Here is a 139837-nt window from a genome sequence, read left to right as displayed (position 1 = left end):
CAAATAAAACCTATCACTTTTCACAGTGTGAAAGCAAAAAATAATACACAAACCAAAAGATCTAACCTGAAATCATTTATCCCCTTTATCAAGATAACAGGTTAAGTGCAGGAGATCAACATAACAAGAATAGTTACTGGTTTTTCTTTAACCATTTAACTAACTCTGGTTCAAAGATAATAAATAATAGCAATGTACAATGCATAAGAGTATATAAATTCTGTATCACATGTTCCCTATTTTATAAGGAAAGAAAATAGGTTTCATGTGTAAGAGGAAGAACAGTGAAACATATTACTAAAAGGCAATTTTGCTATCATCACAGGTTACTGTGGGTTGAAGAAGTACCCACAGTAACCTTCTAGCAAACAGTTGCTGCCCATGCCCCAAAATGTGAGATTAGGTGATTCTAAGTAAACACAAGGAAAAAAATTACAACATTTTTTGTCCTCATTCATATTGCTCTCCCAGCCCCAGAAATTCAGATTAAATGGATTTTGTTGATCACTTCTATCTATTCTAAAAACTTAATGTAAATGAAAAGCAGCATTCATTTTTAAGTAAAAATCATAACACTGTTTTTGAAACTGAAAATGGGATTCTCATCATATAAGAGAATAAGCTAAAGAGCAAATTCTTGTATCTAGACAATTATTTACCATAATCAGTTCAAGTGTAACTTGAAGTTCTTAAATTATTTATTTTCAACTCAAGTAAAGACAATTAGGCCACTGCAGTTATTTCCTTGTCCGTGTCACCTGATTCATCTTTCAGTTCCAATTCCCCTAAATCTCTACCTACAGCCGTAACAGTTTTCTTCTTGCACTTCTTAGGCATTGCATCATTAGCACAGGTTTTTCTCATTTCAATGTTTGGCACCTTCTTCAGATCAAAATCCTATTCCCTAAGAGTTTTCAGATTACCTGCATTTAAAATGCCTGGAATCTCAGGCCGTATCCTTCATACTGAGGCCGATCTCGCTCCATGGTCTGCTTGATGACCGTTTCCCGGGAACAGTGCTGCCTCCCTGGCCTGTCCTTGATGCTGTTATGTAACTCAATCTGCTCCAGTTCACTGCTGAATCGAGTTAAATACCTTTCAGTTAATGCGCAAGCATCTCTCTTTGAATATCCTACTTTTGGGGGATCAAGATGATTTTGAAACCACTGCAGTTTTTCACCAATAAGGTTGAGACGCAACGCCTTTTCATTCTTCAATTTTTACATTTTTTCTTGCTTGTGGGTCTCTCTTGTAATTTGAGCCGCTTTTCTACTATACAGGTGGATGACTTTTTTTCTTGTCCTGCACTTTTTCCGTTAGGTACTTCTGGTATGGCGACGTCCCCGCGGTCCCAGGCCTCCAACCCCACACAGCCGGCAAATCTCCGGCCCAACACACGAGGGGCGCGATCACCTCTTAAGTTAGTTTCGGATGGCTGATTGCTCTTTGTTTAAAGTATTAATGAATTTAAACTTGTATTACGAACATTTTCAAACATAGTAGGAAGAATTATATAACGAATCCTCTTGCACACAATGATTAAAGCACGGCCAATCTTGTTACTTCTATATCTCCATGCACTCCTCCAAATTACTTTGAAGCAAATCGCCATATATTTTCATCTGTAAATATTTTAGTGTATATTTCTAAAAGTCAAGGCCTCTCCTTTTAAAATAACCACAATACCATCATCACACACCTCCAAACCAACAATTACTTAATGTCATCATACATTCAATGTCATATGTCTATATATGTAGTATCATTTATCTACATTGCTCTGATTGTCCTAATTGTTCTTTTTTAAAATGTTTTTTTTTGTAGTTAGTTATGTGGTGGATTTTAAATTTTTTTCTGAAAATTCCTTGATGCTCTTCCCATCAAAATGTAAAATTTAATTCTCCTTGCCTTGGGAGAATTTCTAACAAATAGAGTACAACAGAAGTGATGTTACGGGACTTCTGTGGCTGTCATAGAAGGTGGCACAGCTTCCACTGGCCATCTATCTATCTATCTATCTAACCATCTATCTATCTATCTACCTACCTACCTACCTACCTCTTAGGGCTCTGGCTCTTGGAACTCAGCATTCGGGCTGCAGGCAAGACAAGCAGCCTCACAGAGAGGTCATGGGTGGGTGGTCTGGCTCTAGACCCAGAGGAGGTCCCAGGGGACAGCGAGAATCAACCATTAGACGTGTACTGATTCCAGCCCCCAACCTTCAAGCCATCCCAGTTAAGTGAGGGGAGCAGAGATGAACTGTCCTGCTGAGCCCTTCCCAAACTACAGATTCATGAGCAAATGTAATGTTGTCATTGTTTGAAGACACTAATTTTGGAGTGATTTGTTATGCTAGTAAAGATAGCTGGAACAATTATTTTGTCGTTTATGTCTCTTTTAATCTGTAGTTTTCTCTTCCATCTTTTTCTTTTTCCTTGCATCTTTTTTTAAAAACTGAAGAACTGGGTTTTTTGTCCTGTAAGGTTTCTCACAGACTGAACTTTGCTAATTTCATCCCTGTGGTATTATTTAACATGTTCTTCTTCACCCTGTATTTTTGAAAATAAGAATTTAAATTTAGAGGCTTGATCAGAGTCAGCTTTTTTTTTTTTTTGTCTTGGCAAGGCCACATCACAGATGGTATGTTGTGTTTTATCAGGAAGCAGGTGATGCTAGTTGTTTTACTGTGATGTTAGCAGTCACAGAGGATCATTGCCGAGCTCCATTAACTCATTAGTGTTGAAGAATGGTGATACAGGTATTCTAATTCTAACATCATTTATTCATTAGCTGGAATACTTTTATGAATAGAAATCTCCCCTCACTGTGATTTGTTTAATGTGAGGTATATTTTCTATAGGAAAGGCAGAATTAGTTTTGATTCTTTCCCTTCCTTTACCAGTTATTAAATTAATGAATTGGTATACTAGCAATCCCCAAAGGTGGTTGATAAGGTGTGTTTTTAATCTTTATGAATTTATGGATTTAAAATGATTTGTGTTGTAGTCTACTGTGACCATCATCCTTATTGATGTTAAAAATGTCCCATCTTTGGGGCTTCCCTGGTGGTGCAGTGGTTGAGAATCTGCCTGCCAATGCAGGGGACACGGGTTCGAGCCCTGGTCTGGGAAGATCCCACATGCCGCGGAGCAACTAGGCCCGTGAGCCACAACTACTGAGCCTGCGCGTCTGGAGCTTGTGCTCCACAACGGGAGAGGCCGCGATAGTGAGAGGCCCGCGCACCGCAATGAAGAGTGGCCCCCGCTTGCCGCAACTAGAGAAAGCCCTCGCACAGAAACAAAGACCCAACACAGCCAAAAATAAATAAATAAATAAATAAATAATTTAAAAAAATAAAGGAATTCCTTTAAAAAAAAAAAAAAACATTAAAAAAAAAAAAAAAAGTCCCATCTTTGACCTGTCAGAGCCAATTCAAATTAGTTTCCAAGATCTCTGATAGAACCCTAGCTGTTTTTGAGAGCTTCTTTAAGACTTAATCTTAAATCTTCTTTAAGATTTTCGAGAGCTTCTGGCACAAGACATTCCAGGAAAATTTGAACATTTTCTGCCCCAGACCTGGAATCAGTCTTTCCTCAAAGGAGCCCTAATCATTTTTAGCAGATAAAAGTATTTATACACCACAATCTGAGCTCTTAAGGTTCTTATTGCTATTGATTAGTCATTATTTCCAAGTGTTTTCAGTAAACTAAAATATATTGAGTGAAAAATTTAACTCAAAATGGATCATAGGCCTACATGTATAACCTAAAACCATAAAACTTCTAGAAGGAAGCAAAGGAGAATATCTCTGTGACCTTGGGTTAGGCAAAGTTTTCTTAGATACAACATCACAGCATTATCCATAAAGGAAAGAATAGATGAATTCGAATTCATCAAAATTAAACATTTCTGTTATTTAAAGTCATTGTTAAGAGAACTGAAAATCAAGCCACAGACTGGGAAAAATATTTGCAAATCATAGAGCTGGTAGAGGACTGGTATCTAGAATATATAAATAGCTCTAAAAAAGTAACAAGAAAACAAACAATACAATTTTTTAAATGTGCAAAAGATTTGAACAGATACTTCACACACCCCCCAAAGCTATATGAATGTCAAATAAAGCATATGAAAAGATGTTCAACATCAGTAGTCAAAAAGGAAATACAAATTAGAAGATTGACCATACTAAAGTGTTGGTGAGAAAGTAGAGGAACTGAAACTCTCATACACTGCTGCTGGGAACATATAATTATCATGTCATCCAGCTATTCCATTGCTAGGTATTTACCCAAGAGTAAAGGAAATATATGTCCATACAGAATCTTATACATGAATGTTCATAGTAGCTTTATTTGTAATAGCCAGACGTTCATAAACAGGTGAATGGATTTGAATGGGTTAACAAATTGTGATATATTTATACCGTGGGGCACTACTCAACAATAAAAATGAAAGAACTACTGATATACAGGGACTTCCCCGGCAGTCCAGTGGTTAAGACTCCGCGCTTCCACTGCAGGGGACGCGGGTTCCTTCCTTGGTGGGGGAACTAAAATCCCACATGCTGCTCAGTGCGGCCAAAAAATTAAAAAAAAAAAGAACTACCAATATACACAACATGAATGAATCTCAGAATAATTATGCTGAGTAAAAGAAGCTAGACAAAACAGTAGATACTCTATGATTCCATTTGTATAATATACTAGAAAATGCAAACTAATCTTTAATGACAAAAAGATCAGTGGTTGCCTGAGAGGGAGGGATTACCAAGGGTCACAAGGAAACTTTTGCAGGTGGTAGATACGTTCACCATCTTGATTGTGGTGATGATTTCACAGGTGAATACAGATGTCAAAGCTTCTCAAATTGCACATTTTAAATATGTGCAGTTTATTGTTATGTCAATTGTACCTCAAGTTTTTAAAAAGATATGAAAGGAGTGATAAAGAATGAAAAAGTCATGGGGGCTAGTGAATTAGAGGTCTTGAAATCAGAGAAGTATAGAAGGTGATGGTCTGCGGGCAGGAAGTATGAAGTCAGTGTCTCAGTCGCAGTGCATTTTCTGGTAATGCAATGACTTGGGTGTGACCATGTGAGTGGGTGGCCAGGTGAAATGAGAATATTGCTGTACAGGAGGACTATTCGCTCACTTCTTAAGCAGAAGCCTTGCTTTATGTTCTGAGAAAGGGAGGTTTTCCTTGCCACCCTGCCTAAATAGATTACTCTGTGATCCAGCAATTCCATTTCTCAGAGTTTATTCTAAGGGAATAAAGAAGTACCCAAGAATGTGTGTACAAATATGTTTATTATCAAAGTTTTGTATGATCAAAAACTGATATCTAAGTGTTAAACAAGAGGATTGGTTTAATAAATTATATCTATTCTTCTGAATACTACGCACTCATTAAGAATGAGAAGATAAATGTCAGTTAAGTGACCTGTAAAGTGAGGCAGAAGCATAAGGTGGGGTTAAGTACGTGGATGCTGCTACTTCTTACATGTGTGGCCTTTGGCAAGTCACTTAACGTTCCTGGGATTGAGCTTCCTCATCTGTAAAATGGGATATCAATCAAGTGTTACCTCATTGAGCTATTATGAGGATTAAATGAGTTAACATATGTAAAACACTTTAGAATAGGGCTTGGTACATAGTAAGCACCATATTAAGAGTTAGCTATTATTATAATACTTATGATGCCTTAAGTGAAAATTAGGTTACAAAACAGTATGTACCATAGGACTCCATTTTTCTAAGCAAATTACATTAAAAATTAATATATATTTATATTCAGAAAAGTCTGGAAGGATATGCTTCTGAGACATCTCTGAGTGATGGGATTACAAATAACATTCATTTTTTATTTGTATATTTTAACTTTTTATTACTTTCATATAAAAAACTACTTTTATTTAAAGAATATGGGCCGGCTGAGAAGCTGGGGCCGTGGCGGCTTGTGCCGGGTGATGCTAGGCGGCTTCCTGGGTTCCAGGCTGTTGCGAGGTGTGGGTGGGACTCGAGGGTCGTTCGGGGCGTGGGGTGTCCGTGAAGCTGGCGCAGCCATGGCGGCTGGGGAGAGCATGGCTCAGCGGATGGTCTGGGTAGACGTGGAGATGACAGGATTGGACATTGAGAAGGACCAGATTATTGAGATGGCCTGTCTGATAACTGACTCTGATCTCAACATTTTGGCTGAAGGCACTTGATGACATTAGTGAAAGCATCAAAGAACTTCAGTTTTACCGAAATAACATCTTCAAGAAAAAAACAGATGAGAAGAAGAGGAAAATTATAGAAAATGGGGAAAATGAGAAGACTGTGAGTTGATGCCAGTTCTCATGCTGCCACCACGTAGTTCTCTGGAAGGACCTCTGGTGGTTTTTCTTTTTCTTCCCCTGGGCTCACGCTGACTGCTTTGGCAGAGCACCTTCCTTCAGTGCACTTGCATCTCCCGATTATTCAAGCACACAGCACCTGGAAATTATTTTTCTCCTAACATACTGTTTTCATTTATGACACAGCAGCTCCTTTGTAAGTACCAGGTCACATCCATCCCTTGGTACATATCTGTATTTGCTTTTAGACCATTTCTTTTGTTTAAAAAAAAAAAATAAAGCTAGTTCTATTGAAATGCAACCAAAAAATAAATAAATAAATAAAGAAAGAATATGTATTAGGTGGTTCTCAGTGATCGGATTTGCATAGCTTTTGGAGAAATAAACTTTAAAAGAAAAATATTAAAATAAATCATTGTTAACTTTTATTTTAAAAGTTTTATTAATGAAGATTACATAGCAGCATTATCTAATGAAAATTTGTGAACATCTTAAGAGTCCAACAATAAGGGAATCGTATCAATTTAGTGGAATATTATGATCCATTAAAATGATTGTTATTAATACTAATACCAAGTAGTATACTCATGCAACCAGGGAAATACTTATATAATAAGTGATAAAAGAACACAAAATTCCATGCATGTAAGCCAGGGATAATATGAAAGATTGAAAATAGTGATTTTTTTAGGAATGGTAGGAGGTGGGCAATTTTGGATTTCTTCATACTGGGATGGCAATAACACAGGAAGGAATACTGTTTCATTTTTTGTTCCTAGGAGCCTGTCTTCCTTTGCCTGGGACCCTGGAGACATGGGAGCTTCGATTGAGTACATTGTCAGTAAACGCATCTGGCGCTTCCAAGGAGTCCAGACTGTAACAATGACCATTACTATCATAGCTAGTGGTTGTGGAATGCTACCTGGAACTGTACAATTCTAAGCACTTTATGTCTATCTTGTCATTTAATCCTCATAACAATTCAAACAGGTAGGTTATTTTTATTTTATTTTACTTTTTATTATCATCATCACCTTCGTTTACAGTCTCGGTGAGCATCAGTAACCTGCCCAGCCCAGGGCACACAGCTGGTAAGGGCTGCAGGGGTCCGTGTGCTCGGTGCCTTGACCCCTGCTGCAGGTGCTGCCTTCCCCCATGCCGGCTGCCCCCATCACCCCTTCATTCTCGTCCCCCAAGGGCCCTGGCCCCCAACCCCGAGGAGGTAATAAGCACCCAGAGCGGGGCCCAGAGGAGCCTCCAGGGTCCGCGCGCCCGGAGCCAACTGTACCGCCTGCGCCTTGCGGAGAATCAAGAGTTGGAGAACTGCGTCCCCTCCGAGCAGATAGTCCTCTGCGCAGAGGGGAAAGCTTGCTCACCGTGGGGCCGGTGAGGACATGGAGACGAAGGAACGGGTAGGAGGGAGGGACGGGTTCGCAGGCTTTCTTAGGACCGGAAAGCCCTGCGCGAGGACGCGGGCGCCACCAGCCGCTCAAGAGCAGTCGCGGCCGGCGAGGCTGCGGGGAGGCCAGGTCCCAGGCCCCGGGTCCGGCGGCTCTGCACCGACACTGCGGCCTCGCCTTTCCTGGTGCCGGGCAGGTTCCTCCCGGGCATCGCTGACGCCGCCGGGGACCTGGCTGGTCCAGGATTCTTCAAGTATCTCATGTCTGCGTGTTGGGGAGGAGGGCGCCGGGGAGGCAGTATTTCCAAAGTGCAGTCGTCTCCGCCCCCCGACCTGCTGTCGGGGATCTTGGTCTTCAAGTGAATCCGCCTCTGTCGGTGGCCCGCGACTCCAAGGTTATCCAAGCCTGGGCAAGCTGGGATTCCAGAGGGTTCCAGAGAATCCCGGGGACAGGCGTCCCCGTGTTTCTACTCACAGATGCGGGCGCCGAGCCCAGCAGTTTGTAGTGCGCGCACTGAGCTTTCTGGGGCTGCCTTCTCCCCTTTTCCATCGGCTGTGGGTCCCAGCAAGACCTCGTAGTAAAAGAAAATTTGCGAGGTTGTTCCGGATTTTCCCTGGTCGGCAAGTGGCTGCAGACGCACGAGGAGAAGCCTGGGCCCTGGGCGCATCTTCCAGGAAACCCCGTTCTCCGCAGGCAGAGATGGCCCCAGGCTCGGCTCCAAATCCCGTGTGTGTGTGTGTGTGTGCGCGCGCGCGCGCGTGTTGGGGGGTCCAGGGTCGGAAGGACGCCCAGCTCGAGCTGAGGAAAGTCGAGAATGGGGTTCCACGGTGGGGCAAGCGCGCAGCCTCCCTGACGGAGCGGACCTAGGAGAGCCGGGCGGTACCCGGGGCCGAGCATCCGACCGCGAGCGGCGGGGTCACCTGGCCAAGCACCAGCCAGCGGGTAGAGGGGAACCCAGAGGTGGGAAAAAGGCGTTCTTCACCTAGGAGTCGGCCTGAGTCCCTGGTCTAAGGCTGGGGCTCCGGTCCCTGGGCAAGGCCTGGAGGGCTGACCCGCTGTGGGATGCGGGGTAGGGGCCCTGGTGGAGGATGGACTCGGAACTGCTCCTGAGCGCCCCCAGCAGACCTTCGCCTTCGCTCGCGATTCCACTCCTGCCGGGGCTCTAGGGCCTTCCCGGGGAAACCAAATTCTTGGCTCGCCTACTCCTCTCCCGTGGACTTGTAACAGGGACCCTCGCTCCACACCGTGATTTGGGAGTTAAGCGCCATTCTCTCGCTTGCTCACCACCCTCCAGCCACACCGGTCTTCTTCCAGTTCCTCCAATATAAACAGGTCTTCCAGTCTCAGGGCCTTTGCACAGTCTCTCCTGCCCAGTAACGCCCTCTCTGCTTTTTGCAAGGTCAGTTCTTTCTCATCGTGTGTGTCGCAGATCTCAGCTTATATGTCGCCCCCCCTGCCAAAGACTTGTATGTAACCATCCTACAAAGTAAGGTCTCCTTTCCCCCACAAATATATTTTATTTCCTTTCCTTCTTGTTTCCTTTATGCTTCTTGCTGCACTTTGTATTTATTTTGCTTTATTCTCTGACTTTGCCAGTTTAACGTAAAATAGCACAAGGAACATATTTGTCTTGTCAAGTGGACACATAAAAATATCACAAATATTTGTGGTAGCATTTTTTAAAAAATAAATTTATTTATTTATTTTTGGCTGCATTGGGTCTTTGTTGCTGCGGGCTTTCTCTAGTTGAGGTGAGCGGGGGCTACTCTTCGTGGCCGTGCGTGGGCTTCTCATTGCGGTGGCTTCTCTTGTCGCCAAGCACGGGCTCTAGGCGCACGGGCTTCAGTAGTTGTGGTACGTGGGCTCAGTAGTTGTGGTGCACGGGCTCCGTGGCATGTGGGATCTTCCCAGACCAGGGATCGAACCCGTGTCCCCTGCATTGGCAGGCGGATTCTAAACCACTGCGCCACCAGGGAAGTCCCTGTGATAGCATTTTTATTAACTAATCGCCTCCTTGCTCCATAGAACATTAAAACCAGAATACGCCTCCTGGACAAGGCAGTTCTGCAGAAATCTGTGCTACTTGCAGCAGCCCCAATCTGTCAAGGTAGAGGGTTGGCATCTAAGTGTGACCTTCGTTCCCTGAATCCTCCCTTAGAGCCAAAGACAGGTACCTCTGCCGGGCAGGATTCCCGGGCCCTCACACAGGGTTTTATGGTATCAATGAAAAAAATGCGAATGGCAATCAAGAAGAACTTGAGCTATGAGACAGAGAAGAGAAGGTTAGAACTGGGGGGAGAATGGTGTTGAAAATGGTACTGGGGTCAAGATGAAAAGAGCTCTGGAGTTTGGTTGCACGAGAATGCTAATGTCCTTAGCGCTACTGGACCGTACAACTTAAACCATGTAAACTTTATATGGTATAGCACAGGGAACTCTTCTCAATACTCTGTAATGACCTATAGGGGAAAATAAAAACAAGTGGATATATGTATATGTATAACTGATTCACTTTCCTGTACAACAGAAGCCAACACAACATTGTAAATCAACTATACTCCAATACAAATTTTTTTAAAACATGCAAATTTTATACTATGTGTGTTTTACCACTACCGAAAACAAAAGTTACCGGGCAACAACACATCATCCATGAGAACTTTTAGGGGGTCTACCCTATCAGACCCTGAGCCGCGAACCTCCCCTTCCTGCCAGCACGTGCAGAAGCTCAAGGACAGAATTTGGGTTTAGGACCTGTCTTAGCAATGCTATGTTGGTGTCCGAGGGATTGTCGATGTGGTGCTGGGGATGGAATTAGCATAAAGCTATGGGAAATTGGTGGGTTTTGGTGGAGGAGAGGTTGGAGTGGGGTAGGCAGGGAGGAGAGGGTGTAAAGCTGGCCTGTGGGATGTCCTTCTCTGCCTCTGCTTTTTCCCGAGGGTCTCGGGGGCGCAGTGGGAGGGAAACTCATTCTACTCTATCAACAGCACGCTGCGAGGCTCACCCACATCGGCTCTCTCCCGTTTCCTGACGTTTGAGACGGTAGGTGGTGCTGTTTAGCAAACTTGGGAGCAGGGAAGAAGAACCCTGAATTTTAAACTTGAGAAATTGGGCAGCTGTGGCCTGGTAACTCTCTCCTTCCATCTGCCAGCACAGAGGAGGGTGGGGGAGATGGGAATCTTCTTCCTCTTTGACCTCTAAAGAACTCCTCAGCTGGCCCCAGGGAGGAGGAAGCCTGGGATCTGCTCTCAGGTGTACTTCCCACGTGTGTTGGCATCCCAAATGTCTTTGGAATGCGGTTCAGGTGAAGTCCTGGGTGGTGGCCACCTGCAGCTCATCTGGGAGGGGTAAGGAAATTCAGAGGTGTTCTCACACCCCCCTCCACCAGCCAGGCTGACTCACCCTCTACCCAGCTTAGGGGTAGCCTTGATGGTTCTGCCTGCTCCCCCTGGTCCTAGGAGCCCCCCTTTTCGTAGGAAGTTCAAACTGCTCTGAGGATTCTGCAACGCTGCAGTAAAACAGAGCAAACACTTGAAAGCCATCTCCTTAAATGTATTTTTAAATGTCGGGCTTTGGTCCAGTGAGTGCAGGTTCCAGAAAGCATGCACAGGGACCGGTCGGTGAACTGCAGTGCTTTCCACGTGCCTTAGGGCATCGGATTAGGTAAGAGGTCTCCTTCTGTCCTGGGAATCCGGATTTGATTGTTTCACTGGGCTTTGTCCCCAACAATGACAGGATTCTGGGGAATGAAAACAACACTGGTTTGACAGCTTCAGCAAGTTTTAAAAAGCCCAACAGGACAGAGCCCAGTGTGCCTTTGGGGCTCCATGGGCTGCCCCTCACTCTTAGCACACTTTCATGCCCTCACCCTTGTTTTTCCTCTGCCTCGCCTTTCCCCTGCTATTCTAATTTATGTTCTTTAATTCCATTATGTGGTTTTGTAAGCAGCCTTAAATCCTTTTGGAAACAGGGCAGGGTACAAATAAATAGAAAAACACGGCTCTAAAAGGTTAGATGTTCTGATATTGGCTGAACCTTGTGCTAATATAAGAAAATGACTCCAGGGCTTCCCTGGAGAATCCACCTGCCAATGCAGGGTTCGAGCCCTGGTCCGGGAAGATCCCACATGCTGCGGAGCAACTAAGCCCGTGTGCCACAACTACTGAGCTTGCAAGCCACAACTACTGAGCCCACGTGCCACAGCTACTGAAGTCCACACGCCTAGAGCCCGTGCTCCACAACAAGAGAAGACACGACAATGAGAAGCCCACACACCACAACGAAGAGTAGCCCCCGCTCGCCGCAACTAGAGAAAGCCCATGCACAGCAACGAAGACCCAACGCAGCCAAAAATAAATAAATACATAAATAAATAAAAAAGAAAGATTCTTAAAAAAAAAAAGAAAAAGAAAATGACTCCATCCCTTAATCACCATAACATCCAGAATCTTCTACGACTGACAGCAGAGAGAGGATCTCCTTATGAAAAAAGGCAATAGAAATGCACAGCCTTGACTTTGACCCCTGGCGTTCCTGAGGCCTCCCCCTGGCATCTTTCTAGGGCTGCTGTTGTTACCGTCAAGCATTAGGGTACGGTGGAGCCTGGGGATGCTGCGTCCTGTTAACCATTTTGCTGCTGTGGACTCATGACCTTTCCCTTAGAGCTCCCTGCAGAGCTTCTAAAGCTCTAAACCCAGAAGGTCGGAACATTTGAAATGACTTCTGAAAACACTATGGGATAAGCAAAATGGAAGCAGAAAATTACAGGAAACTAGGTCATCCAAGTGACAGCTACGAATTTTTATTTCATTTTCCATTAGAGGGGTCCCTCTTCCCTACTCTCTAGTCTGCCTCAAGACAGTGCTACCATCTTAGGATATACGCACACACCTCTTCCGAGTCTAAAGCTAAGAGAGCAAGGTCTAGACAGAAAGAGGGAATTTCCTTGTCCCCAACCCTCTCCTGGTTCTATTTTCTGTCTGAGCATCCGCTTCCCTTGACACTTGGAATGACCCCCTTTCAGGGCTGTTCCTATCAAAGCGATGCACCGCACGATGGCCTCAACTTTCATACAAAAGCTGATCAGGGCAGCAGTTGTTTTCTTATACTAGTGACAAACCTAAGCAATTCTCAAACTGCAGGGCCTACCATCTCCTTCCTCAACAGGTGGTCCTTACCTTCCTAGGATCACTTTCAAACCGGCTGATGTTTTGGAACCTCCAGCACCAACCCTGGCTTTCAGTTTTAACCCACACTTTTCCCTCCAGTCTTAAAAGATGAATGTAGCCATACCAAATACTTAGATGTAGTTCCCTGCCTTCTCTGAGGTGTTTCGCCCAAAGGCCTGTGGTCAGGGGCATCTCAGTGTTGAAAAGTCATTTTTACCATCCAACTGGATTTCAAAGAATTTTAGAGATGTAAGATCATAGAGATCATTTAACACCATCCTTGCAGAGTATTGAGGCTGGAAGTGATTAGATGACTTGCTGAAGGTCCCAGAGCTAAAGTGTCTACACTAAGATTGATGCCTGTTGATTCCCAGACCACCCCTTTTCTCACCTCACCACCCATATTGACCTCTTTCACGTCTAAACAGAACTGTAACGGTACCTGGAATTTTCTTTACAGAAGTAGTTGATATATATATACGTACAGACACATAATACATATATACACATGCAAGATAATAGAATTAGGAATTAAAGTAATAGAGGAATGATTCTTTGTGTTATGTATACAATTTTAGCTGTTGGTCATGGGTGTCTTAAGGTATGTATGGAAGCAAATCTGACCGCTAGTAGATGGAATGAATGAATGTGTCTTAAGGGAGAAGAAATGTAAGTCCATCCATCCATTGAATGCAGAATTAGGGGAAACAGTGAAATTTAGATGTGGTCCTACCCTTTATTTATCTTTTTTTTTTTCCGGCTGCACCGTGCAGCTTGTGGAATCTTACTTCCCCAACCAGGGATTGAACCCGGGCCACAGCAGTGAAAGCACTGAATCTTAACCGGATGCTATGGAATTCCTGGTCCTACCCTTTAGAAGTTCATGAAGGGTAGATAGACATGGTTAAATAATTCTAATATAAAGCAGACTTTGATCAACATTGTTACAATTTAAAAAGGAGTTCAGGATCACTATGTGTGAAAAAATAATAGTAGCACAAATAAGGAAAGTTATCAGTAAATACAAGCAAATTACATGTATACAGGTATATAGTGGGTATGTATATACATGTGTATAGATATGTAGCAGCTGCCCATTCACATACATGCCATTTTTTCCACTGTATTCCAAGTATCCAGTAGACAAGGACGATGTTATTTGGGATGAATTCTTATAATACTTCCAGCTTTTTTTCCAGCAATATATATATTTTAAAGTACACACTACAAACAAATGGAGTTTATTCCAGTGGTGTAAGGCTTGTTCAATATTTGAAAATCCATGAAGACACTCCATCATATTAACAGAGTAAAAAAAATCACATTGTATTCATTATATCAATTGGTATATATTTCGGGTAGAATTTTAAGGAAGTATAGAGCATTCATGACAGTGTTTACAGGTAACAAAGTGTTCTCAGATTTATAAAGGGCCTGGGGAGGGGGAATTAAATATATGGTGCTGTCATGAAAATGCAGCCTCAGGGTAAAGATGAAGCCAACTTTCGTCCTTTTTGTGAAAGAGCAGGGCTTTTAAGAATTTTAAAGTCATTTTTTTCCACAGTAGCCTCATAGGGAACCCTTGGCTTGATTCTACGTCTGATGAAGGAAATACATTTCCAGTCCAGACCTCTCCCTTGAGCTCCAGACCCATATATCCACCAGTCTGTTTACCATCCTCTTGGGTGTCTCAAATGTACCCAGAGCTCAACATGTCCAAAATGGAACCCAGTCCTTCTTCCAGTGTTCCCTAGCTCAGTTAACGGCATCATCGTCCACACAGTTATGCAAACCAGGAACCTAGAGCCAGATTATAATCTCCCTGAGGGCGGGCACCTGGCCTGTCTTGTTTTCTGCTGTATCTTCAAGCCCTAGAACAGTGCATGGCACAGAGTAGGTATTTAATACTGCCTGCTGTCTCTAGACTTCATTCACTTCCCTCCTTCTCCACCATTACTACTCAGTCCACCTGCCATAACTTCTCACTGGCACTAATGAAATAGCCTTCTAGCTAGCCTCCCTTGACCCATGCTCAGCCCTACCTCTATCTGTCTTCCACTCTAGTCAGTGATCTTTTCAAAACACAGATCTGACCCTAAGAAAAGTGTTCTTGCCATGGCCTCTGAGGCTGTGCACGGTGTGTATCCTAGCACTCTTCCAGCCTCCTCTCACACCATGATTGCCCTTGCTCTTTAGATCCAGTCAAGTTAGCCTTTTTTACAATGCCTCCCATCACTTGCTCTCTCCTGCCACAGGGCCTTTGCACATATTGCTTTCTCTGCTTGGACCATTCTTCACCCACTTAACTTCTACTCATCCTCCAGATGTTACTCTCAGAGAAATTGAGTATTAGGTTCTGTAGGTCCTGAGGAGACTGACTGTATTTGATGGAGAGGTGATAGTCAAAACCACTTGAAAAATGCTGACAAGAGATATCTCCACAGCACCGATCGTGGTTTCATTTTTACATTTGTTTGTAAATTATTTTCTACACAAAGTTTTTCACAACTTATAAGAAGTTTTTGCTTGTCTTCCTATATGAGACCAAAGATCTAGTCAAGGACCATTGACACATGTAACCATTTCTCCCTTTCTTTATGAATTTTTGGAAAGTATCATCAAATATGTTTACCCGTATTTTTTTTTTCTCTTGGATATAAATTCTCAGAAGAAGATCTTACTCTGTTTTTGGATTAACCTTTATAAAGATCATTCCCAGTACAATATGAATGTTTAATTATGCTTAATAAAAATATCTCATGATGATAGACCTTGAGGTCCTCCTTACTTTATAAATGCTCTATAGGATGGTTTAAGTGTAGTTCAGCCTGTTCATTGTTTGGAAGATTCAATATTGTAAAGATGTCAAATTTCCCCAAAATTAATCTACAAACTCAATGCAATCTCAATCAAAATTTGAGTTTGTTTGTTTTTTTAAGAAATGAACCATGGATTCTAAAATGTTGTGAAAATGCAAAGGGCCAAGAATAACCAAGAAATCTAACCAAAGGAAGGACAAAGCTGAAGGCTTTACATTACTAGATACCTAGATGTATTATAAAGCTATGATAATTAAGATGGTGTGGCGTTGATTCAAGAAGAGACTAATAATGCCCTCTAAGTCCATCCATGTTGCTGCAAATAGCATTATGCTAAGTGAAATAAGTCAGACAGAGAGCGACAAATACTGTATGATATCACTTATATGTGGAATCTAAAAAATACAACAAACTAGTGAATAAAACAAAAAAGAAGCAGACTCACAGATATAGAGAGCAAAGTAGTAGTTACCAGTGGGGAGAGGGAAGCAGGGAGGGGCAACATAAGGGTAGGGGATTTAAAAAAGGGTTATTATGAGATTATATGAAATCACGTGTGTGAAACTTTGGAAAATTGTAAAGCACTGTAGAATTTAAAGAATCTTTCATTCAATAAAAAAGTAAAATAAATAAATAAAAATATTCAAAAAATAAAAAAAAGAATAGATTAATAAACCAATGGAACAGAACAGAGTTCAGAAGCAAATCCACACATCACAGGGACACTGTAGAGCTGGTGGGGGAAAGCTGAGTTTTTTAATAAATGGCACTGGATCTATGGGATATACTTACAAAAAAAAAAAAGAATCTTGACCTCTATCTGATACTATATGGTAGGGAAAATTTTCTGCTTCAGGGAAAACTGCATTTTCTGTAGCATCTCCTCTGATTTTGAGTTTATGGCAGCTATTTTATAACGCTGCAACTTGTAGGGAGTTCCTTGGAGGCGCAGTGTTTAGGACTCAGTGTTTTCACTGCTGTGGCCCAGGTTCAATCCCGCATGCCATGCTGCGGAGCCAAAAAACCACCCCCCCACACACACAAAAAAACCTCTGTAACTTGTAGATAACTGATAGCAGTGCCAAGCTCATAAAAATAAATTCTGTCTGGTGGAGGAACACACCCCCAACCATGGAAAAACCAGTTGTGCCTCAGTTTGCACATTTATTTCAATATTCCTTTTAAAAAAAAAATTATTTATTTGGTTGCACTGGGTCTTAGTTGCAGCAGGCGGACTCCTTAGTTGTGGTATCCGAACTCTTAGTTGTGGCATGCACATGGGATCTAGTTCCCTGACCAGGGCTCAAACCTGGGCCCCCAGCATTGGGAGCAGGGAGTCTTCTCCACTGCACCACCAGGGAGGTCCCTATTTCAATATTCCTGATCTATACATGTGTCTATTCTTTGGATTTACCTTGGAACAGGCTGAAACACCTTACCACTTTTCCTTCTTAATAAGTTAAATAAAAATTTAACATGTGTTCATTTTTATATCTGTATGAGTCATGGTTTTATCTTATTTTGGAGGATTATCTTTTCACAATAAAGTTAATCCCAGATGGATTGCTAACCTAAATGTGAAAGTAAAGCAGCACAGCTGCTAGAGGATTATAAAGGAGACTATATTTATGACTTTGAGGCAGGAAAGTTTTCTTAAACAGGACACAAAAGCACTAACCATAAAAAATTGATAACTCAGATTTCATTAAATGTAAGAATTTCTTTTCACCCCAAAACACCACTAAGAGATTGAAGAGGCAAGCCACAGAGTGGCAGAGGGTATTTGCATGAGATTTTTTTGGACAAAGGTATAATATATGCATATATATTATATGTATGCTATGAATCAATAAGACAGACAACTGAAAAGAAAAATGGACAAAAGAAATGAACAGGCATATCACAAAAGACCATATCCAAATGGCCAATAAACAAGCACACAAGCCCCTTAGTCATCAGGGAAATACAAATTAAAACCACTTCACAGCCACCAGAAGAACACAATAGGAAAGATTGACAATACCAAGGTTGACAAAGATGTGGAGAAACAGGATCTCTCAGACGTTGTGGATGGAAGGATAAATTGGTATCACTACTTTGGAAAATGATTTGGTGCTCTCTCAGTGCTAAACATATATTCCCCCTGTGACCCAGCAATTCCATTCTTAGGTGTGTGTGTATGTTTATGCATATGTACCAAAAGACATATGAGAATGTACAGCAAATTTATTCCTAATAGGCCTCAGTTTCCAGTGGCTGCTGTACTTGGTGGTTTAAAGAAACAGGAATTAATTCTCTCGTCAGTTCTGGAGGCCAGGTGTTCAACTGTAGAATGAAAAATAGGTTGTGGTATAGTCACACTGTGGAATACTACAAAACAATAAAGATGAATACATTACTGCTGCACGAACACCATTGGTGAATTTCCTAAACATAATACTGAGTGAAAGAAGCCAGACCCTGGGGAATTTCCTGGCGGTCCAGTGGTTAGGACTCTGCACTTCCTTTGCAGGGGACACGGGTTTGATCCCTGATCGGGGAAATAAGATCCTGCATGCTGTGCAGCACAGCTGAGGAAAAAAAAAAAAGTAAAGATGCCAGACCCCAAATAAATATCTAATATATGATTCATTTACATAATGTTCAAAAATAGCAAGACTAATCTTCGGGGATAAAAGTCAAGGTAGTAGTTACCTTTCGAAAGGAGGGGAGCCTAGTGACTGGCGGTGAACCAAGGGGAAATTTCCGTGGGTGCCAATCCTGTTCTATTTCTTGATCCGGATGGTGAAAGTTCACCAGGCTGGAAACTTTTGTGCACTTTTCTGCATATAATGTTTACAGTACATTTTCCTTTCCTTGATTATAGGCCATGCTGTAATGCTATAATAAAGTTTGTTTTAAAAAATCTGTTCCTATGTTATATAAACACTTTTCTTCCTTTTTTTTTTTTTTTTTGGCTGTGACGCTCGGCATGTGGGATCTTAGTTCCCCAACCAGGGATCAAACCCACTCTCCCTGCAGGGGAAGGGCTTTATTCTGGTGCTCCCCCTTGGACCTTGCAAAGCATCAAGCGCTGGGCTTGGCTTGAAGCTTCCAGGTCTACATCACGATTCCTTAGGGTGTCAAAAGTCCACGTAGCCATCAGCCCTGTGCCATGTGTTGTGGCATCAGAAGGGAAGAGGAGTGAAGGGTTGATGGGGTTGTTTACATCCTCCTCTTGGCCGGCTCTACTGTGGTGGGGTCCCCAGTGGTCCAGGGGGGGCGGTGGTTGAGAAAGTGGAGGCTCATGGCTCTTCTGAGAGATGCCAGGAAGAGAACAAGATCCTGAGGGGCAGCTTCCAATGCGAGAATCCAAGGAGGAGTAAACACTCAAAACTTCTACTTTGCCCCTATGTGCCGTGAAGTTGATTCTGGAAAGGTGGAAAATGGCTCCTATGATGAACATGTATTTTTTTATACTCAGAAAGGGTAAACCTTATAATTTAATTAATTAATTAATTTATTTATTTTTGGCTGCGTTGGGTCTTCATTGCTGCACGCAGGCTTTTCTCTAGTTGTGGCGAGCGGGGGAGACTCTTCGTTGCGGTGCGCAGGTGTCTCATTGCGGTGGCTTCTCTTGTTGCAGAGCACGGGCTCTAGGGGCACGGGCTTCAGTAGTTGTGGTGCATGAGCTCAGTAGTTGTGGCTCGCAGGCTCTAGAGTGCAGCAGGCTCAGTAGTTGTGGCACGTGGGCTCAGTTGCTCTGCGGCATGTGGGATCTTCCCGGACCAGGGCTCAAACCCATGTCTCCTGAATTGGCAGGCGGATTCTTAACCACTGCACCACCAGGGAAGTCCTAAACATTATATTTTAAAAAGACAGTTATACAGGGCAGCGCTGGAGGTGGCGGCAGCAGGGATTAAATGGACTAATGCTGAAGGTTCAAGAGTCCTTTATGTCTCTTCTACTTAACTTGAGCTGCCTTCCATTGGCAAGGAATTGGGAGATGGTTAAGGCAAAGGTGAGGACCACATTTTTCCTGCCTTCGAGCTGCTGGCAAGTGAGTAAAACCAGTGCTGACTCCGAGTACAAGAAATAAGCTAGGGGGACTTTCCTGGTGGTCCAGTGGTTAAGACTCCACACTTCCACTACAGGGGGCACGGGTTCGATCCCTGGTGGAGGAACTAAGATCCTGCATGCGACCTGGCCACCCCCCCTCCGTGTCCCCCTACCCCCGAAAAAAAAAATAGCTAGGAAAAGGCAGCAGTTCTGAATGGGAGCGGCAGGAGGGAAAGCTTTGGGCAGAAAGTGGGAAGGTGAGGGCTGCACATTCCCTAGAGCTTTTCAGCTGTGGGATTCAGGGGCCTTCTCCGAAGGGACCTGACAAGTTGCAAAGGCAATACCTTTGCGTAATCCGTGAGGCAAGCTTCATTAAACAAAGTAGTACTGTCACCAAGATTGTAGGGAGATGGCTGAACCAGCTGCTTGTTGAGACCCTCCTCTGTCCGCTGGGCCATGGTTTCAACTTCTCACTGCCACGGCCCCTGGGGCACAGGAAAGAGCCTGGTGCTGGGCTCACTGACTCCACGAAGAAGCAGGAAGCCCTTGCTCCTTGGAGGGAATCTTGGTCAACCGAGTGGGCAGGAGGAGGCAGAGGCAGCTGGACCCGGAGCAGCCAGAGGGCTGTTTAGGCAGAGCCCCAGTGAATGAGTCATGTGTGTGGAAGGTTGTCACTACCCCCCAGAGACTGAGGCGAAGGAGAACACGCTGACAGGCAGCCCTATCAGGCCCTTTCTCTTCCTCCCTCGGGGGAGCACGTGGGCCCCTCCAGAGTCGCCAGGATGACCTCTGAGGTCGTGTGCCTGCAGCTGGGGGATGTCGAGGGGCTGTAGGGAGGCCGGCCGCTGGCGGGGCAGTGACGCCTCCCCTCCACAGGCCCTGTCTCCCGTCTAGCCTGGCTCTGCCCCATGTCTTAGAGGGGAAACCTTCCCAGACGAGCCTAAGAGCGGATCTGTGCTAGAGACCCCACTGTGAGGCCCAGTGCCGCCCGGCGAGAGGCCGGAGCCCCGGCGCTCTCCGCCCTGCTGCTTTGGGAGCAGGACAGGTGGCTGACCCTTCCGGTCGAACCTGCCAGGCGCCTTGTCTGCTGAAACTCCTTCCTCTCCCCGTCAGAGCCCGAGGCGGGGCGGGGTAAGAGGGGAGAGCAGTCATCCCTCCGCACCCTGGCCCTGGGAGGTGTTTACAAACACTCCCGGAATTCAGGGAGCCGGCCAGGGGTCAGCGGGCCCAGCGCCAGACTTGCCCTTATCGTTGGGCCTGCTCCACCCATCCCCCCCCCACCCCGCCCCACGTGGCCTGAGGGTCTGTCTACAAAGCTGGAAGAAGACAGCCTCTTGGACTCTGGGCGGTCCGTAGGTAGGCCTTGAGGGACAGCGTGCTCCAGATGGGGAGGGGAGAAAGCCACCCCGACGCGTGTGGTGGGCGATCAGCCAGCTCCCAAGCACGCCCTGTGCTGGACCTCCTGGCATCTCTCCACCGACAAGTTTCCCATTCCCGCCTCCGGTGAGCCCCACTCCTCTGAGTTAACCCCTGCCCACGTCCAGTGTCTAGAGAGAAGGATAGGGACCGGGATTCCTCTGAGGTGGCGAGACTGCCCTGTCCTCCCCCAACCTCTCTCTTCCGCTTTAACCACGGAGCCTATCTGTGTCTGACAGAGACCCAAACACATGAGGTCACCAGGTGATCCTATTTTCTCCTCCCCTCCCACACCCCTCCCTGTCCTCACATCCTTTCCATGAGTGGCGGGGATGCTCCGTGTCATACTCAGCCTGCGGGGCTGTGCTTCTGGGTTTCATTCCTGGCTCTGTCTCCCCCGGGGAACCGTGTGTGTGTGGGAGAGGAGGTGAGGCTGGAGATGAAAAACTTTACTCCTAGGATCAGTTTGGATGGCAAATCTCTGACTTTGTCCGGCTGGGAGGCAGTGGAGCAGTGTAACCAAGAGGGGAGTATGGTACAGCCTTATTTATTGTAGTATCAACTTAGAATAGTCACCAAGGATGGGTCAGGGGTGGGGCGGAATGGGGCCCGAGGCAGACAGTCTCCAGGTGAACATGAAGGCAGGTATCTGGCTGTGACCTCCCGTGCTATTGGCTGCTGGGCTGCTTCTGCTCATACCTGCCTTACGACCTGATCACACCACTGCTCAAAGTCCTCTGGAGGCGGGCTCACCTGGTCCAGAACTCTGTATACACACCATGGCCTGGTGTCCATGGTCTGCGTGATCTGGCCCGGCCTACCTGGGCTGTCTTATCTCCACCACCTACCCCCAACGCCCTCCTGAAGTATCCCACGGTCTAGCCCCACTGGGGTACTCTGACCTCCACACTTCTGCTTTAGCTGTTCTGTTCTCTCCTGAAAGGCTCTTCTTCCACGCCCCCTTCTCTGCCTTTCAAATCTGGCATATCCTTTAGGGCCCAGCTCAATGCCATGTCCTTCATAAAAATCCACCTGCTTAAGATGTTAGCTATTTTATAGAGAATGGATAAACAACAAGGTCCTACTGTGTAGCACAGGGAACTATATTCAATATCCTATGGTAAACCACAATGGAAAAGAATATTAAAAAAAGAATGTATATATATGTATAACTGAGCCACTTTGCTGTACAGCAGAAATTAACATTGTAAAACAACTATACTTCAATTTTAAAAAAATTTTAAAAAAAATCCACCAGCTTAGAGAAATTGCTCTATCCTCAAAACACCCAAAGCATTTTATTGGTACAGGACTCCCTTTACAGCATTTGTCAGGGCATGCCTTGGGACTGGGTCTCATTCAAAGGGTTTTGTGCCCTCGGTCTGTAGCACCTAGCACACACTGGGCACCAGGTCAGTTCTCAATATATCTTTACAGTAGTGAATGGAGCCATAAGGTTGAATGAGGTTAACAGATCATCAAGCAGGGAAATGGCACCAAAACAACAGAGTTCTGCTAGGCTTTCCTGCCGCTTACAGGTCTGGTACCTCCTTTCCTTTCCCCTTCCGATCACCGTTAAACATTTCAAGGCCTAGTAAATAGGCCTTTCCCACGCTGCAGCCACCCTCAGTTGCAAACCTGAGGCATAATGTCTGTCTTGTAATTTCTTATGTGGTAAAAGGAAACACTGTGTACTCATGGTTGGCTGGGATAACCTGCCAACTCTTCAGTTCCGTAGCACTTCCTGAGTACCCACTGGGTGCCCAGGTTTCTTCTGGGGGCTCTGGAGGAGACAAGTCACCACCCGGTCCTGCCCTGTAGAGGGCTATCAGAAGCCAAACCCTGGAGAAATCTGAGTGAAGCCTTGCGGTGGATAGGACGTGGGTTGGCAGAGAGGTGGGCAGGGCCGCCATGGGCCAGCCAAATGAGTACATGCCTGAGGTGGGAAGATTATCTGGGCTACAGTTTGTTCAGGAGATAGAGGAGAGTGAATCAGGGTGGGGTCCAGATAGGAATGCCTTGAGCCATCCAAGATTGGGGTTCTGAGGATCTGGAAGAAGCAAAGGAGGCAGCAGAAACACTGGATGGGAGTCAGGACACCTGGGTTCTAGTCCTGGCTCTGTTGCAGGATCTTGAACGAATCACTTCTCTGCTTCTCTGGGCCTTTCCTTAACTCTAAAACCTAAAAACCTTCAAAGTGACCTTTGCAATCTGATGATCAATAGATATTTGAGTCTTTGAAGTAGCATATTGGGAATGAAGGGAATCAGCCACTCTAATGGAAACTAGGAACGAGGAAGTGCCTGACTGGGAGCTCAGAGATAAAGAGCGAGGAGAGACTGCAGAGGGTCCAGACAGGGAGAAAAGGGGAACTGCGGGGAAGGGCTCCGTTGGGCAATCCCATTTTCAGTTCCTCCTTTCGTCCCCTTCCCTGACTTAGCCTCTTGGCCTCACCTTCTTTGGTGAGGGCGGGGCAAAACAGAACACCCCCACGCCGCCTCAGGCGCCCCCTGCCTTTCCCTTCCCCTTTTCGGGCCCTCAAAAGATCCTCCTCGTTCTTCCCTCACCTGGCACCTTCCCCGAACCCACTTTCCTCCATAGCAACGCCCCCAGCGGCCAAAGTAGGAAGAGCAACGAATTTGGGAACGCATTCATAATCACCCTCGTAGCTACCGTTTATTGGGAACTCACCCTGTGCCAGGTAACATTATTTTTTTATAGCAATTCTATGAGGTGATTGTTATCTCATTTTACAGATAAAGAAACTAAGACTCAAAGATATTAAGTAATCTGTGCAAGGCCACACACCTGCCGGTTGGCAAGGCCAGATTGGAAATGAGGTCTGGCTCCCCAGTAGCTGCTCTGGCCACTTCCGGTTGGGCCGGGAGACCTTTGGCAGTCGGAGACCCCTGCCCTCCCTCACCTACCACCTCTCAGACTCGAATTCTTCAAGCCCCGCCCCCGCCCGCCCCGCGCCGCGCCGCGCCGCGCCCCCCTAGCCCTCGGCGCCCTGGAGCCCCGCCCGGCCTGCGCGGCGGAGGCGGGCCCAGCACCCGCAGGTGGGGCGGGTGGCGGGGCGGGGCCGGGAGGGGGCGTGGCACAGAGGGGGCGTGGCCGGAAGCCTTAAAGAGGCCGGCGCGGCGGGGCGGGCCGTAGGGGCCGCGGGTCGGGGCGATCTTCTCAGTTTCGGTTGGACAGCAGCGCAGCCACCATGTCCCTGGCGGCCTCGGCGGGCAGGGGCCCGGGGGCCGTGTGGTCCCCAACGCACGTGCAGGTGACGGTGCTCCAGGCGCGGGGCCTGCGGGCCAAGGGCCCCGGGGGCACGAGCGACGCGTACGCGGTGATCCAGGTGGGCAAGGAGAAGTACGCCACCTCCGTGTCGGAGCGCAGCCTGGGCGCGCCCGTGTGGCGGGAGGAGGCCACCTTCGAGCTGCCGCCGTTGCTGTCGGCCGAGGCAGCGTCCGCCGCCGCCGCCACCCTGCAGCTCACCGTGCTGCACCGCGCGCTGCTCGGCCTCGACAAGTTCCTGGGCCGCGCCGAGGTGGACCTCCGGGAGCTGCACCGGGACCAGGGCCACAGGAAGACCCAGTGAGTGCGGGCCGGGGGGCGAGGACGCGTGATTTGGGCGCCGAGAGCCTTTTGAGTGTGTCCCCACCAAGGGGACGAACGGAGCGAGGCCTTTCTAGAGGGATCCCCTCGGCCAGTACTAGTATTCTCACCTAGCTTCACCTTCTTGGGCTCTCCCAAGTGTGTGGCTTCGGGTACCTGGAGCGTTTTTGAATCTGCAGGACGGCGCTCGGCGTCTGGAACTTAGTAATCACTTAATGAATTTTTGATGAATTGAAACTACCTGTGGGCTGACGAATTACTCTTATTTAGTTGAGTAGCGTGTATATTTGATGTACGCATTAGCCTCCGTGGAAAGCCTCCTGGGTATTTCATTGTACTGGACACTGAGCTGAGAATGGCTGGGCCAGGGCACAGGGAGGACCCACTGGAGCAGTGAAAGTCGCTGACACTAGGGCCCTAGAGGCTCGCCCAGGGGCCGAGCTGGGGCGTTACAGGGGGGGACTGGGAAACGGGGAATGCGGGCTGCCTGGGGAGGGCTATCCCCCAACCCCACCTCACAGCCGCCTAAGGGTTTGGTCTAGAGAATTTGCCCCGCCCTCCTCTCCGCCCCTCCCTCAAGAATGCTAGAACAGTTTGGTCTTCGCTTTCAGACCGAAAAGTACTAACCGTGTTTGCCCCGGGCCCCAAAGGAGTAAGGATTTCCCATTGATGGCTGGAGCCAGGGCCTGCCCTTGGCCGAGCTGAACTGAAAAGTAAGCATTGTTTCTGTCTGGAGTTTGTCAAGTTCTCTCTGGTCCTACTGGGTAGGGGGGAGGGGATGGCTGCTCACCTGTAGCCACCGCCCCACCCCACCCCCACCCCCACCCCCACCCCCAAGACTTCTCTTTTAGGGTATCACAGTCCTGCAGGGAAAGCAAGGCGAAACCCTGTGCACTCCAAAGTGTTACCGATTTATTTGTTCTCTTTCGCAGGTGTTTGAAATGGAACATTTGATTATGCTCATCTAGTGTACCGACAACTAGCCTCGCTTAGCTTAATTGGTTACTTTGCTGGACCTTAAATATGCAAGGCAGTCATGTTATCACCTAACTCCTGTGGTTTATGAAGCACTCTGATTCATGTTGTGTGTTTTAGATATAAATGGTATTTCAACTTTCCCTTGTGAAGGAGACAGGAAGAGCCAGAGGATTTGAAGTTACCAGACTCCCCTTTCTGTAGGGTGCTTGCAAATGTAATACCTGCTTCCCTTATCTGGCCAAAGATGAACAGGCATTTCTGAACTCAAATCAGATAAAAAGAGAGAGCCTTGAGGTGAGGATGGATGGGGTATCTTTGTGGCATCAACTTACAAGCCATAAGGTGAGCAGCAGCGTCTTTGCTGAGCTGGGGCTGAAGCAATGCTAATTTTCCGTTTGATTAAATGACATTTGGGGCCTTGGGTTGGCTTCCTTTCCAGCTTCAACTAGGCACCATTGGCCATCCTTTGTCTTGTCCCATCCCAAGATGTGTGGATATTATCGTTTGTCTCTGCCATCTGTTTCTTCTGTGAACGTTTTATTCCCTTGAAAGATAGATAGCATCTCCCTGCCAGAGATGGGGATTCCAGATTCCTGGCTCTGGTGCCCACTCTCGCCCTGACTCATTGCTGGGCTTCAGGCTGCTCGGTCTCTAAATATCCAAGTTTCCCTATGTATAAATGGAGCTTGTGGCCAGACTTAATTGATGTTTATAAGATGTTTCCAGCTTGCTGGATTAATGGAACCCCGTGTATAGATTCAAAAGGTTCTGTTACTGCTTTGGGAGGAATGAAAACCTCCTCAAGTTCCCTATTTCAGGAAGGGTACAGTCTCCGCATCTCCATTTTTCTCATCCTCTCTGATGTAATTCTAAACTTAGATGATTACTCCTGTCTCTATCATATGAGCTTGTGACCACTTAGTCAGAATATCAGCTTATAGGAAAATGGTGCTTAGTTGATGGATTTTTAATAACTGCAAAGGAAGCCTTCTTTGCTCTGCTAGCAGTAGGTGAAATTGCAAGCTTTCCACCTGTCACTTCCTGGGACTTTCCAAGGTGCTGGGGAAACCCAGTTAAACTAAGCCTGTCTGATGTCCTGGTACATCACTTGGGTGCCCAAGGTAGCTGTGATTTGGAGCATGAGATATACGCTGAGAGGTGGAAATTCAACAGAAAGAAACTGGTTGGGCTAGGAAGATCATTTGAACTAGCTATTAATGGTTTGACTCCACCTTAGACATTAAAACCAAAACCAAAGCAAAAGCTGAAATCTTGGTCTGTAGTTTTGTGTGTGTGTGTTAATGTGTGCATGTGTGTTCATCTCTACAGAGAACAGTTGCTCCTCTAGAGTCTGATTTTTTCCCCCCATGGGTCCAGAAGCGAAAACTCAAGGCATTAAGAGCTAACTGTGCTGATATTTTCATTTGTTCTCTTAATAAGCCCCCGTGTATCATATATTTGGAGTCAAGAGAATATGCTTTTTGTAATGACTCAGATTTTGCAGACCTCAAATTTAGTGTGATGATCCATATCTTTAAAGCACTAAACAGAGGCTGACATATAGATAGGATCCATTTAACAGGGAAGAGTGTTTGGCCCCTTTAGTTAAGAAAAAATGGAAATGAATTGATTTTGCACTTATACAACTGTCCCTCATATCCGAGGGTGATTGGTTCCAGGACCTCCACCCCACCCGGGATACCAAAATCTGCGAATGCTGAAGTCCCTTATATAAAATGGCTTAATATTTGCATATAACCTCTGCACATCCTCCTGTATATTTTAAATAATCTCTAGATTAGTTATAATACCTAATACGATGTAAATGCTATGTAAATAGTTGTAAATACAATGTAAATGCTATATAAATAGTTGCTAATGCATGAATCCAAGTTTTGCTTTTTGGAACTTTCTGGAATGTTTTTTTCGAATATTTTTGATCTGAGGTTGGTTGAATCCGACATGTGGAACCTGTGGATACAGAGGGCCGACTCGTGCGTACTTATCTGGGGTCTCAGCTGGGCCCCGGTTAAATGGGAATCAGTTAAGTCCCATGATCATAAAACTGACGTGAATCTGCGAGGAGGCAGAATCAGGTGACCAGCATGTGGATCTCTCTGCTGTCCGGTCTCATGTAGTTTGGGGTCCTAGATTGAAAACAAAACAAAACAAAACATCTTTTTAGGATACTAAGAGCAATAAAAATGGGGGAGATAATCTCTTAAAGACAGATTAAAATAAATATTCAGGCTGGTGCCTGGAAGGCCATTGTGTAACTAAATAGGATGAAACTTGATACTGTGATAGCCTTCCAGATATGAAGAGAGACTGATGGAGGGTCATTTTCTCATATTTCTTGAAGATTCAAGAGAAAATTTGGTTGCATGTGAAAAGATCTGGATACCGATAAAGGTTAGACATTTTGAAGAACTGTAAGTATAGTAAGAAAGAGTGACAAGCTGTCAAAGGAAATTCAGGTGATTAAGGAGGGCTAGACAGTTGTTTTTCTGGGAGAGGTGGAGGCGTAGAAGTGACAGATGAGCACAGAGGTCTCGAATTCACAAATCTGAGCTGGCAGTGTTTGCGCTTATACCTCTGGGTTTCCTAAGCACATTTTGGCTTTTTGTAACAGACTGGAAAATTCGAGCAATGCTGTTACTGCTTAAGTTTTTCTTTTCTTGGGATTCCCCCTAAAGATGACATCGGGCGTTACTGGAAACCCTCCCACCCAGCGTAGGAACCTGATAGCTCGCGTCCAGGACGGGGATCTGCGGGTTCTGGGATAAATAACCCCAACCTGTTCACAGCAGGGGAACGGAGTGACTAAGAAGGGGGAGGGTGGCTCAAAGTCACAGTTCCATCGATGTGAAAGATGTTCCCTCCTGTTTTTCGTGATACGATTTGATGATGATTTCATTTAGAAGACAGCATGGGGAAAGTTCTAACTGCCTTTTTTCCCCTTGTTTTTAACGTTCATCCATACTTTTAGTAATTATTTTTTGATGCCTACTATGTGCGAGGCACTTGGTATACAGTGTAAACAGTGATGAACATAATACACATGATCCCTGCTTTCAGAAAGCTGAGAGCCTTGTGGGGGAGATAGCCAGTAAACAAATGAACACATAAATGAACAATCCCGTATTGGGATGAGTGCGGTGGAGGAAGAGAACAGGGTGTCATAAGAGAAAATAGCAGGAGATTGCAGGTAGCCTCTCTGAGGCAGAGACCTGAAGGATAAAGAGGAATTTTCCCAGGGAAAAGTACAGGAAGGGGGAGCAGCCTGTGCAAAGGCCCTGAGGGAGGAATGCCTGGGAAGCTGGAGAGGTTGCATCCATTGAGGCTGAAGAGGAAGGCAGCGCTTCGTTGAAGAGCAGTGGAACCCACTGAGTGTTGAAAGCAGAGGGGTGATGTGATGCAGTTCGTGAAAGATCACTGTGGCTGTTGGATGGAGAGCAGATTTGGAGCAGGCCTAGCCTGGAATCAGACAGGTGAAGTGGGAGGCTCTGGCAGGAATCTAGGCAACCAATTGTGGTGCTTGGACTCGGGTGACAGGCATGGTCACAGACAGAGGTAGGTGGATTTCAGAAGTATTCCGGAGGTTCAGTTGGCCTGACTGGTGATGGATTGGGTGTGGATGGGGGTGAGTGAGAGGAAGTGATAAGAATGAACAAACAAAATAAGGAGAACTTGCTGTTGAAAATGAACCAGGAAACGGTGGCTGATTTCTTTCCCTGGCAGTCACCGTGACACAAGAGTGAGGTCACCATTACAAAGACAACACCGGCAGTGATACCTGTGCGCTGAGTGAATGAGCAGGAAACACCACTGAAACCAGGGTGTGTATATGTGTGTCTTCAAGTGTTTACAGTTTCAACACAGGCCAAGCCTTTGTTTTGTAATAACGTAACCGATGTGACCTCACTGGTTGCCCCAACACGCTGGTAGAGTCACTGCTGCGAGGACTACAGGACTAAGAAAAGGAAAAATAATAAATAACACGAGGGAAGATAAACCTGTAAATGAAAACTACGCCTCTGGAGGCAAGTCAGTCAACCATTTAAAGGTTTCTCACATCAGGGAAGGTGAGCGGACAAAAGAGCCTTGTTTTGCTTAACTTCCTTTCGGTTACAAAGACTTCTGTTGTATCCCCACAACTACCATCAGAGGAAGGCTTTTATAAATAGTATCTCTGTCATTTTAATTGTAGTTATTAACTAAAAAATGTTATGATTACATTAAGAACAATACATGTGCTTATTAAACTGTCATCAACTCCAACATGCATTTGCTGACATCACTCTTCCTCCCCCTGGACGATAATCTTAGGTATCCATTTGGCCGCTCCAATTTTAATTGCCATACGTCCGAGAAAACTGTGCTTCTCACCCTATACTTTTGGAGGGACGCTCTCTCTGGCCTAGCTCCAGAGGATTAAGATGCCCTTGCCCAAACGTGGGAACAATAGAAGGGCATTTAAGACCGTCTCTCCATCTCAGAGCCATGCCCTGGGTGGCCTTTGGTCCTGGGCCTGGTGCGGATCTCTAAGCCTCAGGGCCTTTGGGTTTTTTTTTTTTTTTTTGGCCACACTGTGCGGGATCTTAGTTCCTTGACCAGGGATCGAACCCGCACCCCCCCTGCATTGGAAGCACACACTCTTAACCACAGGACCACCAGGGAAGTCCCCCTCAGGACCTTTGAATTCCAACAAAATTAACACCCAGACACTTGGCCTTTGAAGAAAGCCAACATCCACTGTGTGGAAAAAACTTGGTGAGCGGGCTGTGCTCCCCTTAAGGGGTCCTGGGTCAGATCTCATGCCGCAGCTGGCTCAGCAGGAGACCAGGCCAGTTCCCCCGCTTTCCCCTTGGCCAGGGACCACTTCCATCTCGTTGTTTGCTGTGTGACCCAGCCTAGGTGCGCAGATGTCTCTGAGTGCGGTCCCTGTAGACACAGGGCAGGCGGTCGTTTGCCTGTGTGGACGTGGAGAAGTGTTTAATCTTACATTTAGCCCAGTGGATTAAAGACTAGGGGTGGCCTCGGTATGAGGTCAAAGCCCCGCTTCTCTCCGTTTCCCAGTGTGCGGTCTGGCTTGCTCGTCAGCACCCCTGCTCAACACTGGAGAAGCAGGTCACCTGCAGCTTGGGGCTTACGGTGCCTTTGGTAAAGGAGCCGCTTTTAGCCACTAATGAGACGAGAAATTCCTTTCCTGCTGGGACAGGTCTGGGGATGATCTGTTAGAGAAAAATCAAGGGCTTTCGTCTCCAGGGTGTCCCTGAGGGACACATTTAGGAATGTGCCTGTGGGGAGAAAAAAGGCAGCTGTAATTAAGTGTCTTTTCCTGAATGCTGGCCTCTGGGTGGAGCAGAGGGAAAGCATTTATAGGAAATCCCAGAAAAACCCTTTCTGGAGGTGTGACCGCTGCACACTTCACTTTTAAAATTCTTGTTTATTAAAAAGGACATGGCTAACCGAGGGAGAACAACCAAGGCTTCCAGAAAGCCTGGTCTGAAAAGGCCTCTTGTGATCCTGAAGAACAGCTGTCCTGTGTGAGGGGCACCAGCGGCAGGCGGGCCCCGAGCTATTTCTTCAAGAGTGTCACCGCCTACAGCACCAGTCCTGTGGGGTTTCCTTTTACGCTAATGGAACTTTTCGTTTTTACTGATCATTTGTCATGAGAACAGGATTTTGAAATGCTCTTGGTATGGGGTTTTTTCCTCCTCCTTGGGACTTACCTGATTACCAGATAAATCAGATGCTCTGCTTCCCTGCCGGGAGCTCCCACAGAAACGAGTGTGAGTCTGCCTGTGGGGTAGAGTGGACTGAATGTTCTTTGATGTCCGTCATGCTGAAGTTGTTTTCTTTTGTCCTGGCCGAGAGGTGGTGAACCAAACCATCACATTTTCTTTCCCCATCCTTAACGTCTCTTTGCATGAGTGACAGAGGACCCCACGGAGACTGTTCTTTGGCAGATCACGTAGACTACATCAGTGGCATTTACTTTTGGGCAAGAGGCGAGATACCTGATCTGATGTTAGAATATTAACATTTGTGGCTTTTTGAGATATGGTCAAGTAAAAACTTGGTAACTAGAGGATGGCAGGAGTGGTAGACTTACATGTTTATAAATGTGTTAATTTTTCTAATTCTTAGAGAATCTTAAAATACTGGTGCTTGGTTTTTCCTTTCGTCTTTACCTACAAGGAGTTTGGTATTGCTTTCAACTTAGAAAATATGTCTTGATCTGCAGTCAGTTATGCCATCCTGGCATATGTCGGAAATAGTTTGGGGGCCTCTGTTTCTTGTCTCTCCCACCTACTTAGAAATCCTGCAGAGTTCTGAGGATCATTAAATCTCACGATAAGTTATAGAAATTATACACCGATCGTGGTATTTTAAAAAATGGCATATACTTTTTAATTTTGGAAATTGTATCATACAATTTTTTTTTTAATTAATTTATTTATTTGTTTTTATTTTTGGCTGCGTTGGGTCCTCGTTCTGTGCGCGGGCTTTCTCTAGTTGCAGCGAGTGGTGCGCAGGCTTCTCACCGTCGTGGCTTCTCTTGTTGCAGAGCACGGGCTCCAGAGCGCAGGCTCAGTAGTTGTGGCACACGGGCCCAGTTGCTCCATGGCATGTGGGAATCTTCCCCGGCCAGGGATCGAACCCGTGTCCCCTGCAGTGGCAGGTAGATTCCCACCCACTGCGCCACCAGGGAAGCCCACAATTTTTTTAATAATTTATTTATTTATTTTTGGCTGTTGTTGGGTCTTTGTTGCTGCGTGCGGGCTTTTTCTCTAATTGCGGTGAGCGGGGGCTACTCTTCGATGTGGTGCGTGGGCCTCTCATTGCGGTGGCTTCTCTTGTTGCGGTTTACAGCTCTAGCCGTGTGGGCTCAGTAGTTGTGGCTCACGGGCGCTAGAGTGCAGGCTCAGTAGTTGTGGCGCACGGGCTTAGTTGCTCCGTGGCATGTGGGATCTTCCCGGACCAGGGCTCGAACCCGTGTCTCCTGCATTGGCAGGCGGATTCTTAACCACTGTGCCACCAGGGAAGTCCCACAAACTAATTTTATAATTGAGTCTTTTCCCACTCCCTTCAAATGCAAATCATTGTTATTTGTGTTTGATGGCTTAAGATTGGATCCTTAGGAATACAGTCGGTCAGAACTGTTGATATCTTAAATTCCCATTTGAGAACCATGGGTGAAAGATGGTATAAATGCACTTCACAGAACATCATACAACCGTTAAAAATGGTGGATATGGAGATTGTAAGACAATTATATTTAAAAACACGCTACAAATAGAATTGCACGTGTACTCTGGTTACTACCAAGTCATAATCATAGCGAACGCTTACTGAGTGTAAGTGCCAGGCACTGTTCTAAGCTCTTTACATATATTAAGCCATTTAATCTTCATTACATCCTTATGAGGTAGGTGCTTTTAACCCTGTTCCACAGACAAGTTAAGTAACTTGTCTGAAGCCTCTGAGCTAGTAATCATTGAACTATGCGGGAAAAAGACTTCAAGAAAATACATCAAAAGGGAATGTTTGAATTAGCACGAGGGAAAGTCAATTTTTAAAAGATATTAAAAAAATTTTTCTATAACCTGTTTTAATTACTTTCTAAGGGAATTTCTGTAGAGCAAATAGTATAGGAAGATCAAAAGCGTTTTCAACCTGCTTTTTCTGTGATCTCTCCTTTACCATGTCATTTACTGGCTTTTTAGGATTGAATTTGGTGACTACAGATAGCTTTTCAGTGCTGCCAGAATGTCTGTTTTAGGGATTAGGGTAAAAAAGGAGCCATTTGCAACCCTCATGATTTACCACCAAGAAGTTGATGATGGGCAGAGGGGAAGGTCCACCTCGGGAGGCAAGGCTGGCTGGTAGGTGATTCTGTATTCACAGTTAGGTAGTTAGGACTAGCTACCTTGGTCAATGACAAAACCTGTTAAACCACTTAGCTTCTGTAGGGTACACACCACAAACCTTTTATAGGTCATAAACATCTCTGTCCCTGTTTGCTGTGCATTGCCTCTAGGCTACCAAGAGAAAAGTCTGGACATTTTACCCATGTGGAATCAGTCCTTTTCAGAACCCCTTTTAGATGTCCTCCTCTGCTACCCTCACGTGATTTTTATTATTTATTTTTATTGCCTGGGGAAGACGGTGAATAAACTGCTTTTTAAAATTTCTCCGTCTAAGAAAGATCAAGTGCGTCCTCCATCTCAAACATTAGACTCAGGTGCTATTCTGTTCTTCCTGCTTCTTTCCTCACTTGAGGCCATACTCCCCTGTGTCATGAAGCTTAGTTACCATGGGGGATGATTCATACTATAACTCATGGTTGAGTTTTTGTGCAGGAAGGGAAGTAGGCAGTCCACCATTGACCCTGGAGTCCACATCAGACCCATAGAAAAGGACCCCTTGAAATTAATACTAACCCATTAGAATGAAGTGACTTGTGGAGCTGGTGGTCTTCCTTTGCCTTGCCTTTCCTGGAGCCTCCTGTGTCTAATGGGAGGGTGCAGTATTAATTCATTTTGCTGAGTCCCTAAGTAGGCGGTTCTTATAGCCCCTTGGGATTTCAATTAGCTGAGAACCTTCTTTGTGTGTGAGAGTCCTTGTTTGTGATGAAATTGTATAATTTAGCGGGAATTTCTTTTCATGTCTAATTATTTTCTCACACTTCATAGTCAGAAAGAAAAGGCAGCAGTTGTTTCAGTGTAATAAACGCTTTGTGATGTTTGGTGAGCCAGCTCTCTACTGGTGGGTAAGCTTTTCAGCGAAGAATCTGGCCTCTTCGTTTTGTGTTTCCAGTGCCTGCTGTGTAAAAACATGAACCGAACCGAATCTTTGAAGCCATCGTTTCTCTGTGTCTTGAATCTTTGAAGCCATCATTTTTTCTGTCTGTATCTACCCCTCTGGAATGTTTTAAAGGAAAAACATGTTTGCTTCAGCTGCAGACAGGTTATTTTTGAGGCGTACCAGTCAGTCCTTTACAAGTGTAATCCCGCACGTCTGCAGGGATGCACTGTGAGACCTTTCATTTCCCAAGAGCAGGAACCACACTGCCCCCACGCCCCCTGGGACCAGCTTTCCTTGTATTGAGAAACCTACGTTCTGAGGCAAACCAGCCCTGAGAATTGGGCATGGTTGGGTGGTTTTAGCTGTTCTCAAAATGAGTGTTTAAAAAGCCCAGGAGGACTTCCCTGGTGGCACAGTGGTTAAGAATCTGCCTGCTGATGCAGGGGACACAGGTCTGAGCCCTGGTCCGGGAAGATCTCACATGCCACGGAGCAATTAAGCCTGTGCTTAATTACTGAGCCCACAATTACTGGGCTCAATTACTGAGCCTGAATTACTGAGCCCACAATTACTGAGCCCACGTGTCACAACTACTGAAGCCCGCGCGCGTAGAGCCCGTGCTCCGCAACAAGAGAAGCCACCGCAATGAGAAGCCCGCGCACCGCAACGAAGAGTAGCCCCTGCTCGCCACAACTAGAGAAAGCCCGTGCACAGCAACGAAGACCCAACACAGCCAGAAATAAATAAATTAAATTAATGTATTAAAAAGAAATAAATAAAAAGCCCAGGAGATTTGACAATGCGGGTCCAGACACTAGTTCCCCAGCCGGGTGACTCGGGAAGCAGACCCTGTGTCCTGCATCCTGTATATTTTCCTTCCTGTACCCAGTTCATGCTTTTTTACTTTTATTCATTCTTTCGCTTGCTGCTCTTAATAAGGCATCTTTCTGAAAGTGTAGAAGACTTAAATGAATTTTTCTATATTTTTAGCTGTTGCCTTGTCTTGTGTTTGACCAAGAAAACCCCAAACCAAAAAACTCCCAAACAGTAGGGCAGCCTGTTTGGATAATATGCATTTTTGCTTATATGTTTATTCCCAAGATCCTCACTTGACTGAGGGGCATGGAGATTAAAGTTTTCATTCTGTACCATTTTGTATGATTTGAATTGTTATCCTATGCGTGTTATTACTTTAACATACAGTTTATATACATTTCTTGTCACTTTCTGTGTATTCAGAGATCCTTTTAATTTTGGAAGAACTAAGTTTTAATTATAAGTAAAAATGACTGTTTGCTTATAGAAGGGATCCTTTTATTTTTCATTTTTTTGATAGGTTGCAGGATTTTTTAGAATATGGGCCTAAAAATAAACTTTCTACACTGGGATTATGGCTTTCTCTCTGTACTCTGCCCTTTGTACTGGGAAAACCCAGCCCTGATTTCTGAGATAATTCAAGCTTTCTGGGCCTTCATGAATGGTGGTGCTGGGACACAGCCACCCTGCCGTCACATGCTGTGTGGCCGTGCTGGGACCTGATTATATATGAACTACTTCCGTGAGGTGCTGGAATTAAGTGCACTGAAAATCAAACGGACAGAAACACTGATAAATTGAACCAGTGCTTAAATGTTGGAACCCACAAATATGTCCTGCTTTGGAATTTCTTAGGGTGAGACATTTATGGATCGTTGCTTTCATGAACTATCAAATTATACTTGTGTCAAAGATCCCTAGCTTAAGCTGTGTGAATTTAATGATCAGGATAATATTGCTAGAAGAATGCCTGTCTTCCTTTCCAGCTTTAATAAATCCAGCAGACTCACAGGGGTTACTTACCTGCCTACAATTCAGTCTGCTTTTCACGTCCTTAAATAGCCCTGTGGCTGTTCTTGGCTACCTGGTCTTTGGTTTTAGGTTTGCGTGTGAAAATAAGTGACAGGAACAGTTGAAGTGCCTGTTCATACCTCCTAGTGGTGTTAGAAGTTGCCAAAATAAATCCCACTCTACTGCCCAGGGCCTGAACCTGGGCATCAGGTGATAATAGGCCCTCAGGGAGGATCCTAGAGTTGGTTGCAGCTTCGCTCAAAAAAACAGACTTTTGGCGCTGATACTTTGGTGAAAGCGGCCCCGTTCAGGGAGTTGGCAAGTGGTATTCTTTGAAGGTTGGGAGCCTTTGCATCCCCTGGGAGGGTGAATAGAGAGGTGGAAGAGCTGGGAGAAGGCCCTGGGTGGAGAGGTGAGGCTCTCTGCTTGTGGCTGGTGTGGTCATCTGAGTCTCCACACTCAGCTCTCTGCAACTTCCCCTTTTCAGGTGCCTACCCTTGGTATTTACAAAAGCTAACCACCCCTCATCACCAAGGCTACCATTTAGCACATGACTGTCAGAAGAGAAAGATACAAATAATCCTCTCAACATCTAAATGACAAATATGCAAACTGTTCCCAGCCTGCCGTGGAAAATGTGCTGGGAAGACACTCGGCTGGCTGGCAGGGTGAGGCTGTCTGTAAAGACCTTGCGTCTCCCTCCTCCTCCAGCTGTGGACTGTAGTTTTAAAAATCATAAAAGATTTCTCCTAAAGGTCCAAAATCGTAGCTCATGTCATTTTCCCAGATCTTGGCTGTATTTTGTAAATCCAGTGTAAGTCCTTCTCGATGACGTTGTATCTGAACTTTATGTGCAGCCCTATGATTTATGGCTGATGCCAGCTATGGGGGCTTTCCCCCTTCTCTTCTTTCATCTCAGGACATTTAAATTGGAAGCTTAAGCCTTCCTCAAAAAGAATTTAAATTTCAGCCCTCTTTTCTATGTGTTGTTAAAGATGGCCCAGCAAAGATGAGTTCAGAGGGAGTACCAACCCGGAGTCTTGGTGTAAGAGAAAGCTTTGGGGAAATTGTAGAGCTGGTTCAGAGTCCTGACTGTGCCTTTTAGCAGTTGCAAGGCCTTGTACCAGTTACCTAACTTGTGAGCCTCAATTTCCTTATCTGTAAAGTGGGTATGCTGTCCACTTCATGTCATTCTCGTGAGACTTAGAGGAGGACGTTTCTAAATGTGTTTCTGCTTCCCTCTGCCCCTTTAAATGTAGAATGAGCTAAGATAGTGGGGGGTGCGATCTGCCCTGGGGGCAGGACAGGCTGAAGGTGAAAGAGGAAATTGTGTTTATTTGGGCAAAACCATCATTTCCTTAAAGTCCACAGCCCTCAGCTCTTAAATAGGTCACCGAAAAGAACATCAGAGTGTGATTCTCGGCATGTGAGGGTGACCCCGGGGGCAGCTGTGGGTCAGCCCTGTATTTGGAGTTGTTTGTTGTGCGGAGCTCACGCCACTCACCGGGCTCACATTCTTGCAGTTCACCCGATGGAAAATGCCGAGGGGAGGTTTCCTTTCTCTGAAGTTCGTCTTTCAATGGAGTCGGGCTGATACAATATCATTTGCCATATCGTGAAGTAGTTTGCAAATGACCAAGTGAAATTCTTGAATCATGCTTGAAATATTCCTTTTTCTGATTATTAAGCTGGGGATGAATGCCTCCTCTCAGTTTCTCATTCCTTCTCATTGTGGTAAAATACATATAACAAAGGTGACCATTTTAACCATTTTGAAGCGCACAGTTCTGTGGCATTAAGTACTTTCACATTTTTATGCAACCATCACCACTGCCCAACTCCAAAACTTTTATTTTCCCAACTGACACTCCCAGGTCACCCTGCCCCACCCAGCCCCTGGCGACCACCATTCTCCTTTCTGTCTCTGAACTTGGCTCCTCTAGGGGCCTCACGTCAGTGGAATCATACAATATTTGTCACTTTGTGACTGGCTTATTTCGCTCATTTTTTTTTTTTTTCTTTAACAAATCTCTTTTACTCTGTCTTACAGTTTCCATTACTCCCTGCCAGGGACTATTCTACAAACCCTTGCTTTTCTCTGAGATTCTCTTGCAAATTTGCACTCTACCTACGTAACTGTTTGTATATGATCTTTGCATTTTTACCCCGTTGAAGGAAAAAACCAGTCACAGGAAGTGATTTGATGGAATGTTTATTTTATTCTTAGAAATAGCTCTTTACCGAATCAAGATTTTAGGTGACCTTACCCTAAGTACAGAATCAGATCCTATCTTTGCCTAGAGGGTGTCTTCTCAGAAATAAAACTTCAAGTTCTGCCCTCCCCCGCTGCACCCCTCATTCCCCCAAAGAAGAGAGCACAGGGTTTGTATACGAGGCTGGTGATAGCAGAGAGGAGAGGCCAGGTAACAGGCACTGTGAACATCGTTTTAGGCGCTTCCATTCCAAGGTAACCTCTCAGCCTTTCTCCTCGTAGGTGGTATACCTTGAAATCCAAACCGGGGAAGAAGAATAAAGAACGGGGAGAAATTGAGGTTGACATCCAGTTTATGAGAAACAACATGACCGCTAGCATGTTTGACCTTTCCATGAAAGACAAGTCTCGGAATCCATTCGGGAAACTGAAGGACAAGATCAAGGGGAAGAATAAGGACAGCGCGTCGGATACCGTGTCAGCCATCATCCCCAGCATGACGCCCTCGGCTGACAGCGATGACGAGTCTCCTTCGAAAGACAAGAAGAAGAAGTCAAAGCTCAAGACCTTGTTTTCCAGGTCCAGTCTGCAGAGAACACCACTTTCCCAGTCGATGTCTGTCCTGCCGACTGCAAAGTCAGACAAAGTGCTGCTTCGTCCTGGAGACTTTCAGTTCCAGTGGGAGGATGAGGAAAATGATGAGGACAAGTCCTCCTCTGCCTCGGACGGTGAGTTTCCTTCTCCTCCTTCTTACTTGGCCCTTCTCCCTCAGCTGAGCCTACTTTGCTTTGGGAGAGAAGAAACAAACAAATCTTAGGAGGAAGATTTCAATTCAGCTCCTCAGTTATTACAGTGATGGTGATGCTGGTGGAGGGGATGGCGGGGGTGGTGGTGATGGTGCTTTTACTGGTGGTGCTGGCGCTGGAGCTGCTCATGATGGTCATGGTATTGGTGGTGATGATGATGATAGGTAATCTTGGTTAGGAAGCCTTCTCTATTTCTAAGCCCTCTGGTTTCTAGGAACGTGCGAATTCCTTTTCCATAACGTCTGGCTCTATAACTGACGTACATTAGTACAAGCTTTTGGGGCTCACAGAATGAATGCATGCAGAGTTTCTTTTTTTAATTAAGGATAAAACCATGGAACCTTACAGTAATTCTGATATTTCATTAATTCGTTGGGTACTTATACTGAGCTCTCATGGAATACATTCCTAATGAAAGCCGAGGAATCCAGTTCCATTAACTCTGAATTAACTGGGTATTTTGAAATTCAGTCTCAGTGACCGGATCCCTATTATTGGCCAGATTCTGCACCTCTACCAAGAGCGCTGCCGTTTTCCTTGCTTCCATGCCCTGCTTCTCAACCTCAGCACCACTGACAGTTTGGGAGGATAATTGTTTGTTGTGGGAGCCTCCCTGTACTCTGTAGGATCTTTAGCAGCATCCTGGCCTCCACCTGCTAGATGCCGGTAGCACACCCCACCCAGCTGTGACAACCAAAAATGCACTCAGATGCGTGAGGACAAAACCCCGCCCCCCCCCCCGCCCCCCTGCGTTGCGAACCGTTCCCTTAGCTTTTCACTCCCTTGGTTCTTGGTTCTTCTCCCACAGCCTTGTCTCACAAGGGAACGGCAAGTGTGGATCCTAAGCAGCTGAACCAGATCAACTTCAACCCCCCCAAGAAGGAAGGACTCTCCTTCCTGGGAGGCCTTCGGTCTAAGAATGACATCCTTTCCCGCTCGAATGTTTGTATCAACGGGAACCATGTCTATGTGGAGCAGCCCGAAGCCAAGAGCGAGACCAAGGACAGCTCCCCGTCCTCCTCGCCGTCCCCCCAGGGCCTCAGGAAGAAGCATTTGTTCTCATCTACAGAAAACCTGGCCTCTCGACCTTTGAAGGAGCCTGGGGAAGGAGGTGCAGTGCCTTCCGAGTCTTCCACAAAGGACTCTCTCAAGTCCATGTCCCTGCCGTCCTACCAGCTGCTGGTCAGCGGGGACCTTCGGGAGAACGTGGCTCTCGTGACCTTGGAGGCTGCAAAGGAAACCAAAGACAGCAAGAAACAAGAGAACAAGAAGTCCTCTCTGCTCTCCCTGGTGACCGGGAAGAAGGACACGGCCAAGGGCAGTGAAGGTGAAAGCCCGCCGGCCGCCCCCGGGAAGGAGAGGGAAGGCACACCCGTGGCGGTCAAAGCCAGGGAGGACCAGCCGGGGCCTGTCGCCGACCCTGTGAAGAGATCGGACAAAGAGACTGCGGCCATTGTCTCCGGACGGGGCAGAGCCCCGAACCCCTTTGAAGACGTGCAGATCCCAGAACGAGAAGCTGACCCAGAGCCCAAGGCTGCACCAGCACCACCTGTTCCCTCACCCAGGGCTCCCCAGACCAGAGCCGTGAAACCCCGGTGAGTCTCAGCCCCTCCCCGGGGCCCAGCAGCCAGGCCTACATTAGAGCAGACCTTGCTTGTTGGTCCGTGGTGGTCCCTGCAGAAATTGTTTTTGGCCAGTCCCTACCACTGGCCTGGCCCGGCCCGCCGACAGAGACTGCAGTGATGTGCCCCAGCCCGGGGCCACTGCCAGCAGGCGTGGTCTGCCCCTTGCCCGACATTTTCCCTGCAGGCATCTTTGCCGCAAGCGTTTTCTCTGCACACATTTTTGCTTCTGGCGAAAGTACCTAGAACTGGTCTGTCCATCTCAGGGAGATAAGCAGAGCACAGTGGAATGCCCTGGTGTTGTATCAGATTCCGAATGTCGTGGTCTGGGAGCAATACCAGGTTTTGGTGGTGGTACCTGCAGACCGGGGTTTAGTAGGTTCTTCCCGTAAGTTCCCTTTGAGGCAGGTGTAATCTCTCCTCCTTGCACTTTGGTGTGGGTTTGCTGGCACAAGAGACCCTTGGTCCACTGTCAAGTGTGCCTGGGAGGGTCCTCTGAGTGTTTCCTCTGCGCGTTATCTCACGAGCCGGGTGTTCTGGTTCTCAGCATGACTCACATTCACAGTCTCGATATTCCTGTGGGCTGGGGGTGGGAGAGACTTTTTTTTGAGATTCTGCCTACTTTGATTTCACAGACACACACACACACACACACACACACACACACACACACACACAGTATTCCTCTTCAAAATCTGCCTCTTGCTTTGTGGTGCACCTTTTATGGCTTTGCACTTTTTAGGTGCTTTTTCTTTATCACCAAAAGAGACTGCAGGCTGTTGCTCTACCTGGATCTTTCTGTTTCTATTGCAACAGTCCTTTCTGTGGCAGATGTACTTGGTGATAAAATTGTGCCTTTTGTGGATTAAGTATTGGTGTTCCTTCTTTAACTTCTCAAGGTACCGCCCCCAGTATAAAAAAGAGTTCTTGCCTTTGGAAAGACTGTATTTTTACATGTCTTTTGCCTCTCATGCTGTATCTGCAACTGACCTGCAGATTTTATTTTGTCCTTTTTGCAGACTGGAAGTGTCTCCAGAGGCTCAGCCCACACCCAGGCTCCCTCCTTCCACTCAATCTCCTCTCGTTTTCTCTGCTCTCCCTTCCAGTTCTGGTCAGACACCCGTCCCTTCTAAACTGGGGCGTGATTCAGAGACACAGTCCTCTGAATCTCCTTCTGGCTCCTTCTCTCTCCCCTCTCCTGAAGCAGCCCCCATTTCCACATCCACTCCCATTGAACACTGGCCTTCCGCAGACATGGGTGAGGCCAGTCCTAAAGAACCGCCTTCGCTCCTTGAACCAGAGCTAGAACAGGAGAGTTTGACACAAGTTCCAAGTACTGTTCCTTGTGCTGTGGGCTCGCTTTCCAAACAGACACCCATTCCAGTGGGGAAAGGGACGGAAGACTCTCCAGTGGGGAAGACCGGCGCTGATGACCCAGGACAGTCTCTCCAGACGCAGCCTGAGGTGGGGCGAGAAGAAGAAGAGCTTCTGGGGTCTCCCCCTAGAAAACAACAAGGCGCCATCCCTTCATCTGTCGAGGCCCGAGAAGTAACATCCGCCACTGCGCTCGGAAGAGGCGGGATGGGCAGCCCTGCCGGGAAGCCCCCAAGGCGGGGAGCCTCAGGCTCTGCGGGTCAATCTAGGTCTCCCGTGGGGGATGCAGATGGGGGTGGTGGGATGAGTCCTGCAGTTAAGGAAGCGGTGCCCCCCGTTCCCGTGGGCGAGTCCGTGCCTCCACTTGACTCTGCGATGCAGAGCCACGAAGAGATGGGTCCGGATGCCTGTGAGGGCAGAAAGGAAATCGAGGAGCAGGTGTTGTTTTCCGAGCAGCTCTCTACGGAAGGGGCGGGGGAGAAGGCCCCTGTGCTGGTCCGCGGGGACAGAGGTGACCCCCAGGAGCTGACGCCGCAAGGGGCCGCCCCCGGAAATGCGTGGGACACGGGAGACTCCCAGGAGGGCGCGGCTGTGGCTGGACCCCGGCCCGCTGCCCCGGCGGCTCGCCCTCCCCGCCCGTCCTCCAAGGGGAGCTGTTCGGGGGGCCCCGCGCATGCGGCCAGCTCGGGGAGAGACGGTCCCCTTCTCAGGAGTCAGGGAGACGACGCCCAGATGGCGCGGAACCAGATCAAAGCCAGTGACCATGAGGGTCTGCTGTCTGGCCCCCTGCACGGCCTTCAGTCCGCCTGCGAGGCAAAGCCCCCAGCCCTAGCCCATCTGGACTTGACCCTGCCTTCCATCCCCGAAGTCGCTTCGGAAGAAGAGAGAGGAGATCAGCTTGAAGATGACAGAGGGATGGCCCCGGTGGCAGCTCTGGGAGGAGGGGCTTCTTCCCTGAGCACATGGCCCGCCCGTGCTGAGCGGGAGAGGGCGCCCAGCGGGGAGGCCGGCGGGTCAGCAGGGGGCCTGCGCGACCCCAGGCCGGGAGCGCCCAGAGCACCTGCCCCCGCTTCTGCAGAGCAGACCACAGCCTTGGCGGTTCAGGAACCACAGTCTCCGGGCCCCGGTGACAGCGGGGAGGCAAAACCAGTGGGAGATGGGAGGCCGGGTCAGCCTCCAGCTGCAGCCCTGGATTCCCTTGTGTCCGGCCCCCCCTTTTCTGAGCCCTTTCCTGCCACACGCTCTTTTCCCACCTCTGCACGCTCTGACACCCACCACACCAGTACAGCAGAATCTCAAAAAAAAGCAGCAGTCGAGGGCTCCGCAGGTAAAGTGGAAAATTCTGGCAAGAGGAAGCCGCTTCTTCAGGCCTGGGTCTCACCCTCAGACACACAGCCAGTCTCGGCTCAGCCAAGCGCTGGAAGCGGGTCGGCCAAGCACAGGTGAGAGCCGGGGGACGACTGTCCTCGTGCGTGTAAGCCGTGCCCCCTTTGCTGCTTGTCTCCAGATGCCAGGGCTTGCTCACCGCACAGCTGTTCTGACGGTGCGTCCGCCTGTGTTGCCGGAAGGGCTGTGTCCTGGGCCGGGAGCAGCGCAGGCACCCCTGCGTTTGTAGCAAGAACAGAGTAGCAGCGGTCCTCAGAGATAGATTGGGAATTGTTGTGCACGGTCTGATTTGGAGCTCTCCTTGCAGAGAAGCACCGGGAGCCGTATCTTATTTCCTAGTCTCGGAGACCAGCTGAGATGCAGCAGTGCGGACAGCTTACTTGAAGCAGCGCCCGATGGGAAGCTGGCTTGTTTGTTCTGAGCTCTTTCCTCCCTCTTGGGGCGCGGAGGGCTCTGCGGGGACTCCCCCAGTGGAGTCCTAGGCTGCAGCTGCCTCTGAGAATAGGAGACCGTCTTTAACGTTCTCCTGACTTTGATAACGAGGGCAAGGGTCCTGTGAGAAGGTCAGGACACGTGGCCGGAAGTGGTGCCTTGTTGGCTTGCGCGTGGCTGCCTCGTGCTGACTGCTTTCCTTTCTGAAGGAACGTAGGCACGTGTGGGACTGCAGGTGTGAGCACGCATGTCCCCTCCCACTCCCCCGTCACCTCTCTCGTTGGCGGCCACGTCTGAGAGAGGCAGTCCCTCAGTTCCTCCGGTTCTGCCGTGACGTAAACGTCTAAGGAAACAGCTAAGTGTCCTTTCCCCCTTCTCTTTAGACTTCATCCCGTGAAGCCGATGAACGCGGCAGCCACCAAGGTCGCTCTCTCCAGCTCGGGAACTGCCACTGTCATCAGTGAGAACTTGGTCAACGAAGCCATGATGAAGGTATGTCTTCTCCAGAAGAAGGCAGGTTAGTTAGGGATCTAGAAAACCCGCTGTCAGAGTCACCATGACATACATCTCCTGGGGCAGCAGGTAACGCCAGGGGTGACTTAACCACACGTCTCGGTCTTTGGATGATCTTTGGAAGCCCCTACACTTTCCATGGGATACTTACTTTTCCCCTCATAGTTCTTTGGCTGTCGTTGAATTTTGTTGTGTGTCAAGCAACATGATTGACACCAGTACTCTTTTTAATGAGAAGAAAATGTCACCCACCCTCCAGCCCATGCAAATCAGATATTCTCATTTTTCCCACGTGTCCTTTCTTATCTTTTGGCAAGAATATAAAATTCTCACAGTTGTCATCATTGTGCAGATAGACTTTTTTGTAACTTTATTCTGAAGTAATTTCAAACTTTAAAAAAGTTGCAAGAATAGCACAAAGAGCTCCTGTATACTTTCATCCCAATTCACCAACTGTTGACATTTCACCAGATTTGCTTTATCATCCTCACCCTCTCCTACTCCGTTCTCTTTGTAGCTACATATATATTTTTTTCTGAATTATTTGAGAGTAAGCTGCACACGTCATGCTCCTTTTACCCCTAAATACTTAAGTGCGTAATTCCTAAGAATGAAGGCGTTTATCAAAATGAAGAAATTGAACGTGGATGCCTCGCTACTTTCTCATCTGTGGTCCGTATTTTACCTTCACCAGTTTTCCCAGTAGTGCCCTTTCTTGTCTGTCTGTTCTCCGGTCCAGGGTCACTCAGTGCCTCGTCTCGGGAGTCTCCCTTATTCTGGCATAGTTCCTTGGCCTCTTTTGTCTTTCAAGACATTGACCTTTTTCAGAGTTTCAGTCAGTCGTTTGGTAGGACTTTCCTCAGTTTGGATTTGTCTGATGTCTCCCTGCGGTTTGGTCGAGGCTGGGCATTCTCGGCAGGACTTAACTAGAGAGATAACGTGCCCTTTCCAGTGCGTTGTGTAAAGAGCCCGTGACACCAGCCTGTGCTGTTAGTGGGGTGTTAACTCTGATGACTTAGGTTAGGTGGTGTCCACTAGGCTCTCCAGTGCAAAGTTGCTAGTTTTCCCCTTTACAGTTAGTGAGAAATGTGTGGGGAATTCATTTCAGACCGTGTAAGCCTCCTGCCCCTTATCAGCCTTCTGCTTGCAGGCCTCAGTTTCCACTGACGAACGTGGTGGTAGCAAAATGATCGTTCTCCAGCTCCATCACCTGCGTGGAAACACTCTGAAATCCTCTTTTTCACTTAGTATCATATCGTAAACACTTTTGCATGTTGCTACTTAATTATTCTTTGAAACGATTATGCCAGTCTTTACTTACTCACTCCCCGGTTAGTGGATATTTAGCTTGTTTTCTATTTTTTCAATATGAATAACACTGTCGTCAATAATTTCTCGCATAGAACTTGTCCCTTCTTGTAGGTGATTTCTGTAAGCTAAATTTCCAGGAAGACTTGCTGGATGAGAAGATCTCTGCTCTTTAAAAAGCTTGAGTGGCTAACACTAAAAAAACCCAGCTCCTCCCCTTAAAACCAAAACCAATCCCCCCAGATGATCTCTGCTGGAGAGTATCCTCATCCTGCCCTTTCTGATTCTAAAATCAGAGGGATTCAGATGTGTTATGTTTCAGACACGTGGACAGGAATTTCCTAACCCACCGCTGGGGATCGCAGTTGGGAGACATAAACTTTGTTTCTATTTTACTGCAAGCATCTAGAAGTTACATTCAGTCATAGATTTTACAGTCCCAGGGACTCCAGGACGTCAAATAGTTTTTGTGTTTTTAAAATAAAACTTTTGCTCACGTCTCCTTCACTCCTGCAAGCGTTTTGTAAGTGCCAGGCGGTGGCTGATACCTCTGGCTCTGTTGCACCTTTGCCTCCAGGGGCTGGGCTGAAGGTACACTGAAAGCTGGAGATTTTGGGGTCGAGAGGCTGAGTAGTAATAACGACCTGCTGCTGAAAACAAGTTAGCATCTTCTGGCCATCTTGCCTTCTTTTCCCTGTTGTCCATGCTGATGGGGCATCACTGTTAAGCATCATTCTCAAAATGATCAGCTGTAGCCAGAACTGTGTACCTACGGTGCTTTAGCCCAAAGCCTAAAGGTGGACCCTAACTTCGCCAGCTCAGCCTGGCTGGCTTCTGTGGTTGTGTAGAAGGGGCAGCACTTGTCCTCTTGGAGTTAATGATATTTACCGGGAAACTGGGCAAAAGAACAGCATGGAAGGGACCATCACGAAAACTAGAGTCATTTAGCACCCCCCTCGCCCCATCCCCTTTCTGTTTACTGTGGCATGCAGCTTGGCTCCAAAGAGAAGCAAATGGCTCCAAAGAGAAGCAAACACCTAGCTTTCGGGAAGTGAGCAAGACCGTTGGTTCCCATTCTGTTTACTCTTTTTTTTTTTTTTTTTAACATCTTTATTGGAGTATAATTGCTTTACAATGGTGTGTTAGTTTCTGCTTTATAACAAAATGAATCAGTTATACATATACATATGTTCCCATATCTCTTCCCTCTTGCGTCTCCCTCCCTCCCACCCTCCCTATCCCACCCCTCTAGGTGGTCACGAAGCACCGAGCTGATCTCCCTGTGCTATGCGGTTGCTTCCCACTAGCTATCTATTTTACGTTTGGTAGTGTATATATGTCCATGCCACTCTCTCACTTTGTCACAGCTTACCCTTCCCCCTCCCTGTGTCCTCAAGTCCATTCTCTAGTAGGTCTGTGTCTTTATTCCCGTCTTGCCCCTAGGTTCTTCATGACCTTTTTTTTCTTTTTTTCTTAGATTCCATATATATGTGTTAGCATACGGTATTTGTTTTTCTTTCTGACTTACTTCACTCTGTATGACAGACTCTAGGTCCATCCATCTCACTACAAATAACTCAATTTCGTTTCTTTTTATGGCTGAGTAATATTTCATTGTATATATGTGCCACATCTTCTTTATCCATTCATCTGTTGATGGACACTTAGGTTGCTTCCATGCCCTGGCTGTTGTAAATAGAGCTGCAATGAACATTTTGGTACATGACTCTCTTTGAATTATGGTTTTCTCAGGGTATATGCCCAGTAGTGGGATTGCTGGGTCATATGGTAGTTCTGTTTTAGTTTTCTAAAGAACCTCCATACTGTTCTCCATAGTGGCTGTATCAATTTACATTCCCACCAACAGTGCAAGAGTGTTCCCTTTTCTCCACACCCTCTCCAGCATTTATTGTTTCTAGATTTTTTGATGATGGCCATTGTGACCGGTGTGAGATGATATCTCATTGTAGTTTTGATTTGCATTTCTCTAATGATTAATGATGTTGAGCATTCTTTCATGTGTTTGTTGGCAATCTGTATATCTTCTTTGGAGAAATGTCTATTTAGGTCTTCTGCCCATTTTTGGATTGGGTTGTTTGTTTTTTTGATATTGAGCTGCATGCGCTGCTTGTGAATTTTGGAGATTAATCCTTTGTCAGTTGCTTCATTGGCAAATATTTTCTCCCATTCTGAGGGTTGTCTTTTGGTCTTGTTTATGGTTTCCTTTGCTGTGCAAAAGCTTTTAAGTTTCATTAGGTCCCATTTGTTTAATGTTTACTCTTCAAAGCTCATTTAATCAGGGGCTTATCTCCGGGCCCTGACTGAGAGTAACTTGCCTTAAAACAAAGGCAACGGCTGCTTATTCTACTAAAGATTTGTAAGTTCCGCTGCTGCCCCCCTGCCTGGATGCAACAAAGCTGTTGGTCCTGGACCATACCTGGTAACTACTCTGAGTAAACATGGAAAGGTTCCTGGAGACGGCTACTGGCCGACCGTAGAATAGACGCTTTGTACTAAGGCATAAACAGTGCTTATAAAAATAACTACGCTTTGGAATGTTGCAAAGTGAGAGAGAGGTTAGGAAAAGAAATTGCATCGCTAAAGTTACGAAAAGCCAGCTGAATCATTACTACAATGGCTTTTTTTGTTGTTGTTATTGTTTTAGGGCCGCCATCTTTTATAGATGATTAAAACTAGGAATGTATTATTTATTCAGGTGGCTTCCACACTTCCATTTAAAAATAATACAGCCAACTAGATCCAAAAATCATCTGTCATATTGTATGGGAACAGTTGGATACAAATCTGAATGTACGTCATTATTGGTACAGCTATGCGGGAAAAATCCAATGTAAAAATCCTGGAAGGAAATGTGTAACACTGGGCACTATTGTTTCTTGAATTAATGGGTATTTTCTTTGCACCTCTTCCTCTCCATGGCCATTACTCACTTTCTGTAATTGCTGGATTGCTTTTTAATTTTTTTAGTCATCACATGAATAGGAGCTTCTAATGATTTCAAAGTCCTGCATAGTTTCCTCTTTAGGTTACAGAATCCAAATCAAAGAGCTGTTTGACAGTTTGTAGGAAGTACCTTAAGTGCGTACGCCTCTTCAGTTTTATGCATTTGTCTTAAGGAAACATTTAGGGATGTGACCAAAGATTTATGGTCACGCATTTAAATAGATGTTATTATATAACTGTGAAAATTGAAACCAACCTAAATATCCAGCAACAGAGAGATGGTTAAAATATAATGAAATTTAAAACATCCATTTAGGACTTTCCTGGTGGCGCAGTGGTTAAGAATCCGCCTGCCAATGCAGGGGACACGGGTTCGAGCCCTGGTCTGGGAAGATTGGTCCACAGAGCAACTAAGCCCGTGCGCCACAATTACTGAGCCTGCGCTCTAGGGCCCGCGAGCCACAACTACTGAGCCTGCGTGCCTAGAGCCCGTGCTCCACAACAAGAGAAGTCACCACAATGAGAAGCCCGCGCACTGCAACAAAAAGTAGCCCCCGCTCGCCGCAACTAGAGATAGCCCGCGCGCAGCAACGAAGACCCAATGCAGCCAAAAATAAAATAAAGAAATAAAGAAATAAAATTAAACAAACAAAGAAAATCCATTTAAAAAGCAATTTTTCTAAAGTTTAATGATGGGAAAATGCTCACAAAATAATAATTTTCAAAAGCTATATAACTGGATTTTGTATGATGCTAAAGTTGTAAAACATATCATAAAGAAAACCCAGGAAGGGATTTCCCTGGTGGTCCAGTGGTTAGAACTTGACAGTTTCATTGCCGGGGCCCCGGGTTCAATCCCTGGTCAGGGAACTAAGATCCCACAAGCCGTGCAGTGCGACAAACAAACAAACAAAAACAAATAAACCAAACCAAATAAAAAACAACAACAAAAAAACCCCACAGAAAAACCAAAACAAAACAAAAAGACAGGAAGAATAAGAAAGAAAGAGACCCCAATGTTAGGTGTTGGAGTTATGGGTAATAATTTTTTCCCTCTTCTGGATTTGAGATTTTCTATGATAAGTAAATATTCCTTTTATAAGTCAAAACAAAATCCTGTTATTTGGGGGGGAAATTAATTTTAATTCATCTCCAGGGTCTGGTTCAGAGGTTACTCCATCTTTGAAGCTTGTCCTGATCACCCATGTAGCAATGGTCTCTTGTTTGTTCAGCAGCTGAAGCATGTCATATCTCTCTGGACCCCGACACTCAGGTGAAGCCCCAGGTGTGTCAGACACTGTGGGGACCTGGGCCCTCCTCTCGAGGAGCACCTGCCTGCCCTTCCCTCCAGGTGTCAGCTGCTGCTTCTTTCTATCTCCCAAACTCTCTTGCAGAGCATCTTATGTAATCAATATTTTTGAATAAATATAATCCTTCTGTGACAGAGGTATAATCTAACACCCCTTGAGGATGTATTCTTGGCTATTGTTTACAAAGACTGCTTTTTTCCTTGATAGGATATGTAAACAGACACACCCTATTTGAAAGTGTCAGGCACGTTTCTACGCTAGTGTTGCCATCATCGTGCTGTTCTTTGTAGCCAAGACAAGAGGGACGGGATTTCTTTCGGGATTCTGGCCGGTGTGCAGGCAGCTTGCGTCACTGCACTGAACAGGGCCTTCTCTTGTGTCGTGTCGGGGTTGACCCTGCTCTTGACGTAGCTGCTTCTTGAAGCAGGTGGTTCTGAGCCTTCCTCGGTGAAACCGTTAGACCCTCACGACGGTGAAACCGTGATTACCTCAGAGTTCCGCCGGCAAAACTGTCTTGAGGTTGCCCCATGACCTCGTCTCTTTAAACGTATGAATCTGAGCCACAGATTTCAGGAAAAGTTAGCTTTGGGGTTTTTTCCCCTCTCACTAGAGACTTGGTACAGCGTGTTACTTTATGTAATCCTTATCTTGCGTTTCCTCGTGGCTGGGGCCGGGGCAGTTTGCAGTCAGCCACCAGTCATCCCAGATTGTAAATGTAACTCCGCGGGGCTCCCGCTCTGGTCAGGACGGGGCCGCTCAGCCACTGTGCCCAGAGGGGGCGCCATCGATGGCTGTGATGGTGGCCCTTGGCTTTGACTCTGTATAGTTTTGGGGAATGACTTACAGTGGGGTCTCCCAGTGCACCCTCCTAATCACCGGATCTCCTGAGCACAGCCGAGGCAGTAGCAGGCCTTCTGGGATGAACGGCCACGTGTTGTCTTGGGAGGACAGTGTCACCTCCTGCACCGTCTGCCACTAGGGTTTCTTCACAGGTCACCTTAGCTTGGCGCTCAGCTCCACTTGGATATCTGGCTGTGCCAGCTCCAGGGTTCACAGGCCACCACCAGTCATGACATCTCTAAACCCCAAGCCCAGAGTCTAGTCCGGGGGTCTGCAGCCTGTGAGCTGGGTACGGCTTGTACATTTTTAATAGGTCATAAAACAAAAAACCAAACCAAACCACAAAGACGAACATGCAGCCAAGGCCACCTGTGGCCTGCACAGCCTGAAATACTAACTCTTTGGCCCTTTCACAGAAAAGTTCATCCGTCATCAGTTTTCCACCGAAATCAGAGACGAATTCCCAGGACACTCAGATCACAGACTCAGTCACTAAAAGCTACCTCTTTTGTACTTCTTTAAGATGTTTGACTCCTTGACTGACTTTATCACTTTTCTCCCCCGCCTCCCCTCTCCAAAGAAATACAAGCCCTCGGAACCCGAGTTTGCTTATGCACAGCTGACCCACGACGAGCTAATCCAGCTGGTCCTCAAACAGAAGGAAGCGATAAGCAAGAAGGAGTGTCAGGTGCGCCAGCTGGAAGACTACATCGACAACCTGCTGGTCAGGGTCATGGAAGAGACCCCCAGCATCCTCCGGGTTCCCACTCAGGTCGGCAGAAAAGCAGGAAAGATGTGAATCACTTGCCTCCGGCACTGAGACTTCTGTGTGAGTTTGTTTCCGCCTGCTCCCAAGGCCGAGGACTCGGTGTGCCTGAGAGCCAGGGTCCGGGCTCCAAATCGCTATCTTCCTCGCGCGTTATCTGGCAAGAGTCAATCCCACCCACAGAAGCCAGGTTAATTATTACAATGAATCTTTTATTGGACATTCCCAGGGTTTTATTTTCAAATGCCACTGTGCCTTTAACCAAGTTGTAAATATTTTATGCCTGACCTGAGACGTGGTCATTAGATCTGATCCTGGCCCAGAGGTTCAGATGGCGCTGGGGGTATTAATGTATTTTTAACATTGGGGTTTTCTTTCTTTAATATTGAGATTTTAAAGTACGTCTCCCCCAGTCATTAAAGCTTAGGGTGAGACGACAAGGACCAGGCAATTGGTGCGGTGCTGCACATACTTTCTTGGCTTTTGAGTAGCTCAGCTGTGGCGTTTTGGCTGCAGATGCTAAGTTTTGATACTATGTAAACCTACCCAGCTCCTCGGACTTGGTCTTTTGTTTTCGACTGGAGCAGAGGAGCTTAGGGTGCGCCTCCAAGTGTGCCTCTGAGATTTGGAACAAGCTGCCTTTTGCAAACATCAGCCTCCACTACTCTGTAGCCTTAAAGTGTGCTCTTTATCAACCAAGAGGGGCTGTCTGTGGAGGTACGGAAAGTAGACCGGGGGAACTAGAATCACTTTGCACTGGGGCAGTTGGTCAAAATCCCTCCTCTTGTGATCGCAGGGTCCCTGCTGGCTGGAGTGACCGAGTCAGTGCCTTGATTAGGGATCGGGTGACCCAAGCACTTGCTAAAACAGTCCCACCAGGTACAGAGCAACTGCAGTGGCATCCACTGGCCCTCTCCCATGTGCCGTCGCTCGGCTCCCTGGTTCCCTTGGCAGCTCTTGTTGGCATTTCCCTCCCCCACCCCTTGTTATAAAATTGCAAAGAGCAAGATGATACCTATCTTTAGATGGCTGTATTTTTAAAACTAGATTAACATACTTTTTTTTTTTTTTAAACTAGGACACTTGCCCCCTTCTAAACTAAATAGCAACAGTTCAGAGTCTTCAGGTAATTTCGTTGTTAGTAACCTGATATTGGAATTGGAATGTTTTCTGTATTACTCATTTTATTCTCGCAGTTGTGACAGAATCTCATCAAATCCCATCATCTCTCCTGGGGGAAGAATGTCACAGGCCAAGTGGGTGGGCAGGGGTTGAGATGAGAGCGGTTATTAAATGGAACTCTCTTCTATGTTCATTCTTGTTATATTGAAGTTGAGGCAAGATGATTGGCAGTGGAATCCCTTTTCAGGATCACGTTTGCTGCCGCGTTAGTTAATATCAGAGCACTTTAATCTGAAGGATGATACTGTAACTTGATTTAGCTAATTTGCTTTTAATTATCGATAGCTCTTTTATTTAATACCCTCCTACAGTACTGGGGACCACTGTAAACTTCTCAGATGACTTGTATTTTTGTAGTGCTATGAGATTTATGTGCATCCCTATAAAGACAACTGGATATTCGCTTGAACTCTGCAGATGCACGTGTATATATTTGTTCTGCAATGTTTTTTACTTGATGTCAATGTACTTTGACGGTGATAACCCACGTGCACTGGGTGGCGGGAGCACTGAGTGGTTTCTCCTCGGAAGAGCTGCTGTGGAGACCCGCATTCTTCCCGAGAACTGGTTGTTGTGGAAAGATCTGCTGCTAGGACCTCGGGGATGGGACCCGGTCTCTGTTTGAGAGGAACGTCTGGGTGGAGGAGCAAATTCCTCTGCTCTGTATGCCACTCGAGAACTCTGGAGAATGAAGGACAATCTACTTCAAGGGTGTCTGGTTTCTACCACTGCTGGGAAAAAAATTCCCCAGGTAGCATTCCTGCACCTCTCAAGGTCACGGGTTAACACCTGTCCTTGAGGACTCTACTGTGAGGGAGAGCTCAGCTAGGAGAGCTGGAGCCTGCTCTGAGCTGTTCCCAGGGGCAGGTGGACTGGAGGGCTGGAGCTCCTGCAGCCGGCGTGGGTCTGAGGGCTTACACCCGGCCGTCTATGCCAGGAGAGCCTGAATTAGCCTCTAGCTGCTGAAAATGCTCACCAAACTGATGGGCCCTAGGAGGAGGCCGTGCTCTGCAGAAGCAGGAGCAGCTCTTTCTTGGCCTTGCCTGGCTGACCCCCCGGAAGACCAGTCAGTACTTCAGGGAGGCATCCGATGAAATACCAAACACCTTGCGATGAACTTCAGTTGGAGGTCAGCATCCGGAAAAAAATGTCAACCCTTTGCCTGGGTGTTTCATATCATCTCAGTCCTTGGCCTTTGACAGATGTCCTGCCCACCCCTTTTATCTCCTGTGTGTCGGCCTCCCTGGGTAACAGAATGGAGGAGCAGGAAAGTCTGTCCTTTGCCACACGAACAGCATTGACCCTGAGTGGAGGGTGCGTGCATGGTGAGTGGGATACGTGTGTGGTTTCCAGCTCTGCTAACAGTGGGGGCTCGGAAGGGCACAGAGGGAGGAGGGTCCACGACACTCAGCCACCTGCCGGATTGAAGGCCAGAGGCAACCTGATGTTAAATTAGGCACGATCTTCCCTCCCTGTGCCCCTTCTTTTTTAGAACTGCTAACTAATGGTCCCTCAAGGCTGAAGGATCTGTTGCCTTAGGCGGGCGGAGAGCTTCACCTCCAGTTAAGCTTAACCTCCACACCAACCTCAACCCTGTGGTTTCTCAGTATCTATCATGTGAGCTGCTAACTTGACCTCTTCCTCCCTCTGACTGAAAGTTCACCCAGCATCTTTGGATTATAGAATTCTTATTTCCTGCTTTGTTACTTTGGGAATTTTGAATTTCTTTGCTTTTGTTTTTAAGAAGTAACCTAAAATTTCCTACCACACTAAATAAAATGACACTACCTTTCAAAGATTTGTGTCTGTGGTGTCGTACGAGTGCAATAAGAATTTCTTCTGTCTTCTTGGAAAACCTTTCTTGGGGGCGTGACCGGCGTTTCTCACCCCATGAGGGTCTCTTGCGTGGATTCCTGCTGCTGCCACACTGTCTGGTGCCCAGGGGTCCCAATGCCCTTTCTCCTTCGGAGGTTGGGACATCTCTGACCCTTCCCTATGACATACCCCATATTTTGGCCTGGAAGGGACTATGGTGTTTACCAGATGAACATCATTTGAATTTCCTGTCCCTAGTGCTACAGGCTGCCACCTTTTCCTTGGCAATGGTCGCCTTCAGCTAATCACATGAACAAGGCGACTTTCTTGATTCCCTCCCCCATGCCACCCCCTACCTCCTCACCCCTGCCCCACTGATTTCCCAGAGAGTGACATCTTGACTTTTGGAGCATGAGTTGAATTCACACTGGGTTCAGGAATGCCCAGATCAGTACCAGATCTAGGTTCCTGGTTCTATCAACTGAGTTCATTCATTTCTGAGTAGAGGGAATTCTGGCTGTAAAAGACTCTCCTCCTGAGCTCATTCTACCAATCTCCCACCCTTTCCTGATGAGGTGAGAGGTCTGCCTGCCTCAATCAAGGGTCCCAACCTCTCAAAAGGGAGGAGATGCTCTTTCTTAGAGATGAAAGTCACAGTGTAGAGGCACAGAGGCAGGCAGCACCCGTGAAGCCCCTGGGTGGGCTGGGGGGAGCTACCTGAAGGCCTCCCTGGTTTGGGTGAGGGGCCTGGTTACCCAGCCAGATGTGGACAGCGGGGCCACCGCATACAGTGATACAAAAGCGGCTGCTCTTGAAACAACAGCCTCCCAGATTTGCTTCAAACAAACAAAAAGCCTTCCAAGGAGAGTCTCTAAGGAAGGAATGTTTACACGAATGACCCCCAACTCTCCCCCAAGATTCATTTCCCTTGCTTTTGGAGGGGGCACCCTGCCCACCTCCCCGTGGAAAATGTAATTTACAGGGTACAGTTACCACCATGACCGTGGCCAAAGCGCTGGCAGCACACGCTCCCCTAGCCCTTGGACCCCATCTCGAAGCTGATGGAGCCCGTGCCCTGGGCTTCTCTTTGGGGGTGTCATCTGTTGGCTTCTGCAGGCTTCCCCTCCTGGGAAGGCGGGTGCAATCACTTCCCATTCAAGTTCAAAGCTGGCTTAGCTGAACTCTGTGGGACCAGCGGATCCCAAAGCCACAGAATCTCCTGAGGGAGGATGTCCTCACTTAGCCTTTCGACGTTTGACTCTTTTACACACCTGTATCCCAAGCCCTGGAAATAGTCACCCTGGTGACACTGACAAGCCCTCAGAGCTGAGAGAAAGCTGCTTCATTCTTGCATATCAACTGCTCACTTCAGGCTGAAACTTGGTAGCAAAAGGAAGGCCTGTTCATTGAGTTCCTGCTTATTCACTAAGCGCTGCTGAGTACTATTTCCAATTCTCAAGGTAGATAATATCTCCGTTATGCAGATGAGGAAATGGAGACTTTCAGAGGCATCAAAACTTAAGTTTGCCTGGGGTCCCACAGCAGGTAAAGAAAGGATTTGAACTCCTCACCTGTCCGACCTGGGGTTCTAGAACAAGCGTCAACAAACTATGGCTTTGCTTTTGTTCGTGTAACCCTCAAGCCAAGGAATTTTTCCCGGGAGTTCCCTGGCGGTCCAGGAGTTAGGACTCTGCGCTTTCACTGCTGCGGCACCGGGTTCAATCCCTGGTCGTGGAACTAAGACCTCACAAGCCTCCCACAAGCTGTGTGGGGTACGGCCAAAACAAAAAAAAAAACACGATGATTTTTCCTTTTTTTTTTTTTTTAATGTGGGATGAACAAGTGGCCGGAATGATGACCACAGTCAACAACACCTCACTGAACACTGGAGATTTTTACATTTTAACAATTAAAGAATCAAAATAATATTTCACGACACATGGAAATTACATGAAATTCAAATTTCAGTGTCTACGCAATTTTATTGGAATACAGCAGTGCTTATTTAGGTAATTGTCTACAGCTGTTTCCACGTTGCAACAGCAGACGTGAGTGCTTAAAACAAAGACCTTCTCGTCCACCAAACCTAAATATTTGCTCTCTGGCCCTTCACAGAAAAAGTTTGCTGACCCCCAGTCTAGGCCCCCAGACTAGGAGGCCCCAGTCTCCTCTAGCCTTGGGGGTGGAGGAGATAATATTCTGAGTGACTTGAAATCCTGGAGGATGGGCAAGGAAAACGGAGGGCCTCAAGACAAGGCCCGACGAGCCACGGCTCCGAGGAGGGAAGGTCCCTCTGAGGCCTGTGACCTCCTTCTCAGAGTTACCAGGTGCCTTTGTTCCCGGGAGATCAGGAAACCGGACACAGCGATTCTCAGCCCAGGGGAGGGGAAGTGTATTGGGGTCACACAATAAACAACAGGAAAGGGGAAAGTGAATATGAGTGAGGGCAGGGACTTGGCACGAGGGTTTAGGAAGTCCTGGCCGTGCCCTGTACCGAGGCTGTGTCACCCTTGGGTGTCAGAGAAGAATCATTGTCTACTGAAGAGCTGAGGTGATGGGGACCCAGTCAGAAAGGCTCCAAGACTCATTGTGACGAGGAGAGGGGGTCCTCTGGGCTCAGAGTGAAACTGGGTGAGAGTCATCTGAGCTGGAAGGAGCCCAGGGGGAGGCCCTGAGAGCAGCCCAACTCGCACTGGTTTCTCGCTCCAGATGAGAAATGATCCTGTCTCTGAGGAATCCCGTCTATGTGCTGCTTCTGACCGGCCCACCCAGGACAGGTGTCCACCAGAGCTGGACAGCCTTTCCGGAGTGTAGCAGGCACTCCCAGGACACAGGGATGAGAAAGCCAGGTCATTCCCAGGGAGACTTGTAACAAAGACAGGTAGATCCCTAACACATATGCACATGTCACCAAGGGACGACTGGCCGGGGGCTTCCTTCAGGCCACCAGTGCCCTCCTCTCTGGCCTCTTCTCTAGAAAGAACTCTGGCCTTAAGGTCAGTATTTCACATCTGGACCACGTCTGAGGCATCTTTTCCAATGGCCGCCCCTCCCCAGTAGCTTTCTGCTCTAATCCAGCCCATCCTGGGCACTCAGCATTCCAAAAGCCTACGTGCCAGGTACCATGTGGGCTCCAGCCTTACAGACAAGAAGCATGGCTCCAGCTTCACAGGCTCAGGGAGGAGTAGGGGAGAGAGGTTGGAGGAACATCTGTTAAACAGATCATCATGGGCTTCCCTGGTGACGCAGTGGTTAAGAATCTGCCTGCCAATGCAGGAGACACGGGTTCGAGCCCTGGTCCGGGAAGATCCCACATGCCGCGGAGCAACTAAGCCCATGCGCCACAACTACTGAGCCTGCGCTCTAGAGCCTGTGAGCCACAACTACTGAGCCCACGCACCACAACTAGTGAAGCCCGCGCGCCTAGAGACCATGCTTCGCAACAAGAGAAGCCACTGCAGTGAGAAGCCCGCGCACCGCAACGAAGAGTAGCCCCCCTCTCACCACAACTAGAGAAAGCCCGCGTGCAGCAACGAAGACCCAATGCAGCCAAAAATAAATAAATAAATAAATATCCCTTAAAAAAAAAGAACAAACAGATCATCACTATCACTGAATGATGGTAACTCTCGGTAGAGTTTGTAGCAGCAGGAAAGGCACCGAGGCTGATGTATCTGTCCTGATTTCCCAGAGGAAGGCAAATAAATTTCCTAAATAAACAGATTTCTTCCTGAGAACGTGAACCCCAGACTTGCATGTCTTAGTGGAGCACGCCATCTTCTGGCCAGGGTCCTGCCCACCTCCTAGCCTGTCTGTGTCTGAGGGCGAGGCTCTCTTACACTATCACATACTTGTGGCTGGAAGAGAATCACCCCTCCACCCCTAGAGTTGCTGGTAGGAGAATCATAAAACTGCTCTTCCACTTTACTGTGAGTAGTGTTGGAGAAAGCAGAATTTTGGGGCTTCTGTCATAGGTAGATGACTCTGTAGTAAAATCCCACTTTAAAAAAGTGCAGTTCAGTTCAAGATCTGCACAAAATTGGGGATGAGAGGAGTCTGATGCTCTGTAAGGTAATGTAAAGAACTACTCCCAAAGAGACACATGTATATGTATAACTGAATCACTTTGCTGTACGTCTGAAACTAACACAACATTGTTAATCACCTATACTCCAATATAAAATAAAAAGTTAAAAAAAAAAAAAAAGAAACCTACTCCTGGGCTTCCCTGGTGGCGCAGTGGTTAAGAATCCACCTGACAGCACAGGGGACACGGGTTCGAGCCCTGGTCCGGGAAGATCCCACATGCCGCGGAGCAACTAAGCCCATGCGCCACAACTACTGAACTTGCTTTCTAGAGCCTGTGAGCCACAACTACTGAAGCCCACATGCCACAACTACTGAAGCCTGCACGCCTAGAGCCCGCGCTCCGCAACAAGAGAAGCCACCGCAGTGAGAAGCCCACGCACTGCAACGAAGAGTAGCCCCCACTCACCGCAACTAGAGAAAGCCCGCGTGCAGCAACGAAGACCCAACGCAGCCAAAAAATAATTAAAAACAAAAAACACCTACTCCCAGTGCCAGTTATGTTGCTTTTAGGGACCTGTTTCCCGTCCCCAGTAAGGATGTCGACTGCACTGTCTGAAACTAACAGATGTCTCTGAGAGCTGTGTGTGCACACATGAGCACACAAGTGTGTCCCCAGTATTGATCTGCTGGACAACCAGAAATAAATCCTGTCATACCTCACAGTAGTGGGGAAGTCTAGGAAAGAGGGAACTTGGGGCACCAAAGCCCACTCAAGCCCTCGCATGGCGTGGGGCTACAGTGAGTAATTCACACCTCAGGGAATGGACTGTTAGAGATTATTGCATCCCTTGGTTGGGGGAGGGGGTGGATCCCTCCAGTGGGACCAAGCCCTGTGGTAGCGGATGGGATTTCTCTAGGAGAGCGGTTCTCTTGCTCTGAGAAAGCAGTCTCTGGGGGACCGGATGGGACCCTTAGATGTGGCTATTGAGGAGAGAGACTCGAGGAGAGTGTGGGAAAGAAGGCGCTGACATCTTTTGAAGGTGTTTTTGTTTGGTTTGATTGGTTTTTAATGCTTTCCTCTTGACCTGTGAGGGGAATCTTATGAAAGTTCCCACCTCACTGATATGTTTTCATTTATATTATAATCACATTCAGTTCTTCAACCCTTCAGTATAGCCCATTAACCATCTCATGTGATGCTGATGTGGAAAATGAAAAAATGGAAGTCTAGCTGCTCTGTGTTCACTGGTCAGCTAATATCTGGAATGCTGACAGTTCACTGAGGTCCAGGGTGCCGGAAGTTCTGTTGTGCAGTAGGAAGGGAGGGGAGGCTTTGGAGTAGCCCTGAGCAGAGGGGAGGGACTTGTGAGCCAGAGGGGCTGAACGGACAATTCTTGAAAGGTACAGCACCTCTCTCCCAATTTATATTAGAGGAAAGTGGCATTTGAAGCAGAGAAGGCTGCTGCATGGATCACAGACAAGAGGCAATCTTATTTTGGTCAGAGATGCTCTTGTTCTGCACTGTGGTCCAGAGAACTCACAGTCTCTTAACGCATAGAGTCCTCTGTACCTGACCATTGGTTGTAGCTCTTTCAAAAGAACCTATAGCTCTGCCTGATCAGAACCCTTTATTTTTGAGGCTCACATCCTCTGTTTGAGGACTCACTGGGTACATGGTCATTATGTCGCCTCATCTCTTCATACTAATAAGTACCGTTTTTCTGTTGAAAACTTTTCAGCTCTAGGATGCATACTTTATTGGTCTTCTAAAGAAGACAGCTGTGACCTGTGTCTTAATCCTCAAGGGAGCATCCCTATCTGTTAAGGGGCTGACAAGACACCCTTTTTCCTCAATTCAGTCTGTGCAGGAGCTTTCCAATCATTTTCTGTTCTCAGTGGGAAGTGCTCACCGTTCACCCCCAAGTCCCAGTGCACGGTTGAAATTGAGCCCACAACAGCTCCCAAGATCTGCTAATGCCGGACCTGCCTGAAATTCTCCACCACCAGACTGAGAAGCAGAAATTCCCCACCCACTTTCAGTACTGGCTATGATGACTTCCATCTGTTGTCTTGGAGTCAGAAGGAACTGGCCTTTGGTTCTTTGTCACTTAACTCAATTTTCTTATTTTTCAGACACAACTGATTCTAAAACTTTCAAGTGTTAAAACCTTTGGGGTTTTTTTGTTTTGTTTTGTTTTGTTTTGCCACACCATGCAGCTTGCGGAATCTTACTTCCCTGACCAGGGATTGAACTCGGGCCCTTGGCAGTGAAAGCACGGAGTCCTAACCACTGGACCACCAGGGAATTCCCCAAAACCTGTATTCTTGATGAGTGCAATTAGGATTTACTTATGAGAAAGCACACTCTCTTTGGTCATGTTTAATTTATATTCAAACATGACATACAAAATCTCTCATGTGTAAGCTTGCTAGAGGCACTCTTTTGCTCAAGATTCTTTGATCTATACTATCCCATGCTAGGAACTTTGGAGCTAGAATCTTGGAGCATCTTAAAGCTCAGGTTTAAAAACATCCGAATCTGCTTGAACCCTTCAGATTGCCAAGGGCCTCACCACCCCATATTCTTTCTCTCCAACTCCCTTAGACATTCCTTGCCTAGCCTCTGAAAGCATCCGAGGTTGCCACTCTGGATTTTAATTCAACTCCTTCATTCTACAGTGGAGGAAAATAGACTGCAGAGAGGAAACAACTTGCTTGAGGGGAAGCCACTCTGGAAAGAGCACGATTTCCTGCTCTCTTGATACACTACTCTCCCTTTTAGACACAGATTTTGTACTACGGCCAAAATCAACATCCATCACCAAAGAGAAACGGAGAATCTGCGATTCCCCTAGCGCTTTAGAAACAAGAGTTGTTTGCGGATGGCAACAATTTCTTGTCTGTTATCCGTGTCCATGCAGGTAGAACGCTCACTTAAATGCAACCCCCAGTCTGGCCCACCTCAAAGTAACTACAGATTGCGGGGAAGCCGAAGACACAGTCCAGAACAGGAACCTCCTCTCCTAGATCACGTTTCTACCCGAGTCCAAATAGGAACGGACCGGAAGTGGCGCGCAGCCGCGGGGGAAATACCTATAGTACAGCTGTCACGCTGGCCGGAAGAGAGCGGTGCAGACCTTACAAGGCTCCGCTCCTACTTCCTGCTTCTGCACAGTTGCTGTTGTCGACGTTAGGGGCGGGTATCGGAAAGCTTCCTCGGCTCTGGACGAGTTGTGAGATGCCGGGCGGAGGCCGGTGTCCCGATTGCGGCTCCACTGAGCTCGTGGAAGACTCGCACTATTCGCAGAACCAGCTGGTGTGCTCCGACTGCGGCTGTGTGGTCACCGAGGGAGTCCTTACTACCACCTTCACTGACGAGGGCAACCTCCGAGGTACCTCTGCGGGCTTTTCCGGGGCCGTGGATACATACAGCCTGGGGCTATGGAGGGATTGACGTCAGATTCTTATCTCCTGCCCTCTCCCTGTCACGTGCACACTTAAATATGAGAGAAAACAGCCTAAAGTGGACGAGCGAGCTGCAGAAGGTCAGGGACTGCCGTTTATCTGTGTTTTTCTAGCACCATATCTGGTATATGTAGTAGGTATTAACAAATGTTGAATAAATGAAACACAAACAAAGTTCCACTCAGTTTACCTAGTCTGGGCATGGTCGAAGAATTGTATTGATAGATCAATTATTTACGAATACAGAAAATACTATTATCCCGAAGTAGTTTTGAGCACTAATTGGCAAAAGCAATCTTTTTTTTTTTCTTTACTTTGCTTTCCAAGTCCCTGAGCAATGCAGCCCTCAAAATCTGTGCAGGCAGGAGAATTGCCTGAACTGGATGTACAGGAGGGACGGCTGGAAATTTGGAACACTTGGAGCTGCTTTAGGGCAGTCCTAGTCCTCTTCAGTCTCTGTGTATTTGGTATTGCTTGTGGTCATGGAAAACCAGGTGGACCTTTAACTTGCAAAGATGGGCACCTTCTGTGAGACAAGGAGTGGGTGCATGATGATTGGGATTCTGCTCCCCGGTTTTGTGTGGTGGGAGGGCAGGGATTTGGTGAATAGAGGCTAAACAAGCTATTTGTTGTTCATTATCTTACAGAAGTAACATATTCCCGAAGCACAGGGGAAAACGAACAAGTTAGTCGCAGCCAGCAACGAGGTGAGTATCAACCTTTTATGACACAGTGGCTTTAAAGAAATTTCTTCTGATGGTCTAGCCCAGTGGTCCCCAACCTTTTTGGCACCAGGGACCGGTTTCGTGGAAGACAGTTTTTCCACGGACTGGGTGGGGGGGTGTGGTTTAGGTAGTAATGTGAGCGATGGGGAGCGGCAGATGGAGCTTTGCTGGCTCACCTGCCGCTCACCTCCTGCTGTGGCACCCAGTTCCTAACAGGCCGAGGACTGGTAGTGGTTGGTCCGGGAGTTGGGGACCCCTGTCTAGCCCATCTGCTTGTCTTTCCTGTTTTCAGCATTACTGGGTAAGGTAGAGAAGAAGAGAATGGTAATTAGAAATAAAGGATGGAGATGGTTCTAAGACAGGTAGCAATTAGGTGGAAGGTTTAGGTTTGCTTGGGGGGTATGTCTGAGGTAGACTCAAGGAACCCAGATCAAACTTTGGCTTGGCCACAAATCAAATCAGCCTCCAGAAGATGGGACACTGAAGTGTGACTTCCTTCCACAAATGTCTTTGTGCCTTTCGAATGACCTCACCAAGTGTCACTCTTGTCATTGTAGAAAGGTCCATTATTTGTGCCTCTGGTATCTGAGGCAAGTTGAACAGAAATTGCTAGGAGCTGCATGGTGGCTTCTTTGACCCCTCTATGTACAGTATCGTGTCATCTGCAAACAGTGACAGTTTTACTTCTTCCTTTCCAATTTAGATTCCTTTTATTTCTTTTTCTTCTCTGATTGCTATGGCTGGGACTTCCAAAACTATGTTGAATAAAAATGGCGAGAGTGGGCATTCTTGTCTTGTTCCTGATCTTAGAGGAAATGCTTTCAGCTTTTCACCATTGAGTATGATGTTAGCTGTGGGTTTGTCATATATGGCCTTTATTATGTTGAGGTATGTTCTCTCTGTGCCCACTTTCTGGAGAGTTTTTCTCATAAATGGATGTTGAATTTTATCAAAAGCTTTTTCTGCATCTGTTGAGATGATCATACGGTTTTTATTCTTCAATTTGTTGATGTGGTGTATCACACTGATTGATTTGCAGATATTGAAAAATCTTTGCATCCCTGGGATAAATCCCACTTGATCATGGTGTATGATCCTTTTAAGGTGTTGTTGGGACCCCTCTAACTCCTGCTGTGGGTTTCTTAGGTCTCCGCCGAGTGAGAGACCTCTGTCGAGTTCTGCAACTGCCACCAACATTTGAGGACACGGCAGTTGCCTACTACCAACAGGCATACCAGCACTCTGGCATCCGTGCTGCCAGGCTGCAGAAGAAGGAGGTGTTGGTCGGGTGCTGTGTCTTAATCACCTGCCGGCAGCGTAACTGGCCCCTGACCATGGGAACCATCTGCACCCTGCTGTACGCAGATTTGGATATGTTTTCTGGCACCTACATGCAGATGGTGAAGCTCCTGGGGCTGGATGTGCCATCTCTGTGCTTGGTGGACCTGGTGAAGACCTACTGTAGCAGGTACCTGCCTAGTGGGAGACAGGGGGATGGGATGGGTTTAGACCTGAATCCTTTTACCTCTGGCTGTCTGTTTTTGACCAAAGCCCATTCTACAAGGATGGGAGAAAAAAGTCTTCTCCCTCTCCTGTGCCTAGCACTAATCAGGTTAATCCTGTTTTACATTTCTGGAATGTTATAATTTTCAAATCCCTTTGCCCTTACGCAACCTAATGATGTAGGAAGGAAGGTGTTAGCCTTGGCACGGGGCTCCTGGGTTCCACCACTCATGTTGTGTGTGGCCTACTTGGCTAGATGCAACAGCCCTGCCTCGACAGGATCATGTGTGATTAGAGCTGAAAGGATATTAGTGAATGGCAGAGCTGGAGTTAGAAGACAGTTTTTTTTGTTGTTGTTTTTTTTTTAAATAAGTAGCTGTGTTCTTTTTTTCTGACAAATATGGTAGAAAGCAAAGACTATCGGTGTGAAACAATCTTGGGTGTGAAGCTTGGTTACCTCCAAGCTGGATGACTATGGGCAAGTGTTTTGACTCTGAATGCACGTGACAGGCTGTGGAGTAGATTAAAGGAGAACATTTGTGAAGCCCTCAGAATGATGGCTGATGGGGTGGGGGGAGGGGGATTGTCAAGAAATGTTAGCTCCCTTCTGCATTCTCCTGCCCTTTACCTCTTCAGCAGGAGACTCACCCTGTCTTCTCTCGGTACCTGGATAAACTTGCTGCCCAGCAAGCTTGAGTGTTCCCGGGAGGATAGCATAGCTTGCCCATCTTCCGCGCTTTGGAAGAGCGGTCCCCCAGAGGTATTGAGACCAGACCCTCATTTTGGTTATTTCAGCTTCAAACTGTTTGAAGCCTCCCCGTCTGTGCCAGCCAAGTACGTGGAAGACAAGGAGAAGATGCTGTCGCGAACGCTGCAGTTGGTGGAGCTGGCAGATGAGACGTGGCTGGTGACTGGGCGGCATCCCTTGCCTGTCATCACCGCCGCCACTTTCCTGGCTTGGCAGTCGCTGCGGCCTTCAGATCGGCTGACGTGTTCCCTTGCCCGGTTTTGTAAATTGGCGAACGTGGACCTGCCCTACCCCGCTTCCTCCCGCTTGCAGGAGCTGCTGGCTGTGCTGCTGCGGCTGGCCGAGCAGCTGGCCTGGTTGCAGGTCCTGAAGCTTGACAAGCGGTCTGTGGTCGCGCACATCGGCGACCTTCTCCAGCACTGCCACATGTTGGTCCGCAAGGCCTTTCGAGACGGAACAGCAGAGCCAGGCGCGCTGGACGCCCGGGAGAAGGAGCTGCAGGGGCCGGGGCAGGGGCAAGGATGGGGAAAAGAGGACCGGGGCCATGGCTCCTTAGATTTGCCTGCAGGGAAGCGGCCAGCGAGCCCCGCCCTCCTCCTTCCACCCTGCATGTTGAAGCCCCCAAAGCGGATCTGTCCCACACCCCCTGTCTCCACAGTCACTGGAGATGAGAACATTTCTGATAGTGAGATCGAGCAGTATTTGCGTACCCCTCAGGAAGTTAGGGACTTCCAGAGAGCTCAGGCCGCTAGACAGGCTGCCACGAGTGTTCCTAACCCTCCCTGATGCACAGCCGGGGTCTGGGGGGTGGGGCGGGTGCTTAACCCCATCTGACGGCGGCTTGCTAACAGGCCTGATGTAGCCAGAGAAATAAGTGTATACAAGTCCTTAGGTATCTCCGTTCTCATTTAAGGGACCCAAGAGGGGTTCTGCAGTTATTGGACCCCAGGTCCCAGAGTCGAAGTCAGAAGGAACACGGGACGCCTGGGTTGGAGAGTCCCATCCCTCGGTCCCAGACAGTGGTCACACATACTCCTGTGGGCTGGCTTTCTCTTGGACTGTTGGGAAAGTGCCAGGCGCTCTCCTGCTCTCGGTTCAGATTGGATACACCGCAGCTGCAGGGCTGGCGGGGCCTCCCTGCTGGTGTGGAGCAGTGCGCATTGCCGATGGTATCAGCCCTCAGAGGATGGAACTGGGCAGCCCTCGGCCCTGCATCCATTCACAGGCCTGAGTGGGTTCATGTGTGCAGTGTCAGAGATCCTCTCCCTCCTAACAAAAGGACCGGGGGTGGAGTAAGCTCATAGCTCAAAGGGCTTTGCAAAATTTTAATATATTAAAACAAGAGGCATCTGCTAGAAAACATTCTATTGTATAAAACCCGAGCTTTTAAAAACATGTTTTCTTTGGCACTTTTCATCCCCTCCCTCCCCTTTCCCCAGCGTATTGCAAAAAGCTCTCCAGTGCTAAGGCATTGGCGGGGTATGTAAACAGCAGCCAGCATACGTGGAAGAATAATATGAAGCTTTTTTTTTTTTTTTGCCTTTTTTTTTTTTCTGTCTAATATTGCCTGTGCAGCAAGCATAAATAACAGGATGCATCCCAAGGCGTGTGGGTTTTCTCCCTTCCCCTCTGTCTTCTCTTGCCTTGGTGATCAGGCTGGGGTGATGCGGAGACTGGGCCAGGTTTCCCTGGGGCTTTTCATGAGGCCCAGGGTTCCCTCCACTTGCATTGCATCCTGTAACCAAAGGCTGGTGGTTGCTTTTAAGGTTGGGAGAAATATGCGTGCTGGTGTTTAAAAGCAGTGAACGTGCAGGCCCCAGGTGAGCTGCAGGGGGCCCCGCCCACTGCCCCGGGGACTTGGCTTGGGCTTCCGGGAGGCAGGAAGCTGGTTTGATGTTTTGGAGGTTTCTCCCTAATATGGAGCTGGAGATCAAATCATTGGAACGGTTCTCCTCTATGGCCTCATGAAGGCAGGGAGTGCTCTTTGTCAGTCCCTCGGGGTGGAGGGCTGAGACTGGGGATATGGGCCTGTGATTGGACAGTAAGTGCTTCTCCAGCACCACCTGCAGCCTGGCGGTGGCGCCCCTCTTCAGAGCGTTTTTTTGTGTTTTTTTTTAATAGGATTAGGTTTAAGGCAGGACTAGCTTCAGCCCCAGATCTAAGCACTAACTAACTCTCTCTGCTTCCCTCACATCATCTCCAGGCATCTGGCAGGCAGCTTCTTAGGTGTAGGGCCTGGGCTTTGTCCTGAAGTGCCACCTCTGAGCCCTGCCGTGTGGTGTGTGTCCCAGTCCTGGGGGAATGGCCTCCAGCCCTGATGGTGCACCTTTCCACCTGCCCCCCTTCCAGAGGGCTGGGTGATCCCTGCAGCTGCCTTTCACACTGCCCCACCTTTTCCTTTTGCATAGTTGATCCGAAAAGCAGCACCTTGTTTCCTCCCATCGGGTCCTGGTCACCTGGCTCATCTGCTAGGCTGGCTCCCTAGTTAGCCAGAACTGGGTGAGGGAGAGGCCCTAGGATCTGGGCACAGGTGGGTGACTGATTCCGAGGAGGGCAGCGAGGAGAGAACACCCTACTCAGGCCCCCATCCCCCGTGTGTAAGGCTGACGGCCGCCCGTGAGCGGGGCGGGAGGTGCGGGGGGTACCTTAGGAGAAGCCCGCCTGAGCTGTGCTGTCCCTGCCGCTCTTGCTCATTCCGCAGCCCCACAGGACCTTCCCCCCGAGCCTGGACGGCAGTGGCTGCCGAAACCAGCCTGCGCTGGGACGGAAACGTATCCTGCCTGCGGTTCGGGGATTGTCTGTCGCTACCCCAGAGGGATGGCCCTCTTCGCGGTGGCGGGCCTGTGCCTGTCCTTTCCCCAGCCTCCGGGACTAAAGCTGGCGAGCCCGGGCGCAGCGAGGCACCTCTACCTCAATCCTGGGGACGTACCGATCGACGTCTTTGAGGCCCCCCGGGTAGCGGGGTCTCCTGCGCACGCGGCCCGCCCGTCCTGAAGCGGCGCCCGCCCCCAGCCTAGACGGTGGTCTCGCTCTTCCAGAGCCCCGTCTTCATGCAGCCGCCGCCGGCCGCCTCGGCGCCGCTCAAGGTGACGTCGTCGTACTTGCCGCCCTTGGGGGCGCCGTTCAGGCTGGCCGCGTTGAGCGGGTACGAGCGGCGCTGGCTCTCCTTCTCCAGCGCGCCGCCCACGCCGCCCTTGAGGTGATCGCGGCCGGCGCTGCGGCGCTGGCCCGGCCGGCCGGCCTCGGGGAGCGGCGCGGCGCTCGTGTCGCTGCCCTCCGACGGCGTGAGCGTGCTCTCGCCCTCGAGCCGGGGGCCGGCGCCCGGGCTGTTGCGGCTGCTGCCCGGGTAGCTGTCGGACGGGCTGTTGTGCGGGCTGCCGCTCTCGCCCGACGGCAACTCGGCCGCCCCGGCCGCGCCCCCGCGCGGCGCCCTGAGCCGGTTCCTGCCGCAGGCCTCCCCCGCGCGATGCCCCTTGGCCCGGCTCTTGTGGCCCCGGCGGCCGTGGTGCGAGTTGTTCGGGTGGCGCGGGCCGAAGCTCCCCCGGGGGCCCGGCGTCTCGGGCTCCCCCTCCCCGCGGGCCGCCGCCCCCGCCTCGCACGCCTGGCTCTGCGCCAGCTGCAGGTTGGTGAGCTTGCAGGGGCCCGGGGGCGGGGCGGGGCCGCTGCTGCCGCTCGGGGACGACTTGAGGGACGCGGGCCCCTCTCCGAACGACGGGGACCCGTCCTCGGGGGCGGTGGGCGCGGCCCGCGGGGAGGCTCGGGAGGCCGAGGCGGGGGGACGGCACGCGCGCCAGGAGGCCCTGACGTCCCTGCGCCTGGCACAGTGATGGGTGAAGACGAAGAGGCCCAGGGCGGAGGCCGCCACCCCGTACAGGCAGCTGCACACCACCCGGGGCAGCCAGCGCTGGGACACGCTCAGAGCCCCGCAGGCCCACATGGCCAGGTAGAGGAAATGCGTGGTCACCAGCGCCCCCAGCTGGACTCCTGGAGAATAGAGACCGTCACCCTCCTCCGGGGGCCCGGGCGTCACCACCCCTGCGCTCCCAGCGGCCAGAAGGGAACCCGAGTCACTCAGGAGGGGGCCGCTGCTCCTGAGCCTGGTGGAACCCCTCAGCTCCTCCCCTGGCTCCAGGGAGACCCTGCTGGTGCCCCCCTTTGGGCTCTGTGCCAGAGGACCCCGTAAGCGCAGCCCCGCGCACAGGAAATAGATCCACGTGATGAGCAGAATCAAAGCCACCGGGATGTAGAAGGCTCCTAGGCTTGGGCGCCACACTAGCCAGCAGCTGAGGGGAGACACAGGCGGCGCGCGCGTGAGGTGGGGCGCGGAGGCTGGGTGGGCGGGAAGGGAGGCTATGGTGAGTGGAGAGGCGGAAGCGGCTCAGTCAGCAAGCAGGGCTTGGGGCTGGGTGATGGGCTGGGTGACGGGCTGGGCGGGTGGGCGGTGCCGCCGCGGCGGAGCAGGAGGCATCCCGGGCAGGGCGGGGAGGTTTGGGGCAGGCGGGCCGCGCACTCACTAGGGGCTGTGGTCCCGGTAGTTGTGGATGTTGACAGCAGCTGTGATGCCACAGATAATGAGTGGGATCCCTCCCGCGATCAGATAGAACCTGGAGAGGAATGGGTTTGGGGGTCAGAGAGTTGGGGAACAAGGAGGGGGCCAGGTGCTCAGAACCCTCACCTTGGGGTCTCTGTCCTATCCTCTTTCCCCTAGAAATTATGTCAGAGTCTTTTAGCCAGGGATGCAATGCCCTTCCAGGGCAGGTCAGTAGGTCCCTAAGGGATTTGGCCAAGACTGTTCTAAGGGACAGTGGCCAGAATTGCTTTCTGTCACCCTAAACAGTGCAGAAGCCAGGGGTGCCACTTGGGTTCCCAGGATCCCTGCCCAATGCCCTTTGAAGTCGCTCCCTTCCTGGCCTTGTCATGCCTGAAAACCCCAAGGATGCACCCCCTCCATGGCATTGGGCAACCTAGTGCCACCCAGGGCCCTGCCTCTTCTGCCTTTTTTAAAAATTTTGGCTGAGGGATCTTAGTTCCCTGACCAGGGATTGAACCCTGGGCCCCCTGCAGTGGAAGCACTGAGTCCTAACCACTGGACCCCCAGGGAACGCCCCACCTCTTCTGTCTTGGGAGTGTGATCTCCCAGGACCTTGGACTCCTGGGAGAGCATCCACCCTGGAAGAACAGCTTTTGGTGTCCTCCCCCGACACCTGAGCCCTTCCCCACTGCAGAGCTGACAGATGGAAGCACATACCGGAGCATGGGTCGGGGGGCAGGCAGGGCAGCATCCCCTTCTTGTGGAGGTGGTGCCCTCCAGGTAAGCTCTTTGTGGAGGACACGGGCCTTCACCCCCATCCAGAGCAGTGTGGACAGTGAAGAATAGTGCAGGGTGATGCCCACCTGTGGGGTCAAGGCACTGAGGCTGGGGGGACTGGCCGTTCCAGAGCCTCAGCCCCGCAGTGTTCTCCCGTGCCTCCCTTGTGCCCAGCCTCCAGCTCCACCCAGAACCTCCCCAGGGTTCTGTCCCTGCCGGTACCCTCTCTACTTCCAGCCCAGGGCTCTCCCCCATGCCAGGGACTCTCCATGACCCTGTCATTGCTGCCTGGCTCGTCCCCGACCTCTCTTCCATCGCAGGACCCCACTCTCCACTCTGTCCTGTCTCCTAGTTGCTCTGCTTCTTCCCTCCCCTACTCTCATGCCCACCTCGCCCACGAGGCTGCGCACGGAACAGCGGAGCGGGAGCCCACTGCCATGAGCCCCCTTCCTCCCGTGTGCCTCCCTCCTGTACCCTAGGCTGCCGTCCCCGATCTTGGAGACCCCCACCCCAGCCCTTCTGCTTACCGCCTGGCAGACCATCTGGTAGTTGGTGAGTGTGATGCCTCCCGCAAAGACGGCGGAGGTCATGGCCATGTGGAAGCACAGGTTCAGCAGCATGTGCCAGCCCTTCCGGGACACATGGATGGAGCTGCCACAGAAACAGTCTTCAACAAATGGGCCACCCAACCCAAGGTCAGGCCTATGGGGGTCTCAAGGCCACTGGGAGAGTCAAAGAGGAGAAGGCAGATAGCTGTGTGCACGCGTGGGCGTGAATGGGATGGACACCTTAACCCCCAAACGCATTTTCCAACTGCAGAACCTTCGAAGGAAAGGCTAGGCAAGAGCCTGGGAAAGGAACACCCACTGTCGCCTTGCCAGTACTTAGTGACACCCAGCATGCCCTCCCTTCCCGCAGGAGCTCTCACCTGTGGTGGAGGATGTAGGTGATGATGGTGGAGAAGAGGCAGAGCAGCAGCAGGGCTGTGCAGGGGTACACGACAGGGTGCAGGCCTGCCCCTGAGCCCTCCACCTCCCTGGGGAAGGCGCTCAGCTCCTGGAAAGAGCAGAGAAAAGAAGTGAGTAAGGGGAAGCCGGGAGTTGAGAGGCTGCCCTGTGGAGTCCTGGCCGGTCCCCCAGGCCAGTTTTCCTCTTCCCAAGCCCTGTAAGCTTTGGGCCCCATCTTTGGCCCTTGGTCCATCTGGGTAGCAAAGATGTAGGCACCACGACATCCTCCCTTAGAAAGTCGGTCTAGGTGGTGTTAATGATCTGCCTTTCTGGGAACTTTTCAGGTTCCCAGCCCGAAAATCAGAGAGGAGGGAAGAGGGGCAGGTTCTGTCTATCATACAGCTGCATGCCTGCTCAGGATCTGGAAAAGCGGGCTGTGAAGTGTGGTGCGGGCACGGGGGCTGCACAGGGGTGAGCGGGGAGGGTGACCAGGAAGGAGAAATGTTCCCAGATTTTTTTTCACTTTAACAATCTGGGTGTCAGAGAGTGCAGGATGTGGAGACCAGGCTGGGCGGTCTCTGATCCATCTCTCTCGATATGGAAGTAGAGGCAGGACCTCTCTGTCTTTTTTTTTTTTTAACTCTGGGGCTGCTATTATGGGGATGACCTGATAGAGGGCCTGAGGACCTGCCTGTCTTCTGAAAGATGAAGAGCTATGGGGGAGACCAGAGGGCCATTTATTTCCCTGCGAGTCCTGACCGTCACGAGGCCCGATAAGGCCTCTGTTTTTTCAGGATTTCTGTGGCCCCAGGCGCTCAGAGTGCCCCTGGTCCCCCCCGGCACCCATTCTGCGTTCCCCTGCCCTCCACCCCCGTGCCTGCTACCCTCACCATGAGCACGGCCACGTTGCCCAGGTGCTGGCACTGCAGGGCGCTGACGTTGGGCTGGCTGGAGCGGAGCTGGCAGCCCTCAGAGCTCCAGCCCCCGGGCCCCCCCGGCCCCTCCTGGCTCCACCAAGCGGCCACGGGCTCGGCCCCCTCAGCCCAATGCCGCAGCGAGACGGCCACCGGCTCAGTCAGGTTTCCCACGCTGCAGCCACCTACAGGGGAGGGGGTCCACTCAGGCTCGGCTGGGGCGTGCGCTGGGCTTGGGGAACAGAGTTAGATGCCAAGTGCGGGCCTGCTCCCCAGGGCCTCAGCCTAACTGGGGAGACACAAGGATGAATCAAAATGAAGGCGCCCGGAGGTGGTGGCCCAGCTAATTGCCAATGAGTCGTGGCGACATGCCCAGGAAGGGAGGACTCTGGGGTCGGGGACGAGAAGGTGGAAGGTGATGCTGAGGGAGGGGAAGCCCGCGTGAAGGGAGGATTCAGGAGGGCACCCTGCGGGGGAAGTTGGCACCAGGTGACGAAGGGGGACGGAAGGAGGCCCAGGTGGGTGGAGGGTTTGTGATTATAGCCCTTTGGAAATCTGACGAATCTGGGATGTGAAACCCAGGGTCTCTTGAGCCTTTTCTCCACCAGTCCGTTCCTTCACGGGACATCCCTGCCCTGCACCGCCCTTGGAAATGGTGCAGGGCCACCGCCCCCGGTCACCTCCACCAGGGCGCCGGGGGCGCGGGGGAGGGCTCCCGGGCGGCACGGTAGGGCGGGCGGGGTGCAGGCCCTTACTGGTTCCCGCAGAGATGACGGGGGTGGCCACGCCGCGCCTCTTGCCAAGCCCAGCGGCTCCAGGGCGGGAGGTGTTGCCGTGGCTGCGGAAGAGACGGCCGTTTCGGAAGACGAGCAGCTGCAGGGTGCAGTCTGGGGGGACCGGGGGGGCCAGGGCAGCCGGGAGGGACGAGAACAGACTGGGCGGCAGCTGGATGGAGGCCAGGGCCACGCTGTTCTGGGGGGAAACAGGAGTTCCTCAGAGACACCCAGGGTCCCTGGGGCTCCGCTGTCCTCCCGCCCCTCCTCCTCCGTCCCCTCTCCCCCTGTCTGAGTCCTGCGTCCCCTCACACCATCCACCTGACCAGGCGCCTGCACCTCATACCTGCCCTCTCAGCATCCTCCCTCCCCCGGCGCCCACCTTGATGTGGAAGGACGACAGAGAAACGTTGGGCCTCCCCGTGGTACAGCGGAAGCGGAGCTGCTGGTCGGCCAGGGGCTCCGGCTCAGGGGAGGGGTTCTGGCTGGCACCCAAGGGCCGGGTGCCCGGTGCACCGGCCTCCCTCCTCTGGAAGGCCGTGCAGGTCAGGCCCACGTAGCTGTGCGGCTTGATGAGGTAGGCCTCCAAGGCCACGTTCCTCGAGTTCTAGGGACAGGGACCTTGTCAGCCCTCTCCTGGCCTTCTCCTGCTCGAGACCGCAGACCTGCTCAGGCCAACCCGCCATCCTTGCTCATCACTCAGGGCCTGGCAGCCTTCCGTCTGCCGGGGAGTCTCCCAAACCCCTGCTCTTCGGCCCCTCCTCCCACTCACTCACACCCAGTCTTGGAGCTGGCTCAGCTCTTGACACGCCCCAGTCCTGCTGCCCCAACTACGCCGGACAGCAGGGTCCTCGCCCCCCTCGTATCTCCCCCAGCACCCAGCAGAGGAGATGCTGTGCGCGGCTTGCTAACTGGTTCACCACCCTCCACTGGAAACCCCCCCTCTTCAGGGAACAGAAGTCTCCGTTACCCTCCCTCCCTCCCAGTGCTGCTGCCTGGCTCCCAAGCCTTCCTGCTGGTCCTCCTCCTCCTTCCCACCCCCACGTGCTTCCATCGGGCCAGCCCTTCAACTCGGTTCCCCGCACGAAGCCCTGTGTAACTTCTCCGATGTCGCTGGCCTCCCTCTCCTCTGCCCTGCTCCTGACAAGTTGGAATTTGATGCCACACGAACGGAACCGTAGTCACGTTCGGTGTTCTCGCTAACTGGGCGCACGGCTGGTGCACACCTGGATGTGCACTTGCTCCTGGATGACAAGGGCCGGCCCCCGTCACCTCTGAGGTCCCTCCCTGTCCCTCCCTGGGCAGGGCACCCTCCCAGCTGGCCCACCGTACCACAGAGATATGCTGGGCGTGGGCGCTCAGGGCGGCCCCCCCAATGCGCTCCAGGGTGCCCACGATGCCGCTGCAGGCCTTGTCCTCGCGCTGGGCCAGCCACAGCAGGTGCTCGTCCACCAGCATCAGGTTGCTGGCCATATCCACCATCACCTCCACCAGCTGGAGGCGGGGGCGGAGTCACTGAGGGCAGGAGGGGGGCTGGGACCCAGAGGCTGGGGCGAGACCGGCTTGAGCAGGTGGGGGGCAGGTGACTTCCAGGGGCCCCAGGGGCCCGATCGAATCTCACCTCTTTGATCTGGTCGACGTAACCCAGAAACTTCTGGATCATCTGAGCCACGTAGACAACGTCCATCATGTCGGAGAAGCTGGCAGCCTCGGCCGTGTATACTCGAAGCTGGTGGGCCAGGGTCAGCGCGTTGGAGGCATTGATGGGCATCTGGGGGTGTGGGGAGGAAAGGGCACCGTCTAATCTGGCTCCTTCTCCCCCAAAACAGCCCGGGGGCCCCCTCTCCTGTGCTGCTGCTCAGAGCAATGGGGCCTAGGGAGCAGGGGCTAGCCCACAGCTGGGTCTGAGCCAGACAGGAGGCGAAGGTCAGGAGCGAGCCCTTCCCAACTCAGGGCCGCCCACGGGTTATGCCACTGCTTGAGGACAACGGGACGACCTCACGCTGTCCCTGCTTTCTGCTTAAGGCTGCCCTTGCTGTACTGGGGACCTTGGGGTGGCCCACATGTCCGAAGTGTGGCCCTGGGGTTCTGAATCCCCTGGGAGAGGGAAAGCTAGAGGAGAAGAGCATGAGACACGAGACACGGTGCCTGTGGCCCCTCACCATGCATCCCAAGGAGGCAGGCTTCTCCCCTCCCCCTTTCCCGCGCCCCTCCCCTCTCCTGGCCTCACCAGCACGAAGGTGTAGAGCACCCGGGTGATGTCGTTGGTGTACAGACAGTGGGAGTAGTCCCCCGGCTCCCAGCGGCCAGCTCGGTCACACCGGCGGGAGGCTCGGGTGCCAGGGGCACCCCCGCTCAGGGGCACCGAGGTGAAGGGGTACTGCAGGCAGGACTGGTAGGCTGTGATGCCAGCCAGAGTTCGAGGCCACCTGGGGGCACAGGCAGGAAGTTGCCGATGACCTAGGCTCCTCAGGGCAAGGGTCCCTCCCCTGCCCTGAGAACTGTGAGGCCAGACTCCTTGGGAGCTGCAGGAAGGGTCCAGAAGAGGGTGTTTGTTTGGACTGGACTTCAAGGGCTTCCCAAGCTCCACCTTCTTTCTAAAGCTGTGTTTGTTGGGACGGTGCTGTCACTGGTGCTGCGAGGCTGGACTTGAAGTCCTGAGTTCAAGTCACTTATGCTTTCTGGGCCTTAGTCTTCTCAGCTGTACGATGGGGAGAATAACTCCTTCCCTGCCTAAGTGAGAGGCCACTGGGATATGAAAGTGTGGCATCCGTAGTGGGAGAGCTTTGTCAACTATGCATGTAAGGAAGAAAAAGAAAAAAACAACCTTTTTGTTCTGCACAGCACATTCGGAGGGTGATTTTATACGAAAGGATACGGTCTCTATAAATACACCAGCGGGACCTGGAGCTGAATGACAAAGGGCAGTGTTTTCTCCAGCTTGGAGTGGGTGGGGGACTGGTCACCGGTGGTCCCAGGGGCAGGAGCGGGGTGTGGGCCGGGGCCTGGGTCTCGAACCTGAAGTCCCCGCGGTTGTTGGCGACTCGCTCAGCGGGGCAGTAGGAGGCCGAGGTCTCCAGCACCACGATCTCCACCTTCTTGCTGGCGTTTCCCTGGACCGTGGACACGGAGCACTCCCATTCGCCTGAGGCCCACACGCCGATGTGAGACAGGGTCAGCTCACTGTGGGCGGGCGGGCGGGCGAGGGCTGGCTGGAGGCGCTCCCGGCGGCCACGCCACCCTCCCCAAGCTCCCGGGGGCCGCCCTGGGGCACGCAGGGCATCAGCTTCAGGCTCATTTCTTTAACTGAGCCAGGGATACACGTACATACTTCTTTAACTCTCATTGGCCTTCTGTTAGTGTTTTTCCGAGCTTCCATTTCCCCATCCCTTTTTTTTTTTTTTTTTGGCTGTGCCATGCGGCTTGCAGGATCTTAGTTCCTCGACCAGGGTGAACCCGGGCCCTGGTAGTGAAAGCACTGAGTCCTAACCCCCGGAACGCCAGGGAATTCCCCAATTTCCCCATCTTTATCACAGAGATAATATTACCTCTCTTGCAAATCTATTGGAGAGATAAAGTCCAATAATACAGGTGAGAGCCGCTATATCATTGTAAAGGCACTGAAGAAATGTCAGATATAATCATTTTTCTTCTATCAGGCATTCAATCTGTGTCCCTCATCCAGACCATTTCTGACTTAGTCCTGGATCTGCATGTATTCCCAGGATCAGGCCAACTCCTTTGCGGGGTGCGTGAGGGTACTGTGGCCACCCCCACCCGTGCCGTGGGCCCAGAAGGGGCCGCAGGGCCTGTACCTGGTGATGAAGGTGCAGTCGTGGATGAGGCTGTCGCCCAGGAGGATGCCCGCCTGCTCGTCGCCCTCCACAGGGGCCCGGTTGTGGTACCAGCGGACGTGGGTGTCATTGCCCAGGTAGCTGGCCGAGCACTGGAAGGGCAGCCGGTCGCCCTGGAAGACCACTTGGCGGAGGGATGGGATGAGGTGGTGTGTGTGCAGCTCCAGGGCCCCCTCTGTGGGAGGGGACACTGGCCGTGAGGCTGAGGGTCCAGTGGGGGCAGAGCCAGGCCCCTCTGTCTGGTCTGGAGCCCGCCCCAGCTCGGAAGGAGAAGGGGGGCTGGAGAGTCTCCGGAGATAAGAGCACAGGAGAGGAGCAGGTGGGTTTTGAACGAATAAAGATGCTTCTTTCCACTGCACGCTTGTCACCCCAAGAGGTGGGACCAGATGAAAACATAAACAAAGCAGCGGCCCCAAAGGAAGTTTAGAAAAGCAGATGGAGGACCGGCCCCCAGTGGGATCTGAGGGAGAGGACGCCCTGGAGACCAAGCCCACCGCACAGGGAGCCTTGAGCCAGCAGGGGCCCCTCAGGAGGGAGCCTGAGGGTGCGGGTTTGCTCACCGCAGTGCAGCTGGGCCTCCTGGAGGCCGCCCAGGGCCTGGGCGTGCAGGGCGCCGGGGTAGGCACAGAGCGTGCGCTCCGACAGCTGCACGGAGCGATTCCGGGCCCAGGACAGCAGCCAGCGCAGGCGGCAGTCACACGTCAGGAACTCGGTGCCCAAGTCCCTGCAGGGGGGTGAGGGGGCCACAGGGTAGAGCAGAGGGAGGGTGGGCTCCCGGGGTGGGGATGGAGCCCCAGGGAGAGACTGAGGCTGGAGAGGGCCGGGGAGGGCAAAATTGTGCACGTGTGCCCTGCTGCCACCAGGGCCGCCACGGCAAGCACGGGGAGGCGCGTATGGTGGCGCTTCAGCCATCGTCTGTCCCACCTCCTCAGAAGGCTGGCCACGTGGGCACGGTGCTCATGCGGCTCCCTCCTGGGCAGAGGAAGGGAGCAGGGGCCTGACTGCTCGGGCTGGGGAAGGACACTCACACAACCTTAAGGGCTGGCAGCTCATCAAAGACCCCCGGTGGCAGACTGGAGAAGATGTTTCCAGATACGTTTCTGCAGGGAACAGGGAGAGGGGATCTTAGGTTCTCCCTGGGTCACAGGAGGTGGGTGGTGAGTGACGAGAATGCGGGGACCCGTGAGGCTTTGGGGAGCCTTCCCTCTGCCCCCCTCCCCGCCCCTCACTCACAGCCGGAGAAGCCTGGGGAGGCCTTGGAAGGTCTCAGAGGTGAGACAGCCAATCCGGTTGTTGGAGAGATCTCTGGAGAGACACACACAACCTCAGCAAGTCGGCCACGTGGTAGCACACGGATCCGCTTGTGAGGGACACACGCGTGTGGGCGGGGCGTGGGGGGGAGCGGAGAAAGAGGAGATGGTGTTGGGGCATGAAGTGTCTGCCCCCAGCCTGTTGCGTGCGGGGAGGAGAGGCAGTGAGGGAGGCTGAGTGGGAGGGCGGCGGCTCTGGGATCCACGGGACCGCCCCCAGGGATGAGGGGGGCTGGGGCGTGGGGTCAGGCCAGGCCACTCACAGGCGCTTCAGCTCCCCCAGACCCAGGAAGGCACCCGCCTGCACTGTGCTGATGACGTTGTTCCTCAGGTCCCTGTGGGAAGCAAGCGGGGGGCCTCACACCTCGCCCGCTCCGGGGCCGCGCGGCTCCCCGGGGCGGGCGGCCTCGCCGCCGCCACTGCTGGGGTCTCTGTTTCCCTCTAAGTCCCTGCTCGCCTCCGCGCGGCTGGGAGGCCGGATGAAGGACCTGGCCTCTCAGACGGGTCCCCCTCCGCCTCCCTGGCTCCCTGGTCAGAGGATCATCGGGGAGGATGCAGACACCGAGAGATCCGGGGGAAGGGCCTCGGATGAGAGAGAGGGTGGCAGGGGAAGTGCCACCTCGGGCTGGGCTCCAGCAGGTCACAGACTGGACAGAAGATGGCAGTTGGCCCCCAGGCGCCACAGGGCCAAGGGTCACCCACCAGGAGGGACGAACTGCCGGGAAGTTTTCAGAGTAGCTTCTGTCCCAGAGGCTCTGGTGGCTCAAACTCCACCACACGCTCAGAGTGCCACCCTCCCTCCCCTTTGTCACATCCTCCCAGGGGCAGCAGGGGCGGGCCGAAGGGACAGTCCCGGCCCACTGGGGACCGGCCGGTGCCCACATGGCCCCAGCCTCCCACCAGACCCGGCAGCCCTCTGGGACCACTGAGGCCCAAGGCGATGGCCGGCCCCCTGGCGTGCCCCAGCACCCTGTCCTCTGTGGGGCACAGCCATGGGGAGAGGCGCCAGGCTGACCCAACACTTGCCCACCTACCCAAGGCCTACCTGGGTCTTTCCCGAGCCAAACCAGAACAGGCTCGCGGCCCACAGAGACCTTACCAGGAGGCCTCACTGCCCACCGGGGGGCGGGGAGGGCTGCAGCCTCCTGGCTAGCTCCCTACCTTCCAGCATCCTGTCGGGCCCACCCAAGCACCCAGGAGATCATGAGGCAGAGGGCAAGGGTGGGGGGTTCCTGGAATAACCAACTTAGGTTGGCCGGTGGGGTCAGCCTGCTTTCCAAGGCCTTGCCACCCCCCGGCCCAGACCCGCCCTCTTGGCTCTGCAGGCCAAAGTCTCAGGGGCAACTCCGGATTATGGGCAGGAGGGGGTTAACTGAGCCAGCTCCCTGCTGTGGGGAGAGGAAATGGGTGTCCAGGATGGGGAGGTGCCATCCCAGCAGGGGGCCTGTTTTCACACAGACAGTCCCAGCTGGGGACAAAAACACCCAGAGAGAGACAGAGAGACAGAGACAGAGAGACAAAGAGACAGAGACAGAGACAGAGACAGAGACAGAGAGACACAGACAGAGAGACAGAGAGAAATGAAACAAATCCCCTGCCCAGCCCTGCCCCTGGCCGGGGGTCTTCACACCTCAGCACCCTCTCATACCAAGGACTTGGGCTGCGTAACCCTGCGCCCCACTGAGAAAGAAGAGGAAGCCCCCGGAAGGGCCGCTTCCTAGAGGGACGACTTCCATCCCCAGCGTGCAGGCAGGGAATGTGCGAGAACGCAGCCCCTAGAAGGCTCCTGCGGAGTGGAGGCTGGAGACGGCGGGGAGAGCGCCCGCCCGCCCAGGGTTGCCCTTCCTGCCGGTCCCCCGCCCGCACAGCCCCGTCCTCCGATGCTGCTGCAGCCGGTGCCCCCGGCCCCTCTTGGGCTCTGGCCGTTCTCAGGGCTCCGCCTCCCACCCGTGCGGGGGACGAGCAGAGGGAGACACATTCCTCACTGTGTCACTTCCCTTCATGGGCTGCCAAGGGGCCCAGGCTGCAGCCCCCCGCCCCTTCCCTCTCCACTCACTATGTTTATTCTCATTTCCTCCCTGGCCCCCCTCGAGAACCCCCGCCCGGCTGCCCCACTGATGCTCTACAGATGGGAGCAAGGCAGCCCGCTCGGGCCCAGCCCCTTCCTGCCCTGGGTTTCCTGCAGCCCGGGCCAGCCAGGGCCTTCTGAAAGGGGAGCTTCCAGCAAGTGTCGGCGGTCCTGACCTCTTGTCTCACGCCCTCAGAGCGGCTTCCGGGGTGAGGAAGGCAGCCCTCAGAAGGATTGCCCTCAGAGATGGCCTGCTGGCCTGGACCAACCAGTCTTGGGTCCTCTCCGGAGGGGCACGGGCCAGGGGCGGCTCCTGGCTGAGCTGGTAGCCCGATGGGGGCTGGCCCCTGGGCAGCTGAGGCCTCCTGGTCCCTAAGGTGGGGGACGCAGCTCTGGGGCTGTACCCTCCCTAGTGGTAGGAGGAAATGCTACCATAGAACTTGGATATTTTTGTGGACCCGCGAGGCCCCTATAGGTTGGTGGTTCTGCACCTTTCTTGCTTAGCATATCCTTTTGAATATCTGATGAGGGCTATGGAGTCCTGCCCTAGAAGAATGCACTACCCCCAATATTGTGCATCTGATTTCAGGGGCTCGTGGAACCCAGGTTACAAACCCCTGCTCTGGACTTTCCCATTGGATTCCTTCATTCCTTAGGTGAGGTCGCAAGGACGCACAGATGCTTCTATGATGTGGAATCTCCTGCCCTCTGTCTGCTTCCACAGACCTCTGGTCTTGGAACCTGGAGAAAATGCAGCTTATGGGTGGAGCCTCCCTCCCTACACCACCTTGCCTAATCCAGACGAGGCTCCTGGATCAAGATAGACCCCTCTCCCTGTACCTATGTCCACATGGAGGGGAAGGACACCCTATGGCAGAAGTTGGGGGGCGGGGGATCCCTGGGAGCAAATCTTGCCCTATGTCCTTCTTGGGCAAAAAGCAGCTCAGGAAGCTGAATGTGTAAGACTGAGTGTGTAAGCACAAGCAATAAAAGAGCAGATTGAGGACTTCCCTGGCGGCGCAGTGGTTAAGAATCTGCCTGCCGATGCAGGGGACACGGGTTCGATCCCTGGTCCGGGAAGATCCCACATGTTGCAGAGCAACTAAGCCCGCAAACCACAACTACTGAGCCCGCGTGCCGCAACTACTGAAGCCCGCGCGCCTAGAGCCCGTGCTCCGCAACAAGATAAATCACCGCAATGAGAAGCCCGCGCACCGCAACGAAGAGTAGCCCCTGCTCACGACAACTAGAAAAAGCCCGGGTGCAGCAACGAAGACCCAACGCAGCCAAAAAAAAAAAGAGCAGATTGATATGTTAGACTTGAAAATGTTAAACTTTTGCTCTTGAAAGGATACCACCAAGAAAGTTGAAAGACAACCCCTGGGATGAGAGATAATATTTGCAAATCATATACCTGATAAGGGACTTCTATCCAGAATACATAAAGAACTCTTACAACTCAATAATAAAAAGACAAATAGCCCAGCTGAAAAAAATGGGCAAGGGATTTGAATAGACGTTTCTTCAAAGAGGATACACAAATGACCAATTAATGCATGAAGAGGTGCTCAACACCATTAGGGAAATGCAAATCAAACCCACAATGAGAGACCACTTCACGTCCACCAAGATGGCTATGATTTAAAAAACAGAGATTGGAATCCTTTTATATTATAGATGGGAGTGTAAAATAGTGCAGCCACTTTGGAAAACAGCTTGGCAGTTAAAGTTACCATATGACCCAGCAATTCCACTCCTTGGTACAAATCCAAGAGAAGTGAACATACGTGCACACAAGAACACATATAGGAACATTCATAGCAGCATTATTCATAAGCCCCAAAGTGGAAACACCCCAAATGTCCATCAACTAATGAATGAATAAACAAAATATGGTATCTTCATACAATGGAATATTATTTGACCATAAAAAAGAAAGACGTGCCGACACATGCTATAATATGGATGAGCCTTGAAAACACTATGCTTGCTGAAAGAATCCAGTTACAGAAGATTACATACTGTGTGCTTCCTATTTATATGAAATGTCCAGAATAGGCAAGTCTATAGAGACAGAAAGTAGATTAGTGGTTTGCTTAGGGGTGGGAAATGGGGGGTGGGGGTGGTGAGGAACGGGGAGTGATTGCTAATGATACAAGATTTCTTTGGGGGATGATGAAAATGTTCTAAAATTAGCTTATGATGATGATTGCACAACTGTAAATATACTCAAAACCATTGGATCCTACGTTTTAAACGGGTGAACTTTACGGTATGTAAATTATGTCTCACTAAAGCTGTTAAGTGTGAGTGTGTGAGTTTGTATGACGGCGTGTGTGTGTGTGTGAGCTTGTGTGTGTGTGTGTGTACCCACGCTTGCACAGGGCGGGGCGGCACGAAGTTGGCTCCCTCTGGCCCCCACAGACCTCCCTGCTTGTGGGTTTGAAAACCGAATTATAGGTTTGGAGGCCGCACAGCAGCTCCCCTGGGCCCTCCAGGACTTTCAGGGTTCCTTAGAAACTGGCGGGGGGGGCTGGCTGAGGAGTGGGCAGAACCCCCCGCCACAGGTCCAGGGGTTGCCTGGGGGGAGGGGAAACGGAGAGATGGTGGGGACCAGGAGGAAACCCCAGGCGGTCCTAGGCTCCCTCGCAGCGCCACGCCCCGGGCCCCTCTTGTCTCTGATCTCATCCAGTAGGTATTTATGGAGCACATACCCGGTGCCAGGCATTGGGCCTACAACAGCGAGCAGGAGGGCTGTCCCCGGGCCCGCCGGCCTCCCTTCCCGCGCCCTCGGCGGCGGCGCAGCATTCCTCTCCAGCGCCGAGGGGCGGGGGCGGGGGAGGGCTAGAACCCGGCCGCCTTACCCTCGGCCCCGCCCCCAGATTAATGGAAACCACCTGGCGGGTGAGCCGCACGCACCGCCCCCGCCCTCAGGCGCCCCCCCCCCCCCCCCATCGTTCCCGTGAGCATCTGCGTCTAATGAGTGCCCCAGCACCGCGGCATACCAGCCCCCGGGGCTCATTAATCTCATTAGGCAATGACAAATCATCCTGGGGCTGCCCAGGCTCCCGCCCCGGGCCCTCTCCTCCGGGCGTGCACAGGCCTCTGGGGGCGTGTGTCCACACAGATCCACACGCAGGCCTGCACGCCCAGTCCCGGGCTCCCTTGACCTCTCCTGGGGGCTGTCTGCCCTGTGGCCGGCTCGGTCCACGGTCTGGGGGCTTCTCACTGTGACTGGGTCACCCTGGAGGCCAGGAAAGTCTTCAGGTGGCCGGCCCTCTGCTGAATGCGCGGGGAGGTTCCGGGCAGAGATGCGAGGGACCCGAAAAATGATCCTAGCGAGTCCTTTCCGCCCGTAGACTTCATTTACACGACCGCCTGCCAAGGGCTGGGGGCTCTGGACGAATCTAAGCGGTCTGGGGCGGCCGGTGTGACATCTTGCCACTTGGAACTCTTCCGAGGAGAAGGGGACGGCCATTTACTGAGAGGCCGAGGTGTCCCCTGCTCTCTTCCTGGGTGAGCTCATCTGCCTCCGTGACCACCTGTCAGGGAGCCGTGCCTTGCCCCTTGTTCCAGGTGAGAGCCTGAACAGGCACCCAGAAGGTAAATGGAGGTGGAATTCAATCCCAGTCTCTTTTCACTCCAGGGTGAAGTCCTGTGCCCTTTCATCGCCTGCCCCTTCACTCCAAAAGCCTTTCCTCTGGCTAGTCCACGCTGAGGGAGGCGGGACGCAAAGGAGGGCTCAGAGACAGGGCCTCACACACCTCTGGGCCCTTCTGCACAATCCTGGGCTGGCCTTGAACTCTGCTGGACTGTTTCAGATTCTCCAGTTCAGCCTGCCTGGCTGATAAAGGTGTGTCTCCCCCATCCCACCTCATCCCCCAGTTCTCTGGAGCACGGGTCCTCCCGTGGGATCAGCTCAGGCACATTCCCTCTCAGGGCCCTCTCTGTGTCCCCTTCCCGGCCTCGGGGCCCTGCACTGCACAACAGGGGACCCCCTCCCCCACTTACACCCCACCTGTTCGCAGAGGCCAGAGGGGCGCTCAGCAGGGCGGGCAACGCTGGCACTTTCTGGAGCAGCCCACATCTACTCAGTTATCAGACAGGCCGCTAACTCCCATGGGACTTGCTGCATGGACTGCGGGATGTGAAGCTGCCACGGGCTCAGCCGCCCCAGCCTGGACGGCTGAGTCCAAGAGGACAGAGAGATCAGTGTTTCCTGGCACCAACTGCACGCCAAGCCACGGCGTCTCGTTTGCAATGAATAGGCCCACAGTGCAGGGGTCATCTGGTCCACTGGTTCCCAACCCCAATGAGCATGAGAATTGCCCGCATACCTTGTAAACAATTCCCAGGCCCCTGCTGACCTGATGAATTAGCATCTTCAGGACCGGGGCCCAGGACCTCTCCCTACCTCTGGGGTAGTGGGTAGTGACTGTGATGGTTAGTTTTATGTGTCAGACTACAGCCCTCGGTGACTTAATCAATCACTAATCTAGGTGCTGCTGCGGAGGTATTTTGTAGATGTGCTTACCGTCTACAGTCAGTTGACTTTAAATAAAGGAGACGACCTCTGCTAACATGGGTGGGCCTCACCCAATCAGTTGAAGGCCCGGAGAGCAAAACCCGAGGTTTCCCAGAGAAGTTCTGCCTTAAGACTGCAGCATCAGTTCCTGCCTGACTCTCCAGCCTGCTGGCTGGTCCTACAGATTTTGGATTTGCCAGTCCCCACAATCACATGAGGCATTTCCTTAAAGTAAATTTCGTTATAAAGAAATAATTTCTTGGAATTCCCTGGTGGTCCAGTGGTTAGGATTCGGCACTTTCACTGCCATGGCCCGGGTTTGATCCCTGGTCAGGGAACTAAGATCCCGCAAGCCGCGTGATGAGGCCAAAAAAAATAAGAAGAAGAAGAAAGAAAGAAAGAATTTCTTTGTATATTTATATAAGGACACAGACACATACATCTCCTATTGGTTCTGTCTCTCTGGAGAAGCCTGACTGATACAGTGGTGACCAGCCAGGCTGGAGACCCTGGGCTCCTCCAGCCCCTGCACTGCCTCTCCATCCCAGGGAAGTGAGGCCCGGATGCTGAACCCAGCACCCCTCTGCCCAGAAGCCTCCCCTCCTCTGAAAGCCCGGCCATGTCACTGGGTTTTTTGATCTTTTCCTTCTCCTGCAGCTCTGTGGGTATCACACACACCCAAGGATCATAGAGTTTTAAATCCAGAGTGCACTTTACAAATTGCCCTGTCCCCCCCCTGCAAGGGAAGTGTGGAGTCCTAACCACTGGACCGCCAGGGACTCCCCCCCCCCACTTTTAACAGATGAGGAAACTGAGGCCCCAAAGTGAGGCATCCCTCTGACCCCATCTCCCACCACTCCCCAGTCACGCTGCCCTTCTTCTGCACCTCAAGCTCACCAGACAGGCTGGACCCCAGGGCCTCCCCTGCTGCTACTGCCTCTGCCTCTAGACAACTACCTGCCCGCCAGCTCCCTCCCTCCCTAGGGCTAGGGCTCCATCACCTCCAGCGAGGCCTTAACCTCATTACATAAAATAGCGGCCCCCATTCCAGTGCTTTCTGCCCCCCTTCCCCTGCTGCTTTGTTTTCCTCTGCAGTGTTTATGGTCTCCTGACCTATTACACATTTCTTTGCTGCGTTCTGGGTCCCGTCAGCGGCAGGTAAGTTCCCCAGGGCAGGCACCAGGCCTACCGCGTTCACTCCGGATGCCCAGCACGCAGCCTGGCACACAGAGGGGGCTCAAGAAACATCTCGAGAGTGAACGACTAGATGATTCCTAACAGGGCAGGGGCTCCAACTCAGGACCTAGAATTCTCACTCTGGTGCCCTTTGTCCTCCCTCAGCATAGGTCATTATTCCCATCTCCTCTCCCACTTTGCTCTGCTTGCCTCCCGTGGTTTGAGTGCACCTGCAGGGTGGTGATCTGGGTCCCAGTGCCGTGGGGGGGGGGGTCCAGTTGGGTAGGCTTGCGTGGGGGGGAAGGAGAAGGCCATCGTCTCATCTTCACCAGAAAATCTACCCTCATGAGATTGAAGGACCACCCAGCAGACCCAGCAAGGGGGCAGACCCAGCGGATTTTTGGCAGATGAGGCGAGAGGGTAAAGATGGGAAGATGTCCCAGAGGCCTCAGGAGGCTCTGGGCAGCTCTCGCTTGTGCTAAGGAGAACAGAGACGGACGCTGGGCGGTGACTGGCCCTGGTTTGGCCGGGCCAAAGGACTGCGGGCAGCTGCGGTTAGTTTTTCTCCAAAAGATCCCAGGAGGGAACATCTGCTTTCTGGCGATTCAGCCCTCTAAGACCAAGCCTGGGCTGAGCGTAGGAATCACAGCTCCTGAATGCTTAGCTGCTCGTGGAGGAGAATGTTCGTACCTAACGAGTCTTCTAAATAGCATATCGGGGGCAGCCCTTCCTCCCTTTCGGAGCAGAGTCAACGAGAGCTGGTCACGGCTGTGTGCGCGCACCGTGGCTAACATCCCGGGAGCCCTCCCACCCCCCACATGCCCTGATCTCACAGAACGTGCTCCACCTTTCCATGCCAAACGTGGCTGTGTCCCTTTCCACCCGCCCCCAACCCAGCCAGGCCACCAAGCTTTCCCCACAGGCGGCTTGTGGGAGAGCCTTGCCCTTCCCTTGTGAAGTGGGTGTAATAGAGACAATCTCGTAAGATTGTTGTCCTGGTTAAAGATCTACACTGCATCATGTCGATACTGCATCTCTATTACCCTTGAACTTTCTAGCCTTCGCTGATCCCTCCTTTGGACTTTACAGAAACCCCGACCTACTTCATTCCTATATATATGGCAAGGTCTGTGGTCTCACTAGACTGTGATCTCTTTGGCTGTTTGAGAGCAGGCGTCTGCCTTATCCGTTCGTATCCCTCATCCCTCTGATCCAAGCCTTTCAGGCAAAATGGTACTAGAGGGGGCAGGACCCTTTTGGAGGCCTTGGGAACGCCCAGCAGGTGGGAGCAGAGCTAGGAGACAGGGGCTTGGATGTGGGGGAGATGGCAAGGATCCAGCTCCTGGAGGGACAGCAGGCCCAGGGGTCCCGTGGAGGAGACAGGACCCAAAGCTGTTGTACAGGCTGTGGATCGGGAGTTGCCAACTGAACGGGGAATCGAGAGAGGGGTTGACTCAACCCCCTCCTTTGGCACGGACCTGCCCGTGACCGAGGCAGGTCCCCAGTTCTGGGAAGGAGCTTCTCTCGGGCTAGCAGGGCCCTTGCCGTCGGTCCACAGGGCAGCCAAGGATGCTGTTGCTGATGCAGCTGTAATCCAGGGCCGTGGGGATGAAGGGAGGGGGAGAAGTGGATGTGATCCACTGTCCCCACCCTCAGCCCAGGGCTCTGGCCCCTTGGAGCTTTGTTTGTCGACTGTGTTTAGGGAAGGAGGAAAGAGGCCTCAGTCACACTAAATTCTCCCTCTGCCCTTTATGCTGGGCCCCCAGCTGGGACGGGGAGGCGGCTTCTGGACAGTTAAGGGGCTCAGCCCTTGTAGCTAATTGCTCATTAAAGAGTGTTAATGAGCTTCCCACGGCCCCATCCCTGCCTGGACCAGCGCCGTGTCCCCGCTGCTCTGTGCTGTGGCTGGTGAGGGAACTGGTCTCTCCCTCACGGACCAGCCCCTCTGCCCTCCACTTGGTGGTCGAGTCCGACTGTGGGCCCTGCTCGGCCAGCAGGTCCCGGGCCCCTCAGCAGCCAGGATTCCTCACCCTCCCTGGCCCGACCTCTTGCCCGTGACCTCCACCCCACCCTGCCCCAGCACTTACAATTTCTCCAGCAGGGGCAGTCCCAGGAAGGAGCCGTTGCGGAGCCCGGTGATCTTGTTGTTGCTCAAGAGCCTGGAGGGACGGGGAGAACACAGACGGGAGAGTGTTGCCTTCTGTGTGAGCGGCGCCCCCTGCAGCTGGGCGAGGAGCAGCCCCACCCTGGGCTCCGGGAGACCACGGGGAGGAGCCAGCGAACGGCTCGGGCAGACTGGTCAGCCCACTGAATGCCAGGTCACACGTGTCGCCTGCCCTGGGTCTCCCCACAGCCTGGGTCTGACTTAGGCTCTGTGCGCTGGTGAGCTGAGCAGGTGTGAAGTTGTGATGACCCGTTTTGACATTGGAACCACAGGGCCGAGCCCACGGCAGCCCCTTTCTGCCCTCCACAGCTCTGTCTTGCTCAAGCCATCGGCCCAGTAATCTGAGGACAGTGCTGGGGAGAATGGTCTGGCAGGTAGAAGAGGAAGTCAGGCAGGTGGGAGGACCTGCCCTTCCTCGGGGTCTCCATCACTCCGGGAGCTGAGGACCTCACCAGAAGGGGACCCCTCCCTCCCCTCAAAGGCCCCCAACTCAGAGGGATGGAGTGCCCATGCATCCCCAAGCCTGTCTATAGCCTTGACCGGAAACTGATGGAGTCCTCGGCCCCGGGGGAGCCCAGGCCTCAGCCTCTGCCTCTGCCCACTCGGAGTCTTGTTTATTTATTCGTTTGTATTTGTGGAAGCAGAAAGGGGCCCCAAGCTCCTGACCGAACCCACTCTGCCCACCCACTCAGCCTTTCTCTGTCAGGCTCCCCGCTGGGAGGAGAGAGTTCCAGACCAGCCAGAGGGCTCATCCCTTGAGTTAATTGCTTATTAAAAAGCTTTAATGAGCCTCTCAGCTCCAGCTCTTGCCTGCCCTGCGCTGAGGCAAAAGTTTTTCCATCTTTGCTCTGAATGGTGGAGAACGGACCTGGGAAGGCCAGAGGTGCAGGCCTTGGGCCTCCCCTCCAGTGAGCAGCCTCTGGGCTGGACAGTAAGGGAGAGGGCAGGGGGCGGGGGCAGGGCCCAGGAGGGGCTGTCAGAGCTCTGCCCCAAAGCTTAATGGAAGTGGGTGGGCGCACAAACCAGACTGGCAGTGAGAGGACCCCAGACGTCCATGCTACACCACGTTCAAGGGCACATGGAAAACAGACCATGGCCGGGACGGAGGCAAGGGTGGAAGGGGGCTTTGTGGGTCAGTGGGAAGACGTGGCACCTCATCTCCTTCCTCCCTTCTCCCCTCTCCAGAGAGGCCCCTCCTCCCCTTCGGGTCCCCCCTCACTGTCCTTCCAATGGTGACGTTTCCCAGCAAGGTCTCAAGGGTGACTGTGTGGAGGGTTTCAAGGGAGTGCTGGGTTTCCAAAGTGCTACACACACACACACACACACACACACACGCACACACACACACACTGTCTTGATATTTCAAAAAGCACATCACAGTAGTCATCGTATGAATAATTAGAACTTTCTCAAACCCCTTTATTCTCATTTTATGGGTTAGGATAGTTTTATTTCACGTTACCTGTGGTGGCCAATTATAAATGATCTTGTCAGTTCTTAGGGCCTCGAATGGTCTCGTTCAGGCCCTGGTGGGGCTGCGGTGGCCCCCTGGGTGGGGACAGGCTCTTGATGGTGTGAGTTTTAAATCGAAGCCCATCCTACCTCATCTGCTGCTGATTCCCCCATACACCCTCAGAGCCTGAGGTTCAGAGGTTGCATTAAATGTTGGAGAAGGCGAGAAGACCCCTCAGTATCCTTAGTAATGTCGGGAGGGGTCCTGAAATGTCAGCAAGTGGGGTGAGAAAGGGCATCTGTTTCAGCCTCCCCAAACCCCAAGGGTCTCTCCCAGGGACTGCCCCTCCCTGGGTCTTGGGGAGGGAGAAAGATGGGGATGCTGATGGGGGGGCACAGGGGAGAGGTAGGGGGTGTGGAAGGTTAGAGGAACAGGGGGAGCCAGGTTATCACAGCCCCGTGCACGAAGGGGGAAGCCTGAGAACGTTCCCAAACTTGAGTGGAGTATGGACCTGTTAAAGGGAGGGGAAAAGTATCTTATTTCCTGCAAATATGTCTGAGGATCCCAGTTTGAGAAACACTGACTTTAGAAATGAAAATCTTACACTATGAAAATACCTTCTAGTAAAAAATTATCTCAAAATTATAGGCAAAGGGGCTTCCCTGGTGGCGCAGTGCTTAAGAATTCGCCTGCCAATACAGGGGACATGGGTTTGAGCCCTGGTCTGGGACGATCCCACATGCCGCGGAGCAACTAAGCCCGTGCGCCACAACTACTGAAGCCCGCGTGCCTAGAGCCCGTGCTCAGCAACAAGAGAAGCCACCGCAATGAGAAGCCCGTGCACTGCAACGAAGAGTAGCTCCTGTTCACCACAACTAGAGAAAGCCCGTGCGCAGCAACGAAGACCCAACGCAGCCAAAAATAAATAAATAAAATAAATAGAAATTAAAAAAAAAATTATGGGCAAAAAATTTTTTGTTCAAAGATCATTGAATTGAAAACAGAAAATTAAACAAATTCTCCAACTCCCAAATCCCTGATATTAAAACCCGGGATCCTAATTGGAGAACCCTATCCAGACAAGTCTAGTGGTAGTGTTGAGGGGATAGGTACCCCACATTCTCCAGACTCTTTGTCCTTTAACCCTTGAACACCTTTCACATACCCCAAATTTAACCCAGAACTGGCCAACAGAAGTACAATGCCAGCTGCATACGTAATTTAGAATGTTCTAGCAGCCACATTGTTTAAAAGTGAAAGATTAAATTAATCTTAATAATATACTTTATTTACCCCAATGCACCCAAAATGTTATCATTTCAACACATAATAAATATATTATTATATATTATAAATATGCATATATTATAAATTATATAAATAACAAAAATTATTAATGAGATATTTTCCCTTTTTTGGTACTAAGTCTTGGAATCTGGTGTGGATTCTCCTCTTCCAGCACAATTTACTTAACCCAGACCAGCCACATCGCAAGTACTCAGGGCCACATGGGGCCGGTGGCTTTAAGTCGTATCCCTGATTTAGTCTCCTTGTAGCCAGCACCTCCCCAGGAGGAAGTCTGGGCTGCTGGGGAGATACTCAGGCGGCCGGGGTGGGGTGTGTGTGTGTGTGTGTGGCCTGGGAACAGAGCAAAGCATGGGGACCAGCCCCCAAGGCAGGTGAGGACAAGCCTCTGGTCCAGGGCAGCTCATCTCCTGGCTGCCACCCCAAGGCCCGCGTTCTCTGAGGCAGCCTCTGTCGGGCTGGGGAGGAGAGGGTACAGCGGGGGTGGCGTTGGGGTCGGCTGCGGCCCATGCTGCAGGCTTGGCCAGCCCAGTGTAAACTCCATCCTGGAGAGTCTTGAAATGAGACTTTTTTCTCACTGCGAGAACACATTCCTGATCGCCCACCCTCTAAGCCACTCACTAAAGCGGGGGCACCAGGCAAACAGCGCTGCATCCTTCTCCTCCAATGGGCCCCTTCTTGCCACGTCTCCAGTTCTTGGACAGACTTCAGCAGGTATCGGTATGGTTTAGTCCCCAGATACCCAGAACTGGATCTTTTGGTCTTAACAACCTAGATCGGGCTGAGGAAATTTTATTTCAGGCCCAGATTAGGGGGAGAATGGCCTCAATGATGCTGGCAGGTTCAGTCCTCTGGAGGTGAGGGCAGAGATTTGGGAGAGTGTTTGGGGCAGGTAGGAAGCTGGCAGTTACAGGGCTGCTAATGAAGTAGATGAAACACACACACACACACACGCACGCACACACACACACAGCCCCATCCAATAGGAAGAAAAATGTTCCCGCCACGCTAGGCTCTCATGGGAGGAAAACAGGCAGGGCGGCCCCATGTTTCTGTCCAGAGTCGCAGACACAACGCCAGTCTCTACCCCCTCCTAATCACCTCCCAACCCCACCCAGACAGCCTCAGCCCCAACGGCCTCCCCCCAGCACCAGCACAGGGCGCCTGCCAGGTGGGTTTGCTTCCCAACCATGCCTCCCACCCCTCAGACCCCAGGCCCGCCCAACCCAGCATCCTCGGCTTCTCTCTCCCTCTCTCTCTCCCGCGTCTACCACCCAACATCACATTTTCACAGGAAGGGGGGCCAGTCCCTGGGGGCCCCTCTTCTCTACCCCAGAATCTGAAATCTGGCCAAGGAGAGGGGGCACACTGAGTCCATTCCAGAACTCTCTCCCGGCTTGGGTCCTATTTTAGGGAAGAGCAGCAAGCAGAGTTACCACTAATGAGGCTGGAGGCCACGGGAGCGAGTGGCTGGTGTCTGCAGAGGCCCTGTGGCCTCTGGGCAGCCGCAAAAGCTCGCCAGATCCCAGTCCGACATCAAAGATGACCCTATTGGGGTCACATGGGCACCGCCCCATTGGGCATGGGGCCAGCACCTGCCTGAACAAAAGGGTTCTCACATGTGCAGGAAGAGTCATACATGTCAGCCCCCTCACCGACCCACCACCCCACCCCAGCACAGAGATGCAAGGACCACAGGCCTGGACACTGTGGCCCCGTGCTCTCCAGGAATTCTGAGCCTGGAATTTAGGCCACTGCCAAGGCCCTCTGGGCTGTGCGGGGCCCGTCTCCAACACCTGCTGCTGGCACCTCGGCAGTGTCTTCGGGAGACCATCAGTGAGGGGAGGAGGGTGGTTTGCTTGCTAGCACCAAAAGGGTCTCAGGCCCATTACCAGCTGCACCGTCAAGGTGAAACTGTACTCCCAGCCCCGCCCACAAGCACAGTACCCAGGGCCTTGGAGCATTTCCAGAGCCCACAAGGGCATCTGAAACCTAAAAAAAAAAAAAAAAAATCACGACTGAAATATAAATGCTACAAACATAAATTAAGGAAGACGTAGCTATATAACTACCAAATGTCATGTTATGCCAATTAGCAATAACTGTTCTGCTTCATAAAGGTTGTGGATGCAGTTTAGCCTGACTGATATGACAGTGGGACCTCCAAACAGGAGACTACCTCTGGTCCACAGGCCCTGCTTTGACACACACCTCAGGCTAAAGGTTGCCTTCATGTCTGCCGAGCCTGATTGCAGGGGACATAAATGCTGGAGAGGACACACTCCCACACCTCCTGCCATCCTTCCCTTGGCTGGAAGCCTGTCCGTCAGCCTCCCTCTGGTTAGGAGGGCACCCAGGTGGGACATCTTTTCCCCAGACTTTAGAGAGCCATGTCCTGAGACAGCCTCTGACCTCAGCCTTGAAGCCGGGCTGTCCAGGTAGGGCCTGAGGTCAAGGTCAAGAGGGAAAACTATTTTGCAACGGCTCCTACATATGGGCCTTCCTTCGGTCCTTTTCTCTACCCTCTCTGCAAGGTCACGGCATCCTGGTGGTCACTAGGCAGAAACCAAGAAATTGGGGCGGGGACGGGAAGGACTAACCTACTGGTGTTCATGGTGGGTGGTCGGTGTGGCTTGATGGGGATTTGGGGGCCCCCAGCACTGGAATTGATTCTGCTTTAATCGTTCACCCTGGGCATCCATTCATTTGGTCTTCAATCCTACGTGAACACCTACTGTGTGCTCGGCCTTGTGGAACACATCAGTACTACAAACACAAATGAGACCTGGTGTTTACCATCTCCCACTCGTGGAAGGTGAAGGGAGGTGTGTCACACCGGGTGGACTATTTGCGTGCGTGTGTCCCCGGGGGTTGAGGAAGCTGGGAAATTACTCCCAATCCACCTTAAGCACTTCCTGCACCCACAGCCTAACATCTCACCACTGGGGAGCCAAGCTTTTAGGTGAAGAAAGTAGGTTTCTTTAAACATACAAATAAACCTGAAAGGATCTGTCTGTCATCAGTCTTTTATACCTAAGTATAAATTAGTCCTTTAATCCTTCCAGCCCAGAGATTTTCCTTGGGAGCTTGGAGGCCCTGCTCCTGTCCTGCTTTGTGAGCCTGTATCCAGTCTCCAGGGTGAGACTGCAAGGCCCCTGAGGGCAAAGGCCAGCTCTCTCACCTCACAACAGGCACTGGCGGAATGGGTGGGTGGCTGTCTGGAGGGGCAGAGCTCCAGGGAAGGTGGGGTTGGTCCAGGAATCCCGATTTTCCAAAGTCAGGAGGCATTTTTTCCTGCCTCCACTTCCCACCAAATCCTCTGTGAAGTGATTTTGTACTTAGTGGTCCCCTAAGTACACATATATCGTTGGGGGTGGCGCCCCTTTCCCCGGCTCACTATCCACGTGGGGGAAGCGGATTGGTTATGTCCCTGCCCTGTCCCCAAGGAGGACGGCTCTGATTGGTCAGTGTGGGACCGGGCTGACCCGGAGCAGGAGCCCTAGGGTCTGGCTAGGAGCTGTGTGACCTTGAGCAAGTCAGCCCCTCTCTGGGGGTTTTCTTCTCAGTAAAAGAAGGGTCTGGACCGAAGATTCCCACTCCGTACGTTTGATGGCTTTTCCCATCCTGGATGCCGAGTCTCCTGAAGTCTAGAGTTTCTGCTCCAACACACAGTTCCCAGCAGGCAAAGCGCCCTGGGGGAGGGGGGGCCGGGAGAGGAGAGGGAGGAGGGGGCTTCGACCTCCCCTTCGCTTTCCAGCTGGGAGATGTCTGGCCCCTCAAGTTCAGGCTGGAACTCCCTCCTGGGCCGCTCTCTGCAGCCGGTCCCCTGCCCCTCACCTGGTCCCATCCATTTTACACACCCTTTGCTCCCCCAGCCCGGCTCCCCCAACCCGCCTCTCCCCACTCCCAGGGCTGGGAAAGCTGGGTTCTGGGAGGCTGCCGCTTTAGCTACACTCCACAGTGTCTCTGCTCTCCCACCCCCATCACCCAGTTCTAAAAGCAAAGGAATGTTCTGGAGTTTGGGAAGGATGGGGGCCCCCGGAGGAGGGAGGAAGGGGAGGAGGCAGCTTTGTCCTGTCAGTGTCTGAGCTCTAAATAGAACGGAGCGGCTGGGCTGGGGGAATGAAAATAAACAGCCCCTCTGAACAGCCCCTTCCTAGCAGTTAACTGGATTTTCCTTCTGGATCCTCAGCCCAGGGCCATTTCCCTCCTCTCCCCTCCCCTCTTCTCTGTCTGGTCCCACGGGGCGAAGGCTCTACCTCAGGGTGATGGGGGAGTGAGGGGTCCTGGTCCAGGCTGCGTGGCATGGGGGAACTCACCTCCCCTCTCTGGGCTTTGGCGAGGAGAGCTCACTGAATGGAAGGACAGAGATCAACTCAGAGGTGGCTGGAACTCTTTCTCCTTCAGGAAAGAGTTCTTATCCCAATGACTCCCATGTGGCATAAACTTAGGAACACTCGCTCCCTTTAAAAACATGACCCCAAATTTAAGGGTCAATTTACGGTGAGGTTCAAATTACACCGGTCTGCCCGTGCCTTTGGGGGAAATTCGCAGACTCACCAGGACTAGGGATTGCATCCCTCCCAACCCTAACCCAGAGAGGTGATCCACAGTAGGCGGCAGGAAGGGACTTCCTTAGGGGTCAGGAGTGGCTGGGTTCTTGCATGGGTTCTGAAAAATTCAGGCCAAATAACCCATTCTAGGTCCTGGTCCCACTGGGGGCCTGAATTATAGGTCCAGTCTCTCTGGTGCAAGAAGGACTCAGCCAGTGAAGCTCGGATGGCTCTGCTCTCCGCCTGGCGCTCCCCTGAGCTGGGACCCTGGGCCCCGACGTCCTGCACAAGGGGCAGCCCTCAGGGCAGGGCTCCTAACACCTCCAGGAAGGGGCTGATGAGTCCTGGAACCTGGGCTGGTGGCCTCCAGCTCCTCCAGTAGGTAGTCGGGGAGATTCCTTCTGAGTCCCTCCCTTCAGACCAGCGGGGGTCCGGGAGCCCAATGGGGGCGCTGCAGCTGAGACCCCCCCCGCCCCTCCCCCGGCACCATCGGGAGGGTAAGGGAGAGTGTGTTGGAGCCTCCAGCCTCTTCCCTCCTTTCCTTCTTTCTCCTCGCTCCCTCCCCCTCCCCCTCCCCCTCCGCTCCGCACAAAAGCTCTCTGTACACTGCCACTTCCTCTGGCTGCTGTCTCTGAGCCCAGACCTTATGAGAACCATATGGGGGAAAGAGGGTGGAAGGGAAGGGGGTGGGGAGGCCCCTTGGCCCGCCCCTCCAGCCACCATCTCCCTCCGCTCGCGCTCTGTGCAGGCGGTTGGCACACTTTGCCCCAAACTCCCCCTAAGCGGACCCCGGGGGCTGGGATGAGGGGCACTGAGAGGTGGGCCCAGTCCAGAGCTGGAGGTCCAGAGGGATGTCTGTGCTCAAGAACTGCTGGGCCAAGCACGGGGGATTGGGGCTGGGAAGGGGCCTCCCCTCCCCTCCCCTCCCCCTCCCCTCCCCTCCCCCGGGGCTCCCAAAGACCACCAAACTCCCAGCAAAGGGCCCCGGCCTCCTCTAGGCACATCTGGGTGGAAACTGCCCCTTCTCCCCTATGAGGGCAGCCTACGTGGTGGGCAGCTCCCCCAGATGGGAGGCTGAGGGGATGAGGGTTTGCGGGCCCTAGGAGAATCTGGACCGAGGGACCATCCCATGCCCACCCCTCTCCCCACCCAGCCTTGGAATGTTCCCAGGTCAAAAGGGCCTGGGTCCTGCTGGGAAGGAACCGGGTTGTTTAAAGCAGGCTTTGTGTCCATTGGGTCCCAAGTCCAGCTAGGTGAACAGTGAGTCTCTCACCTGAGAGGAAAACTAAACGAACCCAAGCAGCTAATCCTGACACGGGCGTCAGCTAAGCTGTGTGACTCTTGGCGAGACGTGGCCCTCTCCCCATCTGGCCTCAGTTTGCTCAGCTGTCAGACGCTGATTTAGGGGCCGGACCTGCTGGTCCCTAAGGCCCCTTTCGGCCCAGGGGCCCAGGAATTTATGACACTGCCTGGTATCCTCCGAGGGCCTGCTCAGATGTCCTGGGAGGTCCTCATAGGAGGTTTCCTTCTAGAGTTATCCATTATCAGCCCTTTCCTGGAATTCCTTAGTATCCCCCTCACTCGAACTCCCAGAGCCCAGAACCAGAGGGCAGGCCCATCAGCTGCTGTACAGGGCGGGTGGGGGTTGACAGTGGTCTGCGTCTCCCTCCTCCACCCGGGTTCTCCCTGTGATAAGCCACTTCCACCCTGCCGCCCATGAGACCCCGCCCCTCAGGGAAGGCCCATCAAGCCTCCTGCTCTGGACAGGACGTGCCCTGTGCACTGGGCCTCGAGAATGGGGGCTGGGGTGGGGCAGGCAGATCAGGAAGGAAGCCAAGAGTTCAGCTTTCCTGGAAAACCGCGAACGAAAATCCATTAGAGGAAAAAAAAAAAAAAAAAGCCAAGTGTGGGGAGAGGGGGCCTGCAGTCTACAAAACCAGACGGCAGAAGCCGAGATAACAGAGTGGAGGTGGAAGGGTTTTCCGTGAGGTGCACAGGGCTGTCGACAGGATTGCCCTCAACGGCTTGGAGGCTTTCTGAGCCGAGACGGAGGCTCTCTGCAGACAGGCACCTTATCTAGCACTTTCTCTGCCTGAACAGTCAGCCAGGCTTCCCAAAGCAGAGGCCTCACTCTCCCCCAACTCCCCCAGGACCCACGTGGGCAGGGCGGTGTGTGGAGGGGACTGGGAGATGGTGGCCCATTCTGGAGGAAAACAGGGGAGGCGGAGGGAGGGGAAAGCAATAATGCAAAGACTATTGGCCCAAGTCCTGTTGTTTGCACCAGGTGATGGGCAGAAAGGGGAAAGGGGAAATTTGGAAAAAAATAATAATAAACGAGTAAGGAGGAGGAGTTTGGGAGAGTGTGAAGGTTTTTGTGCTCATAGCCTCTCTTTGCTGCCAGGCTGGAGCGGCAAAAGCCCCTTCTCAGCCCGTCTTTTCCTTCTTCCCTCGAGATGCTTGCTGGGTAGGGGTGGCTTTGCTGGGGGGACTGAGCCCCCAGAAGAGAATCCCTGCCAAGCTTCTGCTGAAGAAGAACGTGCGCTCTTTTTCCTTCAGGAGCCAGCTTGGGGGAGGGGTTGCAGTCAGGATCGGGATTAGGTGGAGCCTGTGGGGAGAGCCTAAGGCATATGTCTGTGGCTGCTTTTAGTCACACCCCCGGCTGATGGGCCAGCGGGCTCTCAGGGGTTGCTCCGGCCTGACCTGCCCTGTCTGTTGTTCCTGCGGAGATGTCCAGCCAAGCTCGGGCGGCGGGGGGGGGGCTGTTCTTTTGGAAGGTACCTTAAGCCAGGTAGGTCAGTGGCCTGGGACAAAAGAAGGGCCCTTCCTCTGGGGCTGGTTTGGGATGGGACGGTGAGCTAGCAGTCCTGCTGGCTGCCACCCTGTTCTGATATATTCTCGCCAAGAGTTGGCCCCGCTCTCTCCCTGGAGTGGCGTCGATGGGAATTAGCCGTGGCTGGAAAGCATTAGTTACCAAATCATTCTAAAATGTACTGCAAAACCACCTCTTAATGTTTCCCCCCTTCTTTCTGCCGTCAGTATGTTAGGATTCCCTAATCCCAACACATGCGTGTGAGCACGGCTGCTGCAGGATCCAGGGCACACACGTTCCTCTCAGAACTGAATTATCGTGGCCCAGCGGGGACTCACACAGACATGAGCCCAACCATTCCACACAGCAAGCATTTTTCTCCTCCAGAACTGAGTGGGCTGGGGAATGCCCAGGCCTGTCTGGACACTTCAACCCCAGTGGACACTCAGAGGGACCTGAATCAGCTGCCACAGCTGCCTTCCCAGGCCATGGCTGTATCCCTGAGCTGCTGGGACGTGGGAGAGAGCAGAGACAGGGCTTCCACCCCCCTAATGCACACATGCACACACCCACCCCAGCTGGGGAAAATGCAGGCCAGGCGGACAACGTCAGAGGCTGACCAGTCGTGTCCTGTCAGGAAGCGGGCAGCCTCTGAACTCACCCAACCAGAGGCGTTACTGTATTGTTCTGGACACAATCGGATAGACTGTGAGCCAGCTCCAACTCTGGGCAAGGGGCCGTGGGGAAACGGTCGCCGCTGGGGTCAGGAGGACAGGGAAGGGGAAGCGGCTTGGAGGCTGGATCCAGGACAGGAAAGGAAGGGGCCGCCGCCAGGGCCCGAGCCTCCGGTCCACGGCGTGCGTGGAGCTCCAAGCACGTGGTCTGCGCAGGAAATCTCTGCGGTGGGGAGGGGTCGCTAATTCTCCTGCAGTTGCGGGGACTTCGGACCCCCATCGAGGAGGCTTGGGGTCGGGTTGCGGGCGCAACGGGCCGCGCTGGTTGCCAGCAAAGTGAGGGCTTAATAAGGCCCGGGCTTGAGAAGGGAAAGGGTATGACGGAAGGAGGCTGGGAGGCAGCCTCCTTCCCCTCAGCCAGGTTTCTTTCTCCGCACTCTTTTCGCGAAGTCAATCGAGAAACAGCCAAAGTTCGTCTTTATATCCGAGGAGGGGAGGAAGAGGGAGGGATGCAGGATCCAGAGCAGAGCTCAATTCACAGATGCCCACGGCGGGAGAGGGGTCCTAGTGGGAATCGGGACGCCGGGGTCTCATTCACACCAGAAGCGCCTGCACCCCAAGGACAGACTTTTTCGAGCCCACCCTCCCGCCAGCGCTAGAGAGACGGGCTGCAAGCGGGGCTGGCAGGCTCCGGGCCCCGATGGGGCGCCCCCCACTGGAGGAGCCAGGCCGTCTGGATGAAGCCGGGAGACTCCTCCAGTGCGGCCAGGGACGCGTCCGCGGTGGTAACGACCACAGCCATCTACTGGGCCGCGGGCGTCGGTCTTCCCTGAGCCTTCCCCCCATCCCACCCCCCGCAGGTCCGCAACACCAGCCCTGGCTAGAAACTCAAGGGGCGCGGGCGTCCCGCCAGCGCGCATTCCCTGTCACCTGTGCAGGTGAGTGGGCGCCCGCGGTGCCTCACTTTGGGGCGCCCCCGCCCCCCAATGCTCCTTCCTCCCTCCACACCCCTGGAGCCCTAATCTTTCCCTTACTTCTCTTCAAGCCTCCCTTTTCGGCTTCTGGACTCAGGCCTGTCCTAGAGTCTCTGAAGTGGCACGTCGACTCTGTCCCCCATTTCCCACCCCTCCCGTCTGGTCTCCTTTCGTCCCCTCGTCGGGGCTGGAGCCGGGCCGGCCAAGCAGGATACTTACAGGGTAACGGTGCTGTTAGGCAGAAGGCCGGGCTCGGGAGGCTCCGGGAGGTCCCCGCCGCCGCACACCACCCTCCTGCGCGCCGGGCTGGGGGCGCCGCCGCTTAGCCCCTTGGGTCGCTCCCCTGAGCACTTGCAGCTGCGGATAGGCACCGGGCAGCCGGGCGCGCCGCGGATCTCGGGCGCCAAAAGCAGCAGCCACTGCAGCAGCGGCAGCAGCAGGCGCGCGGGCGCCCACCGCATCCTGCGTCCCGCGGCGCCCATCAGCCCATCGCCCCGCGGGGACCGACAGCGCTGGGGCCCGTCTGCGCGCCGGCCGGAGGGATCCGGGCGTGCGAGAGGCGTGCTCAGCGGGGGCCCGGGGCGCTCGAGGGCGGAGCGGGGGGCCCTGGGCGGAGGCAAGCCCCGGGGTCCCCGCCGCCGCGCCCCGGGGGCATGTCCGGCGAGCGCCCCGGCGGGGAGGACGCGGGCGCGGCTGTCAGCGCAGCGCGGGCGGCCCCCGGCGGCGCGGCCCGACTGTCTGCGCGGTGCTCCCGGGCCGGTTGAGGCCGGGCCGCTCCGCGTCGTCTGCTCGCTCTGCGCGGGGCTGTGACCTAGCGGATCGAGCCGGGCTCCTGCCGCCGCCGCCGCTCCGTGCCATGGATGGAGGCAACTCGGCTCGGCGCCGCTCCCGCCGCCGCCAGCCCCCGCCCGCCCTCCCGAGAGGGCGCCCTCCCCTCGCCAGCTCGTCCGTCCGCGAGGCCCTAGCGCCTCCCGATGCGCAGCCAGGCCGCTGCCCTCCTCGGAGTAAGAGCGGGCCAGCCGGCTGGAGGCCCCGCGTGTCCCCTGCACCCGCCCTGAACCTAGACTTCTCCCTCGCGCCTCTCTCCCCCCACCCAGGAATCTTCCTCTCCATAACCCACCTCAGACCTCAAAGCCAACCGCCATCACTTTCCACAAAACCCTCCCTCACTCGTGCCGTCCAGCCTGCACCCCCGATGCTTCTGGGGCTTTCATTGACCCGCGGGCTTGGCCAGAGATGCCCATGTTTTGTATTGCACTTCGTTCACCGCTCTGGGGCTGCTGAGACTAGGCTTCCCTTGACCCCCTGACCTGATGGGCCAGGCTGGAAGCCGGGGCTCGCTCTCACAGCCCTGCTCTAGCCACTGCAGGAGACAAGGCGGAGGCTAAGGAGGCTCAGACCCTCTGGGTGACCTCGCCCAGCGGGGGGTGCATGTCATTCGGCCAAGGAGGGGTCAAAGGCCGAGGCAGGCCTGCCAGATCTGGCTGCCTACCTTTTCCACATCCGTGTGTGTGTGTGTGTGTGTGTGTGTGTGTGTGTGTATTTGATGGTAGGTGGGAATGAGGGGAACACAGAGGGAAAAGCAGGGATTCCTGCTGGGTGTGGAAGGAGCACAGCGCTGAGTCAGGAGGGCCCGTTCTCGGCAGCGCTGACAAAGGGCACAGCCCCTAACATCCTGGGGTATCGAATCGCTGACAAAGGACACAGCCCCTAACATCCCGGGGTATCGAATCTCGGGGGTCAAAATGAGGCCCTGCCTGCCTGCAAGTTGTGGCCTGAGAATGAGTGAGTGATGGGGGACACTCGGATGGGGATGAAAACTGCCTTGGGTCTTAGATGGGCTGCAATGCAAGTTGGGAACCGGGCTGGGGATAGAGGGAACAGTGAAGTGTGGCCCAGTGTGTCTGCTTCCTCAGTTTGCCCATGAAGGCGGCCTTTTCTGCCGCTTAATGCCACAGCACCTTTGCTGTGGAGACGCAGGATCCCTGGGCAGGGCTCCTGTTCCCCATCCTTCACTGGGCCACCAAAGTCATCCCTCCAGTGACTGCCACCTTCTTTCTGTGCCTTTGGCCCTGCTGGTGTGTGTGGCACCTTTTCCAGCACGGTGGCGTTTCAGCCGGGTCCCCACCCCCCTTTGCTGGGAATGGCTTCTTTCCCTTGCGTGGGCGGCAGACGCTGAGCCCAGACGCTGGCTTCTTCTGGCTCCACAAGTCTCTCACAGTTGCAGGCTCTGGTTCCTTCAACTTTCAAAGATAAATAAATAATGATTGCAAATGGAAGAAGGGAGAAGGGGACCGGCCTCCCCCAGCAGCAGCCCTCCTCAGGGCGGGCACAGGGGCTGGGCCTGCCTTCCTAGGAAGGGTCCTCACAGAGCTGCGGCCCACAGGCCGGTCTGCCACCCAACGATCCTGTTCACAGGCCAGGGAAGTTCTCAGAGACAAGAGAAGAGGAGGCCTCTGGCCTGGGTCACACAGCTTCCCCGTCATTTCTTTTTTGCTAAACGAAGACACTCTAAGTATGGAAAGGAATTCCACTGAAACACCGGCTCTCTGAGGCTGAATCAAGGCCGAATGACATTTAATGAGACGATGCTTCCCCACAGGTGGGAATGAGGTGCGTGGTGGAGACATTTACAAAACACTGTCCTGTCCTGCTGGTCATCACTTTTGGTCTCTATACCCATCCAGGAAGATGAGTGGAGCAAGGGTTACTTCCCCATTTTACAAACATGGATGAGGAAACCAAATCGCTGAGAGATAAAGAGACAGGGCTGGGAACTTTTCCTCCGATTCCTTTTAAAATGCTCTTTTCTCTGAGCCACTCAAAACTTTTCGCATAAAAATCCTTCCTGGTTATCTGTTCTCAGAGGTGCAGGGTGGAATGAATGAGTGGCTACACGTTTTGAAGTTTGTTCGCAACAGAAAGATGACTCAGGCTTAATTCCCACCCTCACGACATCTGGTTAGGAAGCTTGACCCTGGCCCTGATCGCGTGTGATAAACTCTTCGTTGAATTATGGATAAGTTACCACATATAGGGATGGGCTGAATTAATCCTGCCTGAAGCAAGGGAGGGGGGCTTACCAAAAGCTTTAGGCCAATCTCGCACAGAAGTGTAACCGACCTGACTTGACTAGACCATAATTGTCCCCTTAAGGGCCTGGGGGACTCACATCCGTTATGCCGTCTCTAAAGAAGTTGGCCTTTGCTGGATGCTAGCTGCCAACGTCTGTCTCGCCTCCAACTTCAAAGCTGATCCATTCCCCTTTGTCAAGGAGTGGCTGCGGCCTCTTACCCCACGATTGACCAGACCCTCCACTGGGGACAGCTGAGAGTGGAAAATGGGGCCACGGTTGGTGTCCCCTCCCTCTGAGCCCAGAGCAGAGCAGAGCTAGCACAGGACAGCCTGCACATCAGGACAGCTAGCATCTACTGAGCGCTTGTTGCCTGCTGGGCACTTGTGACTATGTTTTACAAGAATTAGCTCATTTTGTCCTCACAACAGGGTGAGGATGGCTGTTTTAACAGACAAGAGGGGAAGGGGCACCTTAAGAGTAATTTGCCCAAGGATACACAGCTCAGAAGTGATGGGACCAGGATTTGAACCAGGAACTCCAGATTCCAGAGTCCAGTTTTAACTGCCGTGCTCTATAATTTCTAGGCGAGGAGGGGACTCTCAATAATCACCCCAAGAAATTCCCTCACTTCCCCTTGAGGTTTTCTCGTTTTGATTCCCTGGCCCTCTCTGAGCTGAACCTTTACAGATGTCCACCCCCAAACCATAGCTCATGGTAGAACCAGGACCCCCAGCCCTAATTCTTCTAGCAGAGTCAAGGAAGGCAAAAGCTTTCCAAGGAGTTCCATTCCTCAGCTAGAAGAAAATAGTCTCTCTCGAAAGATCATGAGAGACTATAAACATGTATAGAGGACTTCCCTGGTGGCACAGTGGTTAAGAATCTGCCTGCCAATGCAGGGGACACGAGTTCGAGCCCTGGTCCGGGAAGATCCCACATGCCGGGGAGCAACTAAGCCCGTGCACCACAACTACCGAGCCCGCGTGCCACAGCTAGAGAAAGCCCACGTGCAGCAATGAAGACCCAACACAGCCAAAAATAAATAAATAAATAAATTTAAAAAAACAAAACAAAAAAACACGTATAGAATCAGAGCCGGCAGTAGCTAACACCGCCCAACTCCAGGCCCTGGTCTCTTCTCCTGGCTGTCAGGGTGCCCCCCACCCCGGGGATGTTCACATTTAATTATCAGGTTTCCCAGCTCCCTCTGTGCCTTCTCATCTTCCAGAGGCAGGATCCTAACACAGACCCAGGGTAACAGTGGATGAGCTCATGGCCCATAATTGGATCGATCATGCAAACGTGACAGCCCTCCAGAGCTCTTTTACTTTAGAAGGACACGGAGGCACAGAACCTGTGAACCCCACCCCTTTCTCCCACCTCCCCCCACCCCCATGGCTCTCCTGGGTGGTCCTCTGAGTTCTCTGTCCTCTCCTCCCTGTGGGGACTATGCTAAGCTGCCTGTCCTGTTGGAACAGTCACACTGGGCGTTCATGACAGAGAAATGCTCATGCCTCAACCGGAAGGAATGAATAGGAATTGTGGGAAGCTACCGAGATAAATATTTGGGCCTGAAAGGGCTTCCATTCGGAGATCAGACTCCACCCCATACAGGGTACCTGTGTATACTTTAGACGCTCTCATAGGAGGGGGTCATAATCTCTGTCTCCATGAAAATATGACTTCCCCTTTAAGTGAAATCTGCTCATATTCGCCCAGATGATGGATAACCTCTTGCACTAGGAGTGTCGTGCCTAAGAGCATGAGACTCTGAAGATTCAAATCCTGGGCTCTCCATTTTATGGATCACGTAACTCTGGGCAACTCACTTAATTTACCCAGGCCTCAGTTTTCTCATCTGTGAAATGGGGATAAAAAAAGAATATTTACTTCAGAGGACTGTGATGATGATGTCAGTTATATGTCAACGGTGCCTGTGTGGTATACTATAAAAATATATTTGGTCTTTGTTCCTGACCCCCAGCTCCTAAAACCCTTTGCAATTCCTGAATGACAGGAGTATCTTCTGTTCTTCATCTGGAGCCTCTCTGGGACACACCGGAGTTTCTGCTCACGAGGGTGGTACTCTTAGCCTCAGGATGGGGGCTGGTCACCAGAAAGACCTAGTGATTCCAGGGTTGGCAGTGTCAGCCCCACCCACTGGCCTCTGGGAACAGGATGGGGGAACTGGAGATTAAACTTTATAAAAACTCTTGAACACTGAGATTCAGAGAGCTTCTGGGGTGCTGAACAGTCACGGTGCTGGAGCGGTGGCACACCCAGGATGGGCACGGACGCTCCACGCCCCTTCTCCCCATAGCCTGTCCTATGCATCACTTCCATTTGGCTGTTCCTTAGTTGTATCCTTTATAACGAACCAGCAAATGTGAGTAAAGTGTTTTCCTGAGTTCTGTGAACCGTTCTAGCAAATTATCGAACTTGAAGAGGGGGTCATGGAAATCTCTGATTTAAAGCCAGGAGGGTGACCCAGGACTCGTAAATGGCATCTGAACTGGAGGCAGTCTTGTGGGACAGAGCCCTTAGCTTGCGTGGTCTGTGCCGAGCAGTCGGTGTCAAAATCGAATTAAATTATAGGACACCCGGTAGGTGTTGGAGAATTGGAGAGTTGATTGGAGTCAGAACACACTCCAGCCTGACACATTCATGTACTCAGTAAATGTTAGTAGGGCCTGCTGCTGTTTTTGTTATTGATACCTGCTTAGTTTTGTCCTGTGTTATAGTTCACTGTTTACATATTTGAGTCTTCCACTAGGATGGAAGATCCCAGAAGAGGCTATTATTTTCCTTATTTCTATGATTCCCAGCCAGTTTTAGTGCCCAACAGATAGAAGAGACATTTAATTAACTTGTTCAACAAAGTGTTCCTGAGATCTTACTTATTTAAACAACATTTATTGGGCATCTACTATGTGCCCGATACTGCTTCGGGCACTGAAGATACAGCAGTCAGTGCATAGAAGGTAAAGTTTGTGGTCTCATGGAGCTAGTGTTATACCAGAGGGAACCAGATAATATGTAAATAAATCAATAAATATGTATAATCTAGTGGGTGGGGATAAGACCAATGAAGCAAAATTAAACAGGGTAAGGGAACAAAGAATGATGGGAGGATAGAAGCAACCTAAGTGTCCATCAACGGATGAATGGATAAAGAAGCTGTTGTGTACACACACACAAACACACACACAATGGAATACTACTCAGCCATAAAAAGGAATAAAGTTTTGCCATTTGCAACAGCGTAGATGGACTTGGAGGGTAGTACACTAAGTGAAATAAGTCAGAGAAAGACAAATACTGTGTGATATCACTTATATGTGGAATCTAAAAAATTAAACAAACTAGTGAATATAACAAAAAAGACGCAGACTCACAGATACAAAGAACAAACTAGTGGTTACCAGTGGGGAGAGGGAAGGGGGGAGGGACAATATAGGGGTAGGGGAGTAAGAGGTACAATTATGTGTAAAATAACCTACAAGGATATATTGTACAACATACGGAATATAGCCACTATTTTATAATAACTATAAATGGAATATAATCTTTAAAAATTGTGAATCACTATATTGTACACCTGTAACTTATATAATATTGTACATCAATTATACTTCAATAAAAAACAAAACAAAAAAATGATGGGGAAGACCTCTCTGAGCAAGGGCTCTTGGAGAAGAATTCTGAAGGAATGAGGGAACAGGTCCATGGATTTTGGGGGACAGAGCACTCCATGCCGAGGCCATGGCAAATGGCAGCACCGTGGGAGAGCACTCCCTGCAGCACAGGGAGGGAGAGGGAGAGAAAGAGGGCGGTGTCCTCACAGTACCCTTGACCTCGTGTCCAGATCATGTTGGGTATTGAAGACCACAGGAAGGATGTGGATTTTATTCTGAATGAGAAGAGAAGCCTAGAGGGTTTGAAAAGAGAAGTGGTCTGATCTGAATTGGACTTCTACATCTCCTCTCTGCCTCCTGGGCGGAGGATGATTCTGGCGGGAGGAGCACGGGGAGTGGGAGACCACCTCCGAGGCCAGTGCGACAGTCCAGTGGATGAGGAGGTGGTGAAGGAGGTGGAGGGGAGGCTGGATCCTGGATGTGGGTAGAAAGTGAGTCCAGCGGGATCCCTGACACAGAGAGTGGGGTGAGAAAGATTTGTCCAGGATGACCCCTAGGTGTCTGGCTTAGGCTGTGAGAATGGAATCCTCACTTACGAAGCTGGAGAAGACTCAGGAAGGATCAGATCTGGGGAAAGAATCAAGAGTTTGGCCCATCACTGTGCTCGGAGCTGGGGGTCCAGCTTGCTGCGTCATGGAGTTGATAGTCCAGCAGAAGAGTCCGGGATGGAACAAAGTAGGACATAAATGAGTCTATAATGACACACCGTGCTGAATGCTGGGAAGGGAAGGGGGCCGTTAGGGGGAATAATGGGGGTGGAAGGCCCTTAGTTTCCACTGGCGATCAGGACAGGCCTCTGAGGAGGTAATGGCTAAGCTGCCCAGAGGATAATCAGGCCTTGGCCAGGTCAGGAGGGAGGCCGGGATAGGACAGACCTCTGTCACTCGAGGGAGTAGGGGGAGGGTGGGAGGGGTGGGGGCGTGCCTCCTGCCCCTGCCTCTCCCTGGCCAGCCCCTGAAGCCCCGCGGTGAGCTGCGTGGCTCCTCAGAGCTCAGGACGGTTGCATCTCTCTTGCTCCGGGTCTCCCAGGTGGATCAGGACCCCGGAGGCCTCTCGTCAGGTCACGGAGGGAGGGGCTTTTCTGGTGGGCTGGGGTGGCCGTGCCCATCATGGCCTGGCTTCCCATCTGGTTCCGGGGCTCCTTGGGGTCTGTGATCTGTTCTTCTAGGACCTCCCCCCGCGACCCAGGGGCTGCTCCATCCTTTTTTCTTTTTTTTTTTGTCCCTGCCATCAGGAAACTTATATTCTTTTAAAAACAGACGTTATACATATGCATGGTTTAAAGAAATAACAAGTATTATAAGGTTTTCTATGAAAACAGAAGGCAGTCCACTACCTTTTCCCCCATTTCCGCTTTCACAGAGGCATCTATTTTCAACTCTTTTAGCTGACTGTATTTTAGATTTATCTCCATTATCTCTAAGCAATTTTTTTTTGCTTTGAATTTTTGAATTTTATTTTACTTATTTTTTTATACAGCAGGTTCTTACTAGTTATCTATTATATACATATCAGTGTATACATGTCAATCCCAATCTCCCAATTCATCCCACCACCACCAACCTCTTCTCCACTTCCCTCCCTTGGTGTCCATATGTTTGTTCTCTACATCGGTGTTTCTATTTCTGCCCTGCAAACCGGTTCATCTGTACCATTTTTCTAGGTTCCACATATATGCGTTAATATACGATATTTCTTTTTCTCTTTCTGACTTACTTCACTCTGTATGACAGTCTCTAGATCCATCCACGTCTCTACAAATGCCCCAATTTCATTCCTTTTTATGGCTGAGTAATATTCCATTATATATGTGCCACATCTTCTTTATCCATTCATCTGTCAATGGACACTTAGGTTGCTTCCATGTCCTGGCTATTGTAAATAGAGCTTCAATGAACATTGTAGTACATGACTCTATTTGAATTATGGTTTTCTCAGGGTATATGCCCAGTAGTGGGATTGCTGGATCATATGGTAATTCTATTTTTAGTTTTTTAAGGAACCTCCATACTGTTCTCCATAGTGGCTGTATCAATTTACATTCCCACCAACAGTGCAAGAGGGTTCCCTTTTCTCCACACCCTCTCCAGCATTTGTTGTTTGTAGATTTTCTGATGATGCCCATTCTAACTGGTCTGAGGTGATACCTCATTGTAGTTTTGATTTGCATTTCTCTAATAATTAGTGATGTTGAACAGCTTTTCATGTGCTTCTTGGCCATCTGTATGTCTTCTTTGGAGAAATGTCTATTTAGGTCTTCTGCCCATTTTTGGATTGGGTTGTTTGTTTTTTTAATATTGAGCTGCATGAGCTGTTTATATATTTTGGAGATTAATCTTTTGTCTGTTGATTCGTTTGTAAATATTTTCTCCCATTCTGAGGGTTGTCTTTTCATCTTGTTTGTAGTTTCCTTTGCTTTGCAAAAGCTTTTAAGTTTCATTAGGTCCCATTTTTTAATTTTTGTTTTTATTTCCATTACTCTAGGAGGTGGATCAAAAAAGATCTTGCTGTGATTTATGTCAAAGAGTGTTCTTCCTATGTTTTCCTCTAAGAGTTTTATAGTGTCCAATCTTACATTTAGGTCTCTAATCCATTTTGAGTTTATTTTTGTATGTGGTATTAGGGAATTTTTTTTTAAATTTTATTTTATTAATCTTTTTATGCAACAGGTTCTTATTAGTCATCAATTTTATACACATCAGTGTATACATGTCAATCCCAATTGCCCAATTTAGGGAGTGTTCTAATTTCATTCTTTTACATGTAGCTGTCCAGTTTTCCCAGCACCACTTATTGAAGAGGCTGTCTTTTCTCCATTGTACATCCTTGCCTCCTTTGCCATAGATTAGTTGACCATAGGTGCATGGGTTTATCTCTGGGGTTTCTAACCTGTTCCATTGATCTATATTTCTGTTTTTGTGCCAGTACCATATTGTCTTGATTAATGTAGCTTTGTAGTATAGTCCGAAGTTAGCGGGTCTTATTCCTCCAGCTCCGTTTTTTCCCCTCAAGACTGCTTTGGCTATTCGGGGTCTTTTGTGTCTCCATACAAATTTTAAGATTTTTTGTTCTAGTTCTGTAAAAGATGCCACTGGTAATTTGATAGGGATTGCACTGAATCTGTAGATTGCTTTGGGTAATATAGTTATTTTCACAACACTGATTCTTCCAATCAAAGAACATGGTATATCTCTCCATCTGTTTGTGTCATCTTTGATTTCTTTCATCAGTGTCTTATAGTTTTCTGCATACAGGTCTTTTGTCTCCCTAGGTAGGTTTATTCCTAGGTATTTTATTCTTTTTGTTGCAGTGATAAATGGCAGTGTTTCCTTCATTTCTCTTTCAGATTTTTCATCATTAGTGTATAGGAATGCAAGAGATTTCTGTGCATTAATTTTGTATCCTGCAACTTTACCAAATTCATTGATTAGCTCTAGTAGTTTTCTGGTGGCATCTTTAGGATTCTCTATGTATAGTATCATGTTATCTGCAAACAGTGACAGTTTTACTTCTTCTTTTCCAATTTGTATTCCTTTTATTTCTTTTTCTTCTCTGATTGCCGTGGCTAGGACTTCCAAAACTATGTTGAATAAGAGTGGCGAGAGTGGACACCCTTGTCTTGTTCCTGATCTTAGAGGAAATGCTTTCAGTTTTTCACCATTGAGAATGGTGTTTGCTGTGGGTTTGTCATATATGGCCTTTATTATGTTGAGGTAGGTTCCCTCTATGCCCACTTTCTATAGAGTTTTTATCATAAATGGGTGTTGAATTTTGTCAAAAGCTTTTTCTGCATCTATTGAGATGATCATATGATTTTTATTTTTCAGTTTGTTAATATGGTGTATCACATTGCTTGATTTGCATATATTGAAGAATCCTTGCATCCCTGGGATAAATCCCACTTGATCGTGGTGTATGATCCTTTTAATGTGTTGTTGGATTCTGTTTGCTAGTATTTTGTTGAGGATTTTTGCATCTATATTCATCAGTGATATTGGTCTGTAATTTTCTTTTTTGGTAGTGTCTTTGTCTGGTTTTCGTATCAGGGTGATGGTGGCCTCATAGAATGAGTTTGGGAGTGTTCCTTCCTCTGCAATTTTTTGGAAGAGTTTGAGAAGGATGGGTGTTAGCTCTTCTCTAAATGTTTGATAGAATTCACCTGTGAAGCCATCTGGTCCTGGACTTTTGTTTGTTGGAAGATTTTTAATTACAGTTTCAATTTCATTACTTGTGATTGGTCTGTTCATATTTTCTGTTTCTTCCTGGTTCAGTCTTGGAAGGTTATACCTTTTTTAGAATTTGTCCATTTCTTCCAGGTTGTCCATTTTATTGGCATAGAGTTGCTTGTAGTAGTCTCTTAGGATGCTTTGTATTTTTGCGGTGTCTGTTGTAACTTCTCCTTTTTCATTTCTAATTGTATTGATTTGAGTCCTCTCCCTCTTTTTCTTGATGAGCCTGGCTAAAGGTTTGTTTATCTTCTCAAAGAAGCAGCTTTTAGTTTTATTGATCTTTGCTATTGTTTTCTTTGTTTCTATTTCATTTATTTCTGCTCTGATCTTTATGATTTCTTTCCTTCTACTAACTTTGGGTTTTGTTTCTTCTTCTTTCTCTAGTTCCTTTAGGTGTAAGGTTAGATTGTTTACTTGAGATTTTTCTTGTTTCTTGAGGTAGGCTTGTATTGTTATAAACTTCCTTCTTAGAACTGCTTTTGCTGCATCCTGTAGGTTTTGGATCGTCGTGTTTTTGTTGTCATTTGTCTCTAGGTATTTTTTGATTTCCTCTTTGATTTCTTCAGTGATCTCTTGGTTATTTAGTAATGTATTGTCTAGCCTCCATGTGTTTGTATTTTTTACATTTTTTTCCCTGTAATTGATTTTTTAAAAAAATTATTTACTTATTTATTTATTTATTCATTTATGGCTGTGTTGGGTTTTCATTTCTGTGCGAGGGCTTTCTCTAGTTGCGGCAAGTGGGGGCCACTCTTCATCGCGGTGCACGAGCCTCTCACTATCGCGGCCTCTCCTGTTGCGGAGCACAGGCTCCAGACGCGCAGGCTCAGCAATTGTGGCTCACGGGCCCAGTCACTCCGCGGTATGTGGGATCCTCCCAGACCAGGGCTTGAACCCGTGTCCCCTGCATCGGCAGGCAGACTCCCAACCACTGCGCCACCAGGGAAGCCCCTGTAATTGATTTCTTATCTCATAGTGTCATGGTCGGAAAAGATGCTTGATATGATTTCAATTTTCTTAAATTTACTGAAGCTTGGTTTGCGACCCAAGATGTGATCTATCCTGGAGAATGTTCCATGTGCACTTGAGAAGAAAGTGTAATCTGTTGTTTTTGGATGGAATGTCCTATAAATATCAATTAAATCTATCTGGTCTATTGTGTCATTTAAAGCTTGTGTTTCCTATTAATTTTCTGTTTGGATGATCTGTCCGTTGGTGTAAGTGAGGTGTTAAAGTCCCCCACTATTATTGTGTTACTGTGGATTTCCTCTTTTATAGCTGTTAGCAGTTGCCTTATGTACTCAGGTGCTCCTATGTTGGGTGCATATATATTTATAATTGTTTTATCTTCTTCTTGGATTGATCCCTTGATCATTATGTAGTGTCCTTCCTTGTCTCTTGTAACAGTCTTTATTTTAAAGTCTATTTTATCTGATATGAGTATTGCTACTCCAGCTTTCTTTTGATTTCCATTTGCATGGAATATCTTTTTCCATCCCCTCACTTTCAGTCTGTATGTGTCCCTAGGTCTGAAGTGGGTCTCTTGTAGACAGAATATATATGGGTCTTGTTTTTGTATCCATTCAGCGAGCCTGTGTCTTTTGGTTGGAGCATTTAATCCATTCACATTTAAGGTAATTATCGATATGTATGTTCCAATGACCATTTTCTTAATTGTTATGGGTTTGTTTTTGTAGGTCCTTTTCTTCTCTTGTGTTTCCCACTTAGAGAAGTTCCTTTAGCATTTGTTGTAGAGCTGGTTTGGTGGTGCTGAATTCTCTTAGCTTTTGCTTGTCTGTAAAGCTTTTGATTTGTCCATCAAATCTGAATGAGATCCTTGTCGGGTAGAGTAATCTTGGTTGTAGGTTCTTCCCTTTCATCACTTTAAGTATATCATGCCACTCCCTTCTGGCTTGTAGAGTTTCTGCTGAGAAATCAGCTGTTAACCTTATGGGAGTTCTCTTGTATGTTATTTGTTGTTTTTCCCTTGTGGCTTTCAATAATCTTTCTTTGTCTTTAATTGTTGTCAATTTGATTACTATGTGTCTCGGTGTGTTTCTCCTTGGGTTTATCGTGCCTGGGACTCTGCACTTCCTGGACTTGGGTGGCTATTTCCTTTCCCATGTTAGGGAAGTTTTTAACTATAATCTCTTCAAATATTTTCTCGGGTCCTTTCTCTCTCTCTTCTCCTTCTGGGACCCCTATAATGCAAATGTTGTTGCGTTTAATGTTGTCCCAGAGGTCTCTTAGGCTGTCTTCATTTCTTTTCATTCTTTTTTCTTTACTCTGTTCTGCGGCAGTGAATTGCACCATTCTGTCTTCCAGGTCACTTATCCATTCTTCTGCCTCAGTTATTCTGCTATTGATTCCTTCTAGTGTATTTTTCATTTCAGTTATCGTATTGCTCACCTGTTTGTTTGTTCTTTAATTCTTCTAGGTGTTTGTTCTTTAATTCTTCTAGGTGTTTGTTCTTTAATTCTTCTAGGTCTTTGTTAAACATTTCTTGCATCTTCTCGATCTTTGCCTCCATTCTTTTTCTGAGGTCCTGGATCATCTTCATTATCATTATTCTGAATTCTTTTTCTGGAAGGTTTCCTATCTCCACTTCATTTAGTTGTTTTTCTGGGGTTTTATCTTGTTCCTTCATCTGGTGCATAGTCCTCTGCCTTTTCATTTTGTCTATCTTTCTGTGAATGTGGTTTTCCTTTCATAGGCTGCAGAATTGTAGTTATTCTTGCTTCTGCTCTGCTCCATCCATAGCCTTTTGTTTCCAGAGGCAGCCAAGAGGATGGGGCCCAGTTGCAGGCCAGCATCCCTCTCCCTGAGCCCCACTGGGGTCAGAGTATTCAGGCCCTGGAGGGAGGAGAAGAAGCTCTGGCCAAGAGTGTGTGTGTGTGTGTGTGTGTGTGTGTGTGTGTGTGGGGCGGGAGGGCTCGCTGGTCTTCTTCCTTTCTGTGCTGTAACAGGGGCACTCACTGGAGCAGCCTGGCTGGGCCCCAGCTCTCCGGACACCCCTCTCACTCACTGCACCTGCTGCACCTGCCCCCGTGCGCTGTGGTGGATGAGTTGCATGGGTGTCAGTCTCTGGTCTCCCCGCCCCAGCACCGAGGCTCACACATCTGTGCCCATCACACCCCAGGGAGGCCTGAAGCGGCGCTGAAGAAAACAGAAGAGGAGCCAAAAGCTGCTGGAGGAGGTCGCGGGCATTATTCTGGGTGGCTGGAGAGGTGGAGGACGACCCAGACTAGCCTGGAGTGTTTGGGGTCACCCTGGGGTGCTAGGCCAGGTGGAGGCTCTCCCTCTGCAAAGCGTGAGGCAGGGAGCCTGAGGTCAAGGCAAACCTCAAGCATTTGTCTAGAGCTGAGCCTGCTTCCAGCCCTCACCACTATTTACAAAAATTATTTTTATCAAAGGGATACACGCATATGGTGAAAAAATGAAATAGCACGGAAGAGCTTATAATGAAAAGCAAGGGCCTCTTTCCAGTTCTGCTGCCAGAGGCAGCTGTTACCCGGTCCTGCTTTTAGTTCTCTGCTCTTTGTAGGAGCAGCTGGGGCAGGAGGCCTCGGACCTGGGAGAGCATCTCTGCGTGACCGTGGGTTTGCAAATCCAGCTTTCAGGAGCTGTCCTTAGATTCCCACGTCTGATGCTCTGGGCCACTGTTGCCCTCTCCCAAAACTACTGCCCCCTTCCCATGGGTCACTCCCCGCCGCTTGCAGCACGTGGGAAGCCCCTCCAGTCACAGGGGAGCCTCAGAGAAACGTTACTCACACACAGCCTGTCAGAGTGGATTTCCAGTTTGCTGGAAAAGTCAGTCTTTGCGTGGAACCCCAGTTCCCTGCGGCAGCTGTCCTCGTGGTGCCTGGTTGGCCCGTGGTGGGGCAGGGGCTGGGGGTTCTGGAGCTGGCCCTTTGCCGTTTGTCTTGTCACCTCCCTCTGCTTCTTTCCCCCTCTCTGTGCTTTTCTTTCTCCTTTCCTCTCCTGTCCTCTTTGTACATCCAATCTCTCTCTCTTTCTCTCTGGAAGGCCAAGGTCAGGCTTCTTTGCGGGAGGTGGGCTCTATTCCCTAAGACCTGTCAGGCTGCCTTGGGGCCCTGCAAGGCCCATGGGGGTGGAGGGGAGAAATGCAGTAGCGGGACCCTCGCTCTGGGCCTCCTGACTAGGGGCTGCACTCAGAGAGCGAGGGTGTGTGGCTAGAGCCTCGACGCCCAGGGTGTGTGAGCCAGTGTCTAGTTTTGGTTTCACTCTGGGCTGATTTTGCTGTTTTTGTGCCCCAGTCTCCAGCTGGGCCTTTCCTTTCAAGCTAGGGGGACTGGAAGGGAGGCTTGGGTGTCCGTGCTCGGCCAGCCTGTGAAGGGGAAGCTGGCCCTTCCACTGCCCCCATCCAGCCTCCTTATGTCAGCAGGACTTGGTGAGAGACCCACGAGGGAAGCTTGCCGGGCACGCCGAGCTTTAATTGCCTCTCGGAGGGTCCCCTTCCTCCTCGGCCTCAGAGGCTCGTGTTTCATTTCTGAAGGAAGGCGGCAGTTTTCCCGACAGTCCTTATCTGCTCCGTCCATCAGCGCTCTGCCCCGATGCTCCGTGGAGATTGTAACAGACTGCAAAGCCCAGCCGGCTGGGTCCAGTGCTGGTCCCTGATGCTTCCTGAGCGCCTACGATGTGCCAGGTTCGGTCACAAGGACACCATGAGGCCCTACTTACAGATGAGGGAACCAAGGCACCAAGGGGGTTAGTCTTTGGCCCACGGGAATTTGGCTGGCGAGGACCAGATGTGGGATTCAGACCCAGACAGACGGCTGTCAGTCTTGGAGCAAGCCTCGTGGCCATGCGTGTGCGTGCGTGTGCGTGCGTGCGCGTGCGTGCGTGCGCGCGTGTGTGTGCGCCCACAGCTCCCCGGCCCCAGCGTGGTTCCTCTGCCCATCTTCCCGCAGCTCCTCTCCCTGGGAGTGTGTTCCCAAACTCACTGCATAAAATCCTCTTGATGCCCGGGTTCCTTGCAGCGGACACAGTGAGAGCCCTGTTCCCGCTTCCCCACCCCGCCAGAGGGAGGCTCTGGGCCTCAGTTCAGGGCGCCAAACGGCACAGTGGCTGCCAAAGCGCGCCTGGACCTCACAGGTGAGCGGAGCACGCCGGGGACGGCGCCCACCTCGGCTGGGCCGCGTGCTCAGTGATGGAGACAGGCCCTCGACCCGTCACACGGGCACACACAGATGCTGTGAGGCCCGGGGAGGGGAAGAACGTGGCTCTCCTGTGGACCTTCTGGTCGCACATCTGGAACGGGAAGCGGGCCATACCCGGGCAGAAGCCTCTTCCCGCCAGAGGGGCTGCCCTCCACCGTCCGCGCGGGCCCCAAAGTCCCGGCGCCCGCAGCAGCAAGCTCCTGCCCGTGGACGGCTAAAGCGGTAACGCGAAGACACTCAAGAGCCCTCAGTTTCGGGGTCCTTCCCATCACCAGTGGTTTGTGGGGGAAAGGTGGGCAGGGGGATCCGAGGGAAAGATAGATGTAGGATGCAGGGAGGAAAAAAGGGAGAGAGTGAGCTGGCTGGGCTCACCCAGAGGCCCCCCAATGGAGGAACACTCCCTCTTTCTCCGAGGGAGGCGATGCCCCCTTTGGAAGCCAGCAGGAGGCAGGAAGCCAGCGCCGGAGGGCAGATCAATGTGGCTGGAGCTCCAGACACCAAACGGCTGCTGTCTGGGCACAAAGGTGTGAGTGGAGAGCCCTGGGGGATCGGCAGCAGCCCCGAGGGCCTGTGGCCCAGCTGGCCAGCCCCTCCCCAGAGCCTGCCAGCCCAGCTGAGGAGTGCCGTTGGCAGGGCCCCCTCTGCAGATCTGGCTGTATCTTCCCCACACATTGAAACCATCAGGCCTGGCCCTCCGAGCAGCCTGCCTAGCTCCGTCAGCTAGAGACACTGAGCTTTCATCCAAACCAGACCTTCCCTCCTCCAGGTCCCCACTTGGGGGAAGGGGGGCAGAGAGCACAGCCCTGGAGCCAATTTCAGAACTTTTTAAACCTTTGTCCCCTATTTTGCTCTCTCTTCTGAAATGTCCACGAGGCCACCTTCCACTCTGGGCCGCCCTCGCTCCACCCTCGTCCTCCAAAGGGCATTTTTGTTGCTACTGCAGAAATAGGGAGTTCGGGGGACCCCGAAGTATGGAGCTGCTCCATCAAAGCAGCAAGGGCTCTTCTGTACCTCCAGTTCTGGAGAAGCCGTATCAAAGGCAAACCCTGAATGCCTCTTGCTCACGGCCAATAAAAACCTTGCTTCAGTGCCGGCTTCCTCTGCTGAAATCAGATATCCCAGCAATAAACAAGTCCGAAAGGCAGGGGAAAGCTGTTATTTTTTTCTTCTGATTAGTTTTTCTTCCTTATAAAAAAAAAAAAAAAAAAAAAGCCCTCTCCTATAACAGGATGCCTGCCCCAGAAACTTGAGTGCAGAACTGTGCCCTCTCCTGCTCTGCACCCCAACTCCAGAATCCTAACCCCCAGGCTCCTGCAGGCAAGGGTGGGGCTTTGAACACTTGAAGGCTTTGCTCAAAGGCAGGTCAAAGGGGGTTGGGGGGACAGGCCTTGCAGCCTGGGGAGCTGGCTGCCAGCTTATAGGAATAGCTGGGTTCTCGGCCTTTGGTTGCTAGTGGCAGTCAGAAACAAGAAGTGGAGTTAGGACAAACTGGGACCACTTTTTCCTAAGGTAATCCTTCTGAAGTCCCCTCAATGCAACGCAGGCTGTGCAAAGCCCAGCACCGTGGGGTTTTGTGTTGAGTGCACAGTTGAGAAATCCAGGCAAGGTGGGTCGTGTGGCATCAGAGGGGCTGGGAGGGCAGAGGACTTGGGGTTTTGCTTCCCCACCAGCTCTCTCCTGGGCGCTCCCTCCTGCCCCTGTCTGTCCCAGGGCGAGTGGTCCTCCGCATGTGGCCTGCTGTGAGGAGCGCCCTCTCCTAAGAGCTGACATCTCTCCCCCTATCCCCACCCCCAAATAGGTTTTTAAGTGACTTTGCTGTCAGAGATGCTATTCTGTTTGTTTTTCCTTCTGACACTATCTCTCCGGAGAGTTTCTGGTCAAGAGAATTATGTCGAGGCTGCAGATTGCAAGAGAATTGCGCCTAATGGGGAACAGACAGACAAGACACCTTTCATGTCCAGCCAAGTTTTCTCTCCCCCCACCCCCCAACCGCTTTCTCTGTCTCTCTCCCAACTTCTCATCTTCCCTTTTTGGCTTCAAAGTTGGCCCTAGTTTGAGTTAGTTTCTTCGGTACAGCTGGTGAATAAGGTCACACATTGACTTTATTTTGGAGATTGGCAGCTGGGTCAAGCTTAGCTCTGAAGCTGGGGAGCAGCGTGCCTCTGCTGGCACAGGGGTAGGGGAGCACCAGCAGGAGCGCAGGAAGCCAGCTCACGGAAAGAACCTTCGAGAAGGCCGTCGGCACTCCACGGATGCCTTCTGCTCCTTTGTGGTCTCAAATCAGGAGCCGGAGCTTGTGTTCATTTCAAATACAAGAGTGTTGCCGAAAACACCCCTCACCTCTGTCCCCACTGCGTGCCATGTCAACTCACTGTGCTGCAGTTGACAGAAAAAGAGAGTGTTAGTTCTGAGGTCCCCTGAGACCTTGAAGTGCTTCTAGGAGAACTCTACCTCGTGAATAGCTGCTCAGCCACACGCAGCCCGAGTATCTACAAACTGGGTGCAAGTTGGGCGCCGCTGGGTGTGGTGGGAGCAACGCGGGTGGGAAAGAAGGACCCTCTCTTTACCTCAAACAAGCTTCTTGAGGGGGGAGCAGATTAGTAAAACGTCTCGTGGACGGCTGGATTCTTTCGCCGTTAGTCACGAGGCTGATGTAATAGCATTCAACTGATTTCATGGTAAAGACAGCCGCAGTTCCCAGAGCCAATCAGTTCAATTGCACCACTGCACATCCATCCTCAGAGAAGCCCTCCAGGGACTGGGGGCGAGGCCTCCTCCTCCAGTGCTTTGGTGGGAAGCCCAGGGCCATTTCTTGTCTGAAGAACTAGGATGTCTTGGATTTTCAGAATGTCCCATTTGACCTCCTTCCTCCCGGCCCGGCCTTGGGGAACAGAATTCACCGCCCATCTAGCTCTGGGGGCAGGACGACACAGTCCGGCACACCCTGAGCCCTGCAGCCTGTGGCACAGTTTGAATCTGTTGTGGGGGAAATAGAGTAAAAGAAGGGGAAGGCTGATTCCACTCAGGCTGCGTTTAATTCTCTCCTTCCTTCTCATCCCCTCTACTTGTGGTTTCAAAGTTTGCTCTGCATCAAGATGTGTCAGTTCTCAACAATGACTGCAGGCTGGAAAACATACATTTCTATCATGGTAAGAAGGTTCTCTTAAATGAAGCTTATAGGGAGTTCCCTGGCGGTCCAGTGGTGGCCCGGATTCGATCCCTGGTCAGGGAACTAAGATCCCGCAAGCTGTGTGGCACTGCCGAAAAAAAGCAAAAAAAGACCCAAAACCAAAAAAACCCTAAACTAAATGAAGCTTATAAATCTAAGAATGTGCCACTTACTAACTATTAAAGCCTGAGACAACAGAAGAGACCAATGTGGTGTGGTGTGGTGACCAAGCTCTGGAACAGGAATCAAAGGTCTTGAGTTTATTTCTTGTCCTGCCACCAACCCACTCTGACCTCAGGCAAGGAGCACACTGAACCTTCTCTGGGCCTCCGTGCCGTCTGCGAAGGGACGCCGCCCAACAGCCTAAATCACCCTACCAGCTGCCGTGAGGGCAAAACGAGCGGATGTAGGGGATGGTGCTTTATGTGCCATGAATGATTAAAAAAGGGGAGAGAGGAGTACAGTTTGACTATTAAGAGGTTGCTTTGTTAAGAGATGCAATGAATCTGTGAGGAACTTCCAGAGGACAGAGCCTTGATGGATTATTGGGAGCCTCTGAGTGTCTGGCACCCGGCAGAGCAGGGCCCAGGAGGTTGACAGTATTGTCACAGAGACAGGCTGCCTGGGTGGGTGCGACCCAGGACAGCATGCTGTTGTCACTCAGGAAACCTGCTGTGGATACTGTCACGGCTTTGATGCAAATCTGTGAGTACTCATGCCCGGCCCGTGTAACAAAAGACAAAGTCACAACTTTGCTCTGTTTTCTTTCCGCAAAAGGTCCCGACCTGTGGTGGGCACACCGGACAGACATACTTTGGTTTCCTTTCCTGATCTGGGTTTGAGTCCGTCTCTCTGGGCTCCCCTCCTTCGTTGTTCTTGATTTCCAGGCACAAGCCAGAGGGCTCTCTTGCTCAGACCTGTTTCTCATCCAAAGGTTCCACAGTCACCCTCAGGACCCTCGGCCGAGTTCGAAAAGAAATGCGGTATCTGGAAGAACCTTGTGACTCTGCAAGAGTCGGCCATATCACTTGGGAGAATCGTGTCCTCCCTGCCTTCTGTTTCTGCCTTAAAAGAAGGGGTGACGGGCGGCAGCGTCCGACTGGAGAACCCGGAGGGAAGCCTGGAGGAGGTGATGGATGCTGTGAGCAGTGGGCGGGGCGCACTCCTGGGCTCTGGGGCCCCCTACCCTGTACCCACTCCCAGGCAAATTTGAAAAAAAAATAAGGGGTGAGACTTTGGGTGAGAGCCTCTTCCAGAGTAGTCTGGGGACAGTGGCGCGCCAAAGCTTGCCACTCAGGTTAGCCAATGTCGCCACCTAGAGGCAGTTTTAAGAGTTTCTTACAGCAAGAGGCAACCTCTTTATTCTTGCAGTTCCTGAAATGCCAACATTTCACTTTCTTGCTCTTAGAAGTTCAGAATCCCTCTTTCATCCGCAGTCTGGCTTTGGCTGTATCTGTGACCCACGGGAAGCCCTTCTCCAAAGCTGTACGATGCCAGTGACGGGCACAGTGGCTTCCTATCGGGTCCAATGCCCCCCACCTGTTATACTCACTCACTATGCCAGATGTAGAAAATAAATCTTTTAATCGCTTTGTAATTGGCATAGATGGCATAATTCAAACTCACATTTTTATTTAACAGACTGAAATATCACACTATAGCTTTGATTGAAACAGTACAGGAATCGTAATGGTTTAAGATTTACAAAATTTCATTTCGGCAGGAGCTTAATGGAAGTTGTTTCATAAAATTAAAGACTGGGGCTTGAATAAGTAGGAAAAACCCACCTAGAAAACAAACGACGACCCAGACTACAGTTGTCTGTTGTGACTATCCAAGAATTGTGCTTTCTGGGTTTTGAAGAGCTAGCTACTCTATTAACGTCAAGACTTGCAAAATTCTGCCTTATAAACATGGTTGGGAGGGGAGGCTATAAATATGCCTAAAAAGTGCTCCCAGGAACAGGAACCTCAAAGCCAGGCTTTGTTGAAACCGTGAGCCTGAACTGGCTTTGAGGGAATCTTTCATATCTGGGGAGCTATGAGATAAGAAATAATCATAACGGGGACTATGGTGGCGGAAAAAGCGTATCACTTGATGGTCATCACCGTTGGGCCCAGGGCAAAAGCTCAAAGTCCTGTCTCTGGAGGAGGATGTTAGAAAGGCCCAGGGACTGCTTACGTTAGTTGCCCTGTAATTTTCAGGGTCAGCACCACACGGTGGCCGAGGACACAGCTCTCATCAGCCACAATGTGGGTCTGGAGGTCTAACTCAAGGCAGGTCCCGAAGTTACCTGTACTGCCATTGCAGAGTGGAGACCAACGTTTACTGGGTGGGTGGAGACTGGGGGCAGAACCCACGCTGCTCCAGAGCAGCAGAGATGGCTAGTCAGTGGGGTTTGTATGAAGTTGGTAACAGAGAACTTTCTACTGAAGTGGATGACAAGTGGGAATCCCTGTGACTTTGGTGATTATAGGCATTAGTCACCAAGTTTTAACCTGGGAAAGGCATTCATGGGTTGGTTGGTGCTCCTGGGCAACGTTCAAGCCTGAACTCAACTCCTGGCTAGTGCCCAGGTACCTGTTCTGCAGAAAAGTCTGGATTCCTCAAATCCAATCCAAAGTCACTGCTTGAAGTGAGCTTCCTGTGTCAGACACTAAGTCAGATGGTTTCCATCGACGCACATAATCGTCGGCGTGCTCTCTCCAGGTCCCGAGGAGGGTGTGGTCGTGCTGTGACGTGGGGCACGTGGAAGTGAAAGCCCAGAGTACTGCATAGTTAGTCTTCCTGGACCCGGCCCTTGGGCTGGGCCGCTGCTCAAAGTGCCCGGGCCGCCTCCGCCGCCGGGGCCTTCAGCTCTGCTGCAGGCTTGTCCGGGGCAGCTTTCTTGGAGTAATCTCGCTCTCCAAAAATGGTGCTTCCTATTCGGACATTCGTAGATCCCACTTCAATCTGTGGGAAAGGAGTACCGAGGGCTGAGTTTAAAATAATGAAACGCAGCAGACGCTGAAGCTGCGCCTCATTTGAGGGGCTTCTCGGAAGGACAACGATGACGCACCTGCAGAGGACTAAGGGGCAGTGCTTCACCAGGAGAGGGTGTTTAAGAAATAAGTACGGGGACTTCCCTGGTGGTCCAGCGGTTAGGACTCCGTACGTCCACTGCAGGGGGCACGGGTTCGATCCCTGCTCAGGGGACTAAGATGTCGCAAGCTATGTGGCACAGCTTAGATCCTCCTGAGCACAGGATCTAATTCCATTTTACTTATAAACACAAAGCATTTTTGCATTGTTTTAGTATATTCTATTTTCCACAAGAGCTACTACTGTATACCTGGAGGGAAGTTTATAGTGTGATTTCTGGAACACTTTATCAAGTTATTCACTGCCCCAGAAGATCACGTTTGTGAGTTGTTAATACAGCACACCTATCAGAACATACTTAGAGCTGCTGCCATCATGGTGACTCTACACGTACGATGAGGCATCAGACTACTTCGTCATGACTTACTGTCATGTAACCACGCCCAAGCATGAACACAGTGAAATGCCTTTTTAAGAAGTTGTAGTTTAATTTCTTCTTATTTTCCTTTAGATTCCACTTAGGGAATTAATTTAAAAAATTATGTGTGGGGCTATAATTTCTATACACTTCATTTCAAAAAAGAAGGGGCTGGGGATGTTAGTGTAGGTGAGAACCAGCACTCCTGGGCGCCCTAACGCTGCAATGAGGTATTTTCTGTAGCAAAAACACATTCTTGCTGGGGCCCTTTGGACCCGAACTTGAGGCACCCGAGGGCGCCGGGGAGGACACTCACCGCGTGCTGGAAGTCCACGGACATGCCCATGCTCAGCTCCACCTGGTCGGCAGGAATGCTCAGCTTCCCGCACAGCTCCTCCCGGAGCGCCAGTAACACCTGACAGAGAGACGAGCGTGACATCCATTTATCCCTGCCTTCTCCGAGGATGCCTGAAAGCGGCTGTGTCTCAACATCTCTGACAGAGATTCTTTATTCCTCATGGTTTCAAGGCCTGTTAAAATTGCCGGAAGTGGACTTCCCTGGTGGCGCAGTGGTTAAGAATCCGCCTGCCAATGCAGGGGACACGGGTTCGAGCCCTGGTCCGGGAGGATCCCACGTGCCGCGGAGCAACTAAGCCCGTGCGCCACAACTACTGAGCCTGCGCTCTAGAGCCTGCGAGCCACAACTACTGAAGCCCGTGTGCCTAGAGCCCGTGCTCCGCAACGAGAAGCCACCGCAATGAGAAGCCCACGCACCGCAACGAACAGTAGCCCCGGCTCGCCACAACTAGAGAAAGCCCAACGCAGCCAAAAATAAATAAATAAAATAAATATTTTAAAAAGATAGAAAAAAAATGTTTTAAAAAAAATTGCCAGAAGTTACTGAAAGGGTTTTTTTTTTTTTTTCTTTAGCAAATTCTCCTCCTTTTCAAGAAAGCCGTCAGTCGTTGGGGAGGAAGTCAGAGCTCATTTTCTCTAAAGACTGTGTTAAGCAGGTTCAAACTGAGCCGAAAAGGGTCTGTGGGGGTTTGGGGACCTGTTCTGTTTACCGTATGAGGAGAGTTCCAGAAGAGAGTAATAATATAACATGACAGGCAACGTCCGGGATGTCTGTGGAGTTGACGGCAGCAGCCAGCCCTGCAACAGCATCTCACCGGATGCTTGCTCAGCACGTGAGCAGCGCCCCCATCCCGGGCCCCGAGTACCTGGAAGTCTGGGTTTGGTCCTTCACTAAGATCGTGCCCCAAGCTCCCGATGGTCATCAGCCCCACGAACTCCAGGCTGGGGCACTTGGCGTTTATGTGTTCCACCATGGCCACCATCTCTGCAGGCGGCAGGCCATGTTTGCCTTCACAAAAAGAAACAGAAGACACGTAGAACATACCAAGATGTTCCAAGAAGCCAGAGGAGAGCCCCCTTCTCATCCCTTCCTTATGACAGAGGAGGTGGCTCTCAGACAAGAGGACTTCTTGGAAGAACTTGTCCTCAAGACCAAAAGAGTGACTTTAAATTGAGGTCTCTGTGTGTGTTACTCCCCTTCTGACCTGGCTCTGAGTTTCTCAAGGGAAGAGCTCTAAACTGGATTCTCTTTATTCTATCTCAGCATCTGAGAACAGCTAGAGTAGAAGGAAAAGAAAGAACACTGCTTTTCTTGAGACACCAAGAAGATTCACATCGCCAAAATGCCAGATTAACCTGAGAATTATTTTTCCAAATCTGGTATTTCTACCGTTTTATTAATTTATTAGTAGAATTGTAAAAGAATAAAAAATGAAGTATATATTACATAGTTTTGACTATAACTTGTAAAATTTAACTGAACTTGCTAATTAACAACCAGAGGAGGAATCTGCAGCAAATGATTATTTGTTGTACAGTTATAAGGATGGACACTGTCCTTCTCTAATTTAACAAATGGAGATGCTAACAATCCACCAATCTTTAATTAGGGCAAATGATAGCCACTGATCAAGAAATGATGTAACAGATTTGATCTGGAGTCAATTTCAGATTTACCTATATTGATAATGTAATGTAGAATCTAGGTGCATGTACGTATAACGATAATTGTTAAAATTTACTGAACACTTCTGTGCCAGGCACATGTGCCAAGTCCTTAGAAGCTTTTCATTTAATGCAGTAACTGGATGAAGTAAGTACTCTTACTTTCTCCATTCTAAAGAGGAGGAGACTGAGGCACTGGAAGACCAAGTACCTTTCCCAAGGTCACGCAACCAGGAAGTGTGGAACTGGGATGTGGATCCAGGTAGCCTGACTCCAGGCCCCATGCTTGTTCCTTCAGCCTAAGCTTTGTAGGCAAATGACTGGTCTGTAAACACTTATTCTCAACAAACATCTAACAGGTAAGATGCTCAGGGCTCTATAGCAACAGCTTTACCTCCATTTCCACATTCAAGCCTCACAATGCCCTTGGGAGTATTGCCCTGCTAGCACTGCCAGATAAGGCAGTGAAGTGCAGAGAGGTTAGGTACGTGACCCAAGGTTACAACGCTGCAAAGTGGTGGAGCTCAGATCCCAGGTCTGTCTGATTTCAGAGCCCAGGCTCTGTTTACTATTTTACACTGTTAACCCAAGCCCCATAAACATATTCACTGACTGGTACTCACAGTGATATTTCTTCGATTTTCTCCTAATGTAACATTAAATAGTTTTGTTAGGTCCTGAGAAGTATTATACATGTAAAACTGCAGTCTCTTTCAGGAGGGATGGTGACCTCTGAGAATTTTCAGGACCAAAGTCACAATGCCCTTCTCGATTCCCCTTGCCCACCTCCTCAAAAATTAAGAAATAACAAACCATGATGTATCAAAGAATTACACGTGGACGGGTTTGGATGTCACTGTGCCGAGACCCTACATACAACAGTTTCCTTAAAGGCCTGTGATTTCTTTCTGTAACCTTATGTATCAGATGCTTAGGCCTGCCATTCTTCCTGAGCTCCAACCATCCTAAGGGGAGAAAAGTCTGCAGTCCAGGTCTGGTCACTTACTCTCCTCTCCGCTGGTGTTAATCTGGACCATAACCTTTAACCTTTCGGGAGAACCTTTTTTCTGCCACGCACTGTTCACTTTGTCTGCCAGCTTCACAGAATCCACTGTTTCCAGCATGAAGAGATTGGGGACAGCTGTAACGAGAAAGAGGCCAGGTCATTCTTCACTCACCTGACCGCAGCAAGCAACACACCACAAAGCTTTTCTTGGTACACAGGAAAATAATTTCCCAGGAAAAGAAAAGGACAGTTAAGTCTCAGTTCTGCTAAGACTTACGTGACAGTTTACTAGATATTAAGTTCGAATGTCAGCCCATTGCTGTCTAATCGGAAAAGACGAATAAGGAAAGGGAGGTGATGACGTGCTACGATCAGGCAGCACACGTATCCATCCATAAGCTTCAAGAAGCCAATAGTTAATAAATTAGGAGTTTGGGAGTAACATATACACACTACTATATATAAAACAGATAACCAACAAGGACCTACTGTATAGCACAGGGAACTATACTCAATATTTTGCAATAACCTATATGGGAAAAGAATCTGAAAAAGAATCTATCTATCTATCTATCTGAATCACTTTGCTTTACACCTGAAACTAACACAACATTGAAAATCAACTATACTTAGGGACTTCCCTGGTGGTCCAGTGGTTTAGAATCCACCTTCCAATGCAGGGGACGCGAGTTCGATCCCTGGTTAGGGAACTAAGATACCACACGCCGTGGGGCTACTGAGCCCGTGCGCCACAACTAGAGAGCCCACGTGCTGCAACTACGGAGCCCATGTGCCACAACTAGAGAGCCTGCATGCCACAACTAGAGAGAAGCCCACGCACTGCAACTAAGACCCGACGCAGCCAAAAATAAATAAATACATATTTTTAAAAAAGAAAATCAACTATACTTCAATAAAAAAAATAAAAATTAAAAAAACAATAAACAGTGGGAAAAAAAAGAAGCTGATAATTGTAGAGATTCTGAATGGCAGGCTTGATCTGATTAAATCTCAGTTCAAACTGAAAGAAACAGTCCAAGGTGACAATAAGGAATGGTTAAACAGTGAAAGCTAAAGTGCTCCCCGGACCTGATATCTCCATGTCTTTAAACTTCCTGGGATGGGGATGCTCTTATTCAACAAGAACATCAGAATGACCACTGACAGCTAAGGGAGACACTTAGCTGTCATCAAAACCAACTTCTTTCCCAAAGATGCATTTAGTCTTGCCTCAGATAAAAAACAAGACAGGGACTTCCCTGGTGGCGCAGTGGTTGAGAATCTGCCTGCCAATGCAGGGGACATGGGTTCGAGCCCTGGTCTGGGAGGATCCCACATGCCGTGGAGCAACTAGGCCCGTGAGCCACAACTACTGAGCCTGCGCGTCTGGAGCCTGTGCTCCGCAACAAGAGGGGCCGTGATGGTGAGAGGCCTGTGCACCGCGATGAAAAGAAGAGTGGCCCCCGCTTGCCGCAACTAGAGAAAGCCCTCACACAGTAAACGAAGACCCAACACAGCCAAAATAAATAAATAAATTTTAAAAAAGTGAAATTCTTAAAAAAAAAAAAAAAAAAACAAGACAGAAGCAACATCAGCAGCTTACTTTTATTAAACACTGAAATCCTCCAGGTAATATGCTAATCACTTTATTTGCATTCTTTTTTTTAAATTGAAGTATAGTTGATTTACAATATTGTGTTAGTTTCAGGTAAAGAGCAAAGTGATTCAGTTATATATATTCTGATTCTTTTCCCATAAAAGTTATTACAAGATACTGAATATAGTTCCCTGTGCTATGCAATAGGACCTTGTTGTTTATCTATTTTATACATAGTGGTGTGTATCTCTTAATCCCACACTCCTGATTTATCCCTCCCCCCACCCCTTTCCCCTTTGGTAACCATAAGTTTGTTTCCTGTCTGTGAGTCTGATGCTGTTTTGTAAATAAGTTCATTTTGTACCTTTTTTTTTTTTTAGATTCCACATATAAGTGATAGCATATATTTGCCTTTCTCAGCCTTACTTCACTTAGTATGATAATCTCTAGGTCCATCTATGTTGCTGCAAATGGCAGAATTTCATTCATTTTTATGGCTGAGTAATATTCCATTGTATATAGGTACCACATCTTCTTTATCCATTCATCTGTTGATGGACACTCAGGCTGCTTCCATGTTTTGGCTATTGTAAACAGTGCTGCTATGAATACTGGGGTGCTTGTATCTTTTCGAATTAGAGTTTTCATCTTTTCTGGATATATGCGCAGGAGTGGGATTGCTGGATCATATGTCAGTTCTATTTTTAGTTTAAGGACCCTCCATCCTGTTCTCCATAGTGGCTGTATCAATTTACATTCCCATCAACAGTGTAGGAGGGTTCCCTTTTCTCCACACCCTCTTCAGTATTTATTGTTTGTATACTTTTTGACGATGGCCACTCTGAATATGTTTAAGACCATGATTGTTATGATGGTTTCATAAGTGCAAACATATGTCAAAACTTGTCAAATTAAATATGTGCAATTTATTGTATGTCAATTATACTTCAATAAGGCTGTTTTAAAAAATAAATACTGGTTACTTTAATTTTGACACCTTGAGAGAAATAAGTATTCAGTTATCCAGGAAGATCTCCACCTGTCATTTTCACACGGTTAAGTCTTTCTATAGTTAATTCTTAATTTTACTTTATTTACTGTATGTTACTGTATATTGTATTTTATTATTATATACTTTACTTGTAGTATGTTGTACTTGTATTATTGTATATTATTGCATTTGTAGCCTTTTATTTAAAGGGAAAAGGACAAAAGTGTCTCCTTTGCCAGCTGAAAAATTTTATGGGCTTCAATTCCTTATAATTTATTTCAAAGACCACCAAAAAATACCTAATGTGAGGTAGGGTAGGTTTCCAAGTATATATTACCCAGTCAATTGTGAGTTCATTCTTTTCTTACATGATGTTTTCCCTTATATCAAGAACTAAGATTTCCTAATGCCATTTGCGGCAACATGGATGCAACTATAGATGATCATACTAAGTGGAGTAAGTCAGAAAGAGAAAGACAAATACCATATGATATCACTTATATGTGGAATCTAAAATATGGCACAAATGAACCTATCTACAAAACAGAAACAGACTCACAGACATAGAGAACAGACTTGTGGTTGCCAAGGGGGAGAGGGGGGAGGGAGAGGGACGGACTGGGAGTCTGGGGTTAGCAGATGCAAACTATTACATATAGAATGGATGGACAACAAGGTCCTACTGTACAGCACAGGGAACTATATTCAACATCCTGTAATAAACCATAATGGAAAAGAATATAAAAAGAGAATGCATATATGTGTATAACTGAGTCACTCTGCTGTACAGCAGAGATGGGCACAACATTGTAAATCAACTATACTTCAATTAAAAAAAAAATTGAAAAAAGAACTAAGATTTCTTTCCCAAAAGAAACTCCAAAGCACAAATGGTGAATCAGAAATACTCTAAAATCTTCTCTCTTCCACAGAAGGTACTGTAAGTGATACAATGATGAAAAAATTGTGTCTTCATATTTAGAATTTTATCTTACCCATCAATTTGTTGACATTTTGTTTCTGTAGATGGCCAATGAAGTGCCATTTGATCTCAGGACACGAAGACAGAATCTGAAGAGAAAGAGGTGACCATGTTTGACTTAGACTGTGTGGAGGCCTTGCCCGCTCACATACCTTGCATGCTGCCTTCTGACCTTTCCCGTCTATGCAATAAACCACTACTGTCATCTTTGGTCAGGCTCCTAAGGATACTTAGAGAAAAACTGAAGGCTTCTGTTCCGTTTCTCTTCCTTGTTCCTATCAACTCTCTCCTTCTTTCAGATATTGCCCATTAAGAATGAACTGATTAAAGCTTTCAAATCTCAAAAGGATCCAAGATTACAGCAAGCTCCTAAAAATCACCATTTTCAAAAAGCCGCAAAGGAGAAAACCATGTAGAGAAAGCCCTCGCGCAGAAACGAAGACCCAACACAGCCATAAATAAACAAACAAATAAATAAATAAATAAATAAAGGAGAAAACTATGGTCTTAAGAAAGAAAGAAAATCTAGATGAGAAATGTTTAGGGCTCAAGGTGAACGCAGACATTTCCACCGCCAGCCCGACCTCCTGCTCTAAAACTCAACCACCGACGTGGGTCTAATTTTCAACTGAACAGCCAAGACTGAGATACAAACTAAAGAATTCAGATTCCACTTACTTTAGGATTTGATGCTTTTTCAAGCAGTTCCTGAACCTAGAGGGTAAAAACAGAACAAGTCAGAAGCCTGGCATACGTGACTATTCCGAGGGCAGTGTGGAAAAGGGCTCTTACATAGTTCTCCCCGAAAGTGCGTTGCCCGTGACTGTAGGCCTCGATCACCATGTCTGCAGGCTTGGTTTTGCTGACCGCTACTAGCCGGGGCTGGATGGCTGGGAGTTCCTGCCAAGAGGAAAAGACCCAGATGAATCAATGGTTGGGAATATTATCCCAATAAGCCCTGTAGGACATCCTGTAGAAGAGACTGGCAGAGATCTTTCACTTGGCATTCTGTAAGATCCATTTTTCCAATACTGCAGGGAGATCAGTATCAAATGATGCTGATCAAATGTCTTTTGTACGCGTGGCATCTAACTCTAATACGCTAGCTACCTTAACATCTAGCAGAAGACCTTTCTCTCTCAGGAGAGCTGGGCAGGTAAGTAAGAGCAGGATTTCCGTAAAGCCTGGTCTTTGACCGAAAGCATCAGCATCACCTGGGTCCTGCTCCAGACCCACTGGATCTGAATCTCAGTCTGGAGTCTGAGAATCTCCTTTAAATCAAGCTCTCCGAATGAGTCTCTTGCATGCCAAGGTTGGAGGTTTAAGAATCACTTTGTCAACAGAAGGCATTGCTCTCTGACTAGAAGGGAGGCCACTTCTGGCTTCTGAAACCCCGAGGTCAACAGTTTTGGAAACTCTTCTGGGTCCTGGTGTAATTATCAATATTGCCCACAGGCACTCTCAAAAGCTGCCTGCTTAGGGCAACTCTGTAACTTATTGTACAACCTAATCAAGAACCGGTGGCAGAACTGAGGCAAAGACACAGAAGGCTCTGGACTCAGGATTAGACCTATCTGACCCCGTCATGGCCGTTACATAAAGAACACAGCTTCCCTGGACTCTGCTGCAACCAAATCCACACAGGGAAGAGATCCACCTATCCCCATAGGGCTCCGTTTTCATGTACCCCATCACCCTCTGGAATTTTTACAGAATCACAGAGTTCTCAAAGGGCCTGAAAAGTTACACTGATTAGCAAAGAGTTTCCCCTTCCTTCTGGGGGCTGCACTGCCAACCTTTTATGAGACCATGTCATAACTCCTAGGATTATGTTGATGAATTGACAGTTTCTAGAGAAAAAAGTGGAATAGGCAGCCCATCTGCCTGAGAGTTATGCTGGGAGCACCCCCTAGTGTGATTATTTCTTAGGGGAATCTCTAGCTTTTTCTTGGAGAATCACAAAAAATTAATGCTGGAAGGGAGCTTAGAGGTTTCCATTGCCTGTACATATGAGGAAACTGACAGCCCGAGTAGTTAGTTAAGTGACTTGTTCAAGGTAACGTCTAAGTAGCAGCCAAGTAAAGGCTACACTAATACACGTCTTCTGTCTCCAGGCCAGCATTCTGAGCTCTAACACCATAAATGCTTGATCAGAGAAAACTCTGACCTCTCTATTCAAGCCTGTCTCACTCCACACCGTTCAGCTTAAACTTGCACTCAGGGGGAAGATATTGACCTTTGGTTTAGTGAACTTCCAACAGGAGAGGAAATACAGATAACGAAAAAAAAAATCTCCGCGTAAACTGCTTGGGATTGGAGGTCAGTTCCCTCCTGCCCCAAACGCGCAAGTGCAGCTCTGGTGCCTCCCTCCCAAGTCGGGCCAATCCACCCTGCCCTGCGCCAGCGAGGAGGGTGGGGGGACTGACATTTACTGAGCATCTACTAGCTGAGACGCTGCCACACACGTGACCTCCGGCAGACCTGGCCTCCTTTGGCTGCTCTGGTCGTGGACGTCTTCTCCTGCAGCCTCTGGGCACAGGCCTGGCCCCTCTCCTATCCGCCAAGGCTGCTGACCCCTAACACGAAGCGGGATGGACAACGATCGCGCTGCCTGGAGACTGGTCATTTTCCCAGGATACCGACACCTTCTGCTCCGACCAAGCCAACCTCCAGAAAACCTGACGGAAGCTGAGGAACCCCTTCGCTAGCCTTCTGGGGGCTCTGCAACCCGCGCCAATGCCACGGCGGCGGGCAGGTCCCGCCCCTCCGGGAGACCCCTCTGCGTCACTGTGACGACCCATTCACACGCAGGTGTTCCCCCCGCCCCGCGTCTCAAAGCGGCCGCCCACCGTCACCACGCGATCCCCTTCCTCACCCGCGGCCGCCGCATCACCGCCTGCTGCACGCGCTCGTTCACCGCCCTCAGGGCGAAGCCAACCCCCAGCTCCGCCGACATGCTGCCAGCTCTCCACATCCCCCAGGGACTAACGTCGAACCCGGACCCCCCCAGCTCCCCCGGCTGAGACCCCTTCCGGTCCCGCCCAGCTCACGTCTCCGTGTGCCCAATCACCGCTCACCACCGAGTCGTCTCAGCCAATCGTCAGCACGGGGCGGGACGCGGACGGTGTGGCAGACTGCCCCGGCCCCGACCCCTCGGCGGCGCCATCTTGGGGAGGTCGTCGCGGAAGCCCGGCGGGGCTTCTGGGGGCGGAGGCGCTGCTGGCGTCGTTCCCGGGCCGTGGGGTGGGCCTTCCGCGTCTCTGCCGCCCCCGCGGAACCGAAGGGACGCAGAAAACGTGGCCTGTTCCCGAGGTCCTCTTCCCGGGGTCCTTTGCTCGCGGATCAGCAGGAGAAGCTGCTGGGGCTGGAGACATGTCTTTTATCTCAGATGATTCTCGGGAGGAACCGTTAAGAGATATAAAAGAAAACTGCAAAGAACGTGGTAGGATTCAAATGTACCGTTATTTTCCTCTGGTCCTCCTTTAGCCCAGTACTGCCCAGTGTAAGACACATATGTAATTTAAAGTTTTCTAATAGGCACATTAAAAAAAAATACATTTTATATAGCCCAATATATCCAGAGTAAGGTTTCAATATGTAACCAATAGAAAAACTTAATGAGATCTTTGAATTCTTATTGTATTGATACTTAATTTACAAAACCCGGTGTGTCGTTTGGACGACAAGCCTCAACTCGGACTGTCCACACCGCAGTCCCCCCGGTGGCAGGTGCCGCCTTCTGGGAGGAGAGCACAGGCAGCTTTAGACAGTCCAGCCTGGGCTCCGCACACATTCAGCCCAGTTCTTGAGCCTCCTACGTGTGCAGCTCTGGGCCATGTGAAGATCACCAACAGGATGAGGAGCCAAACGATACAAAGATCAGCGCAGGAAAATACTAAGTTTAATCGTCGGATGGTGAAATGGTAGGTGCTGAGGCAAGTAGAGATGGATTTTGTTGCGGAAAACATTCTTGGCTGTACTGCTGTACTGTTAAAAGACTCTCAAGCATTAAATCAGCTTCATGAATGAGATGCTATTACGTTGGAGAAAGGGCTAAAGTTTGCTCTCCATGTTGTCTTTAGGTGACTGGGCTTACTTCGAGCCTTCTGGAAAGAAAGGGCAACGTTCGTACTTTCTTCTCTCACCGTCTTCCCAGACCCTGGGAACTGAGATAGAATTTCACATGTCTGCTCTGGGAAAATCACTTTGAGCGGAACCTAGGGTCTTTGTCATCAAGGACTTCTTTTGGGGAAGTTTCCATCTACCAGGAACACAAAACTGGGTTATCTGTAAACTAGGGTTGCAGTAATTGTGTTCAAGTAAAATGTCTCTGGACTTCATAATTTCTACTCCTGCCAAAGTGATAAAGATTAAAAAATGACTTAGACTAGCCCTTCATGGTGTGAACATACTAATAGATGCTTGTGGTAGAGGTGCAAGGTTGGAAGGCGCCAGCCAGCAGTCAGTGGTGGAAGGAACAAAGGAATTACAGTGATGGGGGTCATGGTGAAGGGCTGTATAGCGGAAGGATTGGGCGAGCATGACATACTTAAACGGATATGCTATTTAGAAAACATTTTAAAAACCATAAATACTTAACTAAGGGATGTATAATCCAGGTGATAGCTCACTATGACAATAAGTAGAAGTACCTTCATTTAATAGGTCAGGTCATTTCTTTGAATTACAAGGTCAACCTCCCCACCCCAATGGTGTATGTGAGTGTGGCTCCCCAAAAAGTATCAGAAGAGTGATTTAAGCTTTCGAGTTAATAAGGATAGTGGTGGCAAGATTGGGTGGTGGTGGGCATAGGACTGACACAAGTTGAATCTTGGTTTCATCACTAAACTGTGATCTTGGACAAGTAACTGAACTTCTCAGTTTTTCATTTATAAAATGGAGTCAGTCAATATCTCCTTCAGACTTGCAGTAAGGATCAATCAAGGTAACATGTGACACACACTTAGCAGAATGCTCCCCGAAGCAAGTGTTCAGTGAACACTAGTCCCTCCATTAGTCAACATTTATTGGGACGTTTTCTCTGTAAAGGAACCAGGGGAGACCAAGATGCGTAGGACAGGATTTATTGTGGATTCACTTCTAAGATACTTTTCATCTCTAACATTCTATGACCTTATAAAAACAGAAATAAAGGCAAAAAGATCATGGGGACCCCAGTCTCATTATCATTTCCCATTTTCCAATTTTTTCTTTTAACGTCTTAGCTGTGCTTTTGAATGAATTTTATTCCACTTTTTCCTCATTTTCTTTTTTAGTTTCTTCCTCTTCCTGGGACATCAACCATCTAATTTAACCTTTCATCCTTCCATACTACTTAATCCTTGAAAAATGCAAGTCTGAAATCACCTCATCACTAGTAATTGTCTTTAAATTGCTCCAACAGTTTGCAAGGACAAAGAAGAAAAGAGATTAGAAAGCCAAATACCCAGAGGAACCAGTTTCATAAACAATTTTATAAAAATCTAGTATACTTACTCACCATAAATGCCATCAAACTTTTAAAATATTCACCTCCGTAGTCTAAGTCCCTGAATTATGAGAAAAACATTTATGGATTTTAAAATTATTTCCTTTAGGGAATCCCCTGGCGGTCCAGTGGTTAGGACTCTGCACTTTCACTGCCGAGGGCCTGGGTTTCATCCTTGTCAGGGAATTAAGATCCCACAAGCTGTGCAGTGTGGCCAAAAAAAAAAAAAAGTTTCCTTTTGAGTTTACTGGGATTCTTTTGGGGGTATTAAAAAAAAAGATAATAAAAAAATTACTGTTGCCTGGTTACTTGGCTCTGAAGAGAAATGGAAAAATAATGCCCATGTTCCAGTTTAAATGAATTCAGGTAGAGAAGCTATGACAGCAATCCCTCAGCAAACATGCTGTCACATTTGGCTTTTGAAATGTCAATATAGATTCTAGAACCCTACACCTGGGGAGGACCTTTAGAGATCATTTGATCCTTCATATAGAGAGGATGACATTTAAACCATCCCAAACAGCACAGAATCTCCCCAAGACCATCAGAGAAGAAAATGTTATCTGTGATAATCCCTGGATTTATTTTCTGTTTGCAGATAACCACGTCTCCCTATTTCAAATTTTAGCCAGTCTTAAAGTAAAATCTTTCAAAATGCTCTATTCTGCGAGCCCATTTCCTCTTCTTTGGTCTCTGAGGAGCTAGAATATCTAGCTGACCACGATGCAACCTTTTTTTTTTTTTGGCTGCGCCTTGACGCGGGCGGGATCTTAGTTCCCTGACCAGGGATCGAACCCGTGCCCCCTGCAGTGGAAGTGTGGAGTCTTAACCACTGGACTACCAGGGAAATCCCGCAACTTTTCTAAAAAATTGAAGTATAGTTGATGGACAATATTATACGTTACAGGTGCACAATATAGTGATTCACAGTTTTTAAAGGTTATGCTCCATTCATGGCTATTTTAAAATATTGGCTATATTCCCTGTGTTGTACAATGATGCAAGTTTTATAAATGTGAAGTTGCTAAACTCCCCTTCTGCCTTTTCTGGGGTCAACCCATGAGATTTAGTTTTTAACTACTTTTTTTCTTTTGGTTTTAACATTTTTTCTTTCTAGCCTCTACAAGTCTTTTTTTTTTTTTTTTTTTTAATTGGAGCCCAGAAGTGGGCAGTTCATTTCAACAGGGCCAAACTGGCTAATTTTCTACCTATCTACTGCATTGTTGGAAGTACAAATTCTCAATACTGCGTTTGCTGAATTGCAGTGTTGTTCCCTTCTTCCTCTATGTGCTATCCTACCTGTAATCTTATTCCATGTTATCACATCTGTTTGATTTCCCACTTAGTTACCTGTGTGTTTTCTAGCCTGTTTTTCCAGATGACTGAAAATAAGTTATTTTTGAACACTTATGCACTGTGCTAACCCCTTCACATGTGTTTTCATTTCATCCACTCAACCCATTTTATAGATGAAGAAACTGAGGCTCAGACAGGTTAAAGAATTTATTCAAGACCATACATCTAAGAAGTGGTAGAGAAGGGATTTGAATCTTGGCAGTCTATCTCTAGAAACTACATTCTTAGTTTACCTATTCAACTGTAAATTCATAGTATTTGTGTTGGGCTCTCCAACCAACAGAGAAAGTTTGGGAGCACCATTGAAAAACCTGAGAAAGCATGGGCTAGGGTTGCCAGATTTAGCAAATAAAAATACAGTTGATCCTTGAACAGTGCAGGTGTTAGAGGCACTGACTCCGGCTGGCATCGACGAAAATCTGCCTATAACTTTATAGCAGGCCCTCGTATCTGTGGTTCTGCATCTGCGAAGCCAACCAACCGCAGATTGAATAGTCCTGTAGTATGTGTTTATTGAAAAAAATCCGTGTAAAAGTGGACCCGTGTTGTTCAAGGGTCAACTGTTCAGGATGCTCAGTTAAATGTGAATTTCATATAAACAACGAATACTTTTTTAGTATGTCTCATGCAATATTTGGGACATACTTATACTAAAAATTATTCATTGTTTATATGAAAATCACATTTAACTGGGCGTCCTGTATTTTATTCGGCAATTCTAGGCTGGGCAGATTTCCCAGACAGAGACTGCGATTTTCTTACCGAATTGATATCAAAATGAATTTTGGGTCAATTGAAAGTACCTCTGCTCTTTTAGAGCAGAATTGCAGCGGTGTATGGAGTATTTTACGATAAATCTCCGTAGCACCTACCAAGAATTATGCCATTTTCACAAATAAGCTGTTTATTATTTCTACGTTGATAATGGGAATAGATATTCATCTGAATATATGTTTGGGGCTCGACTTAACTTACTAGGCAGAAATGTTTTCTCTCTTTTTATCACCTAACCTAATATTAGCTATTGCTAAATTTCACTGTAATAAAAAAAAAATACAAAGACTCATTTTATTTAGCAAGATTGAAAATAAAACTAAGACATCAAATCACACCTTTAGAGTTGTCCAAAACAGTTCTTCCATCTATCAGTCCAAGGCAATTAATCCAGCATATCATTTGTAGAGTGATTAATATAACAAGAATCATTTCTCAGTTACAAAGGGGGTCATTCAGTCCTCAGGGCTCTTTGCAAGTAGAATTAGTTTTGACTATTCAATCAACAGCTTGCACAAAAGCAGAAATAGAGAGGAACGGAAATACAAACACAAAATGATTGGCTATTACCTCTTTTAAAAGGAAACACCAGAAATAGTGGCTAGAACCCTACTGAATAAAACTAAAAAAGCAGTGGTTAAGTCCATAGATGCAGAGTGACCACTAGTCGGGATACAACTTATCCTCGATCAAACTTAAATAGGTAAGTCACTAAATATGAAGATCTTACTTTCACTGTTTATAAATGGTGAAGTTATCTGTGTTGAAAGATAGAGACCCATAGAAACTGCAACAGATCATTTATAAAACATCTACTTTTTTCGGATCAATATAGTCGGCCCTTTGTATCTGTGGATGTGGAACCCGCGGATACAGAGGCAGCTGTACTAGGCCATTTTATATAAGGGACTTGAGCATCCACGGATTTTGGTACGGGGCGGGGGGAGGAGCATCCTGGAACCAGTCCCCCGCGGATGCCCAGGGATGACTATATTGCTAAAATTCTTTCAGTGATTTTTTTTTCCTCTCTCAACTTAATATGATCGCAGATCCCTCCGAATTTATTTTAGTCATATAAAAATTAACAAACTGTGGCTTCCTTTCAAATATTGTCCTGATATTAAAAAAGTGATTAAAAACAGTACTGAATATAGATCACTTCTGCAAAGTTTAATGAGTGAGAAACATTCAACCAAGGTGATTTTTCCTTGGAAAGTCCTACAAAAACTGACTTTTATAAACAGTTCCTTATTTTGATAGAGGTTCCATTTATCAATAGCAGCCATGACTTTACTGCCTACAAAATTGCAGGCTGTCATAGTTTACATGTTTAGAATTCAAATGTTTTCAGATCAGGTTTTCTAGTAAGTGTTACAGAAACGAAGTCACACAGACAGATTGGTTAGTTGTCCCAAGCTAAGGAAACAGCCCATTTCCATGATATTCCTATTCAGGCAGGTACAGACAACATTGGAGTTAAACAAATGGGTACTACAACAGTTATATTTTTTGCTTAAAGAAGAAGTGACATTGACGTTGAAGGGGGGTAGGTGTAGCAGGACTTCACCGAGGCTCCTTTGTGATGTAGTGCAAGGGACAAGCCATCACAGGATGCTAGTATTAGAGAGAAGTTCCGGTTAAGAATCTGAGCAAGCTTGCTATTCAGAAAGGCTGAGATGTCCTTGCTGCATATTCCACTGGAGAGAAGTAGTGTTTTCTGAGGCTTAGGCAGCCGGTCTCAGAGCAGAGGAGCCGACAGATATGTAAATCAGGGATGCTGGATGTGACATGGTACTCCTAACAAGTGATTAATGGCACTGAAATGGGAGGAGGGTGAGTGTATCTTAATGATGGATACCTTATGTTGGTCTTAGACTAACTGCCTTCTGCAAGGCCTTCTGAGCACATTAAAATCCATCACTCCCAGGAACATTTGGCTGCCTGCACAAAGTGTGACCAGGAATGGTGGTTTGAGAATTCTAAGTCCCACAAATTAGAACAGAGAAGGGCAACATTTAAATTAAGAGGGGTTAACCCTTTGTGTATTCCTAGGTCGGCTGAATGCTCCCCCAACTCCCGACGAGCCTGGTGCTACTTAGAAGCAAGGTAGCCTGACTTTTGGGGCCATTCGATTAATCAGAAGTCTGGGCGTGGGATCAAAAATGAGATGGAAATCTGTGCCAGAAAGTATCATTTGTAGTTTCACCGAGAAAAGAGGGGTACAGTGGGAGTTCTTCTTGGAGGGGGGCAGCTAATAACAAATCCTCAGCCAGGGCTTGTCGTGGACGATACCAACAGGCTTGCAAGTTCACTCCAGACAGCTGCCCTGCACTTAGCGACCTGGTACACACTCCTGCCCCCAACTCCAACTTCAGGACACAAGAAAACCTTTTTTTCATGTTTGTGTTCCCCCCATCCAAATCTCCCAATTAGTAACGAAAAAACATCTGAGTGGATTCTGATGCAGCCCTTCTGACCCAGGGACTAGGGCATGAACTCGTACCCACACAGCTGTCTCTGGAGATTTAACACTCGGTGTGACCCCTGGAGCCCTGGATTTAAAG

General features: G+C 50.0%; 5 protein-coding genes and 1 pseudogene across 10 annotated transcripts in view; 2 read left to right on the top strand and 4 right to left on the bottom strand.

Annotated features, from left to right (window-relative positions):
- Positions 1-723: 723 nt before the first annotated feature.
- LOC133081276 (translation machinery-associated protein 16-like) lies at positions 724-6065 on the bottom strand (annotated as a pseudogene).
- Positions 6066-24344: 18279 nt separating this feature from the next.
- RAB11FIP1 (RAB11 family interacting protein 1) lies at positions 24345-54899 on the top strand. 2 transcript variants are annotated; one of them, XM_061177231.1, is made up of 6 exons: positions 24345-24765; positions 38900-39345; positions 40232-41018; positions 42065-43861; positions 44621-44729; positions 51753-54899. In XM_061177231.1, exons 1-6 carry the CDS (start codon positions 24389-24391, stop codon positions 51969-51971), a joined length of 3735 nt encoding a protein of 1244 aa, XP_061033214.1. In that variant the 5' UTR covers positions 24345-24388; the 3' UTR covers positions 51972-54899. The 2 variants fall into 2 exon arrangements, with proteins under 2 accessions (XP_061033214.1, XP_061033215.1); XM_061177232.1 differs by lacking the exon at positions 42065-43861.
- Positions 54900-62095: 7196 nt separating this feature from the next.
- BRF2 (BRF2 RNA polymerase III transcription initiation factor subunit) lies at positions 62096-66800 on the top strand. The gene is made up of 4 exons (XM_061177559.1): positions 62096-62356; positions 63077-63136; positions 64301-64622; positions 65453-66800. Exons 1-4 carry the CDS (start codon positions 62203-62205, stop codon positions 66189-66191), a joined length of 1275 nt encoding a protein of 424 aa, XP_061033542.1. The 5' UTR covers positions 62096-62202; the 3' UTR covers positions 66192-66800.
- ADGRA2 (adhesion G protein-coupled receptor A2) lies at positions 66722-101120 on the bottom strand. Of its 2 annotated transcripts, XM_061177557.1 has the most exons (19): positions 100432-101120; positions 88368-88439; positions 78775-78846; positions 78435-78506; positions 78230-78301; positions 77762-77925; positions 77163-77376; positions 76366-76530; positions 75578-75776; positions 74969-75118; positions 74680-74841; positions 73730-73954; positions 73330-73546; positions 72551-72759; positions 71642-71769; positions 71241-71364; positions 70654-70799; positions 69920-70009; positions 66722-69688 (listed from the first exon to the last, which is right to left on the bottom strand). In XM_061177557.1, exons 1-19 carry the CDS (start codon positions 100692-100694, stop codon positions 68419-68421), a joined length of 4014 nt encoding a protein of 1337 aa, XP_061033540.1. In that variant the 5' UTR covers positions 100695-101120; the 3' UTR covers positions 66722-68418. The 2 variants fall into 2 exon arrangements, with proteins under 2 accessions (XP_061033540.1, XP_061033541.1); XM_061177558.1 differs by lacking the exons at positions 88368-88439; positions 100432-101120 and adding an exon at positions 83294-83386.
- A 20077-nt stretch (positions 101121-121197) lies between these two features.
- Positions 121198-132647, bottom strand: PLPBP (pyridoxal phosphate binding protein). 3 transcript variants are annotated; one of them, XM_061177228.1, is made up of 8 exons: positions 132531-132647; positions 130448-130555; positions 130334-130369; positions 129669-129744; positions 126086-126220; positions 124125-124423; positions 123374-123472; positions 121199-122510 (listed from the first exon to the last, which is right to left on the bottom strand). In XM_061177228.1, exons 1-8 carry the CDS (start codon positions 132627-132629, stop codon positions 122376-122378), a joined length of 987 nt encoding a protein of 328 aa, XP_061033211.1. In that variant the 5' UTR covers positions 132630-132647; the 3' UTR covers positions 121199-122375. The 3 variants fall into 3 exon arrangements, with proteins under 3 accessions (XP_061033212.1, XP_061033211.1, XP_061033213.1); XM_061177230.1 differs by having other exon boundaries at positions 124281-124423; XM_061177229.1 differs by lacking the exons at positions 130334-130369; positions 130448-130555 and having other exon boundaries at positions 121198-122510.
- A 4906-nt stretch (positions 132648-137553) lies between these two features.
- ERLIN2 (ER lipid raft associated 2) overlaps positions 137554-139837 on the bottom strand; it is a 16848-nt gene continuing 14564 nt past the window's right edge. For both annotated transcript variants that reach the window (XM_061177211.1, XM_061177210.1), the window contains one exon: positions 137554-139837. This exon is cut by the window's right edge. The gene's annotated coding sequence lies outside the window, so the exon portion shown is untranslated.

The sequence above is a fragment of the Eubalaena glacialis genome, chromosome 20, assembly GCF_028564815.1.
Source record: "Eubalaena glacialis isolate mEubGla1 chromosome 20, mEubGla1.1.hap2.+ XY, whole genome shotgun sequence".
NCBI classification, from domain to species: domain Eukaryota; kingdom Metazoa; phylum Chordata; class Mammalia; order Artiodactyla; family Balaenidae; genus Eubalaena; species Eubalaena glacialis.
The sequence above is the reverse complement of the archived record's forward strand: the minus strand, read 5'-3'. Positions and strand labels throughout refer to the sequence as shown.

Coding starts and splice junctions, on each gene's coding strand:
- PLPBP (XM_061177228.1), bottom strand. CDS start 132,629: ATGTGGAGAGCTGGCAGCATGTCGGCGGAGCTGGGGGTTGGCTTCGCC. Junction 129,745..130,333: donor AAAAAGCATCAAATCCTAAA/GTAAGTGGAATC, acceptor CTTTCTCTTCAG/ATTCTGTCTTCGTGTCCTGA. Junction 126,221..129,668: donor AAATGTCAACAAATTGATGG/GTAAGATAAAAT, acceptor TTCTCGTTACAG/CTGTCCCCAATCTCTTCATG.
- ADGRA2 (XM_061177557.1), bottom strand. CDS start 100,694: ATGGGCGCCGCGGGACGCAGGATGCGGTGGGCGCCCGCGCGCCTGCTG. Junction 78,507..78,774: donor CTGGGGGAGCTGAAGCGCCT/GTGAGTGGCCTG, acceptor GTGTCTCTCCAG/AGATCTCTCCAACAACCGGA. Junction 74,842..74,968: donor ACGTCGACCAGATCAAAGAG/GTGAGATTCGAT, acceptor CCCCGCCTCCAG/CTGGTGGAGGTGATGGTGGA.
- BRF2 (XM_061177559.1), top strand. CDS start 62,203: ATGCCGGGCGGAGGCCGGTGTCCCGATTGCGGCTCCACTGAGCTCGTG. Junction 63,137..64,300: donor TAGTCGCAGCCAGCAACGAG/GTGAGTATCAAC, acceptor TGGGTTTCTTAG/GTCTCCGCCGAGTGAGAGAC. Junction 64,623..65,452: donor GTGAAGACCTACTGTAGCAG/GTACCTGCCTAG, acceptor TGGTTATTTCAG/CTTCAAACTGTTTGAAGCCT.
- RAB11FIP1 (XM_061177231.1), top strand. CDS start 24,389: ATGTCCCTGGCGGCCTCGGCGGGCAGGGGCCCGGGGGCCGTGTGGTCC. Junction 39,346..40,231: donor GTCCTCCTCTGCCTCGGACG/GTGAGTTTCCTT, acceptor CTTCTCCCACAG/CCTTGTCTCACAAGGGAACG. Junction 44,730..51,752: donor TCAACGAAGCCATGATGAAG/GTATGTCTTCTC, acceptor CCCTCTCCAAAG/AAATACAAGCCCTCGGAACC.